This window comes from Notolepis coatsorum, assembly GCF_963971535.1.
Source record: "Notolepis coatsorum genome assembly, chromosome: 2".
Lineage (NCBI taxonomy): Eukaryota > Metazoa > Chordata > Actinopteri > Aulopiformes > Paralepididae > Notolepis > Notolepis coatsorum.
The window spans coordinates 73825107-73969285 of record NC_140166.1 but is presented as its reverse complement, the minus strand read 5'-3'; the positions used below and the strand labels follow the sequence as shown (position 1 = coordinate 73969285).

The 144179-nt window shown below is 44.2% G+C and overlaps 4 protein-coding genes across 6 annotated transcripts; 2 read left to right on the top strand and 2 right to left on the bottom strand.

Annotated features, from left to right (window-relative positions):
• Positions 1–23486: 23486 nt before the first annotated feature.
• On the bottom strand, positions 23487–48467 carry LOC311223219 (uncharacterized protein; the record flags this gene model as incomplete). The annotated part of the gene is made up of 9 exons (XM_084307988.1): positions 23487–23680; positions 23803–23925; positions 24083–24172; positions 39734–39846; positions 41332–41480; positions 45067–45166; positions 45843–47519; positions 47733–47846; positions 48413–48467. 9 exons carry the CDS (start codon positions 48465–48467, stop codon positions 23558–23560), a joined length of 2544 nt encoding a protein of 847 aa, XP_084164114.1. The 3' UTR covers positions 23487–23557.
• A 68-nt stretch (positions 48468–48535) lies between these two features.
• On the top strand, positions 48536–63867 carry LOC311223217 (glutamine amidotransferase-like class 1 domain-containing protein 3, mitochondrial). Of its 2 annotated transcripts, none has more exons than XM_084307986.1 (5): positions 48536–48566; positions 49941–50053; positions 60134–60302; positions 61433–61634; positions 61943–63867. In XM_084307986.1, exons 2-5 carry the CDS (start codon positions 49946–49948, stop codon positions 62133–62135), a joined length of 672 nt encoding a protein of 223 aa, XP_084164112.1. In that variant the 5' UTR covers positions 48536–48566; positions 49941–49945; the 3' UTR covers positions 62136–63867. The 2 variants fall into 2 exon arrangements, with proteins under 2 accessions (XP_084164112.1, XP_084164111.1); XM_084307985.1 differs by lacking the exon at positions 48536–48566 and adding an exon at positions 49128–49248.
• Positions 63868–66894: 3027 nt separating this feature from the next.
• mis12 (MIS12 kinetochore complex component) lies at positions 66895–85465 on the bottom strand. Its single transcript, XM_084308651.1, has 2 exons — positions 85057–85465; positions 66895–67535 (listed from the first exon to the last, which is right to left on the bottom strand). The coding sequence occupies exons 1-2, from the start codon at positions 85435–85437 to the stop codon at positions 67266–67268; spliced, it is 651 nt and encodes a 216-aa protein (XP_084164777.1). The 5' UTR covers positions 85438–85465; the 3' UTR covers positions 66895–67265.
• A 996-nt stretch (positions 85466–86461) lies between these two features.
• Positions 86462–143473, top strand: ppm1g (protein phosphatase, Mg2+/Mn2+ dependent, 1G). Of its 2 annotated transcripts, XM_084307810.1 has the most exons (14): positions 86462–86485; positions 86889–87025; positions 100469–100538; positions 101614–101699; positions 103511–103640; positions 106482–106593; positions 115955–116148; positions 120242–120399; positions 121488–121622; positions 122189–122291; positions 123215–123346; positions 127545–127674; positions 135444–135543; positions 143235–143473. In XM_084307810.1, exons 2-14 carry the CDS (start codon positions 86915–86917, stop codon positions 143442–143444), a joined length of 1671 nt encoding a protein of 556 aa, XP_084163936.1. In that variant the 5' UTR covers positions 86462–86485; positions 86889–86914; the 3' UTR covers positions 143445–143473. The 2 variants fall into 2 exon arrangements, with proteins under 2 accessions (XP_084163936.1, XP_084163935.1); XM_084307809.1 differs by lacking the exon at positions 86462–86485 and having other exon boundaries at positions 86498–87025.
• Positions 143474–144179: the final 706 nt, after the last annotated feature.

Genomic DNA, 144179 nt, shown 5'->3' with positions numbered 1-144179 from the left:
CAGTGTATTGCAAGGTCTGACATTGACCAAACTTGATATGCATGACCTTGGTGGGCTCTAGGTCAACTCCTGAAAAGGGGGTCAATGTCAGACTTTGCAATCAAAAGTTAGGGGGCTAATAACCCTTGCCATAATTTCAGTGCGCCCCTAACTTTTGATTGCAAGGTCTGACATTGACCCCCTTTTCAGGAGTTGACCTAGAGCCCACCAAGGTCATGCATATCAAGTTTGGTCAATGTCAGACCTTGCAATACACTGTAAGGCACTGTAAGGCTACTGTCCTGGACTGCTTACTGCAGCTGGAGAATTAACGACAGTAGAACTTGGGAACTATTAGAAATGTCTGATTGACCAAACTTGATATGCATGACCTTGGTGGGCTCTAGGTCAACTCCTGAAAAGGGGGTCAATGTCAGACTTTGCAATCAAAAGTTAGGGGGCTAATAACCCTTGCCATAATTTCAGTGCGCCCCTAACTTTTGATTGCAAGGTCTGACATTGACCCCCTTTTCAGGAGTTGACCTAGAGCCCACCAAGGTCATGCATATCAAGTTTGGTCAATGTCAGACCTTGCAATACACTGTAAGGCACTGTAAGGCTACTGTCCTGCCTCACTTCCAGTGATGAAGCTAAGCTATGCTAACGGAGCATCTATTCCCAAAGCTAAAATGCACGCACAGAGACAAAAAAGGTATGCATCTTCTTGTCTAACTCCAGGGAAGATGTTAAATAAGCTAATTTCCCAAAATAGTGGAGTTATCCTTTAACCACTAAACCCTACACAGACTATAATGTATATTATGGCCAGTAGGGAATACAGACCCTCATCTTCACCTTTGTGTATACCGTTGAATATTATTTATAGTTTATATTCAGATTAAATGTTTTATTGCCTGTATTTATTTTTACATATATATTATGACAGATGGGGTATCAGACCCTCATCATCGTTGTGATATAAGGTAGTAGCTTTCTGACAATGGCTTCATAGATAAACTAATACCTATGTTAATTTTGAAATGCCAAAGCAGAAGAGCCGCATTACAAAACAGGAATGTTTGTGGGTAATTGCATGTGATAAACAACTATACCGCAACAATTAATGGCTCCTGGCCAATGTTCCAAAGCAGAAGAGCAGCATTACAAAACAGGAATGTTTGTGGGTAATTGCATGTGATAAACAACTATACCTCAACAATTAATGGCTCCTGGCCAATGTTCCAAAGCAGAAGAGCAGCATTACAAAACAGGCATGTTTGTCGTCAATTGCTGTCTACAATGATTTATTGCAGGTATTAAACAACTGTACCGCAAAAATGAATGGATCATGGCCAATGTTCTGATGGAGAGATTAAGGCATGACAGGATGGATTCCTTGAAACACATCAGGAGTGGCAGCTCTGGTTTGGAGTTGGGTGACGTGGTCAAAAGGGCAAAAGTGTAAGGAAGTTGGTGAATAAACGGAATGACTGAACGTGATGAATGATAACGTTCAGAAAATAATGGGAGTATTTCCAGCCACCAAACTTGACGGAAGCAATGGTCAAGTTCCATGAAGCTGCCGTGACGTCATGTGGGTCATGTGAGGAGTTCAAAATGCAACACAGTCGGCTGTACTGTGGATGCCTTCTAGCCATTACCGCCCTGTCTTTGGCAACATTACCGAAATACAGCACCGGTAACCAACTAACCATAACTTGTTAGCTAGCAACATCCTGGCGATGTGGCAGTCCTTACATCAGCATTTTATCTGCCTCTGTTCTGTTTCCCCCTCGAAATGCTCAATATGTGTGGTCCATGCTCAAACTATTGAGACACTAGGGCAAGTGTTACCAAGACAGGAAGGTAATGGCTAGAAGGCATCCACATTACAGTCGACTGCACTGCATCATGGACTCCTCACATGACCCTCCTGACCTCATGGCAGCTTTATGGAACTCCTCCATTGAGAAGAAGATGAGGAAGATCACGTTTTTTAAGTTTCTATGTAACAGAAGGCTTTTGATTTTTGCTTCAAACTGACATCTGAGAAACAAGATTCTTAGTGCGGATACACTGAAAAGAGAAAATATTATTTTGCCCAAGAGAGTCAGAATGGGGAATTTGATTTATAATCTAAAAAAGTTTATTCAATAACCATTGTGATATTTAAGTGCCATTATTTACTTTAATTTGATTTCAAACCTTTATTTCCACTCGAAAAAAATCATTGAAGTTGCCATAATTTTCAATTATGTCAAGTTACAGGCAAGTAAAAATAAATAGGTCAAACCACAGATAAAAAATAAAGAAAGAAATCTGTTAAAACAGTTACATATAGAATAAAAGACAAAACACATGAAATATAAATAAAGCTTACATATTGGAGCAGGGAGGTTTGTGATCATGATTTTAAATTGTAGATAGTTTAGAGTATGGGTTTTTAAAGTGTGTTGGAAATCATTCCAAGCAGTTCGGGCATTAAAATAAAAGGCTGACTTTACAAATTCAGACTGTACTCGGGGGACCTTAAGCATACCTTAAACTGAGGAGACTCAGGTCCTTCAATGTGTGCAATAGACTGCTGCAGTAGTTTTACCAATATAGTAGCCAGCATCCTCTTTTTTGCCGTTGTATGCTGGGAGGGTAACATCAACTCAAGGGACACAAAGTGAACAAGTTGGTGAGGAAGGCTAGCTCTGTAGTGGGAGTTGAGCTGGTCAAACTAAAGGTGGTGGCAGAAAGAAGGATGATAAAGAAGCTGGTCGCTAACCTGGAGAACCCCTCCTACCCTTTCTATGAGGAGCTAGTCAAGATGAGGAGCACGTTCAGCCACAGACTCATACCACCCTGACACTCCTCTAAACGCCTTGGCCAGTCCTTTGTGTCAGTGGCCATCAGGCTCTACAACCAAGGCCATGGACTGCTTACTGCAGCTGGAGAATTAACGACAGTAGAACTTGGGAACTATTAGAAATGTCTGATTCTTAACCACTAAACCCTACACAGACTATAATGTATATTATGGCCAGTAGGGAATACAGACCCTCATCTTCACCTTTGTGTATACCGTTGAATATTATTTATAGTTTATATTCAGATTAAATGTTTTATTGCCTGTATTTATTTTTACATATATATTATGACAGATGGGGTATCAGACCCTCATCATCGTTGTGATATAAGGTAGTAGCTTTCTGACAATGGCTTCATAGATAAACTAATACCTATGTTAATTTTGAAATGCCAAAGCAGAAGAGCCGCATTACAAAACAGGAATGTTTGTGGGTAATTGCATGTGATAAACAACTATACCGCAACAATTAATGGCTCCTGGCCAATGTTCCAAAGCAGAAGAGCAGCATTACAAAACAGGAATGTTTGTGGGTAATTGCATGTGATAAACAACTATACCGCAACAATTAATGGCTCCTGGCCAATGTTCCAAAGCAGAAGAGCAGCATTACAAAACAGGCATGTTTGTCGTCAATTGCTGTCTACAATGATTTATTGCAGGTATTAAACAACTGTACCGCAAAAATGAATGGATCATGGCCAATGTTCTGATGGAGAGATTAAGGCATGACCGGATGGATTCCTTGAAACACATCAGGAGTGGCAGCTCTGGGTTGGAGTTGGGTGACGTGGTCAAAAGGGCAAAAGTGTAAGGAGGTTGGTGAATAAACGGAATGACTGAACGTGATGAATGATAACGTTCAGAAAATAATGGGGGTATTTCCAGCCACCAAACTTGACGGAAGCAATGGTCAAGTTCCATGAAGCTGCCGTGACGTCATGTGGGTCATGTGAGGAGTTCAAAATGCAACACAGTCGGCTGTACTGTGGATGCCTTCTAGCCATTACCGCCCTGTCTTTGGCAACATTACCGTAAGTACAGCACCGGTAACCAACTAACCATAACTTGTTAGCTAGCAACATCCTGGCGATGTGGCAGTCCTTACATCAGCATTTTATCTGCCTCTGTTCTGTTTCCCCCTCGAAATGCTCAATATGTGTGGTCCATGCTCAAACTATTGAGACACTAGGGCAAGTGTTACCAAGACAGGAAGGTAATGGCTAGAAGGCATCCACATTACAGTCGACTGCACTGCATCATGGACTCCTCACATGACCCTCCTGACCTCATGGCAGCTTTATGGAACTCCTCCATTGAGAAGAAGATGAGGAAGATCACGTTTTTTAAGTTTCTATGTAACAGAAGGCTTTTGATTTTTGCTTCAAACTGACATCTGAGAAACAAGATTTTTAGTGCGGATACACTGAAAAGAGAAAAAAAAATTGCCCAAGAAAGTCAGAATGGGGAATTTGATTTATAATGTAAAAGAGTTTATTCAATAACCATTGTGATATTTAAGTAGGGATGTCCCGATCCGATCACGTGATCGGGATCGGGGCCGATCACATGATTTTCAGAGGATCGGGATCGGGGAATATTTTTTTTTAATCAGGAGTGAAATTTTTTTTTTATTATTTTTATTCAACAAACATGACCATGTTCACATCTTAAACTCATACTGAGGCCTTAGTTTTGGTTTTAAATTACATATCATCATTCATTTATGTATTGTCACACAGAGCAGAAGAATTTGCCAAAACAAATGCACTTCCTTTTATTTACACGACAGTGACGTATGCCGAAAATAGCAGACCTCACAACGTGTTGCTCCCGCAAGTAAACACGGGCAGGTTATGTCCACCTGATGACTCGGAGCAGCTAGACAAAATGTCAGAAGTTTGGAAGCATTTTAAAATTGAAACCAAAGCCAGTCCAATATAGCCAGTTGCAATGTTTGCAAGGCGGATGTTCCACGTGCATTCAACGTTATGTGACTAGAGCGAGCAAAGGGATGGGGGACGGCTGGTCCTCTGCCAAACAGCTGTTTTGATAGCCTCGCTTGAATGAAGAACGTTCACCTGGATAATTCGCTTTGTGAGGATTATTCGTCTGCGTTTCAGACCAAAATGGAGCAAATCATTAGGTAAGTCGAACACTGTGAATGCATACTAAATGCGCAAACAGATTGAAACTTTGAATATTTCTCGTATGGTGAATGTAATGCGAGCTGCCGCGCTCGACTGGGGCTATTGATAGCGTCAATATATGAGCTACCTTGCAGCTAACATTAGCGTTACCTAACCATTAGCTAGTGCTGGCTTTAAAGTCAATGTTAGCTTGCTTGGTATCCAACGCTAGCTAGGCAGACAGTGAAGTGATTGCTACTGTAATGTATAGCTATGTGCCTAGCTAGCGTTAGCTAAAAGAGCCCTCGCAGTGAATCTTTCATGACTCTCTGCAAGCTAACTAAGCTTGTGTCGTTCGCTAACAAGCTAACTGGCATGAGGCAGCAAGGCTAGGTAACATTAGCTAGCTATTAATAAACCAGTTAACGTTAGCTATCTTTCTTTACCACAATATCATTTTATGTTCTTTACCTGTAACGTAACAATTTATGTTCATATGGTCAATAGAATTGATATTATCGTGTATATTTGACTAATGGGTTATTCAACATTATTATAGCATTATTCAGAATGGCTAAGCTGAAAACAGACAACAGTTGGCTTGACTTTTGTAACTGAAGTGATCACACACCCACTCTATCTCACATAACCCCCCCCCCCCCCCCCTAGGAACCAGTTTTGGCTGATTAACAAGAGACACACACACTAATGCATGTGACAGAGATTAAGACTCACACACCCAGGATAATGCCGTTAACATTGAGTGACAGAAACCCCCATCCCAGAGACACACACACACACACACACACACACACACACACACACTCTGTTCCATGCGTCCTCCCAAGAGACACAGGACAAACAGGTTTTTAGAGCAATCTGATCAAACACACCCCATAACCGATTGATGAATGAGACACACACAGAAACCCCCATCCCAGACACTCACACACACCCAGTACCCACACGCAGACAGACCAAACCAGTTTACCAACTATTGGCAGGGGAGGACCAGACCCACTTGTGTATTGGAGATAGGATTTAAACAACTAGTTGAGAACAGTAAGGGACTCAGTCTAGCCAAGGCTGGGTCATGGATGGACGTCTTGTTACTGTGCTGTGGAAACCATGCTTGTATGCTACATTAAATCACTTTCTTCACCAACTAAGCCATTGCCTCTGAAAACCATCTCCAGTCTGAATTCCTCTTGAAACCAGCGCCTACCCTCACGAATGATACTTCAAAATGGTGCCGAAATTCCAGGGACGCAGAAAGCAGACCCTGATTAACTTTTTTCTTCACAAACTTGAGAGGGTAAGTGAAGAAATTATGTTAAACAGGAAATGTTGGCGTGAATCAGGAAAAATTTGAAAATGGAGCAAATGCGCTAATTTCAAGAAAGAAAAAACAGAGAAAAAAGGTTGGTGTATTTTAAAGCATACAGAATGAGGTGAAAAAAGCACAGTAAAAGTCTATCTTTAAAGTTATCTCGTTTTAAGCGTTTGCAGACACGACCTCTTTACACACTCCCTCTGAAAATGTCCCAACATTCCGCATGCCCAGCATGTCTGTCCTCTGATGGACTCTTTCTGAGCCCACCACCCTTTGCCACATGATCGGGCGTTGTGTCCCAGTTCACCACAAATCCAGCAGTCTTTCGGCTGGTATCCCACAGTCCTTAACAGGTCCACCCCTCTCCGGTCCTCCCCTGGCAGGTCCTGTTTTCTGGAGGAGAGAGGGGCATACCTGTTCTTTCCCGCCGCTGCTCCTTGGGCCTTTTGTTGTTGGGAGGGGCCTGGAAACTCATCCCTCCTGTGGCTGTCATCATTCCCTCGCTGCTCCGCTCCCCGTTCAGGTAACAGAGCAAGTGACTTCTCTTGTTCACTGAGTCCTTGTTCTGCAGTATGAAACATAACTTCCAAAATTACATCACTCATGATCTCAGTCTGTTTCGCCAGCTCTTGCTCTAGCATCTCCTTCTCGCGTGTGACTTGGTCAACCGCCAGCTGCTTCTCCACCAGTTTTCTACAGACTGTCTCATGTCTTTCGGACGCTTCCGCGAACGCTCTCTGTCTTTCTGGAGAGAGGCACGTCATCCTCTCTTCCTCCACCCTGGCCCTCGCTGGCTGGCTCCTCATCACCGGCCCACGCCTCTCATCCTGGCTCTGGTGTCGGGGGACCTCTGGACAAGGGAAACTGGTGGGCTGTGGAAACTGTTCGTATATATTCCCATACCTGCTGTCGGTCTCTGTTCCAGCCGTACGGCCAGAGTGGACTTCGTGGGACTGCTGTAACAACGCCGCTCTCCTCCGTCGCTTTCTTTGTCCCTTGGTTAAATTGCAGTCACCTGCAATGGACACTCCAGCGTGGATCGGTTCTGGTTGGAGTAAAACCGTTGTCTCTGGTTCTCTCTCCTCTAAGACCCCCTGTATTGGAATCAAAGTCATTATTTCCAGTCCCTCTGTCATACTGGTCACCTGAGGGAATTCCATCACATCCAACTCAATCAGATTAACTTCAGGTATCAATCTTTCTACGGGAGTGTCTGCAAAGGTTGTCAGCATGTTGCCATTATCGGCATTATTTCTTTTCATCGCCCTTCGTGTTTTCTTTTTCTCTCTTTTGTTTTGGTTTCTCAATCTATAACGGCCTCCTATTCTATACTTAAATACAAGGTTTTGTAAAGGCCTGAATATCTTTGGCCATTGCTTCTTCACTTCTATTGTGACATTTCCAGTTATTGAAATAGACAGATTGTCTACTTTTGCTATTGTTATTGCATCTAAACCTTCAGTTGCTCCTATCAATGTTCCACTAAGGTGAACCTCCTGTGTCACCGACATTCTCTCCACTTTCAAACACTCTTGAAATTACCGTTTGGAAAAACAATTTTCTCTGTGTCTCAAACTATTTTTACCTTACTTGAGTTAAAACTCACTCACACTTTCTGATTTTTACCGGTGCAGACAGGGATTGATAAGTTTCTTATTATTCATACTAAGAGCCCCATCTGTCCTCGCCGAGCCTGTGCAGAAAGAAAGCAAAAACATACACACTTAACATCAGTGGCATTTCCCTTTTCTTTTCCTCAATATTTACGCATTGGAAATGTCGGGCATCTCTATACTAATATTTTTAGAGAGATTCGGTGTGATTTATTTGAATCATAACGATACGGCCTTAGCTTTGTTTATGTCCGTTCGTCCAATCGGAAAACTGGAGGTTCCAATCTCTTGTGTGTTCCTTTCACATGATTTTCTGGGGAATACAAACATTAGTCCCACACAGCCTATCAATTTGTCTAACGATCTTGGTAAACCTGGTCCCTCACATTCTTCATACAACATCATTTTTCATTATATTTTCACACATTTCCCCCTTACAACACCAAAAATCCTTTGGTGTTGTCTCCGCTTCCAACTGCTATCAAGGGAAAAAATTTATTTTTAGCGACTTAGATCACTAAACCCTTGACCGTCATATAGCCCAGTTGTTCATGTCATTAAACTCATGGACACCAGCACTACATCTACAGCAATATCCTCCCAGATCCTTGAATTCACAAAGACCCGCCATTTCTCAGCCCAAAGCATTTTTCCTTCAGTCGCGAATCTGAACTAAAACACCTCAGGCTCCCTATACAAAGAATATTACAATTCGTCCCACCATTTCTGTACCTAGACAGGCCAGCGCCCATCCGGCACCTACTCCACATACATAATAACTACGCAGTTCAAAACAAACATCCAACCAATAACACACAACATGACGCAAAGCCAACCCTGTTTCCAAGGACCCTAACAGGAGGGGAAAATAGGGGACTGACACCTTGTCTAAAACGAAAAAACACACGCTGTCCTACACCTCAACTGTCTCTAAACAAAACCAACCTAATGTAAAACCCATTCCCTTCATAACAAAAGCTTCTGGACTTCACACACTCATTTGAAACATACACGCCACACACCCAAGGCTGAATATCACCAGGGCCAGTCAGGGAGATGGAGGGACCCTTAAATGGAAGCCTAAACCCAATTTAGCAGTCCACCACCTAAACTAGAAATGGTCTGCAGCGTACCCATAAACCATTCGAAGGCAAGCATTGGAGGGGGGGGGGCACATGGAGAAAGGGAAGGAGGGGAGGGAAGGAGAGACACAGGGAGAAACACAAGGAGAGACAGAGTGGGGGGAGGGAGGGACGGAGGGAGGGGGAGAGGGGGAGAGGGATGGAGGGACGGAGGGAGGGGGAGAGGGATGGAGGGGGAGAGGGAAGGAGGGGGGGGAGGCGGAGGAAGGAGGGAAGAGAGAGAGGGATAGAGAGACGGAGGAGGGGGGCCTCCCAATTGAACATTAATATTATCAAAACTTTAGAATTAACTAGTAGACCTTACCGTATCGCCTGGTCCAGTTACCCCACAGGGCTTTAAGGGAGGGAGAGACACGGAGGAGAAGGGGGGGGGGGTCATGCAGCCTCTCGTCACAGCACACAACGTCGCTGTTCACTCCAACTCGTCTTGTCCAACACCGTCCCCTATAGCCTTTCACTGTCCATTGTCCTAACAAAAGCCCATAATCCATCCGCTTCAACCATCTCTCCTGTACTGACGTCCCCGTGGCGCGCATGCGCAAACCGACATACACCTCCACACGTTTCAACCATAGTCACCCCATAAACTGTCTTTTATTGGAATAACACTACTAGTAAAGTCACAAACAAACACACACCCATCCATTCCGTTTCTTCCCCACTATTGTCATCACACTGGGCCAACAATTATAGATTTATAACTAAACAAGTATATACAGTCGCCACACAAAAACGAAAAAAAACGATAAAAACTACAAAATGGCCGGCGCCCTGTTCACATGTGAAGGAGAGGTGTAAAAACCTAAGAGGCAACACCGCCCTCTGCTGGAACGTTCGTACATCACACCTATTGTACTACAATACCCACAACGTCCTGCAGGAGGCGTCAACACCCTCCCACAACAAGTGCGTCATCACGCAGCACATCACCACTCGACGTCAAACCGACGTTTTTACTCAATAATAAACCACAATCCCCAGAATCCTCCACGGGAGTTTCGTCATGTTTACAAACACGAGATCTCGTCGTCAGCCACCAAAATAGCATCACGCGATATTTACCGAGAGTCTCATCATGCTACATTGTTAGCACAGGTAGCTTAGCATATTAGCTTCGTTAGCTTCGCACTGCTAGCTCCGTTAGCTTAGTACTGCTAGCTCAATTAGCTTAGCTCAATCATGTTATCGCCCGCTTAGCCTAGCACGGCTAGTTAGCTTAGCTTAGCATCGGCACTCTAATTACGGCACTCTAATTACGTCCCCTAAACGGCCTAACGCCCCGTTTTCGAGTGGCACCACGCACCGTGACGTTAGCGCAACACAGGTATACCCCACAACATAAGTTTAATTTCATTAAGCGCTAGTGTACAGATCATAATATCATCATCTTTATATTAGTTTGCTTGTCCGTTTGGCCCCGCCTGGCCGAAATACACAGTATTTTAAATCCAACGCTCCCAAAGCCCCCTCCGACCAGACGTTTCTAGTGACGTCATCAGTCCCCAAAAAATCGCTTCTTTTGATTCCTACTACATTAAACTACGACCTTAATACCACCGATTTCAAAAATGTCAACGAACACCACACATCATTTTTGCTCCATCACTCTCGCCATTCACTCAATTCACTTGACATTGCAACGCAGCGTCCATATGTAATCCCTGTCATCCTCGCAGCTAATGTAGCAAGCTAACCTATGCCACGTTCCACTGCCCTCGGAAAAACGAACATTCTCTATACAACGGACAGTGTTATGGTTTCTCCGCGGCCGTTTTGGTCACTAGAGTTTCATAACTTATACAAAAACAACCCATTCACACCGGCATTCACTCATAACCTCTAGCAGACATCCATCAAACATATATATTTAGCAAAACCCATTGTCCTATTTATAAACATACTATTCCCTTGGCCACATCCGTCCTCAGCGCATTTCCTAACCTAAACCTTGCCCGTTTCACACAATTCTCCCCTATGTCCTAATCACAAGCGCAGTTCTTTCATTCAACTTCAGCAAGTGCTTTATATTCCAATATCTTTGAATTTTCGTCCCGCTATTCCCCATGGCTTTCTCCATTCACACAACGTAGCTCGCGGAGAGTCTTTGCAGGCCACTTGTCGGCTTTAAATGGAGGTTTGTTTGCCAAATCGTGCTCATCGTTTTGACCACAAACCACCTATTTCATACGGTTTCTCTCCTCCGCGAGTTCGTTATTTCTCAGATTCAGACAAAAGGCGAATCTAAGCAAATGACGTCGAAGTACGTCTTGACAGCCTGCACATGGAACGTCTCCCATCCGTTTACTATCTTTAGCGCATCGATTCTAAGAAAGCCGTTTCGTTAAGCGGCCTGGCACGAAATTTCCTCACCTGGTCGGCGCGATCTGAACTAAATACAAACCAGTTTAAACCTTCCTTTACCGGAGGCCACATCTTTGACTGACGGGAGGGTTTTGTAAATCCATAATGACCCCCACGCTTCATTCATCAGCCGCCTCAGAGCTTTGGGCGCAGTTTTAATGAATGAACCGCGGTCTCATTATAACCAGTCCCTTCAACCAATCATGCATACCCCCAGACTTTCAATTGTTTCCCTGAACAATTCCCTATTTATAGCGCTCCATAGTCGCTTATAAATCCGTCACTCCCTGTTCCATATCTGTACCGTTCAACCCGATCGCGCGCCTTTCTTCATTACATTAGTGCCGATCCCACCTAGTATAGTCTTATCTTATACCGTCCTTACCGACCAGTCATCATTTTGTTAAATAGAGGGTTTGCAATTCATCACACTGTTATGACCCTCTCCCCACCCCACGGGGCGTACTCAAGAGCGCGGGCCCGATCGTCGTGGAGTGAGCAGAGTTTGCCATACCAGCACCCTTCCTTTTTAAACAACACAATTTTAATCAATCAATGTTACCAATCCCTGATTGGTGTTCCCTACCCACCCGCTAGCTGCCCTGATCCTACGCAGAACAACTAGCAATGTAGATTCACGTCATCCCATTACTCCAATTCTAGGCTTTTTAACCGAACACTCCTTTATTCCCTATTCTATCAAGTGCTGCGTTGGCGCGGCCGAGAACAGAGCCAGGTTGTGAATTCTGGTCTCTGGCGTCTCCCGACACCAACACATTTGTGGTCTAGCCCGGTATCTACATCTACTCATAGCAAAACCCTGTTCGAAACTGGTCGACCTCCACCAATTCAGACGCACCATCCTTTACTCACCTACTAACCCGCTGTCCTTGGCCGGTGAGGTGAAGGATCAATCAGTCGTAGAGGCATTGATGAGGGAGAGAACCTCTCTGTCCCTTTGAGAAGTACCTTTTCGTCGTCTTCAACCAGCGTTGGTCGAATACAGCATGGGTCACGGACCATTTGAAGTATTTTTCATTAATTTCTTAGTCTCTGTGATCATATAGTGGTATTTACCCTTCTACTCTGCGTTGTTTGCATTTTCAATGTGGTTCTGTTGTAGGAAGGAAGCGCAGACGAGGTGGTTTGAATAAAACAAAGCTGTGTTTATTTCCATTTCAATAAACACAAGCTAGATGAATCAACTTAGTACAGGGTCTTCATTGTATATCTAATCATTGTCCTTGGTGTGGCTATCGGCCCCGCTCTGACCGGCCGGTCAGAGCTCTTTCTCCTGGTGTGGTTGTCTCAGGTTGTCCAGACAACACGAGACTTTTTCTCCGTTCGGTGCTGGTTGCCAAGGCAACTCTGGTCTCCGATCCTCTGACGCAGCGCGGGGGCGCTCGTTTTCCTCCTCTCAGTTAGGATCGTCTTCCCAGCGTCTGTGGACCCCTGCTGTGATGCGATCCTCTGTCATTGTTTGTGTCCGTGGCTCTGTGCGTGTCCGTGTGTCTGAGTGCTCGAGTCTTCTCTCCTGTCCCCCAGTCCTGCAGTTTAAGAAGAGAGAGAAAACCCTTTTCCCTGCCTGTCAGGTGACGTCACTCCAGAGACCCCGCTTCCCTATTGGCCAAATTCCTTCTAGAAGGTATTCCTTTTGTGAGTGACACGTCTTCCTGGTGACGATAGCTAGGGCCGTCACTGTTCTATTGGCTCAAAGTGATCTCTGCCATTTTGACTCTTTCTAAGGACAGGATACTATTTTCATCTATAGGCTATTCAAGTATTTCATTACCTTATTGGGAATTTCTATGGCTCTCCTTGAACAGAAAATAGAGCATGAGCTGTTTCCTAGTTTTCTTCTATAAGATTATAATGGTATTTTTAAATGTCTTCTATCACTGTTGTCAACTATTTCATGCTCTCTAACCTATAGTCTAAAGGTGATTCTATAATATAACTACTTTTTAGCTTTTCTATTGATCCATTTCTTCCTATTTTAGTTCTAAACTAAAATGGTTTAGCCTTTAGATTGGTTGTTCTATTGGGCAGACTATTCCTGATTATTCTGCCTTTATGATTCATATTAGATTGATTATAATCCCAGTTTTTACCTTGTCTCACCCGCCAGAGTTTTCTACTGAGTTTTACTGTTTTGTCCCAATTTGGGCCCTTACTTGAACTAGTTCCTCTTAGAATGATTTAACCTAGTGTCCCTGAACGTGGCCCCCATACAGATTGAAATATATTATCTACTCAACCTAACACGTGGGTATCCCAGAATGGCCTGTTTGGTCTGCTAGCTAAAGTCAACAGAACTCTTCCCTGCTTACTTCAAATAGCCTTGAGGCTGTCAGTGTATGACCTAAAAGTCAGTCAAATCGGTTGTAAGGGGAGATTGTCATCTGATGCCAAGTGGTCTGGTTTTACCTATCTGACCTCTGAGGCCTTTTAGAAACTATTTTGACGAGGGATGATGACCCCGTTAACAGCTGTTGGCTTGAGTCTGGCTCCTTTGGCAAGGAGACAGTGAGTTGATTTTTGATCCATTCTGTAATTCAACTTACAACAGTATTTTCGTCCGGTATCATTTGCATTTCATTGATATTTTACATGTTTTATTTTGATAATTCACAACACAATGCTATATTTCTCTTAAAGAGAGGAGATGGACAGATGGACTACAAACACTACAAAATGAACAACGGATGACCATAAGACCAACGACAAAAGAGCGACCACAATTTTTTATTTTTACAAATTCAATTTTATGACAAATGGACTATAATTTGTTTACTAATTTCTTGGATTATTATTTCTTGTATTAATAATGTTAACATTCTTTCTTTATTTCTTTTCTTTATTATCTTTCCCGATATTATTCTTAGTAATATTAACTTGATTGGTAGTTCCTTCTGTTTAAATTGTATTATTATTATTTCTGTTATTATGAATTTTAGAAATTACTCTTCTGATTAATATTAATTTTCATTTAAAAAATGTCTAGGAAAACTGAATATAAATGTTATCTTACTATTGATAGGTTACATACATTGAAAGATATTAATGGTTTAATTTAGTTAAGCTAAATATAGGAATAACTTAAAAATAAAGGTAACCAATATGGAAAAATACAAATTAGGGTATGAGATTAAAACATAAATAATTCTGCTTGTGTGGATCCTATTGATCCACAAGAGAGGAAATGAAGTAACAATTTATGTTCATATGGTCAATAGAATTGATATTATCGTGTATACAAGCCAGAGTCACGCCGGTCATAAAAAAACCAACCCTGAACCCTACCGTCATAGGCAACTACCGTCCTGTCTCTCTTCTCTCCTTCCTTTCTAAAACACTTGAACGTGCTGTATCCAACCAACTTACTGCTTATCTCTTACAGAATGACCTCCTAGACCCTAATCAGTCAGGCTTCAGGACTGGTCACTCCACAGAGACAGCCCTCATTGTGGTCACAGAGGCACTTCACTTAGCAAAAGCGAAAGGCCTCTCCTCTGTCCTGATTCTCCTAGATCTATCTGCAGCCTTCGACACAGTCAACCACCAGATCCTCCTTGCGGCCCTCGCAGGAATGGGAGTGGCTGGCTCTGCGCTGACATGGCTGTCATCATACCTCAATGACCGCTCCTACCAAGTGTCATGGAGAGGGACCCTGTCGGCCACCCGCCCCCTGCGGACAGGTGTCCCCCAGGGCTCGGTTTTAGGACCCCTTCTCTTCTCCCTCTACACTAAATCACTGGGTAACATTATCACGTCTCATGGCTTCTCCTACCATTGTTATGCCGACGATACTCAACTCTTCCTCTCCTTCCCTCCCTCAGATATCCACATCTCTGAGCGGATCTCGGCCTGTCTGTCCGACATCTCCGCCTGGATGACGTCCAACCACCTCAAACTGAACCTAAGCAAAACAGAATTGCTCCACCTGCCGGCCAAATCCTCCCCCCTAACCGACCTTTCAATCACAGTCGAGAATGCAGCTGTGACTGCGTCCCCGACCGCCAAGAACCTTGGTGTTGTCCTCGACGACCAGTTGAACTTCTCTGCTCACATCGCAGCGACGACCAGAACCTGCCGATTCCTCCTGAGCAACGTCAGAAGGATCCGCCCCTTCCTGACAAAAGAAGCCACCCAACTCCTCGTCCAATCAACAGTCATCTCCCGCCTCGACTACTGCAATGCACTGCTCGCTGGCCTCCCGGCCACTGCCACTAAGCCTCTTCAACTCATTCAGAACGCAGCGGCCCGCCTGATCTCAAACCTACCGAAGTCGGCCCATGTCACCCCACTTCTTAGGGACCTGCACTGGCTCCCCATTGCTGCACGAATCCGCTTCAAGGCCCTCGACCTAGCATACCGTGCGGCAAAGGGAACCGCTCCCGCCTACCTCCGGTCAATGGTTTCTAACTACACACCCTCAAGACCCCTACGCTCTGCATCTTCTGGCCGCCTCAGACCTACTCCTATCCAAGCTCCGGGAGGGCCATCAAAGAGAAGTCGCCTATTCTCAGTCCTTGCCCCACAATGGTGGAATGAACTACCCACCCCAGTTAGGACAGCCGAATCACGTCCAATCTTTCGCCGTCGACTAAAGACGCACTTCTTCAACCATTATCTGAATTAAAAAAAAATTTAAAAAAAAAATCTAACCCTAACTAACCGTACTGTCATGCACTTGTCCTAATAAACTAACCTACACTGTAGCACTCAACACTTTGATGAACATTGTTACTCAGCTGATAGAGTTGTGCCCTTCCTGACGGTAGGGTCTGAAAAGATGGCGCCGCTACGACCGGCTGCCTGTCTGTGCGCTCCGTCGAGACTGTGCATACTTTTGTTAATATTTATAGTTTTAAGAGTTTTGTCTGTACCAACAGTAGGTGCATTTAATGTGTATGACCGTCAGTCACTTATAGACATTGGATTACGGGAAACTTACCGACTGGATTACTCTCTGGATCAGCTCTCTGAACCGCAACAATGGCCTGTTGAGATCTTGAGGACATCAGGACCGGATCCCGCCCCCAGGGACAAAGGACCCAGACGGCGAGGAAAGAGAGCTGGAGTCCGTAACAGGCTGAGAACCAGGCGGCACAGGACACCACTACCCAGTATATTGCTAGCCAATGTACAATCAATAGACAATAAACTAGACGACATCCGAGCAAGGATTCAATTCCAGAGAGACGTTAGGGACTGTAACATTCTCTGCTTCATCGAGACGTGGCTGGCGCCAGAAGTCCCAGACCACGCCATCCAACCGGCCGATCACTTCTTCATTCACCGCAAGGATAGAACAGCAGAATCCGGCAAACAGCGTGGAGGTGGAATAGCCTTCATGTTGAACAACAATTGGAGCGATCCAGGCAACGTGAAGGAACTATCGAGCCACTGCTGCCCAGACCTGGAATATATAACCATCAAGTGTCGTCCTTTCTTCCTCCCGAGGGAGTTAACGGCGATCATCCTGATCGGAGTGTATATTCCACCGCAAGCCAGGAACAACGTCGCGCTCTCCAGACTCCACGACGAGGTAAATAGAATACAAGCGGCGAACGTTAACGCCGCCATTTTGGTTCTGGGTAATTTCAATAGCGCCAATCTGAGAAAGGTATTACCTGACTTCTATCAGCATGTGACTTGCAACACCAGAGGCGGTAACATCCTAGATCACTGTTACACGCAATTTAAAGGTGGCTACAAGGCTCATTCTGATAGTGGCTTTGGTAAATCAGATCACGCGTCAATCTTTCTTTCACCAATGTACAAACAGAGAATCAAAAGTACTCCTGTAGTCTCGCGAGAGGTGCAGAAATGGGATTTGACGTCAGAGGAGACGCTCCGGTCTGCGTTTCACTGCAAAGACTGGAATGTGTTCCGCGACACAGATAACATTAATGTCTACACGGAAACAGTGCTGAACTATGTTTGTACTATGGTGGAAGAAACAATCCCCACTACCAAAATGAGAGTTTACCCAAATCAAAAACCCTGGGTAGACAAATCCGTCCGTGAAGCTCTGAGAGAGCGCACCAAAGCATACAACGACGGCCTAGTGGCAGGCAACATGAATGACCACAAGGTGGCGCGATACAACGTAAGGAGGACAGTGTCAGAGGCCAAACGGCGCTACAGGGATAAAATTGAACTCCAGTTTGAACAAGCTGACTCTAGAGCTATGTGGCAGGGGCTCAAAACGATGACAGACTACAAAGGCGCCTCCCTCAAACTGAACAGTGACATCTCCTTAGCAAATGACCTCAATACCTTCTATGCGAGGTTTGATGCTGGTAATAACAACACCAGCTCACAAGCCACGGCAAGGGGGGGGGGGGGGGTCGGCTGCTGATGGAGGCGCAGTGTTCAGGGTAACAGAGCATGAGGTGAGGCGGACCTTTAAAAAAGTGAATATCAGGAAGGCAGCAGGTCCGGACGGCATCCCCGGCCGCGTCCTAAAAGTCTGTGCCGACCAACTGGCCCCAGTATTCACTGACATCTTCAACCTGTCCTTAGAACAGGCTGTCATCCCCACCTGCCTGAAGAAGTCCACTATTATCCCTGTACCCAAAAAATCCAAGCCTGCTTGCCTCAACGACTACCGCCCTGTAGCTCTCACCTCCATAGCCATGAAGTGCTTTGAGAAGCTAGTAAAGGGCTACATCTGCTCCCTCCCCATCAACATGGACCCCCTGCAATTTGCATACCGCCCCAACAGGTCCACGGAGGACGCCATAGCCCATGTGCTGCACACAGCAGCATCACACCTGGACAAGAGGCAGGGGAACTATGTGAGAATGCTATTCATCGACTACAGCTCGGCATTCAATACCATAGTCCCCTCCATACTCATAGCCAAGCTCAGGGACCTGGGCTTGAACTATGACCTCTGCCAGTGGGTCTTGGACTTCCTGACTGGCAGACCCCAGGTGGTGAGAGCAGGCAACTGCACCTCCTCATCCATCACCCTCAACATAGGGGCCCCCCAGGGCTGTGTTCTGAGTCCCCTCCTCTACTCCCTGTACACACACGACTGTGTGGCTCAGCGGAGTAGCAATACAATCATCAAATTTGCTGACGACACAGTGGTGGTGGGCCTGATCTCTGCCAACGACGAGAGGGCCTACCTGGAAGAGGTCAAGGTCCTGGCGGGATGGTGCCAGGAAAACAGCCTCTCCCTGAACGTCAGCAAAACAAAGGAGATGATTGTGGACTTCAGGAGGTCGGGGGTCAAGGACTACAGCCCCCTCAGCATCGACGGGGCACCGGTTGAGAGAGTCAACAGCTTTAAGTACCTCGGAGCCTACATATCCGAGGACTTGACATGGACCACACACATTGACAGTGTTGTGAAGAAGGCACGACAACGCCTCTACTTCCTCAGGCGCCTAAGGAAGTTCCAAGTCAGTCAGAAGATCCTTAAGAACTTCTACTCATGTACAATAGAGAGCATCTTGACCGGCAACATCACCTCCTGGTTTGGGAATAGCACTGCACAAGACCGAAGCAGACTACAAAGAGTGACACGTTCAGCCGAACGCACAATTGGAGGGAGGCTCCCCACCCTCCAGAACATTTACAACAAGCGTTGCAAGGGCAAGGCTAAGAGAATCATTAAAGACTCCAGTCACCCGAACAACTGCCTCTTTGAACTGCTGCGGTCAGGCAAGCGATACCGGAGTCTCAAGGCGAGCACAGAAAGACTCAGAAGAAGCTTCTATCCCCAGGCCATCAGGCTGCTAAACGAACAATGAATGAACACTACACAACAACAACCACCATAGATCCTCCCCTACACAACAACAACCACCAAACGCACATAGCACACACATCCACACGCACACACTCACTTTAAACAAACACACTGTAGCACCCACTCCACACACTTTATAGCACACACCCACTTTAAACAAACACACTGTAGCACCCACTCCCCACACTTTATATTTATTGATGAAGGATTGCACTACAACTCGTACACCTTACTGTAAATTGTACCTAAATTGTACCTCATCCCATTTCTGCTTTGCACTATATAGTACTGTACATTAGTACACTGCATAGTATTGTATATTATATGGTAACTCAGAACATTGTACATATGTCTATACCGAACACTGTGACCTCATTTTCTTCTTCTAAACTACATGCTATACTATGTTATTTGATACTATCTTGTCTAGCACAGTCTCTGGAGCGTAACAGTAAGAAGCATTTTGTATGAAAGTATTCTGTACTTCTGTATGACAACTATTAAAGAAACTTGAAACTTGAAACTTGAGAACTTGTAAGTCGCTTTGGATAAAAGCGTCAGCTAAATGACTAAATGTAAATGTAAATGTATTTGACTAATGGGTTATTCAACATTATTATAGCATTATTCAGAATGGCTAAGCTGAAAACAGACAACAGTTGGCTTGACTTTTGTAACTGAAGTGATCACACACCCACTCTATCCCTAGGAACCAGTTTTGGCTGATTAACAAGAGACACACACACTAATGCATGTGACAGAGATTAAGACTCACACACCCGGGATAATGCCGTTAACATTGAGTGAGAGAAACCCCCATCCCAGAGACACACACACACACACACACTCTGTTCCATGCGTCCTCCCAAGAGACACAGGACAAACAGGTTTTTAGAGCAATCTGATCAAACACATCCCATAACCGATTGATGAATGACACACACACAGAAACCCCCATCCCAGACACTCACACACACCCAGTACCCACACGCAGACAGACCAAACCAGTTTACCAACTATTGGCAGGGGAGGACCAGACCCACTTGTGAATTGGAGATAGGATTTAAACAACTTGTTGAGAACAGTAAGGGACTCAGTCTAGCCGAGGCTGGGTCATGGATGGACGTCTTGTTACTGTGCTGTGGAAACCATGCTTGTATGCTACATTAAATCACTTTCTTCACCAACTAAGCCATTGCCTCTGAAAACCATCTCCAGTCTGAATTCCTCTTGAAACCAGCGCCTACCCTCACAAATGATACTTCACGTTATTTCACACTCCCATTTTTTCATCAGTCTCTTGTTGTGAAACTGAACTACGATTTAAAATGATTCTAATCTAGTTGACGTGGTCATAATTTAAGAATGGTTGTTGTTTTTGTTGTTGTTGCTACTGCTGCTGGGGATGTGAACGGAGGGGCTTGTCTCGCTTCGCCAGTTTCTGACAAAAATGCGTCAAATTGGTTACTAATGTGAAAGATTGGATCGGGAAAGATCGGTATCAAGCAAAAAAACGCGATCGGGACATCCCTATATTTATATTTATTATTTACTTTAATTTGATTTCAAACCGTTATTTCCACTAAAAAAAAATCATTGAAGTTGCCATAATTTTCAATAATGTCAAGTTACAGGCAAGTAAAAATAAATAGGTGAAAACACAGATGAAAAATAAAGAAATAAATCTGTTAAAACAGTTACATAGAATAAAAGACAAAACACATGAAATATAAATAGGCCTAAAGCTTACATATTGGAGCAGGGAGGTTTGTGATTATGATTTTAAATTGTCCATAGTTTAGAGTATGGATTTTTAAAGTGTGTTGAAGATCATTCCAAGCAGTTTGGGCATTAAAATAAAAGGCTGACTTTACAAATTCAGACTGTACTCGGGGGACCTTAAGCATACCTTAAACTGAGGAGACTCAGGTCCTTCAATGTGTGCAATAGACTGCTGCAGTCGTTTTACCAGTATATAGTAGCCAGCATCCTCTTTTTTGCCGTTGTATGCTGGGAGGGTAACATCAACTCAAGGGACACCAACAAAGTGAACAAGTTGGTGAGGAAGGCTAGCTCTGTAGTGTGAGTTGAGCTGGTCAAACTAAAGGTGGTGGCAGAGAGGAGGATGAGAAAGAAGCCTGATCGCTAACCTGGAGAACCCCGCCTACCCTCTCTATGAAGAGCTAGTCAAGATGAGGAGCACGTTCAGCCACAGACTCATACCCACCCGACACTCCTCTAACCGCCTTGGCCAGTCCTTCGTGTCAGTGGCCATCAGGCTCCACAACCAAGGCCATGGACTGCTTCCAGCAGCTGGAGAACTAACGACAGTAGAACTTAAGAACTATTCAAAATGTCTGACTCTTAACCACTAAACCCTGCACGGACTATAACGTATATTATGGCCAGTAGGGAATACAGGCCCTCATCTTCACCTTTGTGTATACCGTTGAATTATATTTATAGTTTATATTCAGATTCAATATATGTATTTAGGAATTTATTATAGTAATTAGTAGGCTAAGAGGTTGATACTATATAGCTATATACCGTAGACAGTATGTATTTGTAATTCAGTTTTACCCCCACTGTATATAGTGAAAGAACTCCTGTGATGCTAGAAATGACATTTTGGACAATATTTACATATCTTTTTTATTTAATTATAGTTCATGCCATCAAGAGATCATCTTTTCAATGCATGGCAATAAGAGCAGAAAACCATGGGCAAGGTTAGGTTAATGTACTGATACAAATATGCTCAGCCATTCAAAATAATATTAATCAAAATGTTCAGTACAAAACAGTTACAGTATATTCAGGCACATTTCATATATTGCATGGAAATATAACAAAATTTATAACATATAAATATACCAAATAAAACAAAACAAAAAAACACATACTCATACTATTGTAGATGTAACGTTCAATGACTGTTAACCCTTTCACTACCACACTACAGAGGGTTAACCCAGGGGGATCAATAAAGGAATATCTTATCTTAGTGTGGTTGTGAAAGGGTTAACTCTTTGTCGTGTGACAGTGAAAGGGTTAACCCTCTGTATTGTCGCAGTGAACGGGTTAACCATTTGGTAGTGAAAGGGTTAATTAATGTAAATAATAGTGAACAGTCGTTAACTCTTCAGAGCATGGACAGTATTTCTGTTTCTTTATTATTATTTTTTTTTTTTTATCTTTTCCCCCCTCCTTTTCCCTCTGTGTTTCTCCCATCCCAATGTTAGTCGTTATGCCAATTCCCAATCCCCTTCCTGGTCGCTGCACACCTACCCCCTACAGTCGGTCTGGGAGAGTGGAGGCTATCACATGCTTCGCCAATCAACCGCTTCTTTTCACCTGGCAGCACGGACTCTCACTGAGAGGGTGTAACATGTGGAAGGATCACACTACCCCCCTTAGACCCTTTCCTCGCTGAGCAGGCGCCCCGAATGAACTGTAGGAGTCGCTGTTTACAACGACCAGGACCCACCCACCGGCTTTCCCACCCTCTAACACTGCCAATTGTGTTAGTACAACGGCCGGCCAAGCCGGAAGCAACGACGAGAGCTGGGCTCGATACCAATATATCCTGCGTTGGTGGCGAGCGCCTTGCCCACTGTGCCACCCAGCCGCCCTAGTATTTCTGTTTAAATCATAATCAGTACAGACACCAACACGCACAGTATTTCTGTTTCAATCATAATCAGTACAGACACCAACACACAGTATTTCTGTTTCAATCCTAATCAGTACAGACACCAACACACAGTATTTCGGTTTCAATCATAATCAGTACAGACACCAACACACAGTATTTCTGTTTAAATCATAATCAGTACAGACACCAACACACAGTATTTCTGTTTCATAATCAGTACAGACACCAACACACAGTATTTCTGTTTCAATCATAATCAGTACAGACACCAACACACACACAATGACTGACGCTGCCGTAGCTAAGCAGCCCGATATTTACAGCAAGTAAGTCGCAAATATGTCCATTCCAGATGTACACAACATTGTTGTGTACACTATACATTATATACATTCCTTATATACACAAACACATTATCATAAACGCAATGATAAAGCATGGACCTGATTTTATTCATTTATATACAAGATTGGCTCAAAAGATAAAAGCATCAAGGTAACATTGACTTCTATAGGATTCTTGATTATAGTGTTAAGTATTAAGAATAGACTGTCATAAAGTACCATGACGGAGTCTCCAACACTGTAAGCATATTGGATTATTTGATTTGATATTGGTCAAATAAACCAGAATGCAGGGTTATTGCCAACAATATGGGTGTTACATTGCCATCACGGCCGGTTTGTGATGATTGGACTTCTGTGATGATGTTTCTCCCCCCTACTCTGCTGCCTCGTCTCCTGAAACGATGTCCCTTTGAGTGTCTGAAAGATCTGCTTCGAAGCCAAGATTCATCTGCCCTCGATTGTGTCTGCCCTGGACCTCCTCGAAGATCTGGAGAACCTAGCAATGAGAGAAAGAAAAGCAATAGATATTATGCACAGTAGAGATACACTGAATATATAAAATATTTACTTGTAAAGAAGATTGACGGGCTATTTATAATATTTATATATTTCTAATACCTTAGATTTAGGAATGAGTCCCACTCTGAAGAACCCGATATGGCCCCTTTCAATTTTGGTGCAGTCGACCACAGTCGAAGCAATGTTCTCCGGGGAGGGGCCATTACATAGAACCCCATCCACCTATAGTACATGAAAAGGATAAAAGCACTGTATATATATATATATATATATATATATATATATATATATATATATATATATATATATATATATATATATAAAAACAAATGTATGTATTACCTCATGTATCATAGGGCTACAATATTGGTGTCATCACCTTGTCACCCAGTTTGGCATAAACTTGGTTGTGGTGAGTTGTGTCTGCCTCGCCTGTAGGGTTGGCTGATGTGACAGCAATGGGCCCAACCTATAGATTAGATTAGATTAGATTAAAATGTATTGTCATTATACAACACAAGTACAGTACAACAAAAATAAGTTTGGCATCCAACCACAGTGCAAATGTAACGTAAGGTTATCCTATAACCCTAGTTATATGATACTGGCTGAGCGTCTCGCTCTGCCTACTGAGATAAGGGCAGAGCAGACGTGTGGCTCCGACAAATGCACCCCCTGAGGGCCCGTAAGCCCCAGCCAGGGAGGAGGGGAGTCCCGTCCACCCGCCCATCCTAACGAAGGGGGGGGGGGGGGGGGGGGGGCAGTCAACTTCACCAAAGTGCGAAAAAAGGGGGGGAACCAGGCACCCCTGAACGCAGAGCAGAAGAATTTTGCCAAAACAAACCAATAGTATCCAGCTGCAGAACGGCAGACCAGCCACACCTTCAGATCCAAATTTTTTATTTTATTTTTTTTTTAATCCCAATTTCTCACATTACATTCACCCTGAATGTTGACGTTATCCAGGTGAAAAGTTAACTTCATTCAAGCGAGGCATTGCAATCCTTGACATAAATCATTTGATGTATAATTAAATCAAAGGAAATGCGTTTGGGTCTGAGAGTGTGGCTGGTCTGCCGTTCTGCAGCTGGATACTATTGGTTTGTTTTGGCAAAATTCTTCTGCTCTGTGTGACAATAAATAAATAAATGATGATATGCAATTTAAAACCAAAACTAAGGCCTCAGTATGAGTTTAAGACGTGAACATGGTCATGTTTGTTGAATAAAAATAAAAAAGTTAAAAAATAAATAAATAAATAAAATAATAATTTTTTATCGGATCGGGAAATATCGGTATCGGTAGATACTCAAAATCACATGATCGGGATCGGATCGGGAGCAAAAAAACGTGATCGGGACATCCCTAATTACTACCACCCAAATTACGCGTGCCTGCTGACCACCGCGGGATCGGAAGTCCAGATGGGGGAGGCACTAACGTAATACCCGGCCTGGCGAGGACGGGGTTGGGGGGAACCCACGCTGCGACCTACTGGGCCTAGAGTTCCCCCTCTGACAAAAATGTTTAGATACAGGGAACCCTGCTCCGTCGACAGATACAACACCAGGCTCACCAAACACAGACGCAGGACGTGTGGTGTGGGAGCCGCTTGACAGCACAGCATTCTCATAGACAGACCCAGGCCTAGCTAGCAACTGGGTGTCAGCCCCTGTCTCCATGAGAAGCTAAATGTGGGGCCGCTTGCGCTTCACTGGAAGAACGCGGCCCACAGCCAAAGGGGACAAATCAGAGCCCTGTGTCCCGTAGGGTAGCGGGGGGGAGTAACCGGAGAGCGTGCTAGACACAGCTAGATGGCAACGTTTTTTTAGGGCGTGCCCATCTAATATAGCCGATCCGTTTTCCTTGTGCCCAGGATATCTCAGGCAGGGGAAACATGGCCGCTGGCCGGGGGCCTCGCCGCAGCCACTGGCGAGGCCATGCTCTCACCTTTGGCTGCGCGGTGTGGGGCGGCGTGGAGCCCAGGTCAAATACCGCCCGCGCCTCCGTGGACAGACCAAGGTCCACCCGCGGAGAGGGGAGCCCTGAGGAGGAGACCCCTCCCCTCCTCAAGGGGAGATTGCTCCAACCAAAGATGCCTGTGAACAACCGTTGACAGCATCCTAGCCCTCCCTGCGGTTATAGCTTGCGGCTAGGTCAAAAGCTGAATAACCTCAAAACCTCACGTGATGGTTTTGACGTCGGCTGGCCCTAAGGCCCCACCACCCGACACAATTTTTTTTTTTTTTTTTTTAAACTTAAATTTTTTATTAACAGTTATTTAGACAGACAGCACTTACAAAAAATAAATAATAAAAAATGAAGAAACTAGCATCACAATAAAAACAAAAAGAAAAAACAGTGCACATAAATATTTACATGGGTATCACATGGTTAGTTGTCTGGTTCCCCTACTGTTGTTTTCTAGGTATTTGATATAAAGGTTGATTGTGTATCTCCCTTAAACAGGCATAAACAGGTAATTCCTACTCAAAGACGATAAATGCTGACTAAGGTTTGTATGTGTGATCTGGGTCCAGAGACCCTCCTTGAGCTTCTTTCTTCCCTTCTCCTTCGTCCTTTCTTTTTTTTTTCTCTTGTTTATTAACTTTCACTTTGCCTTTTGGTTCACCCATACACAAACCACCTCATCCCTGAATATTTAATATCACACCGTTAAACAGACATAAATAATAAGGTATAAAAGCATTCAGCACTTGTAATATCCCAAAAACAAAATAGAAAATATTAACTAAAGTACAGGTGTGTGACATAGGTTCATAGACCCTGCTTGAACATCTTTCCTCCTTTACCCTTCGCTCTCTTGTGTTGCATTTGGTTCTTCCTCTGTGATGTCGTTCTCGTTCCTTTTATAATCCTCCCACTTTCCCCATCTTTCCCCAAATTTCTCTTCCTGTAACCTCAGCATGTGTGTTATCCTTTCCATATCCTGTATTTCTTCCACTATTCCTACCCATTTTGCTATTGTCGGTGGGTCTTCCTTGTACCACAGTCTCGTTATTGCTTTTCTGGCCGCTATCAACATTATCTTTATTAAATATTTGTCCCCCCCTTGTATTCCCTCGTGTGTCAGGTCTCCTAAGTAAAGCACCAGTCCTGTTTGTGGTAGCCCGTATCCTAATATTCTGATCATTGCTTCCCCTATCTCCTCCCAATACCCCTTCAGCTTCTGACATCCCCAGAATATGTGCGTGTGATTTGCCCCCTCCTTCCCACACATCCTCCAGCATGCTTTTTGTGTTGGTGCATATTTTCCCTTCAGCTCTGGGGTTATAAAGAATCTGATTATGTTTTTCCATCCAAATTCTTTCCATATTCTCGAACATGTTGTTGAATGTTGTACCTCACATATGTTCCCCCATTCCTTCCCTGTTATTCCTATCTCTAGTTCTCTCTCCCATTTCTCCCTTATATAATCGGTCGTGTGTCCCTTGCTGGTCATTATAGCCCGGTATATTGCTGATATTACTCTTCCTTGCCCCCCTTCGTATGCCCATACTATCATCTTTATTATTCCATTCTGTTCCTCGTCTTTAGCCCCCCTTATTTCTTTGTTGTAGTAGTCTCTAACCTGTAGATATCTGAAGTGGTCCCTGTTTTCTAGTCCAAATTTCTCCTTTAATTTTTGTAGTGTCTGCATTTCTCCCTTCTCTATCATTTTGCATATTGCTGTTGCCCCCCCCCCTCTCCCACCTTCTGAATCCATGGTCTAACCTCCCTGGTTTGAATCTCTTGTCATGTGCTACCCATCTCAGGACCCCTGACTGCTTCTCCAATTTGTGTGTTTTTACTACTCTGTTCCATATGGTCAAGGTGCATTTGGTGATTGGATCTAATAGTCCCTCTTTTTCTTAAATAGTTCCCTATCCCCCACCAGAGCTTGTACCTTGTATCCCTCCCCTTCTTTTTCAATGTCTTTCCATCTTGCCTCATATCTGTCGTTACACCAGCACGTCACTGCTCTCAGTTGTGCTGCATAGTAATAATCTTGTAGGCTGGGTACTGCCATCCCTCCCTCTTCCTTTGGTAGTTGTAGTGTTTTATATCTGACCCGTGGTCTTCTCCCCGCCCATATGAACCTCGATATCAGTCTGTCCCACTCCCTGAATTGATTCTGTGGTATTTGTATGGGTAGTGACTGGAATAGGTACAGTAACCTTGATAGTATGTTCATTTTAATGACCTCTATTCTTGAATTGAAGTCCAAGGGCATTACTGTCCATCTCTCTAGGTCTCTCTTTATGTTCTGATTTATCTGTGTATAATTCGCCTCAAACAGTTTCTCCACCCCTCTCGTGATGTTCACCCCTAAGTATTTAATCTTGTCCATGTCCCATCTTATCCCGTACTGTTCTCTAATTTCCGTCGTTGGAGAATAGTTCCATGCTAAGGTCTGTGTCTTTGTCACGTTTAGTTTGTATCCTGAGTAGTGGCCATATTCCTTCAGTAGATCCATCAGTGCCGGGAAGCTCTTTTCTGGTTGCCTCATGTATACTATCACGTCGTCTGCAAATAGGCCTAGTTTATATTCCGTTCCCTTTATCCTTACTCCCTTGATGTCCTCGGTCTGTCTGATCAGTTGTGCCAGTGGTTCTATGAAAACGGCGAAGAGCGTCGGTGAGAGACAACATCCCTGTCTGGTAGCCCTCTCTAATCTGATTCTATCCGTCAAGCTGCCATTCACTTTAACCCTCGCTGTCGGTTCTTGATATAGTGCCTTGATCATCTTCATCGCCCTCTCGTTCAGTCCGAACCTCATCAATGTTTTATATAAAAATGTCCAGCTCACACTGTCAAACGCTTTTTCTGCATCTAGGCTAATCAGTACCGCGCTACCCCCTTGTTTTTGTATCTCCTCTACTATGTGTAATGTCTTTCTCACGTTGTCCTGTGTCTGTCTCCCTTTAATAAATCCAGTTTGATCTTCATCTATAATGTCTGGCATAAACGTCTCAAATCTTTTTGATATTATCGATGTATACATCTTGTAATCTACGTTGAGTATGGACACAGGTCTGAAACTACTACATAATTCCCTATCCTTCCCTTCCTTCGGTATCGTGGTGATTATGGCTTCCTTCCACGAGGGGGGCATTTTCCCCTCTTCCATCGTGTGTCTGAACGCCGCCCCTAACATGGGTGCTAATTCAGTTCTAAATGTCTTGTAGAATTCCGATGGGAATCCGTCGCTCCCCGGAGACTTGTTGTTTTTAGCTCTACTAATTGCATCTTCCAGTTCTTGTTCCGTAATTATTTTATTTAATTCTTCATTCTGTTCTTTCCCTATCGATGGTAACTCTAGCTTCTCCAGATATGTTTCTATTTCCTCTTCTCCCGCTGCTTTTGGCTGTGTGTATAATTTCTCATAGTATTCTCTAAATGTCCTCTCTATTTCAGCTGGGTCCCTCAATATTTCATTAGTCTTTGTATCCCTTATTGTGTGTATCGTGTTCAACTTCTGTTGCGTTCTAATTCTCCTAGCCAACAGTCTGGTCGCTTTTGGTCCCCCTTCATAGTACGTTTGTTTCATGAACCTCGCTTTCTTTTCTATTTCCGTCAATAATTCCCTATTTATCCTGGCCTTTACTTCTTTGATTTCTCCGAGCGTTTCCTGTTCTTTTGATATCTGGTGTCTCCCCTCTAGCTTCTTCAGCTTCCCTATCAGATTGTGATATGTCTCCGTTCTGGCCTTCTTCAGCATTGCTGTTTTTTCCATCAATTTCCCCCTTATCACTACCTTCAGTGTGTCCCATAGAATGTTCGGGTCTACCGCCCCGTTGTCATTTTCTTCCTTATATCTGGCTATCTCCTCCTTGATCTGACTCACCACCCCTTTGTTATTTAATATTCCTACATTTAGTCTCCAAATCGTGTTCCTCCGTCTCCCTTCTAGATCTACTGTCAGATATATGGCACTGTGATCCGATATGTCCGCTACTCCTATACTGCTCTCCCGTGCCCTGTAACTGTCCCCCGTCGTCATCAAAAAGTAGTCTATTCTCGCATATGTCACGTGTGGGTGTGAGTAATGTGTGGATTCCCTGTCCATGGCGTGCATCTCCCTCCAAACGTCTGTAATTCCCATTTCCGTCATCTGAATATTCATATATCTACTGATGGGCGCCCGTCCTTTTCTAGTACTCGTGGTGTCTAGGTCGTGATTCAGTACTACGTTAAAATCCCTCGTACATATCAATATCCCTTCTAGTTCCAACACTATCATGTCAAAAATGGTCTCATATAAATCCCTCTCACTCTCTGGGGGTGCCCTCCATTTTCCCCTTCACCAGAACAAACCTTCCCTCCTTGTCTCTTACTTCCTTGATCAATTCAAATTTGACTGTGTTTTTGATTAACGTGATTACTCCTCTCCTCGGGTTTTGTTCAAAGGAACTATAGTATGCATTTTCATATCCAAATCTCTTCAGTTTCTCATGACCCTGTGCTACCAAATGTGTCTCCTGCAGAAAAATCACTTCCATCTCACTTTTTTTACATTTCAACATCACTTTGCCCCTTTTTATCGCATTATTCATTCCATTAACGTTTAACGACATCATTTTTATACCTTTAACCCTTGTCATCTTTCTTCTTCTTTCGTCTGTCAGTCCCCCCCATGTCACACTCATTCCCCCCTCCGGTTGAAGCCTCCGCTCTCTTCACCGAATACATATAGTGATTAACATAAATAAAAAACATAAACTTTACATAAAGTGCTCCCAAGGCGTTCGGGGGGTCCCTGTGTCCCCCCCTGTCCCCTGCTGGTGGGTGAGGGGTAATTGCCCTCCTAACGAGGGGCCCCCTCCTGACGGCTTGGGGGTTTGAAACCCTTGCCCCCAATCGCTCGTCATATTTGTCCAGCTTTCTTACTGTTTTTTTTTTTGCTTTCGAGCTCCTGGTCAAAAGCGCTCTGTCCTTCCTTTTGATCAAAGACCCTCTTTTCTTGGTCCCTCTCAATGTGACTCATATGTTTCATTGTCCCTCCTTCCTCCCATATCCGTGTGCGGTGTCTCCCGTGTACCCCTTATTATTTTCTTTTCCTCTCCTCTATTTTCTATGTGATGCCCATTTATCCCCTTAATCCCTCCCAACTGTGTTACTCACAGCATGTGTCTATATATCTGTTTCAGTATGTTCTGTGTCTCGCCTATCAAACCTAGTTATATTTCCATTTATTTCCTCCATCAGCTTGTGTATTATGTGTCCATGTATACGTTACGTTCATTTCTATATCCTGCCTCTACCTGGGAATGTGTGCTTATGCATATGTTATTTCAGTTTCTATACTTTGTCTTTATTTGAATAGTTTTTTCAATCTCTTGTGTGTGTACTCATCCGTTCGCCTCCTCCCGCCTCCTCTCCATCTGGCCTCCTCATCCGTCTCCGTCCTCGCTCCGTCACGTTTCACCTCCGCCTCCTCCTCTCTCCTCCCTCCTGTTTCGGTCTCCCACTCTGATCCACCTGCGGGCTCCCTCCAGTCTCTGCTGCAGGCTCCGCGTCTGTTCCTCCCGCCTCCTTCCTTCTCCGTCCTCCGACATCCTCATCCCTCGCCGTCTCATCTCTCGCTCCGCTTCTCGTGCCGTCGCGTACATCGCCGCCCCTTCCTCCCAGTGAATCCTTAGCGAGGTCATGGGTGACTGGAATCTCATTCTGTTTTCTTTCAGGGTTTTCTTCAGTCCCGCGTAGGACCTGCGTGTTATCGCTACCGCTGTCGAGTAGTCGTGATCAAATGATAGTCTTTTCCCTTCGATTTCAATCTTCTTGGTCCACGCGGTTCTGAGTACCAATTCCTTAACCTCGAATCTCAGAAAGTTAATAATCACCGCCCTCGGAGGTCTGTCCGGTTGTGGTCTCGGAGCCAACGCCCTGTGGGCCCTCTGTATTTCCATTTTTTCCAGTCCCGTTTCCTTCATTTGTTCTTTGATAAGCTTTTCCACATATAGGGTCACCGATTCCCCTTCGACTCCTTCTTTCAGTCCCCATATTCTGATGTTATTTCTCCGTGACCTCCCCTCCATGTCCGACATCGTTGTCTCCATCTGTTCTTGTTTCTGAATCACACATGTTAATACCTCGTGTATCTCCGTGTTCCATTCCTCCGCGTGTGACGTCCTAGTCTGTAACTCGGTCACGTTTCTGTCCTGTTCCGTCATCTTCTCCTCCACCCTTTTGATTTCTGTATTCATTTCACCTCTGAAGTCCTCCTGTTCCTTCTTCAATTCCTCCCGTAGCTTCCCAATATCATTCCTTATCGTGTCCGTGTTCAGTTTTATCGCCGCTGTTATGTTCTCCAGTATCCCGGCCTGCATGATCACGGCCCATCCTGGCATTCCCGTGTCTGCCTCAGCGGTACCTCCCCCTTCTTTCGCCTGGCTTTTCTCGGCTTCGCTTCGGGGATTCTGTTTCTTCAAATTCTCTCCTTCTCGTATGTTCTCCATTTCTATTTCCTTCACAATCGTTGTCTCTTCCTTACTTCTCGTGAGCATTTTCCTTTTTAATTACTTTTCGGGTCTTTTTTTATCCGTTTTTTCACTCATTTGACCAGGAGCTCTATCGCACGTGTGTTACCCGTCTGCTCTCATACCGGAAGTCCCGACACCATTTTTTACAGAAAAGCAGCCAATAGAGCAATTTTGTCAGTTGCTGCTAAATTTCTGTACCGCGGCGGTATAAGCTTCATCAGCCCACCAGCCACCTGCCGGGCCGACTCGCCTCATGGCGTCGGCCAGACGGGACACCGTTCCACCATGTCAGGGCAAAGGACTGATGCCACCTGCTTCACTAAGCACGGAACACCAGTGGTGGCTGCTGACCAAAGTCTACTACTAGTGAAGCACTGCTCCACTAGTAGTCATGTAACAACCTCCACTGCGGTGTGCACCCGTGAAGGGATAAATGAATGAATGAACGAAAACTCCATTAACACATTGCAGAATGGGCTAGCCCAATACACACAATTGCCAAGGGGATGCAGACCAGAGAAAAAACGCCAGTCCTGTCCACATCAGGGACCCCCATTTTCAATCCATAGATTCACAAAAAGCACACCTGCCCTGAGCCCTGTCGTCAGCCCATCCACCCATGTAAAGGGTAAATAAGCCTCCGCTAAACCCCCAACATTAGACACCGATTGACCGTCAGCATGAATGGTTAAGAGGAGGGAAGACAGTAAAGACAGCCCTCGGCGGGGTACATGGGAACGGCGCCCCAACACTGTAGCATTAGCATTAGCTGCGCACGCTAGGATACTTGGAAAAACATCCAAAAGTGAGTCATGATGACTAAGTTTATCCAAATATCCCGCCCCCCGCAGGCCCTACCTGGGCGCGACATAGCTTGACTGCTAACCGTCACGCAAAGTCCCTCGGTCTGCTGTCATGCGGCGAGGAACAAACAGGATAGGGCCGTCGTGCTGTCAGGACGTGCCGAGAAGGTTCCGGGGGCTGGCGAACTTCTGGCGAATTCCCAACATTGTGTAATGTCTCCTTCTGCTTCATAACAATCTCCAGTTCCGAAGTGCATCTAGCTGCTTCCGCGTTGGAAACGAATGAGGAAGGGTGAGGCGTGACCACTTCCGGCATAATAAAGGATGCATGGGAGTGGCGTGGTCACGTGCAAGTGGGTGCATTTGTTTTGTTTCCTGGAGCACACTAGGTGCTAGAGATGATGGGTTATATCTCAGTAGGCAGAGCGAGACGCGATAGCCAGTTGATATATAACAGTAAAGTGCTATAGTAATATACAATAACTAGTAAAGGTAGGTAAGGGATGTGTACAGATATACTGTATATGTAGTATCTACAGATAAGGTAAAAAGGATTATATGCAGGTATGTACAGACAGATGTGAATGAAAATGAATGCTACCTCAATTTTCAAAGATACTAAAAAAAAATTGTAAATAGACTTGATGGCTTTATTGAAAAATATGGATTATTGAGTGACCATCAATATGGTTTTAGGAGCAATATATCAACATCCTTAGCAGTAATAGATTTTGTGGAAAATATATCAACAGCAATTAATGAAAAACAACCCTCAATAGGTGTATTTATTGACTTACGTAAAGCATTTGACACAATTGATCATTCCCTGCTTTTACAAAAAATGGAACGGTATGGAATAAGAGGTGTGACTCATCATTGGTTAAGAAGTTATCTAGATAATAGGTTTCAATATGTAAATATTTATAATACAGAATCACATCTTAGAAGAGTAACTTGTGGTGTTCCACAGGGTTCCGTATTGGGACCCAAGTTATTTATACTTTATTTAAATGATATTTTTACAGTATCGAATATTTTGAAAATTGTTACGTTTGCTGATGATACTAATTTACTTTGTTCAGGGGAGGACATAAAAGAATTATTGAAAACAGTAGAAAGGGAATTGATCAAATTAAAGAAATGGTTTGATAGGAATAAGTTGTCTCTTAATGAAAACAAAACAAAATGTATGGTATTTGGTGGTGTTCCTACCGACTGTGAAATTAAACTGAATTTAAATGGAACCGAAATTGAAAGAGTATATGAAACAAAATTATTAGGTGTGATTATAGATCACAAACTCTGTTGGAAGCCACATATACAATATGTCAAAGGTAAATTAATTAGCCAAATCTGTTGGCATTCTGTACAAAACAAGGGAGCTGTTAAACCAGAAATGTTTGCATATATTGTATTTTTCACTTGTGGTGCCATACATGTCATATTGTGTTGAGGTCAGTGGCGGCTGGCCACTAGGGGCGCTCGGGCGCCGCCCCCCCCTGGTTAACCCTGGTTAAAAGAGAGAAGAATAAGAAATATTTTTGTTTTTGTTTTTTGTTTTATAGCCCTATAAATAATATAAACATGTTTAAAATGAATAATATTTACTCATTTTAAGTATGTTTGTGTTTCCAATGCACAATATAACATTAATATATCAAATATAAATAATCGTTTTCCTGAACAGGAAGTGACTCACTGTCTGATAGAGAATACATTCCGTTACCGTAGCCGCATTTCTCCTAGCCGTATTTCTCTCGGGCTAGACGCAATAGCGCTTTGAGTGCGCGTGCACGCCGTGCACTGTTTCATCGCAGCCAATCAGTGCGTAACGCGCTGTGCGTTGAAATATGATGTATTATGATGGAACACAGGCGCGTTTTGAAGCGGTCTAAGCAGCAGCGTCTATAATTTCCGTAGCCGCATTTCTCGGAGACGCTCTCTGATTGGCCGACGACAGTTTTTTCCGTAGCCGCATTTCGCGGAGACGCTCTCTCTGATTGGCCAACGCCAGAGTCTGGTTAGTTACAGTAGATAGTCTCTCTATGCTGTTGTGTTGTTGTGATGCAGCTATTTGTCTTAGAGCGTGACGGCAAGTTCTTTCGACGGTTAAGCTTAGGCACTCTTTCAAAGTTGGTTAAGGTTAGAGTTTGTCTTAGAGCATGGCGATAGGAACGCCAGGTAGTTTGCAGGCTGTTCGACGCGGAAATGGACAAAGACCCAGCTCTTCACTCACACAGTACTTGTTGGCTAACAACAAGCAATATATGGATGCAGTGTGGACATGCATGGACAATGGACATCAACACAGTCTGGACAGTCTGCAACTTGTTCCTGTTTGCGGACGACTCAGCCCTGCTGGTCTCTGACAAGAACAAGTTACAGGTTGAAAAAACCCTCAGCTCGGAACTAGGCAAAATCTGCATATGGCTCGCCGACAACAAACTATCATTACACATGGGCAAAACAGAGTCCATTCTCTTCGGTTCAAATAACAAACTCAGCAAAACAGACGGCTTCTCAGTTACAGTGGGTGACAATATTGTCACAAGGAAAGATGAAATTACCTACCTGGGTTCCATCCTAGAGGCTAATCTTTCCTGTGACAAAATGGCATCCAATGTAATAAAAAAAGTCAATCAACGAACTCGATTCTTGTACCGGATCTCCTCCCTGGTAAACAAGAATACCCTGAAGACTCTGGCAGGAGCACTCATTCAAGGGTACTACGACTATGCTTGCACCTCATGGTACCAAAGCACCTCAAAGGCACTAAAAACCAAATTACAAACATCTCAAAACAAACTAGTCAGACTACTGCTTGACCTGACTCCTAGAACCCACCTCACCCCTGCACACTTTGCCAACCTAGGATGGCTTAGAGTAGACGACAGAGTACAGCAACTTGCAATGGGCCTGGTCTACAAGATACACTACACGACCAAGGTACCCATGTACATGTCAAAATACTTCCCAAAGGTCAGTGAATACCACGATCACAACACCAGAGGGAGCTCCACAAATCATGTAAAACCCAGATTCGGCTCAAACAAGGGACTAAACACGTTTCGCAATTATGCCACAACAATGTGGAACGCCCTACCCAAAGCTGTAAAGGAATGTGAATCACTACCCACCTTCAAAAACACTCTCAAAGAACACCTACGGGAGACTGCAATTCAAAACTGGCCCCTACAAATGTCCTAACCCAGTTGTACAATAAAGACCAAGCATGGCTTTGTCAGTATTCCAATGTACAGCCCCACCCAACCCCACCCCACCTACCCAACCTCCTCCAATGTACAGTTTCTATGTCAAATGTATGTCAGTATTCCAATGTACAGTGTCCCCCCCCTACCCAACCCCCCCCCCCCCCCCCCTGTTGTGACTTTTTGATAGTAATATATAATTTGAACAGCTTGAAATATATCATTTATTATTGTAGCAAAAGGTGTAATCGAATTGGCATAAATATGTTTTATAATAGCCTAAATGGAGATTCACGTTAAATTGTTTATCATATTGTTTAGAATTAGATTGCATTATAGGACTGTATTCTGTGGCGCACCATCTTTGCCCCCAGTGGGAAGTCAGCTGCGCGCAGGCCTATAGCCACACGCTTCAACGCTAATTAGCAACGCGTGCCACCTGTAAAAGGGTGTGTTTGATCCTTCGGGAGAAGTTAGTTGACAGAATGTTTGTTAGAATAAGCTATGCCTCGCTGCTGCTCTGCTCTAGAAAAACCTGTAAAGGGAGAAACGAATTAAATGGAATGGAATTGAGAACTGCATTTCTGCCTCCTGGTCGTCAATGAAACATGAAGAACAAAAACTGTGAAATATGAATAATCATACGTGTTTAAATAAGAAGAGGATTTGGAACAGTTTATTGTGCAAACACCCCCCCACCTCCAATGTACAGCCCCACCCCACCTACCCAACCTCCCCCAATGCACAGTTTCTATGTCAAATGTATATACACTCTTCTTCTGGATTTTTTTAGTATCACAAACAGTACTGTATTTGAAAATCTGGTATGTCATAAATGTATAGATGTAGCAGTACTGTCTATCTGTATGTCATGTGTGTCATATGATGAATTGAAAATGGGGGACCCTGATGGAAACAAGACGAAAGTCTTTCTCAGGTCTGCATCCTCTTAACAATTGTATGTATTGAGCTGTACTGTACTGTACCCATTCTGCAATCTGTTAATAAACTTTTCATTCATTCATTCATTCATTCATTCACACACAGTGGAGTGGATATACTTTATCAAGCCCTTCTGCCTGCTGCCAACTTAACAACAAGGTATAGTTGCGATATCTCTCTCTCTCTCTCTCTCTCTCTCTCTCTCTCTCACACACTCTCTCTCTCTCTCTCTCTCTCTCTCTCTCTCACTCTCTCTCTGATTGTGTAGGGCATATTGGCTGCATTTGACTGACTGTGATCATAATATTGATTGATGGCAATGGTTATAGTTGTACCTAATTAAATATTCGCCAATGCGTGGTACATGTTTGCAAAATGTTTGGTATAGCGCCCCCCATGGAGAAGAATGTACGGGCCGCCACTGGTTGAGGTCTGGGGGAATGTTTATAAAACAAATATAGATCCTATTATTAAACTACAGAAAAGAGCTATTAGAATAATAAATAAAGCTAGTTATCTTGAATCGACAAATCCATTATTCATAAAGTCCTGCACATTAAAATTTGTAGATATGGTTTACATAAAAACCTTGGAGATCATTTTTCGTGCTAAGAGTAAGAACCTACCAGCTTGTATTCAATGTCTCTTTCAACCAAGATAAGGAAAGCATAATTTAAGAGGGTTGTGTATTCTTAGAACATATAAAAAGGTAAAAACTAATGTAAAAGCTAGATGTGTTTCAATTTTGGGAGTTAAATTGTGGAATAGTCTTAGTGACGGGTTGAAGTTGTGTACCTCTCAGGGGAGATTTAAAAAGGCCTTGAAGGATAAAATAATTCAGGAGTTTTTTTCTTTCTTTTTTATATTGATCTTTTTCCCCCTCCTTTTTCCTCCGATTTTCTCCCATCCCAATGTTAGTCGTTATGCCAATTCCCAATCCCCTTCCTGGTCGCTGCGCACTTACCCCCCACAGTCGGTCTGGGAGAGTGGAGGCTACCACGTGCTTCCTCCGACACACGTCCAGCCAATCAACCGCTTCTTTTCACCTGGCGGCGCGGATTCTCACTGAGAGGGCGTAGCGTGTGGAAGGATCACACTATCCCACTCAGGTCCTATCTGCGCTTAGCAGGCACCCCGACCGAACTGTAGGAGTCGCTGTTTACAACGACCCGGACCCACCCCGCCAGCTTCTCCCACCCTCTAATACTTGGTGACGAACGCAATCTCCGTTACGCCACCTGACCGCCCTTCAGGAGTACAGTTTTGAGTAAAACATCAAACATTTATTTTCTCTTTTATTTTTTCTCTTAACACATCCACCGCCATCCACGCTGTACAGCGTTATTGCCCGCCATGCGTTGTCTGCCAAACCACGCTGTACAGCGATATTGAGATCAATATTTCATTTTTTCGCCATGGCATTCATAATTCCTATATACACCTCCGACGCTGCAGCTGGACCCTACGGCTCAATACAACAACGGCTCAATACCGCCGCCTGGTGGATGGTCGGGCGAGTTACACTCGAACAACAGGAAGTGGGAGGTGTGCGTCGCTTAAATTCATCCGGCCGTAAGATATTGTTGCATGACTCCCGACAGACACAATGTACATAATGGATCGCTTTATAAACTTAATAATCTATATGATTTCGGCGTTTATTGCGACATACAAACCGGAAATGGACCTAGGCGATCGATGTCCTATACTTGGGATATTTCACCGCCAGTCTCTTTGACGCACGGTAAGAGGACGCTAACGTTATTTTCAGCCCAATTGTTTATTAATTTCACTGCAAACCATCTGATCAATATATCACCCATACTACATAAAGCATTTACTGACGATCACGGAATTATAAACGACCCCCCCCCTTTCATCCGCGCATGATGACGCATAACGTATACGATCATATACAGTTGAATTTTTTAATATAGCGTGTCTAGGGAAGACACGCCAATCGATAATCTATATGCGTTTAGGCCTATAACTCACATTCTAGGAAGTACTGCAGAAAACGATAAAAACATACTTATATTCTAGACGGTATTTTTGTATGAATATATGAATGAAAAAGTATAACGTTCCTACATCCTGAACGATAGATAATCGATGTTGAAGGTGAACATCTCCATAGGCTTACAGTGGTGGCAGACTGGCTATATTGATGGATATAACCAATGGCAGGGAATGTGTTTTAAAGAAAAATTTTAAAAAGAACAATTATCTTATATTAAAGTATATTTCGTTTTTAAGAATTGTAAAGGATAGGCAAAATTAAGCATGTGCTTCAGCCTATTCCTTTTTTCGGTCAGTGAGTTTGGATTTTGTGTGTGAGCTTACTTTGAATATGAATATGTACATTTGTGATTTTTTCTTTTTTTTTCTTTTCCTTTTGAAAGTCCACACATGTGTGTTTTTGATTTATCTGTAAACAAAGACCGAAAATAAAACTATTCATCAATAAGGAACAGCGATTTGGAGGGATTGATGGGACTATCCTCTCTTTAGCTGATGACCATTTATAGAAGACTCTGAAGACAGCGTGCTCCAGAATTTGTCTCCTGATACGATGACATCTGTGAAAGATTACCATGTTGATGAGGTGTGTGGCCACCGCACAGTCTGGGTTTCTGATAGCAATGCTTTGTGGAGTTCCAATGTGTTTCGCTGCCTCCCCTAAACCAAAGGGATCCATCCATGGGCCTATGTAAGAGAGGAGAAACCAAATGAACACTCAAAGTCAAACAGGGACACAGTGTCATAATGTGGACACAAAGCAAAGGACCATACACGTGAGCCGCCACTAGGGGCAGAGTAACTGTAGCAACTGACTGACAAGATGAGTGAGTGACAGGAAGACATCTTTTGTATTTAGAAATAAATATCATATTTATTGTATTCATATATTGTATATATTTTATTGTACAATATATAATATTTTGTATTATATATTGTATATATTTCTAAATACTATATGTAGCTAAGGGGCTACACAACCCTGACTGTATTGAGATATGTTAGATTAAACCACTACTAAAGAATATTAATTTAGCCAGACAGTACAGTTACTCAAAATGGCGGACACTCCATTAACTGCGCGGGGACAGGGATACAAGTTGAACAAGCATCAGTTTAATGTTAATAGTAAACATACATAGTATATATCACGATTCTCCTTTAATAATAGAATGTCAACGGTAACAAATAGTTCCTATACTACGGATATTCGACCGGTGGAGCTCTGAATGGAGTGAGACGAAGCGAGGCGATACAGGGAAAGCAAGATGGTGGCTGGAGACGGTTGGTTCTCTCTAGAGCTCCTGCTCCAGAGAAACTGTAGACTGGTCGGATAATCCTGTCGTTGCTGGGAAAAGGGGTCTCGTACGGAACCGGTCCTTGTATTCCTAGCGCCCGATGGCAGGGTTAATAGCTATTAATCCAAAAGCCTGTTGGCATAGATGGTAGCTAGTTAGCTCCGTTTGTACGTGAAGCTAACCCGCAGGCGGTCTCCAATGAGTAGTTATATCCAAACGTCGCTGGGTTTAACTATAAGTCTCTCCACGTTACTTCGCTTACACAAGTCACTATACTGTGCCAATAATGGCTCGACAATATTATAGTGGTATCTAATTAGCCATGTGGCTCTCTATAACGATACACTGCTCTCGGTCTGTGTACAACTGCACCAGACGTCTTCTCTCTCGCTCTGTTAGTTTTCCTGTAATGCTGCTGCTGCACGTCTTCTCCACACACACTCTATATTAGTTCCCTGTGGACTCTGCCTGTTCACCTGTACAGAATCAATGCGCTCGCTCCCTTGAACGGGCATGCCTGAACATGTTCTGAAAACATGTCTAGGGAGGCGCGCGCCCTGGCGCCTACGGCGTTAAGAATGGGACATACAATAAGCGAATGATGAATACTGTTAGGCAAACAGATGACGTAAAGATATATATATAAACAATATATAAGTTATACAAATTAATAAACGCAGACTTTCAGTGTTAATCTGGACCTTCAGAACACTATATATACAAAAAGAAACTCACAGACACAAGCATACACATTCTTAGTAATGCACATGCGCGCAAGCAAACACAACTGCACACACAGACAAACACACACACCCACACCCACACCCACACACACACACACACACACACACACACACACACACACTACACACACCTCTGGGGATAACCATGCTGATAGAGGAAGGCCATGCAGCCTGCATGAAGTCCAGGAGCAGAGGGCTCAGCAGGTGTCTGACCGGCTCCAGCTGCCTGATGGAAGAGATCCACAGAGACATGGGTCTGTCCTGGGCCTGCTGCTTCACCCTGGAGCCACAAGCACAGCAGTGGGAGAGCAGTCAGTCACCAGTGGAATAATGGATAGACGGATCAATGAAATGTTTTTGTTGTGTGTTAATAATGTTTTAATGAAGACTAATGATATTGCTTCTCACTTGCTTTCTTTTGTCGTGTGTGAATAAGCACTTTTGTAACTGTTTTGAAAAGGTTTTTTAAAAGGTGTCGTAATACAGAGACTAAGGAGAAGGTTGACACGTTCCCACTGCACTGTGCATCTGTGTATAAGGTTGGTTAGGGGTGGATAGGTGTTGTATAAGGTTGGTTAGGGGTGGATTATCAGGGAGCGAAATTAACTTTTTGACTCACCGGCCAGTGGCGGGTAGATGGGAAGAATCTACCCGCCAAGCATATATCTTACCTGCCAAATATTTTTTGATTAAAAAAATATATATATATATATATATTTTATATAAACATTTTTTTTTTAAATAAAATATATATTATATAATCATACTTGTAGTTGTATTATCTGCGAGACATCGCCACCACGCAATAAGTCAAAATGCTCGCTATCTGCAAACAGCTCCACTGTCTGTGTGTATACTTGAGTAGCCTCCAGCTCCAGCAAGGATTCTCCGGCGCTGCAGCTAGACCCTATACTAATACTAATACATTCAGCATGCAAGGATTCTCCGGCGCTGCAGCTGGACCCTATTGGTATAATGTTACGGTTCTTTGGTCAAATCACATTCATCAAGCCCTCAGCTAGAATACGCATTGAATCAATGTTATAAGACATTGATATCAGGAGCTATCTGTAGCTACTGCTAGCCCGCTAGATAACGTTAAGACAATTTAGTTTACTGGGACATAATAGATCTAACGTGAGCTAGCTAACGTGAGCTAGCTAACGAGGGAACGGAGGTATTATGCACTCGAGTCGACTATTGCTGGAGCATTTGTTGATATCAGCAGCTATCAGTAGCTAGCCAGCTAGATACCGTTAGACAATGCCTCGTCATGTATTAAACTAAAAGTGAATAGTTGACTGGGTCATTGTTTAAACAGTAACGGTAGCTCATGGAGGTCCGCTCTAGACTAGAGCAGACTGCCTCTGTGTTGATACGAGCAGAAGCCAATAGTATCCCGCTGCAGGGCTGGGCGGATATGACTCGTTGCCACGTTTTTTTTCAAAATAAGAGTATCATACGAACCTAATAGGTGTTTTATTAGGTTGGTTAAGGGTGGATAGGTGTTGTATCAGGTTGGTTAAGGGTGGATAGGTGTTTTATTAGGTTGGTTAAGGGTGGATAGGTGTTTTATAAGGTTGGTTAGGGGTGGACAGGTGTTGTATCAGGTTGGTTAAGGGTGGATAGGTGTTTTATTAGGTTGGTTAAGGGTGGATAGGTGTTGTATCAGGTTGGTTAAGGGTGGATAGGTGTTTTATTAGGTTGGTTAGGGTGGATATGTGTTTTATTAGGTTGGTTAAGGGTGGATAGGTGTTTTATTAGGTTGGTTAAGGGTGGATAGGTGTTTTATTAGGTTGGTTAGGGGTGGATAGGTGTTGTTTTTTGTTTTGTAGTTATTTGTGACAGATCTTCTGTTACTTATTTGTTTGATTGGTTGTGTTTTGTATGTTCTCAATCAATCAATAGCTGAAATGATATGCACTCTGCTACTAGGGAATCTACCTTGCCTATATTACTCTACCTACTATGCTAGTATGTCTATACTACTATGCACTCGAGACTGTAGCACTCAAGTTCAACACTGTTTGACGAACAATGTTACTCAGCTGCCAGAGTTGTACACTTCTTGCCGACTTGTTGTACAAAACTTCTAAGTCGCTTTGGATAAAAGCACAAGCCAAATGACTAAATGTACAAATTTAAATGTATGTACCGTATATAATGTCATGTATTTGATGAGTATGTGGGTATGTATGTATATGTGTATGTATATATATATATGTGTATATTTTGTTTTGTTTTGTTCCGTTATATTCATATATGTTTTGTCTTGTATACTATTTTGTTTTGTATCATTATCAAATAATGCATTTTTTTTTTATAATAATAATCATATATTTAAAAATAGGTTTCGTACATAATACATTAAAGGGGACATGTACTATAAATGTCATTTTTCAGTCTCTAGCATTGTATTATAGTAATAGGAGTTAGTATCAATGTGTTTTAGTGTCTAAATACCATATTGGCGGATTGCTCTGATTCAGCTCAGATCATTTGCTTCTCCAGTAAATTAGGCCATCCTGATTTGAAGGCCTGAATGACGTTACTCAGGCTCTGGGTAGCAGACAGTGATGTGATTGGCTCTGTGGTTGTAGCTAATGCCCGCCCACAATCTACATAGACTGACTGTACACAGCGAGTGGAAAACCACTTCCTCATACTCTGCATGCACTAGTCTGGAGGGAGAGAGAGAGAGAGAGATAGAGAGCATTCAGGAGCACTTGGGGGGGGGGGGGGGGGGGGGCCTGCCGCGCGGAGGTCCGCGCGACACACACCTCCGAACGGGAGAGTGATAGAAAGAAAAAAAGGAAGAGAGAGGGAGGAAGGGAGGGTCCTTCCGCGCAGCACACAGAGAGGCAGAGAAAAAAAGAACGGCCTGTCTTTTTTCTCTCTCTCTCTCTCTCTCTCTCTCTCTCTCTCTCTCTCTCTCTCTCTCTCTCCCACCCCCTCCCTCTCTCTCTCTCTCTATCTCTCTCTGTCTACCAGTCGCAGACTGTGTGGATTGACTGTCACTCAAAGTGCTTATGGGCGGAGCCAGGCCATAACAGCCTGAAATCTTGTAGCTGAAAAATGATGGTTTTGAGTACTTGATTAGAAATATAAAACAATGCATTTTTTTGAAATAGCAATACATGTCCCCTTTAATACACAACAATTAAGGCAATAAAACAGACAGGAAACATTACTGCATATTTCCCCAGAATTTCCCCACAGGGATTAATAAAGATCCACCACCTGATCTCATCCCATCTGACCTCATCCCACCTGATATCATCCCACCTGACCTCATCACACCTGACCTCATCCCACCTCACCTCATCCCACCTGACCTCATCCTATCTGACCTCATCCCACCTGACCTCATCCCATCTGACCTCATCCCATCTGACCTCATCCCACCTGACCTCATCCCATCTGACCTCATCCCATCTGACCTCATCCCACCTGACCTCATCCCACCTGACCGCATCCCACCTGACCTCATCCCACCTGAGCTCATCCCACCTGACCTCATCCCACCTGACCTCATCCCACCTGACCGCATCCCACCTGACCTCATCCCACCTGAGCTCATCCCACCTGACCTCATCCCACCTGACCTCATCCCACCTGACCGCATCCCACCTGAGCTCATCCCACCTGACCTCATCCCACCTGACCTCATCCCACCTGACCTCATCCCACCTGAGCTCATCACACCTGACCTCATCCCACCTGACCGCATCCCACCTGACCTCATCCCACCTGACCTCATCCCACCTGACCTCATCCCACCTGACCGCATCCCACCTGACCTCATCCCACCTGACCTCATCCCACCTGACCTCATCCCACCTGACCTCATCCCATCTGAGACTCACTTGTACGCCTTGACGACGGCGTCTGGCCTGTTGCAGGCGGCCACCAGCACGTACACCGTGTCCGTCGGCATTCCACATATGCCGCCATTTTTCATGATTTCTGCAAATGAAGTGAGCGAGGTCATCTACTGAACTGAAGCAGTAAACTCTGACTGCATTACCTGACGCAGTGTATGTTAACTTCGAGGTTTATCACATACAAAAAGTTGTGTACATTCATGGATTGATTTTACAACTGCAAATACATGGGATGTCCAAAGAATAAGAAAACAAATTACTTAGATGGTTCTTCATGTCAAGGATTCAATATTGTCTTGTATAATAATAATAATAATAATAATAATAATAATAATAATAATAATAATAATAATAATAATAATAATAATAATAATAATAATAATAATAATAATAATAATAATAATAATAATAATAATAATAATAATAATAATAATAATAATAATAATAATAATAATAATAATAATAATAATAATAATAAACTGTATTTGTATAGCACATTTCATACAAAGATTGCAGCTCAAACAGAAAAAGACGACTTTATTGCACTTTATTGAGCACATAAAGTGCAGACATATAAAATCAGTTTTTCACATTAGGATCTAACATCCCAATAGGCCACTTTGTTTATGGTTTGATTCAGTTTTAAACATTTAAAAATGAGCACATAGAGTGCAGACATATACAATCACAGTTTATTTTTACAGTGCAATAAAATAGTTCTGGATTACTGTTTAACAGTTATATATATATCATTTTACCTGCAATTTGCTGGACAGAAGTGGCCTTGCGTGCTGGTAGGTGCAGACAGCTGTCTCTGCCTCCCTCTGAGCCACTCAGCTTGATTAAGGGCTCTCCCAGGGGGATCTGAGGGGCCTTGAAGGTGCTGTTGAAAACGTGAGCCAGGAAACAATAGAAACTGACAAGGCCAAAGATGATGCTGACCCCTATGTCATACCCATAGGGCAGTGCCCCCACTGCATCCAATAGGAAGCTGATGAGAATCAGCTGGAAGGTGAGGGCATAGGTGAACCAGGCGACGTTCAAAAACAACGCCGCCACTGTCACTAAACAGTTGAACAGCATGAAGCCGATGATCCCCACAGCCACGCCGAAGCCTCTGCTTTCGCCGTACAGACCCCCGTACCGTGTTAAACCCCAAATGGTCCACATCACGCCGTAGAGAATGAAGGCGGTGCTCTCGAGGGTTTTACCGCGGGAGAAAGCCACGGAGCCGCACAGCAGCTGGAGCGCCCCGCCGGCCGCCACCGCCCAGGGCAGGACCAGCACCGAGAGGGGACCTCCGTCGCCCGCGGCGGCTGTGACGGCGAAGGCGGCCAGCGCGCTGCAGGCGTGGCCTAACACCTCTGCGTCTGCGTACTTGGAGTGGCCCAGGTAAGGCACGTGGAGGTCTTCATCGGCGGCTCGGAGAGTGAAACCATTAATTCGGGTCACCAGAGCCTTGAATAAGCCCTGCCCTGCGGGGATCTTGTTTGCAGAAACCATATTGAATGTGGTGACTAGAAGAACGATGGCGGAGGCTACGAAAATAGCCGCCTGCACGCCCTGGGTTCCTCCTTGGAGGAAGCCTCGGGGCTGGGCAGCAATGGCGATGCTGTAGGCCACAAAGAACAGCTGGTAGACCCCCTCCAGCAGGCTCTTCTGACAACTAAACAGAGCGAGGACGAAGAAAAGGACAGAAAGGACGACGGGGAAAGGAACAGGGGAGAAGGGCTGGACGGAGTAAAAAGTCAAGAGAGCGCTGTAACCCTCGGCGAACCTCAGCACCGCCGTGAAGCCGTAGAAGGTGGCGGCGAGTGTGTCCATGGCGCGGTAGGAGAGGACGCACACGGCGAGCTGAAAGACCCCGGCTGTCCACAGCCAGGGTACGTGACCCACGGAGAGCCGAGGCACGACGCCCAACAGGGGACATGCTAGCACACAGGCAGAGAGCAGGTTCATCACCAGGCCCACGGAGACTGCGTCGTTGCAGTCCTGGCTCTGCGCCGTCCTCAGCGCATCCTTCTTCTTCAGGCTGGTCCCCGGGGGCTCCACCTTACCGCGGGTGACGTAGGACAAGAGGCGTCCGAAGCCGAAGTAAATACAGACGAGGCACACGAGGAGGTAGTTGGCGGCCGCGGCGGATTGGCCGAAAGCGGCGTCCGACAGACCGGCTATCTGATGGGCGCAAGCTAAGCTAATGCTGAGAGCTACGACGAACAGGACGACTTCCTTTACTGTGACCGCTACCGCAGCGATGACGAGGAGGGCCAGAGTGAACGCTGCCAGGCCCGGGACCAGGGAGGGCCTGATCTCTGTGGTCTGGAGCACCCCTTGTCCTGCCAGGATGTACACCAGGCCAGAGCCACACCACAGGGCAGACACGGTCAGACACAGACATGACAACAGCTGGGTGTGGGACAGACTACGACGCACACCTAGAAGGAGAGAGAGAGAGAGAGAGAGAGAGAGAGAGAGAGAGAGAGAGAGAGAGAGAGAGAGAGAGAGAGAGAGAGAGAGAGAGGGAGAGAGAGGGAGAGAGAGAGGGAGCGGAAGGAAGCTTGTTAAACCTTTCTTGTTAATAATATATAAATGGTGTGAGACTGTGAGTGTATACATGTCTACGGTACGTCATGATAATCAAAACAAACCTGCATAAGCCAAGAGGGAAGCAATGATGAGAAGTAGAACCCCCAGTGCAGTATGGGGGATGAAGTCTTCTCCGGGGGAGCTGGCATAGTTGTTTACAAGAAGCAGCAGAGAACCTGCGGTTCAAAACAACATTTGTTTATCCGGACCTGTCTCTCCAACAACATCCTTTTATTACAGGCTGTCTGACTTTTGAAGCTCTGTTCTATTCATTCAGGTGCTAAGCTTGACAGTTGTGCGTTTGCCCCCTCCGATGGTAAACGTGGTGTACTGCAGTTTTTGAAACTTTATTAACAGATTGCAGAATGGGTACAATACAGTACAGCTCAATACACACAATTGTTAAGGGGATGCAGACCAGAGAAAGACTTTAGTCTTGTTTACATCAGGGTCCCCCCGTTTACTTACAGGCTTTCGTGTTTCACTCAACAACACACATCTTCAAAACTTTGTTTTGTGACAAAACCTCAAACGTGATTGGCTGTCTATTACACGTATATGTATGACAATCAATACGTGTGACTTGACAAGGTGCAATATTTCAATGATCCACAAAATCTGAGATGTACCCCCCCCCCCCCCCCCCCGCCACCTAATACATACATATGATTAATTCGGCGGTTTACAGAGGGAGTGGGGAGTAGCAAACGTAAAGCTATGTGAAAAGAAAAAAACTGCTTACCAGCAGAGATCCCCAGAATGCCCACGGAGAAATGAAGTGACTCGGTATCAGCCATCATCACAGCAACGCATCCTCGCTGTCAGGAGCGCTGTTTATACTTTATACAGCCCCAGCCGTGACGTCAGGACCTACCACCACCGCAGAAAGGCAAAAGGTAATTTCCTTGAGCAACCCAAGCTTTGGTAATTGTTTGTATCTAACTTCCTATACTATGCAGGAATCATATTTGCAATAATTTGAAACACATTTTATAATCGAGTTTCTCCCTTTTTATTGACTTTGGGAAGGGGGGATTTCGCTCATTTAAATCCATGTAAAGTAGTGGGTTGTTGTGTCTGTTATTTATCCCGAGTAGGCAAGGTTAAAGGAATCTTTACCTATAATTGTAACCTAATAATTGTTTTGCACAATAGCAATAATGGTGCAAAACAGGCATCTAAATGCAAGGCTCGCTCTACTGTTTGTTTAATAATAAATGATTATACTGCGCCCTGGCTCCGCCACGCGGTTCGTTAAAATACAATGTAGCCTATAATTACTGTACAAAAATAAACGAAAATAAACGAAAGTGCAATGGTTTATTCACAACCTTCCCCCGCCCCCGTCCCCATATTTCTTTTGACTGGGTTCATCATGAATCAGCAATTTGTCTGAGACTACATGCAAATAATAAAACCGAAAACGAATTCCCTCAATGATGTCAGACGTCCAGAATGGTGGGTGTGGGAAGAGCCAAGACAGGCAGGAGTATAAAGGCTCCCTTTCAGTTCAACCTACACACCTCATTTGGAACAGTCACTTCAGCTCTTAAAGCCAGACCAACTACTTTTTTACAGGTGAGAGAATCTATGTGTATATTTTACTAATAGCATATGATTACCATGTCTCAACATGGCAACTTTATCAACAATGCATAATACATAATGCTTCGTACTGTCATGCACTTTGCTAACTGGAATCTGCCTATATTACTACCTACTACCTAATGTCTACTCAAGAATGTAGCACCCAAGTTCAACACTCTTTGATGAACAATGTTACTTAGAGTTGTACCCTTCCTGCTGACCTGTTGTACAGAACTTGTGAGTTGCTTTGGATCAAAGCATCAGCTAAACGACTAAATGTAAATGTAAGTGTAATGCTTTAGACAGGAACAAAACACTGTTCATGTGCCCACATACTGAGAGCAAACTCTTGATGAAACACGAGAAGATAACCATTGTAAAATAATTCGCTTGACTTAGAGAAGGCTGTGATGAATTGTTTTTATTCCACGTCTCATTGTAACAGGGCCACGCCTGCCCCGTGGTATTCACAGCAGTGGGTTGTCGACGTTCACGCTCCTGTTTCCTCTTGTTCAACGCAGAATGTATGAGCCGGCGATGAGCTTCCTGGCAGCCGCTCTCCGGTGGCATGGATATCACCTGGCTTTTTAAATCTTTAATACGAGCATGTGCAGCGGGTGGCTTGTGAAAAGTGCCTAGTCATTGTGTGTGTGTGTGTGTGTGTGTGTGTGTGTGTGCCACAGGAACCATGGTGAAGCGCGTGGCAGTTATTCTCGCGGGCTGTGGGGTGTACGATGGCACAGAGATCCACGAGGCCTCCGCCACGCTGGTCCACCTGAGTCGCGCCGGGGCAGAAGTAAGGACACCCGTTTACTCGCTCCGCGATGGTGGAACCAACTGCCGACCGCAGTCAGGACAGCTGAAACCCGGCCGGTCTCCTGCTGTCCTCCTGCTGTCGACTAAAAACACAAAACAAAACAAAAACGTACCTTCTGACTGTCTTTTACTATTATGTACCTTACTACTATGCTACTATACTTATACTACTACCTATCATGCTAATATGTCTAAACTACTAAACTAAACTACAAACAAAAAACTATGCTATTTGACAAACAATGCCACTGACCCTCGGCTGCCAGAGATGTACCCTTCCTGCTGACTGATTTATTTTATTTATTTGATTACGGATCCCCATTAGCTGGTGCCATAGCAACCAGCTATCTTACAAAAACAAAAACATACAAAAACAATTATTATTGCAAAACAAAATTATTAAAAGTTAGTACTCAACACACAATGCATAATGAAACTAACAATTAAGATGGCTAAAATTAGATGCAAGCACAAAAAGAAAAAAAAAGATTATAACATTTTACAATGAGCTTACTACATCATCTTACTTTCAATGTTATATTCAATGGCCACCTTTCCCGCCAACAGCATCAGTGATGTGATGCAGTGATTCAAAGAGATAAGAAGGTTTCTTTTATTGATAATGTACCATATATTGCCACATGTTTGGGTCCAGGACCTTGGTATAGACTTGGGGAGTGAGGTTTCCTATTTTGATTTCGTAACTTCAAACACTCGCTCGACACTGGTCTTCAAATGCAGTTCCTTTTTCTTGTTTTTCTCAAACATAAAAACACAAATAATTTAATTATGCCAACTCTGTCAAATGTCAGACCAAATGAATAAGTGGAACCATATTTAAGAAACTCCCATGGTAAAGACCAAAGGCAGAAATTCGCCTGGGTCTTAGAACGTACGGTTATGTATATAACCATAGTTATATGAGTATAGTGACGCTCTGCGTCATACTGGAATACACTTCCATATCAGTCTAAGCACTGAATAAATCTTCACATGCACCTATATACACACATCCATCTGGCCACACCCCCATCCGCTCCTCTACATAAGCAGGGGTGTGGCCATACTAACAGCTCCTTCCCAAGTCTTTCACCACAAAGGCAAGACCACGGGGTCCTCAGTGAGTCCGACGCAGAGCGTCACTTCTTCTGGCGTGTGTCTTTAGACCTGCAGCTCCGTTGAGGCAAGCCAGGCCAACGTTTCATCGTCCAGTTCCATCAGACCGCGTTCTCCAAATACGGTGGCCGGTGTTTGGGGCAACTGGTGATGATATGTTCCACAGTCTGTGCAGGGGCTCCACACTCGCATGAGGCACTGTCCTTGAGGCCCCACCTCTTCATTGAGGCGCCGTAGCGTCCGATGCCGGTCCTTAGGCGGTTGAGGGTTGTCCACTGCTTCCGGGGCAAGTCCTGACCAGGGATGTCCAGAGGGTCATTGATGAAGAGGTGCAGCCTGGATGGTTCTGCTGACCTCCACTGGTCCCTCCATCTCGTCCTGACCCAGGAGGCCTTGGAAGTGTGTCACTATACTCATATAACTATGGTTATATACATAACCGTACGTTATATTATCGTATAGCTCCGCTCTGCGTCGTACTGGAATACAGGAGCTAAGCAGAGCGAGAGCCCGACAAATGTACCCGCTGAGGCCCCCCACAACCAGCAGAACTGGGGAGGACCCGAGACCCCGGACCCCCCTAGCGGAGGACGGGAGGGTATCGGATCCGACTGTGCGAAGAGGAGTTTAGCAACTCAACGCACAGGGTGAGCAGACCGTGGGACTTACCCACGACTACACAAACGCGCAATCCACATGCCACCAGGGAACGAACGGAAGGAACAAACCCCTGTTACAACCCCTAATATCACGGGGTCAAGAGCAAAAGCCCAACCCTGTGGCAAGGCCGTAGCAGCGGAGCGCGAAGGAGGACCCAGACCCAGGAAGGGACCGGATCCCCCCGGAAAAGGGGGCCTGGAGAGGCCAACGACGCCGCAGCATCGAGACCCCACCAGGCGGTCACTAGTGACACCACCCCCCACATCGCCAGCATATTCGGACAGGGCCCATCCAAGAGCAGGCCCTTCCCCCCTACAGCACGCCGCCCCGAAGCACTCAAGAGGCTACACCCACAGCGGGAGCAGGCAGCGCACCGGGGAGACGACCCCCAAAAGAGGTCGATCCCTCAATCCAGGCAACAGGCCACTCGACCTGAGCCTGGAGCACTGCGGACTAGACAGGCGCCAAAGGGGTCTGCTGAAACAGCACCCCGGCGGAAGGGGCGTATGCTGGCATGTTGTGCACCATGTCGCAGCCTCCACAAAAACCCCTCGACTCCCTAGAGGGGCCAAGGCAGAGAAGGCTGACATGATTGGCAAACGTCATGAAAGGTGCAGGGGCACACTCACAGGTAGACGGGGCCAAACCCGGCCTACCCCGAGAGTTGACTCCGCTACCAACACACCAGGGAACCAACCACCCCCATGGTTCTAACATGAGGCGGTTGTCCCTATAACCCCCCAAGAAAAAACTCCAAAACACAACTGCGGGTATACACTGGCTATACCGCAGTACAAGTGTTTCAGTTTTCAAAAAGGGGTTAACCCAGGCCAACGGGTCGACGAAAACAATTTCGAACCCGGGCCCGGCGGACCGGGGCGTACACAGGGTTGCCAGAGGAGTTCTACAAGAACCACCTCAACAGCCCCCTCCCAGCCCTGCCTAAGCAGGAGAAGAGAGGGGCAAAAAATAATGGAGAAGGACCAGGCTCCCTCAGCACAGCGCAAGGTACAACACAACATGGACCAAGCAACAGTGAGGGGTAACACGTAGTAACATAACCACGAACATCTCCATAACGTCAAACCCTGCAACGCCTGGGCCGACCCGGCATTTTCCCCCCCGAAAAAAGCACAAGTCCCTCAGGGTACCAGAACAGCAGATCTGCGCCCCGGCGGACAACGGGTTAACTGACCTGGTCCGGCGCGACCAGAATCAGTCCCGTGCCCTAACCACGCCGCCATCCCCAGTCCCAGGAGGGGGGTAGGTACGCGTGTCGATCCAAAACATTATAGAGGGCGCCACCCAGACGGTCCCTTTCGTACCGCGCCCGGTGGCCCACCCCAAGGGCGTGAGACCCCTCTACCAATGCTTTGATCTATTCTGTTAACATCCCCCAGACATGAACGAGAATTTGTCGAGACAAGCCTAGTACACTGGCGCTCGGAAGAGATAAACTCCATCCCAGTTGCCTCATAAAAACGCTGTTTCAATGATGAGCAACCAAGGCGCGCAAGCCCATGCGTGGTTCCTATCAGAAGCACCCAGGGCCAGCACTATGTACACGTCGAGACCCAAAACATATCAATGGACATTCTAACAAGAACCCAGATACCGCTCCTCCAAGTCGCCTGGGAGAACGACAAGAAGCCGCTTTTTTCACAGAAAAAATACGGACATGGGTAAACACCCATGTCAACACCCCGTCAACCATGCTCCATAAAAGAGGGGACGGGGAGCGACGTACCCTATGACGGGGGGACACCCATGACTCAACAGACCATTACAGGCGAGGAGTCAGGGAACTCCCTAAACAATACCCCGTCAACCTGCTCCATAAAGGAGGGGACGGGGAACCCCCAGAGAGACTTCCCACGTGAGCAATGAATTGAAAAGACATATTGCAACATTGAGCTATGTAACAATTGGACTAGGACTCTCCGAGGAGGAGGCTCTGAAACTCTGAGGAGGCTCCCTCACTGAGAGGGAGGCTCTGAACTCACAGAGGAGGCTCTGAAACTCCCTGAGGAGGAGGCTCTGACCCAATATACACACTACTAGTAGGGAGCAGAGCAGAAGAACAAATCGTCTCTACTGTGTTGCATCACCCACCAAGCTCAATACACATACAACAGAGCAGAACTTCTTTTTAAGTTCTACTCACCTTGACAATCTGAGGAGGAGGCTCTGAAACTCTGAGGAGGCTCCCTCACTGAGAGGGAGGGTCTGAACTCACAGGAGGCTCTGAAACTCCCTGAGGAGGAGGCTCTGAAACTCCCTGAGGAGGAGGCTCTGAAACTCCCTGTAACAGAGGTCCACAACATGGAGCCTGACTAACTCATGGAAGTCTAACCAATAGAAACGCGCCCAGTGACGTACTTTATGGCGGGGGAATTCCGTGGCCCACCGCCCAATATGGCGTGGGATCAGGAAACTCCCCCCCCCCCTCCCTACCCTGTGACGCGCTGATCCAGCAACGTGACAGGAATATGGATATTTTAGTGTTTGGAAAAACATGTAATTAAAAGTCACATTGTGGAAAACCTATGAACCCAGAACGCAGTCACAGAGTTCGCCAAAGCGAGCACCTCTACATCCTGCGAAACCACGCCCATCAGAGTGAAGTATACCTGGGGGAGTCACGTGATAGTTATATTATCGTATAGCTCCGCTCTGCGTCATACTGGAATACACTTCCATATCAGTCTAAGCACTGAATAAATCTTCACATGCACCTATATACACACATCCATATGGCCACACCCCCATCCGCTCCTCTACATAAGCAGGGGTGTGGCCATACTAACAGCTCCTTCCTTAGTTTTCACCACGGCAAGTGTCTGTATACACCACTTTGAGTTTGGTGAAATGTTGAAGAGGAGCTACGATGAAGGAGCTACGTTGACATTATATCTTTGTTTTCTCTCTCACTATTTTTGAGGAAATACAGCGATAATGTCTTCGCCACTGGGGTGTCTAGAAGATGATGATCATTCTGACCTCCACCGGCATTTTCGTATTAGGGGCTCGCGTCGCTGGCCTAATCCCCACCTGCATTCCTCCAAGCTGCAGTTGGACAGGTATTACCTCCGCTACTGCAGCTGGACTTTGCTTGAGAGGCGCTCGGCTGTTGTGAGAGCTAGCTGCCTCTCTGGGTGAGTGATGGTTTTTGATATGCGAGCGCCAGTTGTGTTGCTATGGGGGGAATAGCTGCATGATTTTACGAAAACGGGCTCCAGGCTGGTACCCTTTTTGCTGCCTCTTAGCGGCGTGGAGAGGGTTCTGGTTTGACGCCCACGCTACATGAGCTCCTCATCGGGAGCTCTATTTGCCTGGGACCGTGTCCGAATCTGCGGTTCAAACCCCCGGATCTCTGGACGAACGGATACTCTCTGTCACCGTGCGAGGCCCCACCTTTCAAGATGAAAGTTACCCAGCGCGAGGGAAGTGGGTTTGGTGTTTCGTTATAGGAATTCCTCCACACCCAAGTCGGCTGCAGCCCATGAGGGAATTGTGCTGGCACTGCTGTGTCTGTTAATCACCGTTCTGAAGACTGTGTTGACTTCTTTTTCTCTTCTCTCTTAGGATGAGGAGAGGGACAGACGGCGGCTGTCTGAAGTAGAGGCCTATATTGTGTTCTCTCGTTGTACAGTTTTCGGTGATAGCTGCTTAGCTTGCGTTTTAGCTGGGTTGAGCTACCTGTTAGCCAGTTAGCTGTTAGCTACGGTGCTAGCTCGGTACGCTCGCTAGACTGGGAACATTAGCTTGATGCTACCAGTTAGCCTGGAGTTGGCTGTTAGCTTATGCTACACCGTTGAACATTAGCCGTGAGAATAGCAGGCCATAACACTCTGACTACGACGTCATCTTTGACAGAGGATGTAGTCGGCCCTGCACTATGATCGGCTGTTGGAGGGGGGGCATTTCAAGAGCTTCTTTGCCCCACCAGCGAGGGCCTTCGTCAACGTAAGGAGACCAGCCTGTTGCGGTCCTCTCAGCCTGCGTTCATTGGTGCAGGTAAGGGTCCTTTGGACACTTAACGCCTCTTCCTTCCTTCCCTTCTGAATGTTTTGTAATAACAAAACAGCGTTCCTCTTACGGTAGTGAGAGTGTACTTTTGCCTTTTTTGTTGTGATGGAGGGTTGTGTGTGTCGTTAAGATCCACAACTGGGTTAGGTGTTGGCCTACAGAAGTCACATGTGTAAGCTCTTGTATCGGGGCCCTTAAAGGGGCCCTCTCTTGGTCTGTGTTTTTCTTCCTTTGAAAAATTCAGATGGCAGGTTCGCACATGAGTCTATGTGAAGCTGTTACTGCTTCATGTAGCACGCTATGACTGGTGTCATGGCTCTGCTTTGTCATTGCATCGTATCAGGGGTGAGGGGTCATGAGGGGGTGAACTGGTGAACTTCCTCCCCTTTTTCTGATTGGTCAGGGGTCAAAACCTCCTGTCCTTCGGGCTTCCTGTCACGTTGCTGGATCAGCGCGTCACAGGGTAGGGAGGGGGGGGGGGAGTTTCCTGATCCCACGCCATATTGGGCGGTGGGCCACGGAATTCCCCCGCCATAAAGTACGTCACTGGGCGCGTTTCTATTGGTTAGACTTCCATGAGTTAGTCAGGCTCCATGTTGTGGACCTCTGTTACAGGGAGTTTCAGAGCCTCCTCCTCAGGGAGTTTCAGAGCCTCCTCCTCAGGGAGTTTCAGAGCCTCCTGTGAGTTCAGACCCTCCCTCTCAGTGAGGGAGCCTCCTCAGAGTTTCAGAGCCTCTGACCCAATATACACACTACTAGTAGGGAGCAGAGCAGAAGAACAAATCGTCTCTACTGTGTTGCATCACCCACCAAGCTCAATACACATACAACAGAGCAGAACTTCTTTTTAAGTTCTACTCACCTTGACAATCTGAGGAGGAGGCTCTGAAACTCTGAGGAGGCTCCCTCACTGAGAGGGAGGGTCTGAACTCACAGGAGGCTCTGAAACTCCCTGAGGAGGAGGCTCTGAAACTCCCTGAGGAGGAGGCTCTGAAACTCCCTGTAACAGAGGTCCACAACATGGAGCCTGACTAACTCATGGAAGTCTAACCAATAGAAACGCGCCCAGTGACGTACTTTATGGCGGGGGAATTCCGTGGCCCACCGCCCAATATGGCGTGGGATCAGGAAACTCCCCCCCCCCCTCCCTACCCTGTGACGCGCTGATCCAGCAACGTGACAGGAAGCCCGAAGGACAGGAGGTTTTGACCCCTGACCAATCAGAAAAAGGGGAGGAAGTTCACCAGTTCACCCCCTCATGACCCCTCACCCCTGATACGATGCAATGACAAAGCAGAGCCATGACACCAGTCATAGCGTGCTACATGAAGCAGTAACAGCTTCACATAGACTCATGTGCGAACCTGCCATCTGAATTTTTCAAAGGAAGAAAAACACAGACCAAGAGAGGGCCCCTTTAAGGGCCCCGATACAAGAGCTTACACATGTGACTTCTGTAGGCCAACACCTAACCCAGTTGTGGATCTTAACGACACACACAACCCTCCATCACAACAAAAAAGGCAAAAGTACACTCTCACTACCGTAAGAGGAACGCCGTTTTTCATAACGAGAGAAGACACAAGTCCTCGATTAAGTACTGGCCACAGGCCTTGCTAAGTCCACATGACAGCGACCAAACAATCTTTTCTAGAAAAAAATTGCTTATCTAAGCAGGAGCACAACCCCAGCAGAAGCTGAGGGGTTACACCGTATCCCCACAAACATAGTGAAACAATATATTGTAAACAAAATCATGTTTTAGGGGAGGGGGGGGGGGCCCAGGGGAAAACCGGGGGGACCACCCCTCACCACCTTACCCCTGATACGACTCGGTTGAACAGGTACAGCCCTGTTAATATGTGAACACGCCACCTGTTTATTGTCATCACAAGCTGAGAGAAGGACTCACCCCTCGATCACATGCCACTATGCATAGCTTTGCAGGGTTATTAACCCAGCCAGTTGTGAGCTCAACTACGTTGCCTAACGTTACATGAACACACAATTTCTCATCATACAACAAAACCAGTTCATTTTTACTCATTTAAAAAACAACACCGTTTTCTAGGTAGAGAGAAAGCTATACCAGCGATCAAGACAATTCACACACAACACATGTCGCATCCCCAAATGTAGCAACATACGTTTTGGAAAAAAAAATCGTTATTACAAAACATTCAGAAGGGAAGGAAGGAAGAGGCGTTAAGTGTCCAAAGGACCCTTACCTGCACCAATGAACGCAGGCTGAGAGGACCGCAACAGGCTGGTCTCCTTACGTTGACGAAGGCCCTCGCTGGTGGGGCAAAGAAGCTCTTGAAATGCCCCCCCTCCAACAGCCGATCATAGTGCAGGGCCGACTACATCCTCTGTCAAAGATGACGTCGTAGTCAGAGTGTTATGGCCTGCTATTCTCACGGCTAATGTTCAACGGTGTAGCATAAGCTAACAGCCAACTCCAGGCTAACTGGTAGCATCAAGCTAATGTTCCCAGTCTAGCGAGCGTACCGAGCTAGCACCGTAGCTAACAGCTAACTGGCTAACAGGTAGCTCAACCCAGCTAAAACGCAAGCTAAGCAGCTATCACCGAAAACTGTACAACGAGAGAACACAATATAGGCCTCTACTTCAGACAGCCGCCGTCTGTCCCTCTCCTCATCCTAAGAGAGAAGAGAAAAAGAAGTCAACACAGTCTTCAGAACGGTGATTAACAGACACAGCAGTGCCAGCACAATTCCCTCATGGGCTGCAGCCGACTTGGGTGTGGAGGAATTCCTATAACGAAACACCAAACCCACTTCCCTCGCGCTGGGTAACTTTCATCTTGAAAGGTGGGGCCTCGCACGGTGACAGAGAGTATCCGTTCGTCCAGAGATCCGGGGGTTTGAACCGCAGATTCGGACACGGTCCCAGGCAAATAGAGCTCCCGATGAGGAGCTCATGTAGCGTGGGCGTCAAACCAGAACCCTCTCCACGCCGCTAAGAGGCAGCAAAAAGGGTACCAGCCTGGAGCCGGCTTTCGTAAAATCATGCAGCTATTCCCCCCATAGCAACACAACTGGCGCTCGCATATCAAAAACCATCACTCACCCAGAGAGGCAGCTAGCTCTCACAACAGCCGAGCGCCTCTCAAGCAAAGTCCAGCTGCAGTAGCGGAGGTAATACCTGTCCAACTGCAGCTTGGAGGAATGCAGGTGGGGATTAGGCCAGCGACGCGAGCCCCTAATACGAAAATGCCGGTGGAGGTCAGAATGATCATCATCTTCTAGACACCCCAGTGGCGAAGACATTATCGCTGTATTTCCTCAAAAATAGTGAGAGAGAAAACAAAGATATAATGTCAACGTAGCTCCTTCATCGTAGCTCCTCTTCAACATTTCACCAAACTCAAAGTGGTGTATACAGACACTTGCCGTGGTGAAAACTAAGGAAGGAGCTGTTAGTATGGCCACACCCCTGCTTATGTAGAGGAGCGGATGGGGGTGTGGCCATATGGATGTGTGTATATAGGTGCATGTGAAGATTTATTCAGTGCTTAGACTGATATGGAAGTGTATTCCAGTATGACGCAGAGCGGAGCTATACGATAATATAACTATCACGTGACTCCCCCAGGTATACTTCACTCTGATGGGCGTGGTTTCGCAGGATGTAGAGGTGCTCGCTTTGGCGAACTCTGTGACTGCGTTCTGGGTTCATAGGTTTTCCACAATGTGACTTTTAATTACATGTTTTTCCAAACACTAAAATATCCATATGATGAGACCCAAGCAACATCCTCTGGTCCAATGCACACGCTGACATGTAGTCTGGTGAGGAGTTCCCAAACGTTTCCATGCTAAGGACCCTTGAATAGATAGAACAGAAACCTTCTGGTGTGGAACCCTATGTCTACCCGGGAAGAGGCATCCTACCCCTGGCAATAGAAGGAGGTACGTGAGGACGTTTTGTGATCTGGGAGATGATGAACATAAATGGCACCTAGTTTTATTGTAGGCTACTTTATATGAAAACCTGCGTGCTCCTTTGTGAGAATGCAGAACAGGTCATTGAATTATTATGGTTTGATGAAAATGAGAACTGGGTCTGAGTGGCATACAACAGGAAAAAAGGAAGCAGGCCAACTCACCAAAGATACTTAACAGTAAATGATTATTCACTTGCCTCTTATATTGCTAATATTATTTATGTAAAAAAAAATTATATATATGACTATCATTGATAATATTATTGATCTTATTATTGATTTGCCCAGGTCAAGATGTTTGCTCCCAATTCGGATCAGTCGGTGGTGAACCACTGTGAGGAGAAGCCAGAAGAGCTGAAACGCAACGTCCTGCAGGAGAGCGCTCGCATCGCTAGGGGCAATGTGACCGACCTAGCCAAGCTGGACGTTGCGGCCTTTGATGCCGTCATCATTCCAGGTGAGATCGGTGAAGCAGAAGTGTGCCTTCATTTGCAGTACCATCAATTTGTATCACAGCCACGCTACCCCCAGTGGCGGTTTACAGGCATTGCACCTTGACCCACAGTTTAGAGATTGTTCCTTGATATGATATGATATTTTCATTTATAATGCGCCCCCCCCAGCCAAGTTTTACATCTGTCTGGGGCGCAGCCCGGGGGGGGGGGATGGGGGGGATACGAATAAATGGACAGGACAATGTAAAAAGGGAACCAGGCAGACGGACAGACAGAGAACATAGTAACACCTCAGACACACAACACAACAGCAAAGTAACTCAGTGATCATCCAGAGCGAAAAGGTGGGTTTTAAGCATGTTGAAGTCAGAGGTTCTGTGTAGGATTGTTAGTAACTGTCTAACTGTATATGTGGCTGTTTACACTAGTAACTGTTTACCTGCATATATAACTGTCTCCACCAGTAACTGTCTAGCTGCATATATATCTGTTTCCACTAGAGGGCGCTCTAGGCAGAGCCACTCAGGTACACCACCATGTGGCAAGTATATAAGTAGATGTCTCCTCCCCCTTCTTTCTCTCCCCCCATGTCTCTCAGTAAGAGAAGACCTATTGAACTGCTGCTTAACATGTGCATAAATAAACCACGCCAGTTTGGGCTCAAGATAGAAACCATGCCTCTTGACCACATTATTGTCGCCCTATAGCCGAATTCTGTTAACAAAGCAAGGCCTTGAATGTCTGTACGGTGTTGGCAGACTTGATGTTGAGAGGGAGCTGATTACACAGTGTCTGCGCCATCACTGCAAAGGCCCGGAAACCCTTTGTCACCAGTTTGGCCTGCAGGACCCTCAGACACAGTTGGTCATTTGATCTGAGGGACCTGGAGCTGACGGGTTAGACCAAGAGTTCCTCAATGTAGGCCAGAGCGAGACCATTGAGGGCTTTGTAGGTGAATAGCATAATTTTAAAGTTGATTCTCTTCCTCACTGGGAGCCAATGGAGAGAGACAAGGACTGGGTGCTTTGCCTATATGACACTGTCACTGTATGTCATTATGTTGAACCTAACCTCTACGGATATCCTTTGGAAACAGCCTGAAGTCGTCCTCTTGTGTGTGTTCTTCCATCAGGGGGCTTTGGAGTGGCTAAGAACCTGTCTGACTGGGCAATGAAGGGGAAAGAGTTCACCGTCCAGCCCCAGGTGGACAAGCTCATCAAGGCCTTCCATCAGGCTGGCAAGCCCCTGGGTATGTGCTGCATCTCTCCGGTCCTCGCTGCCAAGACCCTGCCTGGCTGTGAGCTCACCGTGGGACAGGATAAAGAGAGTGACAGGTACAGTATGTGAAGGGGTGACATGTAGATAGATGTCTGATGTTATTGTTTTGTCAGTATTGGGTTGTCATTGTTGGAGGCTGTTTAATTATATGTTTTTATCTGTATCATTTAGTTTGTTGTCGGATGCAAATAAGTCGACAATGGAAACAAGTCTGAGACTTTATTGTGTTATCCACAACGAATTTAAAGCCGCGAAGGAATCGTGCGATAGTGTCGTTTCCATATTGTCAAATTAACTCAACTAAGTGAAAAGGACGATATACGGTTCTAATGTTGTCTTGTTCTTGTCTCCCCCCTGCCTCCAGGTGGCCCTACGCGCAGACCGCAGGAGTCATGAGGGCGATGGGTTGCAAGCATGTGAATACGGACGTTGGGGAAGCGCACGTTGACGTCAAGAACAAGCTGGTCACCACCAGCGCCTTCATGTGCAATGCTCCTGTCCACGAAGTGTTCGATGGAGTCGGTGTCATGGTGACCGAGGTTCTGAAACTGGCTTAGGTGTGAATTGTTTGTGCTGTTTGTTTGTCTTTGGTAAAAGAAGAAAAAAAAAATATATATATAGCAGTGCTACTTCAGAAAAGAAAGATGACCTTGTTACTACACTGCTTTATTCCCCCCCCAACACTTTCTTCAGGCCTGGAGAAGCCTCTTGTATGAGGTCAATTAAACATTGTTTTCCTCTGGGGTATAAAAATAAAAGGTAATCAGGCCTGAAAAAGCGTCCTGCGTGAAGCGAAACCTTGTTTAACTTTGGTGAGGGGAAATAAAGCACAGGAGTAGCAATACATCTTTGAAAATCATTTCTAGTGCTGAATCTGTCCTCCTATGACTCTACTCTGCTGTGGTATTTCATTTAATCTCAAGCACACATTTACATTACAACATCAACAATCATCTATCTGATGTATTCTATACTGTGTGCTGTGTAATTCGCTTTAACTAGGGCTGTCACAGTTAACGTGTTAATGCCACACATTTTTCATGCATAACACACGTTAAAAAAATATTATATATATATCATACCAGTTCATAATATACTTATCAAGAAAAAGGAAGACTTCTTCAGACAAACATTTCTGAGTGTATTTCTGTCTGTCCCCCAATATGCCCAGACAATGAAAATAAATAACATGGTAGACTGTGTGAGAGGGGGAGAGAGAGAATTTCTGTTTTACTGTACAAAAGCGTATTAGTCGGTAAAAGGTCAGCAGTTGGATTTGTGGGATGTTTTTGTGACCCTTTATTTTTTAGTCGATACCAATGTACCTGTTGTACAATGTGTCTGTGGTTTTGCAATGCATTGAGGTCCACCATTGGGTTTTGCTTCAAATAAGTTTTAGTGAACCTTTATGTGTGTAAGTGTAAAGTTGGACACTACATTGTGTGAGTAATATTACATGTAAATGTAACAGGTCAATATAGCCATCTGTTGTTGCCTATTGGGGTTTTCCATGTTGTGATTATTTGCAGCATATTTCTTTTTATAAATGTTATTTTGTAAAGATATTTGTAATTTTGGTTATTTATCTTATTTAATAAACCTAGATTTTCATAAAGCAAACATATCTGTTCACTCCCACGGTGATAAGAGTATTAAACACTTACATTTTGAACAGATACAAAAATTTGCGATTTATATGCAATTAATCACAAATAACTGGACAATCGTAATTAATCATGATTATAGTTTAATTGATTGACAGCCCTAGTTTTGATGTTTACATTATTTTTTTATTAATAAATCTTAACCCTATCAAAGTGAACTAGTTGTTTTTGAGTGTTCTTGTGGAGAAAACAAACACACTGAATATATGAATTATAAATGCTGCAACTGCAACAGAATATTAACTAATCCATAAGATAAGATATACATGTATTGATGCCCTTGGGGAAATTTGGGCATCATAGCAGCATGGGGGAGGGGAGGTACAGGTATGGGCAGGGTAATAGAAAGACATAAATATAGGCAATACAATTAGATCTCCCTCTGAATCGCGCAGACGCACTACCCTGGTAGAGCCTTGTTGATCTGCAGCGGACTATGCATAGAGCTGTCTCAAGACATACTGTAGTGGCATGTTTTCAACAAATGTACTTGTTTTGAATTTATGTGTGCCATTATTACTGTCAAATGTAATGATTGTGAAATATTTGTATAATGAGGCTATGGCTGTATGTGTATGTCACCGGATTTCCCCAAGGGGATTAATAAAGCTCATCCTATCCTATCCTATCTGAATAAAAGAATATGAGAAAAATAAACATTGTAAACAAAGGTGCAGATGAGCGTCTGTATGCCCTATCGGTTATATTTTATGTTGGCTGAAGGACTGGCCAAGGCGGTTAGTGGAGTGTTGGGGGGGGATATCAGTCTGTGGCTGAACGTGCTCCTCATCTTGGCTAGCTCCTCATAGAGGGGCTTAGAGGGGTTCTCCAGGATCGCAGCCATCTTCTTTCTCATCCTCCTCTCTGCCACCACCTCTAGTTTGACCAACTCGAGTCCCACCACGGAGCTAGTCATCCTCACCAGCTTGTTCAGTTTGTTGGTGTACCTAGTAATAGTCAAGGACTCTAGCCACCCAAACAACTGCCTCTTTGCACTGCTGCGGTCAGGCAAGCGCTACCAGAGTTAACGAATAGAAAGTTAACAAGCAAGCCACCATTTTGTACTTTGCCAAGTGTTTACCCACATGCATACACGAGTCAAGGACCATGCATTACAATGAGACATGCTTTTTCATGTGACATATAATACTGTATAAAGACGGAAGCCCAAACGACTAGTTTTAAAGGCACAGTTTCTGAGTTTGCTGGGTGCAAAATTGGACTGGCTTGTCTTATTTCACAGTTTGAGTGAGTGTTAGTTTGAGTGTTAGCAGGCCCATCAGAGACCCAAATGTATGGAAATTTAGTTTTTCCACAATATGGGACCTTTAATCACTTTTCTTCTTACTATTAAGCACTGCCCAGCTACTAAATATTGAGTGTCTTTGTACAGTATAAGCACATAGACTGTTTTTGCACAATGGACTGTACTTAATTTTAGGGCTATCCGTTTAGAAACAGAAGATGTGCCCTTATCCTCAAACATCCTCCTGGGTAGCTGGTATCTTTTAGTCACCCTGTCCATCTTTATTGATTTAGTCTCAACAGAGTTGCACATCAGTCATCAAAGCAGGCCGGGCGTGGAGCAATTGTGACTCTTGTATCTGACAATTAGCAACACTAGGTAATCTTATGCAAACTGAACGGTAAATGGATCATAAGGGTTTATTGCAATAAGGGGTAGGACCTGATAAGCGAATTGCTTCTTCCTTTTCAGACAAGAGACTGTTCTGTTCATTTTTTCCCCTTTTCACAGCAAATTATCTTTGTATTTTTTTTTACATGGTTATTCCTTCATTATTTTCTATTGTTGTTCGAAATAAACTAATCATTCATTCATTCAAAAAGACAATTACAATTTCAATGCAAGTTGATTTATTTTTGTAAATTGCACAGTTTATGTGGACATTATGAAAGTGCCCCAGAAAAATCAAGTACACTAAAACTGCTTCATTATCTCCACCAGGCAGAGCGCCTTTATTACGTGATTGGTTGCGTCTGTCAGTGAGAGTGTGTGTGTTCTATCTCCGGGCGGTATACCGCAACCGTCGGAGCATCCCCTTTTGCGGTCGAAAAACTAAAATATTAAGAAATAAGCATTTATCCATTGCTTCGTGGAATGTTCGCACACTGCTGGACGTGGCTGAAACACCTGACAGGCCACACCGCAGGACAGCACTCGTGGCCCTGGAACTCGCAAGGTATAACATCGACATTGCAGCTCTCAGCGAGACTAGACTACATGGAGAGGACTCCCTGACAGAGGTTGGTGCAGGATACGTCTTCTTCTGGAAGGGGGTCCCTGAAGCATAGATATCTATATAGATATAGATATCTATGCTTCAGGGACGCGTGTATGCTTTTACCAACGCATTTGTGTTTCCGGGTTCCCGTTTTGCGCTCTGATTGGCCACTGACCTACACGCGTAAACCCCCCTCGCTATCGCCTTTGGGGCGTGAGATATGAAGAGATTTGCCTGGGTAGGAAGGAAGTACCATACGAGCCGCAAATTGAACATGCAGTGAGTCTGCGACAACAACCCAATAATAAACACTCGAAACAGCCATTACCAGACAATTACAACAGCAGTGGTGCCTGCTTCAAATGTCACGTATTATAGGCTATAAGCCCGTGTAGATCTATTCGGAATAATAAACATATACACCCTCTAGCAAAACATGACACAATGTGATCCTATCGCCAATAGAGCGGCTGGTCGCAGAGACGCGAGTTGAACGAACACATCGGGAGGAGAATGAATGAACGAACCTGATGTAAACAAGACAAAAGTCTTTCTCTGGTCTGCATCCCCTTAACAATTGTGTGTATTGAGCCGTACTGTATTGTACCCATTCTGCAATCTGTTAAATAAAGTTTTCATTCATTCATTCATGCGAGATGAGCTCAAATACTATAACATGGCTGATAAACTGTTTGTGTGTGACATGTACTATCATCATGTAACCAGGTTTCAGATAATGCAATGACTGAAAAGGAGTGTGTTAGGGTTGATAAATAAATTAATAGATTATCATAGTTTTTAGGCAAACTGCGGATAATCAAATGCATGGTGGAGAAGGGAAGATTCCCATGAGACAGAGTATGAGTAAAATTATCATGATCATCAGAGTAGTAATAATCACATGACAGTTTTGCATTTTTAGAGTTCATGTGATTCCTGATCGGGTTAAATAGTTCGTCATATATGCCATCACTGTCCGTATTCAACTCAAAAGGGTCAAACTGCCTTCAGTAACAGGTTTACATTAAGACTAGAGACATAATTCTGCATTTCAGTCCTTTCACAAAATAAAGGGTCCACACAGCACACATTTATGTACAATCAGGGCATCAGGAACCTCTCCCAAGTTTGGGGAAAGGCAAAATGGCGCCAATGGGACGCACGGATCCGATATTGGTATCGGCCACCGATAATCAGTAAAATAGCTGGATCGGGTATTGGTAAAAAAAAAATATATATATATATATATAGGATTTAAATTTTTATAAATAAAATAAGATAACCATTCAGTACATTTATATCTATGTGTTAATTTGTTACATTTAGTTTCACTAAGTTAGGAAAGTAATGTTTTAAGTCAAGCCTGATGTTGCCTTGCACAAAAGAATGATCCCAGTCTCTTCCACACAGTGACGGTGAGGCATACAGTTTATTAATTGAATGAATGAAGTTTATTTTCCGTCTTTGTTTACAACAAATCAAAAACACACTTGTGATCCTTTACAATTCTTAAAAACAAAATATATTTTAATATATATAAAAAAAAGTTAGACAGATCAGATCGGTATCGGTACTGAAAAAGTCAGATCGGTGCATCCCTATAGAAACAATTTAATCCACAGAAATGTAGTATTTGAATGTCTGCCATACAATACCTATAGGCTGTAACAAGTGATCTCATTTTTTATTCCTACCAAATTGAATAAAGATAGATCATGATCGGTAGTAAATAAACATTTATTTTCTTTATTCGTCATCATAAAGGGGGGGGGGGGGGGCTTTAACTTGGCGCCTTGCTGCCGATGTTCCCTACGGCGTCCTGCAGTTTGGCCACCGACGCCATCGCCAGGCGGAAGCTGTCGTGGAAGCTGCCCATGCCTCCCTTCGCCCAGGCCGCCTGGAGATCCCCCACCCAGCGCAAGATGCCGTCCAGCTGCTCCTGCACCGCCCTCTGCTCCTCCAGCTCTGCCAGCAGGGCCTGCTTGGCACACACCTCCGCCTGGTAGGCCTCGTGCAGCTCCGCCAGGGAGGACTCCAGCTTCAGCCCGTCCTGGATATAGAGAGAGGGGCACCCGGTTCAAGAGAGTCCCTTAAACAGAGACTGGCTATATCCGTTTGTCTTTACATATGGTTATGTTATGTCTTCATTATGTGGTGTATGGCTTTTTAAAAAGAGACACCAACATTTTGGGAAATTAGCGTACAGTCTTCTCCAGAGAGAGACGAGAAGATAGATACCAGTTTCCTCTCTGTGCGTTCTGTAGAAATCTATCTGGCTGCACGTTAGCCTAGCTTAGCACAATTCAGATTCAGATTCCTTTATCGTCACTTATTTCAGTACTTTACAGCAAGAAGAGTGAAAATCTATTTATTGTGGTCCCTCGACTATAGCAGCTTCCAATAATAAAAATACAATACTTTTAGCATAGAATAAAATAAGATGACTAAAATAAAGATTACTATATACAGTTCTAAAAAAAGTGTGCAGTGCAATACAATACATTTAGCATAGAATAAGATGACTAAAATAAAGATGACTATATACAGTTCTAAACCGTGTGCATAATCAGGATGTAGACATTATACTATGAAATTGAATAACAAAATGGCATGTACAGTTCCAAAAAAGTATGTTGTGTGATGTGCAATGAGCAATGTGCACATTTTAGCATAAGTGTGTAGAATGCAATGTGGAATACAGTTTTTTATTGTCAGCAACAGTGTTTCTCAAGTGTAGTCCAGGGGGGGGGGATTAGGGGGGCATCAATGGGCTCTGTTGGCAAGTCTGATGAATGGAATGAATAGAAGCGGACAGTGCCGGTTAGCCTAGGCATTGTCCAACTAACACCTCTCCCGAAGGCTAACCGGCACTGTCCGCTTCCATTCATTGTGCTAAGCTAGGCTAACGTGCAGCCAGATAGCCTTCTACTGAATGCACAGAGAGGAAACTGGTGTCTATCTTCTTGTCTCTCTCTGGAGAAGACGGTAAGCTAATTTCCCAAAATGTTGGCGTGTTCCTTTAAGAACCCTTACAAAATGTACGTTTGCAGTTGATTTTAGAGAAGAGAAAGATATCCAAATACATCATCTATTTCCTGCTCCAGAATTAATCACACCCACGGCAAATAAAACTATAGTGCCACTGTGCCAGATGATTTCACTTTGCAACTGGCCCGTTTCGAATGGGCACAAACACACCGAATGGCCAGACCCCGAAACAAGTGCCTATGATTTTGAAAAGACTGCTTTTCAAGCCTTAGTTGCACCCCATTACTTCACGTAGTTTTCAGTAGACAAGAATTCATCTTTAGCTTTACTGAAATGTCTTTATAGCTCAACCTAATTATCATAGTCAAATAATTAGTCATATGAAGATATTAATCGTTAGTTAATAGTTCATTTGCAGTGCACACAGGGAACAAACTTAACTTTTTGACTTACCAGCCATTTGGCTGGTAGATTTTAAAAACTACCAGCCAGGCAGATTTTTTACCAGCCAAAAATTTAAAATAGCTTTTTAGTATATCGCCATGTGTTATTATTACTATATAATACTCTCATATGCTATTTTCAATTAATATCATAAACAACATAAGGAATATTAGCATAATTTTGAGTGGACTGAAGGAATGAGTCAGCGTTAATAGTTTTAAATGCAAATAATTTATTGAAACATAGAAGTGGGGTCGGGGACACACACTGTTTCAACTCACCACCCCTGCATCATATTGTAGTCTAGTCTGTCTTCAAACTTCCACTCCTCTCGAAACCTTTTTATATTTGAATATCAACATTATCTGTGCATCCTCAGTAATCCTCAGTTTACTACAATATACTCCTCTCCTGAGTCCTGACTAGTGACTTCATCGTCTTTCCAAATGCACGCACACACACAGAGAAAGGGAGAGTGCCCCCCCCATTTCCCTTTCCCCAGTCCACACTGTCTGCTGTTCTCTATGGCTCTGCCGCTGATCAGGATTAGCTTGTTAGCTTACGCTAACATAACGTTCATTTCGGGCGATGTGGGCATAAAGGAATGGCGACGATGCAATGCATGTTAGATGCATTTGACACGTTGTGAGAAGAAGAAAAAACCACAGACTTATTTCGGCTCGCAAAATAGGCGCACTGCTGTGTAGCTCTGCTCTCAGGGAACAAACTTAACTTTTTGACTTACCAGCCATTTGGCTGGTAGATTTTAAAAACTACCAGCCAGGCAGATTTTTTACCAGCCATTGGCGGTTGGCTGGTACTTATTTTGTTCCCTGAGTGCACACCATCACCTCCTGCTGCTTCCTTTCTGCAATTTCCCATGTTGAAATGTTTCCCACTTCCAAGAAATCTGTGTTTTTCAATGTACATTTGGTTTATAACTGATATATAGAAGGGCGGTCAGGTGGCGTAACGGAGATTGCATTCGTCACCAACCCCGGAGCGGCTGGATTCGCCTGTTCGAATCCAGCTCACAGCTCCGGGGTTGTCACCAGCTTGGCTGGCCGTTCACACTAATACAATTGGCAGTATTAGAGGGTGGGAGAAGCTGGCGGGGTGGGTCCTGGTCGTTGTAAACAGCGACTCCTACAGTTCGGTCGGGGCGCCTGCTAAGCGCGGATAGGATCTAAGTGGGATAGTGTGATCCTTCCACACGCTCGTCGCTACACCCTCTCAGTGAGAATCCGCGCTGCCAGGTGAAAAGAAGCGATTGATTGGCTGGACGTGTGTCGGAGGAAGCACGTGGTAGCCTCCACTCTCCCAGACCGACTGGGGGGGGGTAAGTGCGCAGCGACCAGGAAGGGGATTGGGAATTGGCATAACGACTAACATTGGGATGGGAGAAAATCGGTGAAAAAAAAGGAGGGGGAAAAAGATAAAAAAAAAAAAAAAATGATATATAGAGATGAGCCTTAAGAGCGTCTACTGAGACAGATCTATAGATCTTAATAGCGCTAGCAGTCAGAGAGTGTGTTGCAGAGGAGGTGTGCTGTGTAACATCAACAGCTGATAGCAGTGTAATGACAGAGGGGGAATAATATCAACTTTGCCGTTGCTATAGTGATCTGGGTCAGCGAGCAGAATGTTTGCATTCCATCAGAACACAACAACTGATAAGAGCCGCCGCAGGCACAATGGTCTGAGAGAGAGGTTTGACATTAATGAAACAGACGTTTTGATGTGTGTGAAAGGTTTAAAAACCGTTGCCATGACAGCGCGTCACATGACAACCAGGAGAGAGGCCGGGCCTGTCGTTGCTATGGCAAGAATATAGAAAAGTGAGTTTCTTCCGGGTGTAAGGCAGACTGAGATACGAAACCACACAGAAGAGAAGAAGCTTGATCAGAGACTTGGAAGAGATTCCCCCTCCCCTCGCGGGGAAAGGACTGATGTGGCACGACCACAGAGAAGGCTTTGGGATAACAGCCAGGCCACAATGATCACTGAGCGATCATTAGAATTGACTTTTCAAGGACAATACGAATTGGTTCCCATCTGATTATGAGGTTCTGTTTATGTAATAAACAACGCTCTTCCAAGAAAGGTATTACGCTGTCAAGGGTCTAATTCTTACGAAGGTGGTGAATACTTATGCTTGCGGATTGCATTAACGGGGAATGATAAGGATTGTACAGCCAGTATGTGAAGACGTCAAAGAAATAAATACAACGCAGGGTCAGTGGATGGAGAGATGATAACACAAGCCAAACAGACGAAGACGTGATACTGGCTGACTGATCAGAATCTAACACCTTGCATTTCTCAGTTTAATTTCTTACTTATTTTGCTGAATTGAATATTTAATTTTATGTTTAATTCAATAAAATGTATCTGAATTTTTTAATACATTACCGCAGTTGTAACTGAGGGGTACAATTCCCTGACTGTATTGATAAGTATGGTATCATTAAACCACTACCGTCTTATGTACATTCCTACTGGCCATACAGTACACAGGTATCTAATGATGAACACTTCCCACAATGACTCGGTTCCACACAAAACTGGATTTAAGTATTTATTAGCAGTAATGATAGTACATAATATACTTTACTTTACTTTGGATGCGCTTATAAGGCAAAGGAATGTGCATAGGCAAATCAATAACGTATGTCCATTCTCATATTACGCAGGAGATAATAATACAACCTGAATCTTAGGAATTATATCTATGGTACACTAGTAATATAGCGGGAGATACTGGTAGGGTCCCCCCGGTTGTAAGCCAGCAAGGGTAGAGGATTTGTCGGTAGTAGAGTTTGGGTCAACGATGATAAGGAGACTCCAAGTACAGGAGACTGTGCAATAAGATCTTGATCCGCAGACGAATACAGCTGTTCTCCGTAGCATGCAGCTCCGCATGGAAGAAAGCTAGCCGGCCTCAGACTTCTGAGAGGCGGACTCGACGTGGCTCCTCACAGGGTAAATCCCACACAATTGTGGGTGTCGGCGATTCTCCGCTCCATCAATTACAGGACCAAAAGCAAATATAATCCAGCCGAAAAGGGCTATGCAGTCGTCGGTAGGTTATCCAGTGTACATAATCCACACGGTCCTCGTCTAGGGCCCCTCGGGTGAAAGCGCCATGGTAAGCAGCCCAGCCTGGATAAGCACTCTAGCTGGTACGAGGAAACGTTGGTGATGCTGGTCACTGTAAAACTTTAGCCGCACGATACACTATACACAAATAGACTATTACTGACTTAATAGAATCGGTCGAACTCGACGGTACAGCGTTAAACTCTGATACTTCAGTTATTAATTCGCACGCGGTCTCAATGCTCTATTTGGGGCCAAACAGGCCATACTTCACCACACGTTGTATCGTGGGTGAGGCATCAACTTATTGGTAACTCTACTTCTGTATTCACCTGCGCCGTATTTATACGTTTAGGTGAACAAACTAGTACCAGCTTTATTCCTGTCTCATATCCTTGCGCAGAACCGTTCATGTCCAGGCAAGTCCCCGGCGGTGACTTTGAACCAGACCTTGGAGGTATGGCTATGGCGCCTGTGGACCGCTGTCCAATAGGAGAATGAAATATTATGGTCTGTACTAGGCTAAAGGGATATTCCGTGTATATGTACAAGGAATATACAAGGGATATCAAACGATATACAAATATTAGGCAATATATATCAATCAACAAATATATATATTCGGTTTAATCTGATCCTTCGTAACAGCCGCCTCCTAATTAGTCCCACCTAATTAGATAAGCAGAGACAGATTAACCGCACTGTCCACTACTCAATGTCTGTTGGGAGGGTAGGGCAGTTCACAAAGTCAGGGGGTCATGGTCGTCATCAATAGTATCGGGGAGCCTTGGCAACTCTATTAGCCTCGCCACGGGTCGGGTGTAGATCCGCCCTTGGACGAGCACTTCTGCCGCTCTGACCTTTCCGTCGGCACCGGTGATCACTTTGCTTACGCGGCCGGCCGGCCACATAGCTCGGGGTAGTGACTGGTCGATAATCATGACGACTGTTCCTTCTGTCAAATTGTCTCTCTTTCACCCATTTCTGGCGGGTCTGTAGAGACGGTAGATAGTGGAGTAGGAAACTGTTCCAAAACTTGTCAGCCAATACTTGACTGTACCTCCACATTCTTCGGCCGTTCGCTTCTTCAGGCCTGTACACCGTCTGTGGTAGCGCGGGGTCCAGCCGCCCCATCAAGAGAGTGTTGGGGGTGACTGGGTCGACATCTGCTACATCACTTGAGACGTAACCGAGGGGCTTTGAGTTCAATACTCCCTCGATCTCCGTGAGGACTGTCGTTAGGACTTCTTCCGCCACGGTCTGGGCCCCAAGCACGGCGTACAGGGCTGTCTTTATTGAACGTACTTCTCGTTCCCAAGTTCCACCGAAGTGAGGTGCATTCGGAGGATTGAACTGGAAATCAATCTGGTATGGAGCGAGGTGGGTCTTAAGTTCTGGGCCCATAGCTTGGAAGCTCTCTCTCAGCTCTCTTTCTCCGCCTTTGAAGTTTGTCCCGTGATCAGACAATAATATAGACTGTTTCCCTTTCCGCGATGTGAATCTTCGGAAGGCCATAAGGAATGAGTCTGTGCTCATGGTTGGAAGGAGTTCTATGTGCATCGCTCGGGTGGTCATGCATTTGAATACAATACCCCACCGCTTCTCGGTCCCTCTTCCTCTCTTTACATACAGCGGGCCGAAACAGTCCATACCGGTGGAGTGAAAAGGCTTGTCGCCGAGTCGGAGGCGACAGGGGGGTAGGTCAGCCATCCGGGGTATACTGGGCTGTGCTCGCCATTTACGACAGTCTAGACAAGTCCGCTGGAAACGTCGTACTGCTTCTCTCCCTTGCAGTATCCAATAACGACGTCTGATCTCCGCAAAGACTCTCTCTGCCCCGGCGTGATGCACGTCCTCGTCGTATTTCTTTATGATAAGCTCTGTGACCTTGTGTCGGCTGTTTAAGACTATCGGGTACTTGACGTCATCCGGTAAGTCTGGAGCTCTCCTCAGACGACCACCCACTCTGATGAGATTATGGGCGTCGCTCTCGGGGGCTAGGTGGAGCAATCTGCTGTCTGACGGGACGGGCTTTGCTCCCTGTAGACAGTCTAGCTCGTCGGGGAACGAGTCTCTCTGGGCTCGCTGTAGGAGAAGAAGTTCTGCTTCTTCGTAGTTAGCTGCAGTAAGGTCAGTAGTAGGCTGAACCTCTGGGTGGTGCCACAGGAATGTCTTTAGCTGCGCACTCTCAAGGGTGAGGCAGTCGTCTATGTTGGGGTCTGTGGGGACGAGTGTGTGTGTCAACCCACAGAACATAGATTTCTTGTTCTCTGCCTCCTCTTTACTCGCCTCCCGTGGGGTGGGTGTAGGCCACTCTTCTTCCGGGAGCTTGAGGAACTCTGGCCCGTCACTATATAGATTGTGACGGGTGAGGTCATCCAGGGACATTCCCCGGGTGATGACGTCAGCTGGGTTGTGTTTTGTGTCCACATACCTCCAGCTTGCTGCTTCTGTTAAATCTTGGATCTCTGTGATTCTGACTCCCACGAAGACCTTGTATCTACACGAATCAGACCGGATTTTTTGCAGTGCAAACGTAGCACAGCATGGGCTGCATGTGGTTCCGAAAGGGAGGACTTCCCATTGATAGATGGTTGGTTGCTCGTCCCCGATCCTCTCTCTCCATAGGAACCGCAGCAGGGGCTTGTCCTCCTCCACTAGTCGCACCTGCAGGAACATCCCTTTGATGTCGCCGCTGATGGCCACCTTGTCTTGGCGGAAACGTAGTAACACGCCTAGTAGAGAGGGGCCGAGTGTTGGGCCGGGCAAGAGCTCTTTATTCAGATTTTGTGATCCGATCTGGTAGCTGCAGTTGAACACAATACGATCCTTGCCGTTGTGGTGGACTTTGTGGTGCGGCACGTACCATGATTCGGTCGTCTGATCGGCCTCTTTAATGTCAATTTTCTTTATGTGTCCCGCTGTGATTAGCTTGTCAATCTCAGCGCGGTACACAGTCTCTTGAGCGGGGTCTCTGGCTAGGCGCCGCTCTGTGTTCAATAGATACCGCTCCGTCGCTTCTTTTGGGGCGTGGAAGGTAGGCATACCCTCTCGCCTCAGGAGTGGAGTTGCGTATCTCATCACTCCGTTGACTTTGACTCTCTTTGTCCCCCGCTCGAGGAGGGCTATAGCATAAATGTCTTCCTTGGAACGAATGTCTTTCTTTTCGTTCTTAAAGGGCATTGTCTCTAGTGTCCATAGCCTCTCGACATGCTGTAGGAGGGTGGTGTCTTCTTCTGTCACTCTGGAGTGGAGGCAGCTAGTGGCTGCTGTTCGGTTAAGAGACCTAGCAAGGGGGCCTTGTAGTGTCCATCCTAGGCGGGTCTCGACTGCTGCAGGACAGCCTCTGGGCCCTGTGTGGACCCGGTCCATCGGGACGATGAGGTCTGCATGGTCGGAGCCTATCAGCAGGGTCGGGGTGGCACCGTCTATGAGCGGTATAGGTAGTTGACGCAGGTGCACATATTTATCCATCAGCTTGGCGATGGGGTAGGTGTACTGCGACAGGCCTATGTCTTGGCTGGTGAAAGCGTTAGTGATCCTATACCGTCTCTCTGGCTGCCCGCTTGCTGCGATAGTGAAGGAGACATTCTCGCCCTTTATCGTCTTTAGGTCTCTTCTTATTGTCCGAATCGTCATCTGGTCTTCGCTCCCCCGCAGCCCCAGCTGGGCCGCAGCGGACGCGAGGAGAAGGGTCTTCTCTGACCCGTCGTCAAGGACGGCGTAGGTGTCCATGACCTTGTCTTGGTAACTCAATGTTACGCGGACCACCTTTAAGAGCACCCGGGCGCCCCCGCTGCTGGCGGGGTCAATGTACATAACACTTGCCTTTGTGCTGCTTGAGGGTGCAGGCTTTCTTCTGTTACGGTCATGTAGGACGTCTAAGTGGGCTCCGTCACACCGACTACACCTCTTCTTTAAGCGGCAATCGGCTGCCATGTGACTACGCGCACATCGGTAACAGCGTCGGTTGGACTTTATCCATTGACTCACCTCGTCGGCGGTCATCTTCTTGAACGTGTCACAGTGTGACAGCCAGTGTTCCTTTTCGCAGTACGGGCACACCATCTTCCACTTCTCTTTCATCGAGGGGGTACTGTGGTTCTTGTTGCTCGGTACTGATTTTGCTTGGTGCATGACGGTCACCAATCTGCGGCCATCGTTTGCTCTCCTAGGTCTCTCTCTGGAGCTTGGTGTGCTCCGCACGAACGTATCCAACCGTAGGCTGTTGACTTCTCTCGCCAGGAAGTCGGCTAGGTCTAGGAGGGATGGCTCGGGACCGTTAGGATCACGGTGGTCTCTTTGCCGCCTGAAGCGCTCTTGTCGGGCGGGCGGAAGCTTCTCTAAAATCCTCTCGACATTAGAGTTTGCGTGTAGTTCGTACATACCCTTTTCCTTTTGCGCCCCCAGCATCCCTACCAGGGATTGTACCTTGATAGACAGGTCATCTAGTGAGCGATTGTCTGTGGCTGGGGGTAGACTGTCAATATTCCTTATCTCTTGTATTACGTAGTCCCATATGCGTCCATATCTTTGGTCGAGTGCTGCTAGAGCCGCGGTGTATGGGGTAGTAGAGGTGGAATATGCCAGCGCTATATTGTGCGCTCGGGGCACCTTGAGGTGCTTGAGTAGGATAGCATATTTGTACGGTTCATCAGCTACATCGGACATCATTGTCTCTAAGCACATTCGTAGCTCTGTGTACTGTGCTCTGTTCTCGTGTGTGAAGTCCGGGAACGTCGGTGTGCCAAGGTACGATGCCATGGATGGCTGGCACATCGGTGAGCGTTGGAGGAGAGGCCTCCTAGGCGAGTCTCTTACGTGTCGTGGTGGGCTGGTACCTGCTGGGTACCAAGGCCCGCGTACCCAGGTGCTGTTCCTCGGGGCTGGTCGTGCGTCAAGCTCACCCGTGAATTGAGTCGGGGGTCTGTAGCGCAGAGCCGCGGGGGTAAAGTCTGGGCTGTACTGGACCTCCTGGTCCTGTGGAGTACTGTGATGCTGTTGGGCTTGACTCTCCTCCTCTCCCTCTTCTTCTTCCTCTGGCAGGTCATCTAGATCCTGTAGTCGTCTATTTAGCCTCTCCGCGGTATAGGCCGGTCCTTCCCTGTAGCTGGGTCTCGCTTGGACCGGTCGGGGAAGGGGTTCGGAGAGGGGTATAGGCTCTCTCTGGTGGTCGGGCTCAGGGTCGCTTGATCGGGTAGGGGAGGGTGCCCTTGACCCTTGTCTTGACGAGGCCCTGGAGCCCCGGGCGGAGGGAGGGGGGGTTGCCCTGGTAATCAGCTGCTCCATTATCTGCGCGTGTAATCGGTCGCGCTCGGCTTCGCGCTTGGTGAGAGCGAGGTCGCGCTCTGCTTCTCTTTGGGCACCGGCAGCGGCGCGCTGGGCTTCGGCGGCGGCGCGCTGGGCTTCGGCGCGGTCTCTTCCCATATTCTCTTCCGTCTGGAGGCGTCTAATCTCTAGACGTATACGGTCTTCGTCACTCCGTTGCTGCGCTTGAAGGCGTTCTCTTTCCATGGAAGAATGTTCGCGCTCACTAAGCGTCTGTGCTTGGAGTCGATCGCGCTCGGTTGAGGCTGCCAGGCTGGCGAGGAAGGCCTGCGCCAGCATCTTGTCCGCCTCGCTGGGGGAAGACGCTGGTTGAGGTGATCCGCTCCTGGTAGTACTCGTTGGAGATCCGTTCTCCTGTGGCGAATCGAGGAGATCCATCTCCGGGGTGCTCGTCCATTCTTGTAGTGGGTCGAGTTCCATCCCTGGAGGGCTTTCTTTATCCTGGAGCTCTCCGGGGACTACTTCTTCGGTCTTGGCGGGGGGTAAAGTCATGTCAGGTCCCTCCTGGTCCCCACCGTGAGCTTGGTCAGTTACGTTAGAACCCACTAGGGTCTCTACTGGCGGGGTAGCCTGGTCGGTAGGGTCGGACATAATTTTACTATCTACTTTTTCCGCGTTTACCGTCTGTAGAAAGCTAGGTAGTATACTGGCAACGTAATCCTCTAAGTACTGAGGTGTCTGCCGTCTACGCTGCGGGCGATCTATTTTAGGAGAACCGTTTTGTGGAGTGTTCATCATTGGCCATGTCAATATTAATACCACTATATTAATATTACGCTAGTTACCCTCCGGCTCGAAGGACCAATTGTAACTGAGGGGTACAATTCCCTGACTGTATTGATAAGTATGGTATCATTAAACCACTACCGTCTTATGTACATTCCTACTGGCCATACAGTACACAGGTATCTAATGATGAACACTTCCCACAATGACTCGGTTCCACACAAAACTGGATTTAAGTATTTATTAGCAGTAATGATAGTACATAATATACTTTACTTTACTTTGGATGCGCTTATAAGGCAAAGGAATGTGCGTAGGCAAATCAATAACGTATGTCCATTCTCATATTACGCAGGAGATAATAATACAACCTGAATCTTAGGAATTATATCTATGGTACACTAGTAATATAGCGGGAGATACTGGTAGGGTCCCCCCGGTTGTAAGCCAGCAAGGGTAGAGGATTTGTCGGTAGTAGAGTCTGGGTCAACGATGATAAGGAGACTCCAAGTACAGGAGACGGTGCAATAAGATCTTGATCCGCAGACGAATACAGCTGTTCTCCGTAGCATGCAGCTCCACATGGAAGAAAGCTAGCCGGCCTCAGACTTCTGAGAGGCGGACTCGACGTGGCTCCTCACAGGGTAAATCCCACACAATTGTGGGTGTCGGCGATTCTCCGCTCCATCAATTACAGGACCAAAAGCAAATATAATCCAGCCGAAAAGGGCTATGCAGTCGTCGGTAGGTTATCCAGTGTACATAATCCACACGGTCCTCGTCTAGGGCCCCTCGGGTGAAAGCGCCATGGTAAGCAGCCAGGGAGCGAAATTAACTTTGACTCACCGGCCAGTGGCGGGTAGATGGGAAGAATCTACCCGCCAAGCATATTTCTTACCCGCCAACTTTTTTTTTATACATTTTTTTTTTATTATTATTTTATATATATATTTTTTTAATAAAATATATATATTATATAATCATACTTGTGGTTGTGTTATCTGCGAGACATCGCCACCTCGCTGTCTGCAAACAGCTCCACTGTCTGTGTGTATACTCGAGTGGCCTCCAGCTCCAGCAAGGATTCTCCGGGGGTGCAGCTGGACCCTAAACGCTACATTCAGCATGCAAAAGAATTCTCCGGCGCTGCACCTGGACCCTAGTCAGCAGCCCTCACTCATGCGATGTAAACCAGGGACTCGAATACGCATGTTGTTGTTGTTATGTTGTAGGACATTGATGCCAAGAGCTATCTGTAGCTACTGCTGGATGGCGTTGGGACAACGCCTCAGTGAACTATTTAGTTTACTGCGACATTTCGTAGTGACTAGTTACCTAGCCAACGGAGGTATTATGCACTGGACTATTGCTGGAGGATTTGTTGATGTCGGGAGCTATCCGTAGCTAGCCGGCTGGATAACGTTACACAATGCCTCGTGTATTAAACTAAGTGAATAGTTGACTGGGTCATTTTGTAACGGTAGCTAACGTTATCTCACGAAGGTCCCACACTGACTAGACTAACGTCACGGTGAGGCAATAGCCTCTGTTTACATGCAGGCATACAGCCTACAGGGGTAGGAGCAGCAGTGCTAAGTGCTAAGGCCTAACAAAATTAATAGTTGGTTTCAGGTTGCCAACCGACCCTGCCGATTTAGGTGCGACCCAATATATTTTATGAGTTCTAAAAAAAAATTATATAAAAAAAAAAAAATTCCCTATCCATAGTCGCCGTGGGAAAGAATAAAATAAAAAAATAAAATAAAATAAATTCCCTACCTACCCATGGCCAAACTGACAACCAACCTGAAACCAACTATTAATTTTGTTAGGCCTAACTAACGTCACGGTGACTCGGAGGCAATAGCCTGTTTACATGCAGCATACAGAAACAGGTGGGGAGGGGGTAGCAGCAGCAGTGCGCGATTCATGTCTGCTGAGACAGCGAGTGAGAACTCCGCTAAAGAATTTGATCATGATTTTCGGTTTTCACATGACTATTTGATTGAGCGCCACACGGCGCTCAGACGTCTCAGTGGGAGGCGCCAAACGTAAAAACTGAGCGCAAATGGCGGGTGGCGCTCTCTAATTTCGGTCCCTGTAAGCAGCCCAGCCTGGATAAGCACTCTAGCTGGTACGAGGAAACGTTGGTGATGCTGGTCACTGTAGAACTTTAGCCGCACGATACACTATACACAAATAGACTATTACTGACTTAATAGAATCGGTCGAACTCGACGGTACAGCGTTAAACTCTGATACTTCAGTTATTAATTTGCACGCGGTCTCAATGCTCTATTTGGGGCCAAACAGGCCATACTTCACCACACGTTGTATCGTGGGTGAGGCTTCAACTTATTGGTAACTCTACTTCTGTATTAACCTGCGCCGTATTTATACGTTTAGGTGAACAAACTAGTACCAGCTTTATTCCTGTCTCATATCCTTGCGCAGAACCGTTCATGTCCAGGCAAGTCCCCGGCGGTGACTTTGAACCAGACCTTGGAGGTATGGCTATGGCGCCTGTGGACCGCTGTCCAATAGGAGAATGAAATATTATGGTCTGTAGTACTAGGCTAAAGGGATATTCCGTGTATATGTACAAGGAATATACAAGGGATATCAAACGATATACAAATATTAGGCAATATATATCAATCAATAAATATATATATTCGGTTTAATCTGATCCTTCGTAACAGCAGTGTTTCTCAAAGTGTGGGGCGCGCCCCCCAGGGGGGGCGCAGAGGCATGACAGGGGGGGGCATTGAGATTTTTTTTTTGGATTACAGAAAGTTATCACTAAAGTGCTATCTGTTGCAGCTGCACTGTTCTCCATGAAAATACCATATTTGGATAAGTTTGACCATTTCTCAAAATCTGAAAATCATTATTTAATAAAACACAGAAAAGGATCACCAAGTTACTCTGGATAAAAAAATACTTTACAGACAACATTGAGACAAAGCTTCCTGACACATCTCCATCCAAACTCTTGGAAGAACTCATTGAAATCTCATCTGATACCACCTGGAGAGCTAGTTTCAGAGTGTGGTGCGGAGTACCAAGTATCTCATGATGCAGCAGTTAAGGTGTTGATACCATTCAGCACCACATATCTGTGTGAAGCTGGCTTTTCATCCATGACGGCTCTGAAAACAAAATATAGGGCCAAGTTGAGCCTTGAGGATGACATGCGTGTTGCCTTGTCAAAGACTGACAGCAATAAAGACTGTTTGCTTATTTCCTATGTTCGCTTTGTAAATTCCCAGTCACTGAGTCAAATCAGGGCTCCAGACTAACTTTTTTCACCACCGTCCCAGAACCGTCCCGAAATACAATTTTAACCGTCCCAAAGTGAATGTAACCGTCCCAAAAATCAAATGTCGTTTCTTTACTTTGGTTTTGTCGTCTATAGTTGTTATTGCCATAAGAAACACCATTCGGGGAGCTCCCGTAGCTCACCGCATATCTCGCCGCTATTTCTGCGTCGGGGAAAACTGTGCTCGTCACGGATCTGGGGGACACGAGTTCGATTCCCGGACCCGCCGTCATTTCTCAGAATGTCTTCCCCTGCTCTACATCCCATTTCAACCTGTTTCTGTCGGTCATGCTTGACCAGAAAAGCGATAAACGCTAAAAAATAAAGTTTAAAAAAAAAGAAACACCATTCAGAGAAGGGGAGAATAAATTGATTTAGTCAAAAGGCTCCCAGGTGGAAAGATTTCACAAGAATAATTATGATTAAAAATAAATATATATATATATATATAAAAAAGTGTTTAACAAGGTGCTAGTATAGGGATATTTGGTCACGGTGCTGTTATAGTCAACCAATTGGAGCCATGTTGATTATTCCTTCCATAGGAAAATATATTTAAATGTATTTATTTTATTTAGTTTTCGTTTTTTTTTGTTATTACAAATGTGTGTTTATGGTTGAAAATGTTAGAGATAAATAAAGATCAAATATCCCTCTTCTAACAAGAAAGAAAAACGTAGTTTAGCTTTAAACTATATAATGTCATTGCGTCCAGAGATTCCACCTTTGATAACTAAAGTAATGACACTTGACTAGTAATGAAACATGTCCCTTAGATCGCGCTGTCCTCCTGGTCGATATTGATAACTGCTGATAAAATAAAATAAAATAAGTCCGAGTCGAGACTCCGTGCTGCTCTCAACGAATCCCAATAGTATGCAACTGCAGAGCCGCAGAGCCAGGGGCGCTTTCAGGTCCGGTCACAGGCCCGCTCAACAGCGCCCCCTACCCAACGGCCGTGGGGGGCGCTGTTGAGCGCCCCTGGCTCTGCGGCTCTGCAGCTGCATGCTATTCGCAAATCCAGCATGAGCCAGCTCCCGCTGCAGCCGTCTTTATCAGAACACTACACACATCATAATGTTTACAGCAAACTGTAGTTGATCACCAGGTATGTTTTATTAACGTAGAATAATTCACATATATATATATGCGCGCACTGACAGTCGGCTAATTGACATTTCCTGTGAAAAAAATAAAATCCTCTCGTCCGTTTGCGTCCCAAAAAAAATGTCTGTTCGTCCCAAATCAATATTATTTGATCGTCCCCGGGACGACGGGACATCGTTAGTCTCGAGCCCTGTTGCAAATATGTCAAAAACAGAGCGACAGCTGATGAGCTCTTCAAAATTATTGACAGTTACCTGACAGAACATGGACTGAAATGGGAGAACTGTGTGGGCTTTTGCTCTGACTGTGCGCAGGCCATGGCAGGGAAAAGGAGGGGGCTACAGGCGCTGATCAAGGGGGTCTCGCCAAACGCACAATGGACGCACTGTAAATTCACAGAGAGGCGCCAGCGTCAAGACAGCTTAGCCCTGAGCTGAATGAGGTTTTGACAGAAGTTATAAACGTGGTAAATTTCATCAAAACCCGACCCCTGAAAGCACGCCTGTTCTCTGCGCTGTGTGAGGAGATGGGAGCTGACTATTCTGCAGTGCTGTTTCACAGCGAGGCAAGGTGGCTCTTGCGAGGGAAGGTGTTGTCAATATTGGTGTTATTTCAATAAATTTAAACATGGCCCATTTCATGACTATTTTGTTGGGGCGAGGGGGGGGGGGGGGGCAAAATATTTGTGCTCAAAACACAAAACTGTACATTGGATTATCCACGAAACCTTACTTTGTCTCAAGAAGAGGGTCTCGTGTATTATTGGGTTAGGACATTTACTGTACATTGGAGGGGGTTGGGTTAGGACATTTACAGGGGCCAGTTTCGAATTGCAGTCTCCCGTAGGTGCTCTTTGAGAGTGGTTTTGAAGGTGGGTAGTGATTCACATTCCTTTACAGCTGTGGGTAGGGTGTTCAACATTGATGTGGCATAATTGCGAAACGTGTTTAGTCCCTTGTTTGAGCCAAATCTGGGTTTAACATGGTTTGTGGAGCTCCCTCTGGTGTCTACTAGTGGATCTACTATTGGATCTACTTTCTCTGTGGATGGTTGTGAATAAATCCCCATTATGCTTCAATTACTGTAGGCTAGATCCACAAAGAATGGATTGCACGGAGCAAGTTGCACCCTTACTTAAAATTCATTATGAATTGAAAATGGGGGACCCTGATGTAAACAAGACTGTAGAGGCAGAAACCGACTTGGTGGATTTATATATTATTATTATTATATATATATTATATTATATATATATATTAGAACCTTTAGACTGTCTTATTTATGTTTGGCCACTAGAGGGCTCACCACCCATTACAGCCCACTCCTATAAATAGCCAAGGTAATCAATGGAATCTTGTGCACCTGCCGAGGTTTTACCTTCAAACGCTACTGTCTCACTGTTGGAACTGCTACTGTCTCACTGTTGGAACTGCTACCGTTTTACTGTTGGAACTGACCACGGAGCAACTGACGACTGTTCTGTGTAACCCTTAATTCACTTTAATTTACCCTTGGACAACAATAAACCCTGTAAACCGTAAGAGGAGCAACTGTGGACATTCAATTTCATTCTTTGGTACAGAGTAAAAAGGCACAATAGCAGGTGCATCGTGGACGACTGTCAACAACCCAGGAATGACAGTCGGCCACTACAAAGACGAAAGTCTTTCTCTGGTCTGCATCCCCTTAACAATTGTGTGTATTGAGCCGCACTGTATTGTACCCATTCTGCAATCTGTTAATAAAATGTTCATTCAATCAATCACTGTGCAGATTGATTCATTGAATGAAAACTTCTGGTTGGGCAGCCAGAGATCCTACAAGGAACCAAGTGGGAGCACAGACAAACGGTATTTATCAACAAATGTATGTACTTTAATTCTACATAACATGTTGTGCTTTAAACCAATGTGTCTGTATTACAAAACAACATAAAAAGGTCAAACCAATTAAGGCCCATCATGTGCATCCCTACTTATAGGGCATGGGATAGCCCCATGACAATACCCATTCTGCAATCTGTTAATTAAAAATGTCAATCAATCAACCAATAGGGATTACAAGTTTTGAACTCCTGGGCCCAGGCCATCAGGATGCTCAATGACAATAACACTATGTAACAAACCATCATACACTCACCGCACACACATCCACACGCACACACTCACTTTAAATAAACAACTCACTGCAGCACCCACTTTACCCACTTAGACATTGGTAAAGCGATTTGCACTACAACTCATACCTCATTGCACCTTACCCTAAGTTGTACCTCATCCCATTTCTGCATTGTACTGTATATTGTATTGTAACTCAGTTACTTTTTCTCTACTCTGCATTGTATATTGTATAATATTGAACACTTGTTTTGTTTACACTTGTCTACTACTTGACTTTCTATTTTATACTTATCTATTTTGTATCTAGCACACTCTCAGGAGCAACACAGAAAGAAGCATTTCATATAAAAGTATTCTGTATTTTTGTATGACAACTAATAAAGAAACTTGAAACTTGAAACTGAATGCTTGCCAGGTTGAAGGCAAATGAACGTTACCTGTACTCGAGGGTATTTTCGATGCGGTTCGTCAGCAGGTAAGAGGACATTTGGTGGGATCGAGAGACAGTTGTTGACCAACAGCGACTCCATGCGACCCGAGAGACGCTTGAAGCGTTCGTCGAAGAACTGTTGCATTTTCTGCGTGTATTCCCTCGCCCTGGAACGTAGCAGTTCCTCTTCGTTTTGTCCAGCAGGGGTGTTTAATAGTTTTCTCACAAACACGGTCTCGACGAGGACCAACATGTCATACAGGCAGTCCTGGAAGGCACTGTAAACCCTGAGCATGCATGTTTGCGGGGTAAAGCCGAAGAACTGCGCCTCGTACAATTTCGGAGAAGCGGGAGTCTCCTCTCCGGCTGGTTGACATGCAGCCATCATCTGCTCCGCAGCTTCCCGCGTGGTTTTCCCGCGCCGTGTTTAACAGCTTTGACAGGAAATTACGTGTTAGCTTTCAAGAAGTGCCCGCCCTATTTAGTTACATACGTCTTTTATGTACATTTCCCAATATTTGTTTATTTTGTGCTTATAGGTCACTACCTTGATATATTACATTGGGTACAATGTTTTACGACACCGGACAAAAATAGGTTAGGTTTCTATAGGTTTCTATCAAATAACTATTGTTGTTGTATCCAATTGATTGATTGATGCTAGATCACATGGGGTCATCGTCGGCGTTTTTGTTGTTGAGGGTCGTCGTTTTTTTTTGCCAATCATCATACTTTTTCACTTTAAAAGTTATTTATAACCCTAGCACTAACCTTAACCACCCCCGCTTCCCAAACATTTAAAAATAAATGTAAACATGTTTCATTTCATTCAAACATTTACTATGAATTGAAAATGGGGGACCCTGATATAAACCAGACGAAAGTCTTTCTCTGGTCTGCATCCCCTTAACACGTGTGTATTGAGACGTACTGTATTGTACCCATTCTGCAATCTGTTCAATAAAGTTTTCATTCATTCATTAATTCATTCATGTTCGTCCGGGCTGTGGGATCTAGCGTCTGCCATATTACGTGACGTATGCGGCTACGGAAACAAATAACGCGTACGTGACGTGTTGCACGCGCGTTATTTTTTTTCCTAGCCGCATTTCTGGCAGATGCTGATTGGCCACTGACTGACGCTCTCTGATTGGCCACTGACATGTTTACTGTGTCTTTGCCCATTTCCGCGTCGAACAGCCTGCAAACTACCTGGCGTTCTAATCGCCATGCTCTAAAGACAAACTCTAACCTTAACCAACTTCGAAAGAGTGCCTAAGCTTAACCAGTGTAGAAATAGGCGTCGGCCAATCAGAGAGCGTCTTGCCAGAAATGCGGCTAGGAAAAAGAATAACGCGTTGCACGCGACCATCTAACCAGAGCGCATGCGCGCGATCCCACTTCCTCCCTCTCCGACTCCGGGTTCCCTTTGAAAGGTCTGTTGATAGAAGAGGAATTATTTTACACGTGCAACTATATGTTTAAAACATCCGCACTCCTGGAGATATAATAATTTCGCTGCTTACGCTTACTTGGTAGATGGGGAAAAGGAACAGTATACTTGTTTAGCTAGGTTTGACAGCTTGGATTTGTGCAGCTACGCGCAATTTGGCGGCGGCGGGGGGGGCACAGGTTATGACTTGGAACTTTAGCCGGGTTAGCTTCACCTAGCATTCACGCTAACTAGCTTCAGCGGTCCACTTTGTTGTGTTGCTAACGTTAGCTAGCTAACAACAACATTTATAGCCAACCTTGCTAATTAGCTTTTTAGTCACGAGTAAGTGGTTGAGCTGTGTAACAAAAAAAGTGTATTTTCCCATTGTCCTATATTCGCTATAGGCTGAAAGCCACATCCACCGGCCACCATGGGGGCATATCTGTCGCAACCAAACATCAGCAAGACCTCCAACGATGGCGGTAACAGCAGCATGAGCTACGGCTACTCTGCCATGCAGGGATGGCGCGTCTCCATGGAGGTGAGGAACACAAATGAACTGATGATGAACGATGAGGACTGAGAGGGGAGGGAAACGGGGTCGCCTTTGTCCTCCATGCAAGGAATTTTCCTGGTGCTATAATTGATTATGCTTAGTTATGGGTTCATGATTATTACAGTTGCAGATTAAATGGGAATTTATTATATGTGGCTAGTAGCTGGTATTTGAAACTTTATTTCACAATCGGGCCAAGAGCCAGCTAGTTCAAAAAGCGGCCAAAGTGACTGCTGCTGGATTGTAAAACTCTGGGCGGCAATACAATGTATCACAATATATTTATAAGTATGGCAATTCACGTTCATGCAACTGATTTTCATCGTATTGGACTTTGTCTTTGTGGTAATTGGAAGTGTGAAATCAAATTTAATGTAGCTCTACATCAAACCTAAATATTTGTGAAATTATTTTGTGAGAAATATGACTTCATATTTGTCAAGTGTTCTACTGCTGGCACGATTATGTTCCACTGAAGCAGTTGGAGTTTAGGTACACACCCCATTCACCCCCCCCCCAACTGGATATTCCCAGTCTATTTAAAGGGAATTTGAATGGTCTGGCCTCTGGTAATGAGGACACTTCTCCAGTTGTTTTGAGTAGCCAGGTTTTGAACCGGATTCATGGAGCTGGACATTTCTTAAGTATACCACCAGGAAGTTGATAAACGATTCCTTCATCGATCCCCTTGGGGACATTCGGGTGTCATAGCAGCATAGGGAGGGGAGGTATGGGCAGGGTAATAGAATAAAGACATATGTAACGGATGGTACCGTGAAGCGCAGTCACAATGGTATAGCAGTCTGTGTTGTTGCCCGCGGCGTGGGAGACCCGGGTTCGAAACTCCCTCAGGGCATCGAAGTTTAAGGTGACTATGTCGCAACCGTTACATTGGTGCCACTGCCAACTGACCCTGATGCCTTGGGTGGAGTGAGTTAGTTTAACACTTTCAGAGCCCAAGCTTAATCTTGATTTACCGCTTGAATGCCCACCATCCACTTCAATGTTAGCGTTAATTAGAGTTGTACCGATACCAGTATCGGAAATGCCGCCGATACTGCCTAAAATGCTGGTATCGGTATCGGCGAGTACCCTCTAATGTTGCGCTCCGATACCATATGACGTAATTTATCAACAACACTGCGGACGTTGGGCTCTGTAGATATACCCTACTCGCTGAGTGAGCATTATAAAACAAACGTGCTTAATCGACCGTGAATTAAAGTGTCAATTGCCATTTGTCATTTTAACAGCAGAGCAGATACTTTCTTAAAATGCCATCGTCCCGACAGAGCGCTGTTGACGGGGAGCTCTGATGAGTTCGCTTGGTGGCTGGTGTTATTAGCAGTGAACAGCTAACCGAAAGCTAGCTTTGACGTTACCTTGGCTAAAGTTGGGGCTTTAGCCAGCAATAATGGCTGCAGACCTGCAAGCAAAGTACAGCAAGTTGGCAAAGGAGTATTCCAAGTTAAATCACAATGTCACCAGTAACGTTACAGTCTTCTATGGTCTTTCCATATACCGGTAACTTATGCTAGTTAACCTAGCTCACGTTAACGTAGTCATTGCACAATTGCACGTCGCGTACACAATTAATGACATGTTGCGGACAGCCATATCGGCGACAATGTTTAGCTTTTAGTGCCAAATGATAAGAGTCTGAGGCGGAGTCTCAAAAGAGAATGTTGAATATTTATTGTGCAAAAATCACAACAGTTCCTCTGCTACTTCACCGGAGCCTTGACTGAGTAGGGTATATCTGCAGAGCCACTTGGTAACGAGTGCAAAGCGAGTGGATCTAGAGTAGGGTATATCTGCAGTCCTGCAGCCCCATACTCATTGATTAATGATACTAATACAAATCTATACAATCACCTGTTGAATAAATACCATTACTTTCTAGTTATTACTAAAAAACAGTATATATAAAACAGTATCTGTAAAAAAAAAATATATATATATATATATATATAATTTTTATACTTTTTTTTTTTTTTTTTATGTATGCACTGGTATCGGATACGTATCGGTATCGGCCGATACCCAAAGCTTAGGTATCGGAATCTGATCGGAAAGGAAAAAATGGTATCGGAACATCTCTAGCGTTAATAACGCCTAATCTATGTTTTAAATTATGGCTATGTGTCTAATCTGCCCGTGACCGTCGCTTATCAATGACTCGTTTTCCAGTCAACATTGTCGAAGCAGATTGTTTTTTTTATCGGTTCATTTTCGTTTTATAGCATTTTGAAAAGTCCTCGTTTTCAAGGAAAATATAAATATTCCATGATGATTGCCCTTTACCGGAATATTCTAGAATACACAAAAACATTGTAATTTTTTGGCCTATTTATGAATCGTTTTCAAATCAACGCTAGATTGTCGATAGTATAATGTGTACGTATGCACGCTATATAGGCGATCTGAAAAATCGATCTCTGATTTCCTCAAAGCGATAACGCACACACACACGCACACAGGGCGAACGCTGAGATCTCAGCGAATACAACTCTGATTATCCCAAGACTTGTAAAATAGATTCCTTACCTCAGATCAAATGTTCTCCAAAAAGATCATTCCAATTCCTGATCGCCATTCCAAAAATGTATCTCTTTTATTGATCCAACGCTACATACTGTACATATGTATTCCACGCTGTTCTGAGGCTCCACAATGAATCCGATTGGCTCGGGTTACATGCCTGAGAAGTAAAATGTGGATTCCGGATTTTTCTTTTCTCATCCATTTTCATTGAGTCTATTCTAAAAGGGTGCATTACCATCTGGGAGACGATGGGGGGCGTTTTTTCCACATCTGAGCTCCTACAGGGGCTGCATACCAACGGGAGACTCGGTTGATGAAATATGAATTCAGATCACTAATAAAAAAATAAAATGATGATTGTCGTCGTGGGCATTCAGGCATTGGGCTGATAAAACGTCTTATCACGTTTTGGGCATTGAAAGTGTTAAGGAGGGTGAGTGTAACGGATGGTACCGTGAAGCACAGTCACGATGGACTTCAGATGTTGTGAAGTGACTGGGGTGTGTAGCGGTGCTATGGGTTAAAACGCACTCTCATCCTCAAAAGACACAGACACATTACAAAGCAGTGAGTTCACTTCTTGGTATAGAGGTCTGTGTTGTTGCCCGCGGCGTGGGAGACCCGTGTTTCGAAACTCCCTCGGGCATCGAAGTTTAATGTCACAACCGTTGCACATAAATATGGGCAATACAATTCAGCAGTTAGACATTCCTAATAGTTCTCAAGTTCTACAGCCATTAGTTATACAGTTGTTGGCAGCAGTCCATGCCCCTGGTTGTGGAGCCTGGCGGCTGCTGGCACAACGAGACTGGCAGAGAGAGTGGTGTGTGTGGGGGGGTGTATCAGTCTGTGGCTGAACGTACTCCTCATCTTGGCTAGCTCTTCATAGAGGGGGTAGGAGGGGTTCTCCAGAATACAGACCAGCTTCCTTCTCACCCTCCTCTCTGCCACCACCTCTAGTTTGAACAGCTCGAATCCCATCACAGAGCTAGTCTTCCTCACCAGATTGTTCAGTTCGTTGGTGTCCCTTGAGTTTATGTAGCCCCCCCAGCATACAATGGCAAAAAGAGGACCTGGCTACTACAGACTGGTAAAATTAATGCAGCAATCTAATGCACACTTTTTGAACAGCCTGCTCTGTCCCTTCCTATAGGGCCTCTGTGCTGTCCGACCAGTTTAATTTGTTGTTCAGGTGTACTCCAAAGAACTTGTATATCTCTACCTCATCCCCTCCGATGGCGATGGGAGTTTTGCCTCTCCGGTTGTCTACCACCAGCTCCTTGGTCTTGCTGATGTTGAGTTGGATGTGGTTGCTGTCACTCCACCCTACAAAGCTATCCAACCAGGGCTCTCTGTACTCCTCCTTGTCATCTCTGATATAATTTACAATGGAGGAGTAATCTGAAAACGTCTGTAGTTGGCGGCACCCATTTGCGTTATGGCAGAAGTTGGATGTGTATAGGGCTGAACAGGAAGGGTGACAGCATAGTTCCTTGGGGGGGGGGGGGGGGGGGCACCTGTGTTGCTCACCAGTACATCTGTCTGATGTACTGTTGTAGTCTGTTGGTGAGGTAGTCCGTGATCCAGGCCATGCTCCAGCTGCATCACCGTAAGCTTCTTTGCTAGCTGCAAGGCTGGATGGTGTTGAAGCCAAATATCATTGCACTTGAACTTCTGACCAGGTCGTAAATACAAATTATGAACGTGGGCTATTTCCATGATACCAGAGTTTATGGGTTGTGACATATCACTTTTGTAATGTAAAAACAATCTGGCTTAAATGGCTGCCTTGGATCTGCTTGGTCATAACTAGTTAGCACCCGAATGCCACCACCTCTTAAATACGACATGGTCACATGATGCCTACCTTTGACGAGGACCAGCCAGATGCACCATTAAACTTGTGATTTGGCCAGTTACATTCGTTTGCCAACTAGGCAGCTTCCCTAAATCTGACCAAAAGGTGGGGGTGGTTGTTGAGCCACTGCTCACACACATTGGATCATTTGAACTAGAGATGTTCCGATACCATTTTTTCCTTTCCGATCCGATTCCGATACCTAAGCTTTGGGTATCGGCCGATACCGATACTTATCCGATACCAGTGCATACATAAAATAAAAAAAAACGATATTATATAATTTTTTTATAAATATAATATATATATATATTTTTTTTAACAAATACTGTTTTATATATACTGTTTTTTAGTCATAACTAGAAAGTAATGGTATTTATTCAACAACAGGTGATTGTATAGATTTGTATTAGTATCATTAATCAATGAGTATGGGGCTTCAGCACTGCAGATATACCCTACTCCAATGATCCACACGGACATTATACGTTGCTGCACTCGCTACCCACTGGCTCTGCAGATATACCCTACTCAGTCTGTCTACAAGGCTCCGTTCAGTAGCAGTCGGATCTGTTGTGATTTTTGCACAATAAATATTCAACATTCTCTTTTGAGACTCCGCCTCAGACTCTTATCATTTGGCACTAAAAGCTAAACATTGTCGCCGATATGGCTGTCCGCAACATGTCATTAATTGTGTACGCGACGTGCAATTGTGCAATGACGACGTTACCGTTAGCTAGCATGAGCTACCGGTATATGGGAAGACCATAGAAGACTGTAACGTTACTGGTGACATTGTGATTTAACTTGGAATACTCCTTTGCCAACTTGCTGTACTTTGCTTGCAGGTCTGCAGCCATTATTGCTGGATTATATGAATAGCCCCAACTTTAGCCAAGGTAATGTTAAAGCTAGCTTTCGGTTAGCTGTTCAATGCTAATAACACAAGCCACCAAGCGAACCCATGAGCTCCCCGTCAACACCGCTCTGTCGGGACGATGACATTTAAGAAAGTATCTGCTGTTAAAATGACAAATGGCATTGACACTTTAATCGATTAAGCACACGTTTGTTTTATAATGCTTACTCAACAGACCACAGTGTTGTTGATAAATTACGTCATATGGTATCGGAGCGCAGCATTAGAGGGTACTCGCCGATACCGATACCAGCATTTTAGCCAGTATCGGCGGCTTTTCCGATACTGGTATCGGTATCGGAACAACTCTAATTTGAACCATCCTTCATGCCCCAATGTAGAGCCATATGGAATCTGTTTAATTTTTTTCCAAATTCCATAATTTTTTTCCAAATTCCGTTTTTTCCGTTTTAATATTTCAGAATTCTGTATTTTGCTTTGTACTTGCATTTTACCATCAGAAATAGTGTCTAATAAGTGGGAATGAATAAATGTCCACAATTTAATAAGATATAACAGTCCATTTAATAGGGCTGTCTTAAATCCTTCGAAGCTGCGAAGCTTCGTTCGATGGGCATGGGATTCGAATATGAAAATAAAATACGATTATACTGTTTTATTTAAGATGAGGTCGGACTCTGCACTGACAGATTTGTGTTCATTGTGCTGCTTTTATAAAGCCTCAAATGACGGGTTATAATATTTCATGAAAGCAAAGTGTTTTGTTTGTCTAAGATTTAAAAAGGTTTAAACTTTACAGCACTGACAAAGTTGAACAAAGTGCTGTACAAGTCCCACAACATAATATTTATATATATATTTTTTTTACAGTTGATTCCATTTTTATTGCTCGATTCCGTGAACGCGGATTTCATATGGCTCTACCCAATGCTGGAAGTGATTCGGTGCAATTGGTTGGCAGTTTGGCACATTCTTTCTTCTAGCAGATGGATCACGTGAGGAGTCTACAATGCAACTTAGCTGCCTTCCTGCCACATTGCCAGGATGTTGCTAGCTAGCTACCTAAAGTTAGCTAGCTGTGCTAATGTTGGTTAGTTGCCGGTGCTGTACTGATGTTAGTGTTTCCAAAGACAGGACAGTAATGGCTAGACAGTATCCACATTACAGCCAGCTGTGTTGCATTGTGTGCACTGCTCACATGACCCACCTGACATCACAGCAGCTTTATGGAACTCTGCCGTTGTACCTCAGAAGTGTAACCACGTGGCTGCTTAGCTGATGTGCCTACTAAGACCACTATTGGCAAGTCATTGTTTTATCGTCAGAGCTGGTAAATCAATTTTAGACATGTCTAGAGTCTAGACTGAATTCTATATCTATGGCCTTGTGGTGTGTTAGGACAGCTGCTTAAAAATAGAGTCCTTACCTCACATCAGATGTTCTGCAAAAAGATTAATCCAATTCCTGATCGCCATTCCAAATATTGATCGCGTTTATTGATCCAACGTTATAGCACCAAAACACATAATCCACGCTGCTCTGAGTGTCCTCAGTCCATCCGTTATAACGCTACTGCATGCCCGAGATGGGAAACCCAGGGACCGGAATTTTTTTCTGATGCAGTCTCACCCAATCCAATGATGTGCAATACCATCCGGGAGACGATAGGCGGCGGTATTTGCCCTTTTTGAGCTCAGACCCATTCCCAATGATAACGTCAGGCTGGATGAATGAAATTAATGGATATAGCTAATAAAAGAAATAACGATTTAAAACCCGAGTTTTCTTGGGTCTTGGCACTCAACGCATGGCGAGTTAACCCGACTAATCTCGTGGTTGGCACTGAATGGGTTAACTGGCGCCCAGAAAAGTGGCCATTTTTAAACTTGAACTTGACCAAAAGTATATGTGACCACGACCAGTGCTTTAGCCCACATGTCTCCATTTTCATTTTCCAGATTGTGAAAGTACAGAATGTAAGCTTTCAAATGATGTGTCATACTTTGAAATATGAGAATGTTTTGAATATCATATATTCATTTAAATCTTGTAACTCAGTCTGTTGTCTAAAACACTCAAGGGGAGAAAACGTCTCTCAAAGATGTTCACACTTCAGCTAGTTTGGGGGGGGGGGGGGCGTGGACAACTACCCTCACCTGAATGTGTCCATCGTTAACGTTAATGACTCTCTGTGTGAATGCCTTTACCTGGCTCAGTGAATCTGAATCCCAACACGCAGCTCTATTCAGATGCAAAAATGAACCCAGCCCCCACCTCTCTTCTGTGGAGAGCACAAACTGTGTTTCAAAATGGCCTTTTTTAAACACAGAATTCTTACAATTAGAGTTATTATATCTGTTCGCTGTTGTACTAAATATGTTCTTCAACTCTCGAACTGTAGTTATATATAAAAAAAAAAAAAACACAAAAAAATCTTTTTTTATTGTGTCTATCTGTCATTTCACCCTGGCGACTTGTAGGCTACATCACCAGACTGGGTCACATATATCCAAAAAATGGTATGAGCTGGGAAACACCCTGGGTCCATAGCCTGAACGCAGGGAACAAAATTAACTTTTTGGCTTACCAGCCAAGGTGGCTGGTAGATAGGGCTGGGCGATATGGCCTAAATATGATATCACGATATTTTCTGACCTTTCGGCGATACACGATACACATCACAATGTTTTTCTTTTTTTCCCCAAACAATTCATTATGAGGCTTACCAAGACAGTATTTGAGTTTGCAAGCTAACATTAAAGACTAAATAAAATACCCATGCATTTAGCATTTTTATATTATATATTAGATTTAGAGTATTGGATTATTAGATTATATATTGCATATATTTAGCAATGAGATATTATATGATTTAGATATGAAATATGATTAATTGAAAATGGGGGACCCTGATGTAAACAAGACGAAAGACTTTCTCTGGTCTGCATCCCCTTAACAATTGTATGTATTGAGCTGTACTGTACCCATTCTGCAATATGTTAATAAAGTTTTAAATCAATCAATCAATCAATAAATAGCATTTTAGCATTTTTATGAAACTACTGTATATTTGTATGTCTCTAAATGTTTTGATGAATTGAAAATGGAGGACCCTTATGTAAAAAAGCCGAAAGTCTTTTTCTGGTCTTCATCCCCCAGTCCACTGTTGTTGTATTGAGCTGTACTGTATTGTACCCATTCTGCAATCGTTAATAACGTTTTCATTCATTCGATCATTCAGCTGGCAACAGAATAATTTTGATTGACAGTCGAGTCTGCCAATTACGTCACACCGATTGAACCCGCCCTGCTGTTCTTGGCACCAATCGGCAAGCTCTATGCGTTTTTTACTTCCGCAATTGATTTTGACGAGAGCTGAGCTCAGCTCAACGACAACAACAGCTCCCTGCGGCAGACGAGTGATTACCAGCGCACCGCAGCATGACTAAACAAGCCACAATGATTTTATTGCAACGAATGTTATAATAAAAGCCTTTCCATACATCTGTCTGATTGAAAACTTTATTAACAGACCGCAGAATGGGCATGCACAACTCCGCACGGGCTGAGATATGAACAGTAACGCTTGCTATCTATGTCGTCATCGGACGTTGCTATGTTTGGGTAAATACGCTAATGTTATTGAACGTATAACGTTAATGCCACAAAACGAATGCCTTTGTTAATAATAATTAGTAACTTTGATGCAGTAGTGTGTGTGGGGGCGGCGTTGTTCAAAAGTTTGAACGGGTGTGGACCAGATTGACGCGACACAATCCTCTTGGGCAAAACATCACGATATCCACAATACGTTAAAAAAGTGTATCGTTAATGAACTGTACCCGATATTTATATAATATCGTCATATCGCCCAGCCCTACTGGTAGATTTTAAAAAACTACCAGCCAGGCAGATTTTTTACCAGCCAAAAATTAGCCAGGATCACTCTGAAACGATACAATATTCACCACGGTTAGTGATGCGCGATATATCGGCCGGAATGGCAGTTTTTTTTACACATCGGTATCGGTCCGATATCCAGATAGGGCCAATATTGAAAAAGTAATTATTTTTTTATTTTATTTATTGAATTTTTATACATGTTTTGGCCTTAACACTTTGAATGCCCATAACGAATATTCTCGGGTTTACCCCCTGCGGGTTGAATGCCCATAACGAGAATATTCGTTTTTTTCTATTTTTTTTTTTTTTTTTTTATTAGCGATCTGAATTCATATTTCATCAACCGAGTCTACCGTTGGTAAATCAGCCACCCCAGGCGCTGAGATGTGAAAAAAGCGCCCCCTATTGTCTCCCAGATGGTAATTCACCCTTTTGGATTGGACTCAATGAAAATGCATGAGAGAAAAAAAACCCGGACTCCACATTTGACTTCTCACGCATGTAACCGGAGCCGATCAGCTTCATGCTGGACCCTCAGCACAGCGTGGTTACTGTGTTTTACAGTATACACGTGGGATCAATAAAAGGATCGATTTTTGGAATGGCTATCAGGAATTGGAATAATCCATTTGGATAGCATCTGATCTCGGGTAAGGAATCTATTTTACCAGTCTTAGGATAATCCGACCCGTTTTCACGGAGATATAAGCTTTTCCCCTATAATGTGATATGGCTGTTTGACTGTAAGAGCGATCAGGAACTGAGAGAATCGATTTTTAGCGCGCGGCACCAGCGTGCACACGTACACATATGCTATCGATAATCTAGCGTTTATTTGAAAACGATTCATAAATAGGCAGAAAAATGACCGTTCTAGAATTTTACAGTACAGGGCGATTATCATGGAATCTCTTCTTTTTTTCCGTGAAAACGAGGGCTTTTCAAAATGCTATAAAACGGAAATAAACCGATAAAAAAACAATCCGCTTCAACAATGTTGACTGGAAATGGGTCATTGATAATGCGACGGGCAGATTAGACACATAGCCATAATTTAAAACATAGATTAGGCAATATTAACGTTAACATTGAAGCGGATGGTGGGCATTCAAGCACTATATGTGCGCCCCCTGCTGGGCATTCAAAGTGTTAAAGAAAAACTCCAACATTTTGGGAAATTTGCTTATTTGCCATCTTCCCTGGAATTAGACAAGAAGATGCATACCTTTGTTGTCTCTGTGCGTGCGTTAGCCTTAGGGAACGCCCGCTCCGTTAGCTTAGCTTCATCACTGGAAGTGGGTCAGACTTGTACCCTGAAGTTCCCTACAGTGCCCTACAGTCACAAAATACACTCCAAATACAACTCCAAAACGTTCCTGTAAACATGTTGTGACCTGTGTATTTACCACCTGGAGAAATAAAAAATTATTCAATTCGACATTTATGTTTTATAAGCAAATATACTCTGAATTTTTTTTTGCCGAACCACTCCTCTGGGCGCAGTGATTTCAGTGTTACTTTCTAACGTGACGCCGTGTTTGTTTACATTCTCATTTCATTCAAAGGATCCGAACCGATTGAAGTTTATGGATACCATGACTTAAAATCCTCTTACCTTGACGATTAAAAGCCTCCCCAATTTAGAAAACGGTATTCCCATGGCTGGTGTTGATATGCTGCACGCTAACGGAGCTAACCAACAACCGGACACTAAAGCAGATAACGAGGGTAATAACTTCCGGTCGGGGGGTTCCAAAATAAAAGAGCGACGTCTATAGCAGCGGAAATACGTTTATTTTGTACATTATCTAACGTTAACACGAACCTAAACTAACTTTAGGTTAGTTGTAACGTTAGTTTAGGTTTGTGTTAACGTTCGATGGGCATGGGATTCGAATATGAAAATAGAATTTGAATATATACACAAAAAAAAGTATAATATATATATATTTTTTTTTTGGTGCAAACTCGACTCTGCCTCTCTTTGTTAATTACAACAAGCAATGCTGTTTGTTATTTAGGATGAGGTCCAGGGAGCCAAATTAACTTTTTGACTCACCGGCCAGTGGCGGGTAGATGGGAAGAGTCTACCCGCCAAGCATATTTCTTACCTGCCAACATTTTTTTGATTAAAAAAATATATATATATATTTTATATAAAAAAAATGTTTTTAAATAAAATATATATTATATAATCATACTTGTAGTTGTATTATCTGCGAGACATCGCCACCACGCAATAAGTCAAAATGCTTGCTATCTGCAAACAGCTCCACTGTCTGTGTGTATACTTGAGTAGCCTCCAGCTCCAGCAAGGATTCTCCGGCCCTGCAGCTAGACCCTATATTCAGCTAGACCCTACATTCAGCATGCAAGGATTCTCCGGCGATGCAGCTGGACCCTATTTAACGTTACGGTTCTTTTGTCAAATCACATTCAACATGCCCTCAGCTAGAATACGCATTCAATCAATGTTATAAGACATTGATATCAGGAGCTATCTGTAGCTACTGCTAGCCCGGTAGATAACGTTAAGACAATTTAGTTTACTGGGACAGATGGATCTAACGAGAGCTAGCTAGCGAGGGAACGGAGGTATTATGTACTCGAGTAGACTATTGCTGGAGCATTTGTTGATATCAGCAGCTATCAACAATTTAGTTTACTGGGACAGATGGATCTAACGAGAGCTAGCTAGCGAGGGAACGGAGGTATTATGCACTCGAGTAGACTATTGCTGGAGCATTTGTTGATATCAGCAGCTATCAGTAGCTAGCCAGCTAGATACCGTTAGACAATGCCTTGTCATGTATTAAACTAAAAGTGAATAGTTGACTGGGTCATTGTTTAAACAGTAACGTTAGCTCATGGAGGTCCGATATAGACTAGAGCAGACGGAAGTAAACAAGCCAAATGATAGCTTCCGATTGGTCATTTGCTTTTTTTTCTCATGAAACCAGTCACGTCACTCTACTGTGATTGGACCGTTGACTTGAGTGCGATGTGGGACTTGTAGGTTTTTAACGATCTCGCGGCGGAGAAAAAAAAGACGAGCGGCTATAATCTGTACTCGCACAAGAGTATCGTTATGAACTACACGTCTACACGCCACACGGCGGGCAGCCCTCTAAGTGTCATGCGCCAAAGGTAAAAACAGACCGCCCCTGGCGGGCGGCGGGCTTTAGTTTCGGTCCCTGATGAGGTCGGACTCTGCATTGACAGATTTGTGTTCATTGTGCTGCTTTTATAAAGCCTCAAATGACGGCTTACAATATTTCATGAAAGCAAAGTGTTTCATAGATTTAAAAAGGTTTAAACTTTACAGCACTGACAAAGTTGAACAAAGTGCTGTACAAGTCCCACAACATAAAATCTCGAATCTCGGCCCCGAAGCTTCGAATTCCAAAAAAATTATTCGAAGGTCAGCCCTAGTTCTGACAATTATTTTTTTAAATAAACTGCTTCCAACGGCTTTTGAAGGGTGTGAAAACCACACAACCTGTCTATAAGTCGTCACTGGCCCACTTATGAGCAGCTTAATCTCTTCCCTCTTGAGACATGTAAATGTTGTAATTGGCCTATAGGTGTATCCATTACATGGGACAATGACGACGTGTCATTGTCATGGATTTCAAATCTTTGGGTCAAAGGAATTTTCTGACCTCCAATAAGGTCCAATATGTTTGGGAATCCCTAATTCAGATGGACTGACAATATCACTGTTGGATGGACTAACTGGGCTGTTTATTTCAACGCGATAGGACATTGCCATCTTCCATGTTTGTACTAGTAACTGATAAGGCTGTCCCCGAAGCCTGTTTTTGGGATTCGAACTTCGTCAGGGTTTTTCAAACGGGCGTTCGAACCTTCGTTTTTAATTACATTTTTATTTTATTTAATTAAAATGTTTAATTTAATTAAAATTTAAAAAAAAATCCTCAATTTGAATAAATTGTCCTTTTTTTTTAATCAACTTTCCAGACCCAGCCCAACTAAATCAACTTTCTTTAATGAATATAACTAATCAGTTTTTTTTAATACTATAATATTAGTGTAGCCTAATCTTTATCTGCAACTGTGAAGAAAATCCCCATTGGTTTAAACAATGAATAGAAAAATTTGATTTAGAATGCCAACGTAACGAACGAAGGTTCGAACCTTTGGGCTCAGCCCTAGTAACTGATGACCCATCATGTCTGCTGTATAGGTTGTTAACATTTAGTTTATTGTTATTTTCCAGGATGCTCATAACTGTATTCCAGAACTTGATGAGGAGACGGCCATGTTTGCAGTGTATGACGGACATGGAGGTAAAGACCACACGCACCCAGACACACCGCTGCTGTTACTACTAGTCATAGTGATGTAACGGCAGAATATACCAGTGAATAATATATTAAAAAAAAAACATCACAATGATGGGCTCAGTGGTCGATGGTTGTCAGCCTCGTTGGGAATGGGATGTGCGGACACAAGATGTCATGATGCAGAACACCAATCATTGCTTTTGGGGGGTGGGGCACAAAATGGTGATTGCTTTCTGACATGTTTAAGTTGAGGTAAAGCAGTAGTTCATGTGTTGTGAGTTTCTCACACTACAGAAACATGTGTTATTAGCCACCCTGCACATTTTGAATGATTTAAAAACATTAACTTTATAAACTCAGCTCAAAAACGTCTCATCTGGCTGCTCTGACCATTTCTCAGGATTGTGGGGGTGTGGTCACATCCCGCTTGATTGAAGGCACCCCCCTTTCAGTGCCATTACATTATATTTTTTAATTTTCTCTTCAATCACTAAATCTAAATTCAAACTGAATCTATCAAATTGATGCTACTTGGTTTAGAGAGCTTAACTAATTGACTAACTAGCATACCAGGTTATACCACTAAAAATCAGTTTTTATTTAACTATACCTCTGAGTATTTTGCTATTATGTTTTAGCATTTTCAATTCACATACATGAAATGGTTAGCATTAGCTAATGATGGAGCATCGCCGTCGGTTGTGTGATAGTAAAGGGCTAACCTTCTGTATTGTCGTGTGGCAGTGAAAGGGTTAATCTGCTCTAGTTTTTTTTATATAGTGTTGGGGGAGGGGTTGTGCTAAGGATGGCTCCAGTGTGTCATGGAGCCATGATTTCAGCCCCGCCCAAAAAAAAATCTGAACACAAAAATGGTGAAAAACTGTTACGTTAAACCGGTCTAACTCCACAATTCAGTTTGCCCCCCCCCCCCCCGACTTTAAAAAGACTAGCTTGCTTTTGGCTTTGGGGAAATTCTCTTGATGGCCTATTTTAGCTTGGTATTGATGCATCCCTAACACACATACACGCACACACACAGACACAGTTGTAGTGAAAAGTGCATATTCTGTCCCACTAGGTGAGGAGGTGGCCTTGTACTGTTCCAGGTACCTGCCTGACACCATCAAAGAACATAAGACCTACAAAGATGGCAAGCTGCAAAAGGTGAGAAGGAGAGAGTAGAGACATCACTGCTGTATGCAATCTCATGTTTTATATTATGCAAGTGGATTTTACCACCACAAAGATGGCAAAGTGCGAATTAATGAAACTAGAATTGAAAGAAGTCTTTATTTGTAGCACATTGCTACATCGTCATGCAGTGTACACACGCATGCGAGATAGCGACACATGGGTCACACAAGAAGAAGAATTTCAATCGGAAGCACTACGATTTTTAAGAAATGCTCAAAAATACCCTTTTAAAGTGCATGCTTGAGCGTGAGTTCCTCCCATGGCACACGGGAGCCACCGTGGGCTATGCACAGCAAATTGTGGTCACTCACTCACGCACGTTCAGTGAGGGACATTTTAGTGTAATGCTTGTGCTAGCTTAAAAACTCAGCCCGGTACGGCCTTCAAAAGACAGTGAAGGTGTAGGTCGTAATGTTAACCCAATAACTTTCACATTCTACAACTGACTGCACCAACATATAAAATGTTTTGTGCTATGGACAGTTTTGTGCTCGTTTAATATAGAGATGTTCCGATACCATTTTTTCCTTCCCAACCCGATTTGGGTATCGGCCGATACCGATACTGATCCGATACCAGTGCATACATTTAAAAAAAAAAAAAAAAAAAAAAAAAAAAAAAAAAAAAAAAGTTTTATATATACTGTTTTTTAGTAATAACTAGAAAGTAATGGTATTTATTCAACAACACGTGATTGTATAGATTAGTATTAGTATCATTAATTGACAACTGCTCAATGAGTTCACCCACGGAAAGGTCGTTGGGACATTGGTTCCGCACGGAGTGGACGTTATACGTTGTTGCACTTGCTACCCAGAAGGCTCCGGTTCAGTTAGCTAGTAGCAGAGGCTCTGTTGTGATTTTTAATGCACAATAAATATTCAACATTCTCTTTTGAGACTCCGCCTCAGACTCTTATCATTTGGCACTAAAAGCTAAACATTGTCACCGGTATCGCTGTCCGCATTATGTCATTAATTGCGTGCATGTGTGGGAGAAGTCGATCAGTGACGACAGGTTAGCCAGTTAACGTGAGCTAGGTTAGCCAGTTAACGCAAGCTATATGGAAAGACAATGTAACATTACTGGTGAAAAAGTGATTTACCTTGGAATACTCCTTTTACAACTTGCTGTACTTTGCTTGCAGGTCTGCAGCCATTATTGCTCGATTATGAATAGCTCCAACTTTAGCCAAGGTAACGTTAAGCTAAAACTAGCTTTTCAGGAAGCTCTTCAGCTAATGCTAATAACACCAGCAAGCGAACACATCAGAGCTCCCCGTCAACACCGCTCTGTCGGGACGATGGCATTTAAGAAAGTATCTGCTGTTAAAATGACAAACAGCATTGACACTTTAATTCACGTCGATTTAAAAACACATTTGTTTTATAATGCTCACTCTCAGCAGGAGGATACTGCACGTGTTGTTGATAAATTACGTCATATGGTATCGGAGCATAGAATTTACGTGTAGTTGCCGATACCAGCATTTTAGGCTGTATCGGAGGCGTTTCCGATACTGGTATCTGTATCGGAACAACTCTAGTTTAATATATATTTGAAAGCTTGGTAAGTACCGGTAGATAGATTCAGAGAGACACAGACCCAGAGAGGCCTTGGCTTGCTAACAACTTTGCAACTTTGCACAAATACTTTTTACTTTGACATGTAACATAATTCCAGGTCTTTGGAGCCAGAACTCATCTTTTGTTTTTTAAATCACGTTTAACCTGTCACACCCCTACTCCCAAGTATAACAAACAATATCTTGTGTGTTGTAGGCTCTGGAGGAGGCGTTCCTGACCATCGACAGGAGAATGACCACAGAAGAGGTCATTATGGAGCTGGTCCAGATCGCTGGCCGGCCCACCGAGCAGCCAGCCACTGAGAAGGTGGCAGAGGAGGATGACGGTGAGTAGAATTATAATAATAATAATATATATGATTTGTAGAGGCGCTTTATAAGTGTGGAACAAATATCAAAGCGCTACAGTGTAAAAGAACATAAAAACTAGCAAGAGTATATAAAAAAAAAAAGGCCCATTTCTCTCTCCCAATTTCCAAACTGTCGTATTCAAAATAAAGCAGAAAATGCCATAACAAATATCTAAAAAAAAAATTAAATACTAAAACTAGTAAAGGAGTAAAAAGAACATGGAATTTGAAGGGCTAAAACTTGTAAAAGAGCATAAAATGTGTGGAGCTAAAACTAGATAAAAATCAACAAAGGCTCTATTAAAAATGTGTTTTGAGGCCCTTTTTTAAAAGCATCCACGGTCTGTGGTGCTCTCAGATGATCAGGGAGAGCATTCCACAGATTGGGAGTGGATGAGCAGAAAGCCCGTTCTCCCATGGTGCGGAGTTTGGTCCTCAGGCATGGAGGAGGTTTGCCTGAGCAGAGATGTTGTGAGGACGACAAAATATAGCTATAAAAACTGTAATGGATCCATGCAAAGATTTTCTATTATACAGTCATCAACAATATATAGAAATCGTAAAATTTTACATGGATTGTCAACACAATAACTAAGATAAGGTGAGATGAGTGAACAGTAGGGGTGTAACGGTACTTGTATGCGTCCCGCGAATTTACAGTCACAGTGCGGTACGTGCAGCCATACGAAGAATACGCCTCACAGCGCAAACACACCAGTCGCACATGCAGGCACTCGCGAGGTCCGTGCGAGAACAGCGCGCGTGGCCGGGCTCACGAGTCCGACTTCAAAGCGGGCGAAAGTGCACGGAGAAAGGCACATTTACATTGGAACAGCTGCAGGGTCATTACAATTTTACAGTTTTCTTTCGTTTTCTTGTTCGCCCAATAATGTTAACCAAATGAAACCAATGGAAAGAAACACACCAACAGACATTCCAACATTCTCCCCCGCCGGACTCGAGTAGGGTAACTCACAGGCACAGCTGATCAAATAAAAAAAATAAACATACTTTTCCTATAGAAAATTATTCTATTTAATAATTATCATAAATATTATATATATATATATATATAAAAATAGATATTATATTAACCAATTCGTGGCCAACCACGTATATACGTGTTTGGGCGCCATGCTTAACACATTGGGTGCCAACAACGAGATATCTCTTTGTTGGCCGCCATGCGTTGGTTGCCAATAACGAGTTTTCTCGTTATTTAATCGTTATTTCTTTTATTGGCCATATCCATTAATTTTTCATCCGTCCAGCCTGACATTATCATTGTGAATGGCTCTGAGCTCGAAAAGGGCAAATACCGCCCCCTATCGTCTCCCGGATGGTAATGCACATCATTGGATTGGAGTCGATGGGAAAATGCATAAGAAAAAAACTCCGCCCCAGGGTTTCCCCATCTCTGGAAAGCAGTGTCGTGTTACCAGATTCACTGGCGAGGCTGGAACAGCTTGGATCATGCGTTTCAGACTATAGCGTTGGATCAATAAACGCGATCAATATTTGTAATTGTGATCAGGAATTGGATTCATCTTTTTGCAGAACATCTGATCTGAGGTAAGGAATCTATTTTACCAGTTTTGGGGTAATCGGATGTTTTTTTCACAGCGGTCACAACGTGTGTGTGCGTGTATGACGTTAGCGCTGACCAGGTCATGGATAATCGATTTTTCAGCCCGCTTCTCTAGCGTGCATAAGTACACATACTATCGATAATCTAGCGTTTATTTGAAAACGATTCATAAATAGGCCGAAAAATTACAACGTGTTTTGTGTATTCCAGTAAAGAGCTATTTTCGTGGATTTTTCTGGAATCACTAGAAATCTTCAAAACTATACTCGTATTCAAAACGGTATAAAACGGAAACGTACTGATGAAAAAACAATTCGTTTAGTACATGTTGACTGCAAGCAAGTCATTGATAAGCGACGGGTGTATTAGACACATAGCCATAATTTAAGATCTAGTTTAATCGCTCGCAAATGTGCTCGTCCTTTAAACTCGTTTTTGCTTTTATTCCATTTTAATATCCTACTCGATGTCACGGAGCGGCACTGCATATATACCCTACTCATGGGATTCGGAAAAGTGCATTACCGGCCAGATCCTGGTAGTGGCGCTGTCTCGAGAATACAGGTAGCAAGAATAAAAAGCTGACTGTATTTACAGTAGATTTCATTCTTGGTTCTTCCTGCACGCCTGGTGATACTAAATCCAAATTGAACTACGTCATTGGAACAAGTAGATTTGGCCCGATCCATAGATGTGCAACATGGCTATAATAAGGTAATTTATAGGCCTGCTATTCTATAATAATGTTTCAAATTGCACGTGTCCGGATGGCAGAATTCAGTACTGTATCTACAAAACCTTCTGTTTAATCATCTTCCCTTTATTCATTTCGTTAGATTTTTTTGTACATGTGATCTCAAGAACGTACTGAACGTTTTTCATGTCTGGTAATTTTTAGCATGGTGTTATTCACGGTCAAGGATGCAAAGAAAAATCACAATTTATATTCTCCTTTGTTTCATCACAATGTACTCGAACCTAATAACAGACACAATATTTCTGACACTCGGAATACATTCCCTGAGGTCCATAGATGTCCCTAGATACCAAGAACATAAAGGTAAATGGACCTTGTGGAAGTGGAGCAATCTTCCATTTACTTAGGTGTGTATTTTTAGACAGATTATCAGAAAATGCGGCTTAACAGGTTAATAAATGAAAATAACCCTTCCATATCCTTCTTTCCTCCCTCCCCTCATTCCTCCCCTCACCCCTCCCCTCATCTGCAGTGGACGCAGAGGAGGCGGCGTTGCTCCACGAGGAAGCCACCATGACCATCGAGGAACTGTTGGTTCGCTATAATGGCCAGAATGAAGCCACCAAGGACAAAAAAAGCAGTTGGTAGGTCAATGAATTAGAAACCTGAAGCGTGATTTTCACTAATCAGCCGATGAGTTTTTGACTTTGAGCACGGTAATAACTGATCTGTTGTTGTTTAAAGTGTGGAAAGATGTATGTTCACAAGATAACAAGGAGGAATGTAGTAGAAAGTAGTTGTACGTATGTTTTTGAGTCTATAAACGGTATTGTAAAAACAGTAGGTTATGAATATAACCGTGTTCTATGAGTATAGTGACGCTCAGCGTCTATTGCACATATCTCACTCTTGTGCATGTGCACTGAATAAAAACTCACAAAATGTACCTTTACATACCAACATCCGTCTGGCCACACCCCCCGCCACCTATATAAGCAGGGGTGTAGCCACACACTCACCTCCTTCTCAATCTTTCACCACAAGGCAAGATCAAGGGCCGCAGTGGCGTCTAGACGCTGAGCGTCACTATACTCATAGAACACGGTTATATTCAGATAACCTACTGTTCTATGTCGTATAAGCTCTCGCTCAGCGTCTATTGCACAACAGGAGCTGAGCGGGAGCTGATGCTCGACAAATGTACCCCACTGAGGCCCCCCACAACCATCAGAACCGGGGAGGACCGAGCCCCCCGACCCTCCCTAATGGAGGGATACCCTCCCTATTGGAGGATGGGAGGGAGACGGATCCGACCTTGCGAAGAGGAACTCGAGCAACTCAACGCACAGGGTGAGCAGACCGTGGCTTGACCCCACGACTATGCACACGCACAACCCGCATGCCACCAGGGAACGAACGGAAGGAACAAACCACGTTACCGCCCCCAAAATCACAGGGTCAAGAGCAAAGCTCAACCCTGTGGCAAGGCCGTAGCAGCGGAGCGCGAAGGAAGACCCAGACCCAGAAGGGACTGGATCCCCCCGGAAAAAGGGGGCCCGGAGAGGCCAATGATGCCATAGCATCAAGACCTCACCAGGCGGTCACTAGTGACACCGCCCCCCACATCGCCAGCGTATTCGGACAGGGCCCATCCAAGAGCAGGCCCTTCCCCCCACTAGTATGCCGCCTGGCTCACTGACCCAGGCATACTCAGGCAGTCAGCATGGCCGTAACTCGAAGCACTCAAGAGGCTACACTACAGCGGGAGCAGGCAGCGCACCGGGGAGACGACCTCCAGAAGAGGCCGATCCCTCAATCCAGGCAGCAGGCACTTGACCCGAGCCTGGATCACTGCGGACGAGACAGGCGCCAAAGGGGTCAACTGAAAACAGCTGGCATTGTTGAGCACCATGTCAAAGCCTCCACCAAAAATCCCTGACGCTCTAGAGGGGCCGAGGCAGAGAAGGCTGACACGATTGGCATACGTCATGAACGTGCAGGGGCACACTCAAACGGGTAACCCGGGAGTTGACTCCGCTCCAACACACCAGGGAATCAACCACCCTCTTTATTCAACATGCGGCGGTCGTTCCTATAACCCCTCAGGAAAAAACTCAAACACACTGCGGGTATACACTGGCTATACCGCAGTACAAGCGTTTTAGTTTTCAAAAAGGGGTTATCCCAGGCTTACGGGTCGATAGAAACAACTTCGGACCGGGACGTACACAGGGATGCCAGAGGAGTTCTATAAAAAACACCTCAACAGCCCCCTCTCAGCCATGCGTAAGCGGGAGAAGAGGGGGGCGAAAAGAATGGAGAAAAAAACCAGGCCCCTTTAGCACAGCGCAAGGTACAACACAACCAAGTGTTGTACCAAGCGATAGTGAGGGGTAAACGTAGTACAACCACGAACATCTCCATAACGCCTAACCCTGTGGCCGACCCGGCATTTTTCCCCCTGAAAAAAGCACAAGTCCCTCAGGGTACCAGAACAGAAGATCTGCATCCCCGGCGGACAACGGGTTAACTGACCTGGACCAGCGTGACCAGAACCAGTCCCGTGCCGTAATCACGCCGACATCCCCAACTCTAGGAGGGGGGGGGGGGGGTAGGTACGCGTGTCTATCTAAAACATTTATAGAGGGTGCCACCCAGACGGTCCCATACGTACCGCGCTCAGTGGCCCACCCCAAGGGCGTGAGACCCCTCTACCTATGCTTTGATCTATTCCGTTAACATCCCCCAGATATGAACGAGAATTCGTCGAGACAAACCTAGTAAACTGGCGCTTGGAAGAGACAAACTCCATCCCAGTTGCCCCATAAAAACGCTGTTTTAATAATGAGCAACCAAGGCGCGCAAGCCTCATGCGTGATTCCTATCAGAAACACCCAGGGCCAGCACTATGTACACGTCGAGATCCAAACACATCAATGGATAGTCTACAAGACACCAGACATTGTTCCTCCAAGCCGCCTGGGAGAACGACAAGAAGCCGCCGTGCTTCATTTCCTCTGCTCTTTATTCAAAAAAGAGAGAAAACACAGACTGACATGGATCCCATGTGACGTGTCTGAGGAAAGAAATCTTCATTTTTACACCCCACCAACCTCTCCACAAGAGGGAGACGGGAATCCTCAGAGAGACTTCCCACGTGAGCCATAAATTGAAAAGTCGAGGTAACATTGAGCCATGTGACCAACAGACTCAAAGTTACACATATATCGAACGTAGCAGAACACCAAGTTCCTACACTCTGCCCCGACAACTTGACAATAACGGAGAACCACACTTGGGTCTGTAAAAAACTCACGGAAGCCATCGTCCAATAGAAACGTGCCCAGTGACGTATTCTATGACGGGGGGAATCCCATGACTCAACTGCCGGTGCTAGGTGCGGAGTCAGAGAAACCCCCCCCTGTGCCGAGCTGACCTAACAGCTTGGCCGGACCGAATGAAAAGAGGGTAAAAAAAAACGACCAATCAGAAGAGGGAAGGAGGGGTTTATGCGATTACCCCCTCGCAAGCCCAACCCTCGAATACGACAACAACAATAGCCATATGATACCTTAAGTAGCCAGCATGCTAACGAACAGCGAATATCCAAGGATAAGCTAGCCCAACGCACGCTAGCCACAGACAAGTCTGTGAACAGGGTTTATAACCAGGCTTTTTATGTTGCAAGAACACAGAAGATTTGATAGAGAGAGAGCGGTCTAAAAGACTGTGGTACCATTACACACACGAGCACTACTGCAGACCAACACAACAGTGTTGTGGCTCAATATCACAGTTTAAGCAACAGAACACACAACTAACCTCTACCTTTATATGAAGAACATAAGTCTTCAGGTCGAGGAAGAAAAACCCTTTCGACCGAGTGTCAGCCACAGGCCTTGCTAAGCACGCATGTAATGTAGCGACCAAACGAAGACTAAAAGTCTAGCCCTCCTATCAAACCCACACTAGCGAAGGTTCACACATCGTATCCCCATCATATGTAGTGAATAAACACAGTTTGTAACAAAATACAGTCCCTCCTAGGAGTAGGGATGGGAATTGATAGGATTTTATCGATACGATTCCATTATCGATTCTGCTTATCGATTCCCTTATCGATACCTGATCAATTTATAATTTAAATAAATAAATTGGAAATGCAACAGAACTACATTTAGTCATTTAGCTGACGCTTTTATCCAAAGCGACTTACAAGTTCTGTACGACAAGCCATCAGGAAGGGCACAACTCTATCAGCTGAGCAACAATGTTCATCAAAGTGTTGAGTGCTACAGTGTAGGTTAGTTTATTAGGACAAGTGCATGACAGTACGGTTAGTTAGGGTTAGATATATATTTTTTTATTCAGATAATGGTTGAAGAAGTGAGTCTTTAGTCGACGGCGAAAGATTGGACGTGATTCGGCTGTCCTAACTGGGGTGGGTAGTTCATTCCACCATTGTGGGGCAAGGACTGAGAATAGGCGACTTCTCTTTGATGACCCTCCCGGAGCTCGGATAGGAGTAGGTCTGAGGCGGCCAGAAGATGCAGAGCGTCGGGGTCTAAGCTGGTTAGAATAACAACATGCAACTTGACATTTCTGATTGTTGAGCCCCCATGTCAGAAAAATACAAAAACTGTAAAAAATAAAACATTAACTATAGCCTACACTTAAATAAAATAATGTATTTGAGATTCTCTTAAAATGTATTTATTTTTTTATTCTTAAACTAATTTAATCTATTGAATAACAGGTTGTTATTCCTCTGACTTCTGTCTCTCACTCACTCACACTATCTCTCACACACACACACACACACACACACACACACACACACACACACACACACACACACACACAGAGAGAGAGCTCCCTCCCCGGGCCCCTATCCTTTATGTATTGGCTTGTGTTGCTACACGGACACATTTGTATGTTGCACCACTGTACTTCCTGGTTTACAGACCGGTTTTCGATTCCCATCCCTACCTAGGAGGGACTTTTATTTGGACAAAATCATACGTGGGCCGGGGAAGGGAAACGGGGGAAACAATGGGGGGAAAAGTCACTTCTTCTAGTGACGCCTGCTACGAGCCGCTCTGGGTTTGCCACCCCGGGGAGCCCCGGAGGGACGGTAAAGGATTGGTGCCTGGTCTCGACGATCCCTACCGTCACCTCCGAGCGTGGATGGGCCGGCTGCAGTGGTCGAGGCGCCCTCTCTCCTCCTGGCCTTCTTTGCCGAAGGGCCAGCAGTGGCGGTGTTAGCGGCGGCGGCTTCGGCCGCGGATCCCTGACGACGAGCCTTCCGCCTGACTCCACCGGCGACATCGGGCGGGGGGAAATGAGGCTGGAGCACGGACCACTCCTCCTGCATTTCCCTGCAGGTTGTAGTCATGAGCTGCAACGCCGACCCGAAGAGCCCAGCATCGGAGAGGGGTGCCGTCAGTAGTAGAAACCTCTTCTTTTCCGGCACACGCGCCTGCTCCAGCCAAAGGTGGCGCTGAGCTAGAGTGGCATGGGCGCGTACCTCCCCAGCGGCGACGGCCTGCAGCTGGACCAGATGCAGGATGGCTCCGGCCGCCTGGGTGAGCTGATCATGTTGTAATTCGGTCAGCTCCGTACCGCCCGTCATTATCCCGGACATAAACCTCGCTAGCTGCCCGATGTTAGACGTGGCAGCTAGGGATTGAGTCGCGGCGATGAACGACTGGTCGCTCCAGTTGGCCAACCGCCTCGCCAATTTCCCGTGGGGAACCGGCTTCCGCAAAGGCTCCCACACCACCTCAGGACAAAGGAGAGCCGTCATCGGCCTATCAAGCGGAGGCACCCCCTCCTTCATACCCTCTACCAGACCCACCACCCTCGTGACTCGCACGTAGGCGGGAGTGAGGCCCGTGATGTGGGAGACCACCTGTCCCTCACGGACGTAGGCCTCCATTGAGGGGAAAAATGGGTAGACAACGCCCGTCTCCCTCACAAGACGACGTTGCCATAAATGACCTATGAGATCATCAGGGACAGGAGCTGGCAGCGGCACGCCGTTTGCGACTGCCGCCGCCGCCATGAGCTCGGGGAACAAAGCATGCAGTTCCCCCTGCATACTTTCCCCCACCGAGCCCGCGTCCCTTACATGCGACAGACTACTGACCATTGCAGAGCCACATTCCGATGTGGCTGATAGTAGGGCATCTCGTCGCTGAGTCGGAGGTTCTAACCCAACACCAGAATACGAGGGACCCCAAGGAGACATATCAACCCCCTGCCAGTTCAACCTGAACGGGAGGCGGACATGACTCCACCGGGGCGTCGAACAACAACCCATCTGCCTCTACCATGTAATCCTGTGTTTCCATCGGCCATGGAGAAACAGAAGCATCATTATCCGGCTCCAGCAATTCCCCGAAACCAGGCCGTTCGCATCTGCAAGCTGCCATCCTACGACGAGAGCGAGCAGACGAAAAAAGCTTGCGTCTCAAATCCTCCGCCATGAGAGGAGCCGGCCGCCCAACGGCAGACGACTCTCTGGCGGCAAAGGAACCAGAGCCGGAACCGGGCCATCTCACAGGAGACGACGCTGGTGCACCAGCTCCTTGGAGAGGCAAGCTACCCACCGGATGCCTGCCGGGCGCGGACGCCCAGAGGTAAACATTATAACTTAGCCTTTTTCTTTTGAATTGTATGAGAGAAAGAAAAAAGCAAGAAATAATGTGAACGCTTTACTCAACTTTCTTCAGCTAATAACCTCGTCAAGTGATTGGTATACAGGCACTCTCTTGTGGTGAAAGTGAAGAAGGAGGTGAGTGTGTGGCCACACCCCTGCTTATATAGGTGGCGGGGGGTGTGGCCAGACGGATGTTGGTATGTAAAGGTACATTTTGTGAGTTTTTATTCAGTGCACATTAGTGTTGTCAAAAATATCGAAGTATCGATACATATCGATACTGAATATGTAAAACGGCTTCGATACTCATTTCCCTAAATACCGATACTTTCTGCAGTATCGGTACCAGCTGGCGAGTGTTCTACAGCAAGTTGATGACGCGCTGTTCAGAGCGCGCTTGCCCCTCCCGGGGCTGCTCAGAGTCCAGCCCTCCCCCTCACAGAGCCGTCTACTCTTCAGTTAGTAAACAAACATTTTAGCAGTGACAGCTGCTCTTTCAACGTCACTGTGACTGAAGCATTAAACCATTAACTCTAGTTTAATACATGATACGTTGTCTACTGATGGCGCATAATATCAACAGCTGATTCGTTGTAACGTTACAGCTACCAGCTAACGTTAGCTACTGCTAGCAGTTAGCTCCGTTAGCTTAGCTGGCCACCGTTATAAATACTGCATGGAAACGGAGTAACGTTTAAACGTTATGTCGGTCATACAATACTACAGTCGACATAAGGTTAACGTTACCCCGTTTCCATCAAGTGTTTAAATAGCAGCAAATAGCCTCTCTCTCTATATCTCTCTCTCTCTATCTACCGCTACCTCTCTCTCCCTCTCTCTGTCTCTCTCTCTATCTACCGCTATCTCTCTCTCTCTCTCTCTGTCTCTCTCTCTATCTACCGCTACCTCTCGCTCTCTCTCTCTCTCTATCTACCGCTACCTCTCTCTCTCTGTCTCTCTCTCTATCTACCGCTACCTCTCTCTCTCTCTGTCTCTCTCTCTCTCTATCTACCGCTACCTCTCTCTCTCTCTCCCTCTCTCTCTCTGTCTCTCTCTCTATCTACCGCTACCTCTCTCTCTCGCTCGCTCGCTCTCGTTATCTTTAAATAAAATTTACAGATTACAGTGTTTACATCTGTCTGCTTGAGAAAATACCATGTTCTGCATTTGCAATAAAAATGATTGAAGTGAGATGAACAGTTATTTTTAAATGTGTGATCTAAAGATAAACAAAGGGTTTTAAAAGTGTTATATTTATCTTCTCTTATAGTACCAGAGAGAAGCTGAGGAGAATCAACCAGCAACAAAAGCTAAATTTGTTTAAAAGAAAATATATATATATATATATATATTTTTATATCAAAATGGTATCGAAGTATCGATACTTTTCAAGGTATCGTATCGAATCGAAATTCCAGTATCGTGACAACACTAGTGCACATGCATGAGAGTGAGATATGTCCAATAGACGCTGAGCGAGAGCTTATACGACATAGAACTCATTGGAGACAAACCGTGTCACCTTAACACTTTCCGTGCTAGCAGGGGGAGCCAAAAATAGCGCTTGAGTGCCAGCGCTGTAGTCAATGGGAGGGCGATCACATTTGCGAACGCATAAACTATATCTTAAATTATGGCTTTGTCTAATACGCCCGTCGCTTATCACTGACTTCTTTGCAGTCAACATTGTTGAAACGGATTGTTTTTTAATCGGTTCATTTCCGTTTTATACCATTTTGAAAAACGCTTGTTTTTTTAAACTTCCAGGGGGAAAAAAGATTCGGCAGGAATCGCGCTTTACTGGAATACACAACACGTCATTTTTCGGCCTATTTATGTATAGTTTTCAAATAAACGCTAGATTATCAATGGTATATGTGTACTTATGCACGCTATAGAAGCGGGCTGAAAAATCGATTATCTTATTTCCTGATCAGCACACACACACTCGCAGCCACACACACACATATGGGACACGCTGATATATAGGTGAAAAGAGCTCTGATTATCCCAAGACTGGTAAAACAGATTCCTTACCTCAGATCAGATGTTCTCCAAAGATTATTCCAATTCCTGATCGCCATTCCAAATATCGATCGTGTTTATTGATCCAACGCTGGGTGGTCGAAAGACATATTCCACACGGTTCTGATGGTGGGCAATGAATGCGATTGGCTCGGATTACATGCCTGACAAATAAAATGTGGAATCCGGATTTTCTTTTCCCTATGCGTTTTCATTCAGTCCAATCCAAAGGGTGCATTACCATCCGGGAGATGATAGGGGGCGATATTTTTCCAATTCGAGCTTGGAGAGAGTCCCAGTGGTAACCTGAGGCTAGATTGATGAAATATTAATGGAAATCGCTAATAAATAAAAAATAACGATTAAAAATGAGATTTCACATAGCCTGGCACACTCAACTAGGGGGTGTTCCGGAGGGAGGAATGTGGCTCAACTAGGGGGTGTTCCCGAGGGAGGAATGTGGCTCAATTAGGGGGTGTTCCGGAGGGGGGAATGTGGCTCAACTAGGGGGTGTTCCGGAGGGGTGCCGTGCCTCAACTAGGGGGTGTTCCGTAGGGGGGCCGTGCCTCAACTAGGGGGTGGTCCGCAGGGGGGGAATGTGGCTCAACTAGGGGGTGTTCCGGAGGGGGGAATGTGCCTCAACTAGGGGGTGTTCCGGAGGGGGGAATGTGGCTCAACTAGGGGGTGTTCCGGAGGGGGGAATGTGCCTCAACTAGGGGGTGTTCCGGAGGGGGGGAATGTGGCTCAACTAGGGGGTGTTCCGGAGGGGGGAATGTGGCTCAACTAGGGGGTGTTCCGGAGAAGGGAATGTGCCTCAACTAGGGGGTGGTCCGGAGGGGGGCCGTGCCTCAACTAGGGGGTGGTCCGGAGGGGCGCTGTGCCTCAACTAGGGGGTGGTCCGGAGGGGGACCGTGCCTCAACTAGGGGGTGGTCCGGAGGGGGGGCTGTGCCTCAACTACGGGGTGGTCCGGAGGGGGACTGTGGCTCAACTAGGCGGTGGTCCGCTGGGGGGGGAAATGTGCCTTTTATTAAGAAAATCCAGGGTGCCTACCCATTTATGAGGAGAATTACGGCCCTGAGCATTTAGAGATGAAATATTTAAGTTTGAGGTGAGAGAGAGCTGTGTTTATTACAGCCTCACGTATCCTTACAGATGATGATGATGATAATAATAATATTGCCATTCAAAATAAAGAATTGGCTCTAGTGTCTGTATCGGCAGATATCTAAATTCAGATATTGGTATCGGAACCTAAAGTGAATTGGTGCATTTCTAGTGAGATCATGTAATCATCACATATCCCATGTTGTGCTCTTAGCGTCAACAAGGCCGCTTGTCAGCATGCTGGGGAAGACGCAGGGGAGGGTGGAGAGAAGAAGAAGGAGGGTGGAGAGAAGAAGAAGGAGGGTCTGAACGGAGAAGTGGAGGAGGAGAGCATCGGGAAGGCCAAGGAAGGAGGAGTGGGAGCGGCAGGGGCCTCTAAGCTGCGAGCCTGCAGGAGAGCAGCAGGAGGTAATGGGGGGGGGGGGGGGGGGGTGGTATGAAGTTGTGTCTTTTGGTTGTCACTGCTGCTGTTGTTGTGTGTCACAACAGTTTTGGAATTATGTCAGAATGCACTTTCTCACTACATCAGATTGCCAGAGTTCTATGCTGCTTTCTATTCATAAACCAATATCAAACGTTAGCAACAATGCAACAAATTGCTGATGATTCTGACATCCGAGGCGATAACCTGTTTAAATGACGGGTCACAAACGAGGAGATGGCTATACCATTTAATTCAATGTTGGCCGAACTGAAAGTTCCCACACATGGCACCAATGTGTGTTCACGCACTGCACAGCGATGCAATGACCCTTACTACTTTTATAGTTTCCTTGCAGTGTCCCAGGAGCCTGATTGCTTTTACCAACGCATTCGTGTTTCCGGGTTCCCGTTTTGCGCTCTGATTGGCCACGCACGTTTCTGGTCATGTGACATGTGCGCCCAATCGTGTGACGGAAAGTTATATCCACGGTTAAGCTTAGGCACTCTTTCGAAGTTGGTTAAGGTTAGAGTTTGTCTTAGAGCATGGCGATAGAACGGCAGGTAGTTTGCAGGCTGTTCGACGCGGAAATGGGCAAAGACACAGCTCGTCACGCTATTGGGCGCACATGTCACATGACCAGAAACGTGCGTGGCCAATCGGAGCGCAAAACGGGAACCCGGAAACACAAACTCATTGGTAAAAGCATAGACTCGTCCCAGGACGTGTTTAATTCAATTCAGTTCTGGATACAAACTGGCACAGGTGAAAATGCTTATCAAATAATACACACACAATAGAGCATATTTTAAGGAAAATGCATGCACTTCAGATGTTAGCTTGCCATTTTAGTCAAACATGATGACTTCCATGGATTTCTGTGGCTTTTAAGACACATTTTTAGATGGACTGGAAGCCTATGGCAGTGGTGAATCTTATATAACTACACATTTCTTAGTAATGGTAAGACGGGGCTCCAGACTAACTTGTAGCATTGGTGCTACCTACTGAAAATCTTAGTAGCACCACTTTCATTTTAATTTTCAGAATTTGTTAACTCATTCCCCGCCAACGAGTTTACTCGTTATTGGGAGCCGACGCTTGAACGCCAACAACGAGTATACTCGTTATTTGATGGTTTTCCTTTTTTTTCTCGATATTGTTATTCATTATTCATCCGGGGACCTCGGTATTATCATAGGGAATGAGTGAGATCGCCAAAGTGCAATACCGGCCGCATCCAGCTAGACGGCGGTATCGAGCACCCTTTGAAACCTTGTATCTTGGCCTGTGTAACAAATGTCACCGGGCTCACTTTTCTTTGTCGGGCGAATGGAGCCGTTATAACGATTGGATTGAGAAGCGTCAAATGCTCCCGATGCATGATGTGTGGTGGATTATGTTGGCGGCACGATCGACACCAATACTGGGACTCGCCATCAGATTAGGGATGCCCCGATCGATCGGCCACCGATCGTTATCGGCCGATACTCAGTATAAATATGCAATCTGTGAATTCCGATAATTAGTCATATTCGCCGATCGCGGAAACCGATCAAGCGAAGGTCTCACTCGCTGTCTGTCTCAGACACACACGACCTGCAAACCTGCCGCTGCTCCTCCTCCCTAGCCCCGCCCGCCCCCGTGTAGAGTTTGTAAACACTGAGGACTGAGAGGAGGCTCCCCTGCTCGAGTCTGTAGTGCATTCGACCTGAGCTAACGTTGGCTACCTAGCTATCGTTACTGTTTAAACAAATTACCCAGTCAACTATTCACGTTTAGTAGGCATTGTCTAACGGTATTTAGCCGGCTAGCTACTGATAGCTCCTGATATCAACAAATGATCCAGAAAGTCTAGTAGTCCATGTTCATACCTCCGTTAGCTTGCGTTAGCTGACGTTAGCTGACGTTAGTTCTCTGTTCAAAACGAAATGTCCCATTGAACTAAAGTTCTGTCTTAACGTCATCTAGCTGGCTAGCAGTAGCTACAGATAGCTCTTGATATCAATGTCTTATAACATTGATTCAATGCGTATTGGAGCTGAGGGCTTGCTGAATGTGAAATGACCAAAGAACCGTAACGTTACCAATAGGGTCCAGCTGCAGCGCCGGAGAATCCTTTTTGGAGCTGGAGGCTACTAGAGTACACAGACAGTGGAGCTGTTTGCAGATAGCGAGCATTTTGACTTGTTGCGTGGTGGCGATGTCTCGCAGATAATACAAGTACAAGTCTAATTATATAATATATATATTTTATAAAAAAAAAAAAATCTTATATAAAATAATTTTTAATTTCTTTTTAATCAAAAACAATCGGATCGGTATCGGCCGATATGGCTCACGACGATCGGTGATCGGTATCGGTGGCAAAAAACGTGATCGGGGCATCCCTAGATCAGATAATTGGAATATTCTTTTTGGGTGTACATCCTAGTGAAGGTAAGGGCTATATGATATCAATCCTACGTTGATCCAACCATGTCTTCACCCCGATCGCAACATATGTGTGTAACGTTACTCCACAACGTATGCCGTTGGTGACGATCAAAGCATCAACGAAACATAATACCTATTATATAGATTTGATTTGGGAATAATAGCGCGTACAGGCAAGAAACTACAACGTTTATAGTAGAATTGACGTATAAGGCTATTACGCAGCCTTTCGGGAATTACCCCAGACCACGCTATAACCATACTTATATTCACCACGGTATAACACGGGAACGTATGGATGGAACAATTAATTATTTTTCACATATTAAACGATAGATAGGTGATGTCAAATGGACCATAGTATTGTATCCATAGCTATAATATAGAATATAGTTATAGCTCTACAAACAAGGTGACACACTCCTATCTTTTGAAGTGTGGCAGTGCTAGAATGGGGCCCGTCTAATCCCTGGCGGTCAATGAGTTAATGTTATTCCTCTGGTCTAAGACAGTACAAAAATACAACCACTCCAAAAGCTAGAGTAGCTAAAACTCAAACTTGTGATGTCATTGAGTATAAAGTCTGAAGCTGCTCCATAGATAATGACCTGGGAGGTACTCTGAGGTACATTTTCTGTTTCAGAACTGGGAACACTACTATAGAATAAAGCTAATTTGGATATTTTATTTTATTTACTGTGTATACAATCATTGCTAATGGAGCAGCTCTAGACTTTATACTTGATGACATCACAAGTTTGATTCTTACTACTTTGGTTTCTGGCTCAAACTAAAGAATGTAAACAAAGTGCAAGACCAAGAGGGGCCTAGAGGTCACTATTTGAGATTACAGATTCTACCTTTAAATCAACATTCAGCACAACACATTTGTGTTTCTTTCTATTTCCTTAACCCCTTCCCCTTTTTGTGTATTCTATTGAAATGGATTGACAGTGCCCTTCAAATGCAGTAAATAAATATGTATTGTGAATCTGTCATTAGAACGCTATGATATTCCATTTCACATTTTCACAGTGTGCATATTTGTGATGGTCCTGTGGCATCCTGAAGTCTGTTTTAGCCATCGCAGGAGAAATCTGTCCCTGCATATTTAATGCTCCCTAGTGTTGTTGTGCTTTATTGTCAAGTGCTTCATGATTAAACTTTGGTCAAATTGGCAGGTATTTGCAAGCCAACAGCAGACAGCTGGATGCAGTTATGCATTCAAATGTGTTTTCCTAAGCAAGTTCAAGTAATTTGCTGCAGATATCTAATGGGTTTCAGTGGCATGATATTTGTATATTTATAATTGTTAGTAGCACCATCTCACAAAATGGAACTAAATGGTAGCACTCTGGAGCGCTGTAAAAGATAATGACACAATTATTTGTGACTTCCATTTTTTTCATCAAAACACTGGTCCTTTTTAAATATAGTAGTATTGCAAAAATGTCTGAACCAGAATTTAAACTTTTTTTGAATGGAAGAGCCACAAAGTCTGTTCTTAAATGGAACTATCCTTCTGTGTTGGATCATTTAGTTTTTTTTGTATTGTATATTTGTTGTATCTTTTTAAATCCTGGTGGACTTCATTCTGCCATGTGAGTGAGTAGTGGGTGAACATGCAGTCTTGTGGCTGTGCAGGCTCGGGCGGCTCCAGTGGAGGGGAGAAGGCTGACGCAGGTCCCTCCTGCTCCTCCTCCTCCCCCCAGGAAGCAGGAGACACCAAGTCCAGGTTCTTTGACGACAGCGAGGAGTCGGAGGGAGAGGAGGAGGAGGAGGAGGAGGGTAGTGACGAGGAGGTGGGTTTATGTCTTGATACGTACTAGTACTCCATCCATTTCTTGGAGTGACGTCTGAGTGTTTCTTTAACAAGGGTTCATTGTCCTGCGGTCAGCACTGCTATCTGGTTTACCGCCTGCCGCCACCAAACCACTTCAACTCATACAAAACGCAGCAGCCTGCCTAATCTCCAATCTACCAAAGTCAGCCCACGTTACCCCACTTCTCAGAACTGCACTGGCTTTCCATTGCTGCACAAATCCACTTCAAGATCCTTGACCTGGCACTCCTCTGGACAATTGTAAGCCGTCATTTGAGGCTTTATAAAAGCCGCACAATGAACACAAATCTGTCAGTGCCGAGTCCGACCTCATTTTAAATCACAAACAGCATTGCTTGTTGTAATTACCGGTAACAATGAGAGGCAGTTGATTTTGCAAAAAATATATATATATATTAATTATTATTTTTTTTTTTTCATATCGAATTTTATTTTCATATTAGAATCCCATGCCCATCGAACGAAGCTTCGAAGTATTTAAGACGGCCCTAACTACTATGCACTCAGAGTGTAACACTCAAGCTCGATGTTATTTGACGAACAATGCCACTGACCCTTATGTACCCCTCCTGGTGACATGTTGTTCACAAATCTGTAAGTCGCTTTGGATATTTATAATTACTAAATTATAAATTGAAATGTGGAGAAGTGGCAGACGTTTAAAAAAAATTATAATTTCCTGGGGAAAACGAGATGTATCCAAGAGGTTTTGGAAAACGCATCAGAAAGACAGGTTTAACATTAAGCCTGACTGTTGATGGATCTAAATTAAGGGATAATAACCCAAATAACACATTTCATGAGAACAAAACGCCCAACTGATGGTTGTAGCCAAACAATTCCTGAGGCTTTGAAATCAGCTATTCAACAAAAAAAAAAAAAAATTGAATTTGGACACTGATAAATAACTTGGAATGGAAATTGGCTTGCATTAGATGCCTTGGAATTGTCACAAAGGTTTGAAAAGAAAATGGTCAAATACACCATTATTTCCTTGTGAAGTAGCCCTGAACATCTTTAGTGAAATATCCACTGTTAATCCATCAGGAGGGCAGTGAGGAGGAGGAGGGGGAGGTGGAGGTTGATAGCAGTGACTTGGAGGAGGATACAGAGGAGGGAGAGGAGGACTCTGAAGATGAAGATGAAGACCTGTGTCTACCGGGGATGGATGGCAAGGAGGAGGTGTGTACTGTGTGCATCTCATTCTAACCTACTCAAGTTTCTTTATTAGTTGTCATACAGAAGTACAGAATACTTTTATACAAAAGGAGTTTGTATTCAGATGTCTAACCTACTACTACTCCCTCCAGGAGTTTGTATTCAGATGTCTAATATACTACTACTCCCTCCAGGAGTTTGTATTCAGATGTCTAATATACTACTACTCCCTCCAGGAGTTTGTATTCAGATGTCTAATATACTACTACTCCCTCCAAGAGTTTGTATTCAGATGTCTAATATACTACTACTCCCTCCAGGAGTTTGTATTCAGATGTCTAATATACTACTACTCCATCCAGTCTGTATTCAGATGTCTAATATACTACTCCTCAGTCAGAGAGAGTGTGTGTGTGTGTGTGAGATTTTCAAAAGAAACACTCCTGGTGCATCCGTTTGTTGTTTTCATCTGTCTTTGATGCATAGTTGAAAGTAGGCCTAATGATCGCTCTGTGTGTTTGCTTGTGTGTCTGTATCGGTCTATACTGTGCTTGGATGTATTGTGTGTTTTTCGTGTGTGTGTTGTGTAGCCGGGCTCAGACAGCGGCACCACAGCGGTCGTGGCTCTGATCCGAGGGAAGCAGCTGATCGTGGCCAACGCTGGAGACTCACGCTGTGTGGTGTCTGAGCGTGGTGAGAGCAAACACTTTGGCTGCAGGTCGCTAAGCCTAGCAAGCTAGGGCGGGATATTTCCAGTTCAGTGGTATACATTATAAATGGCCTATTTATTAACGATTCCTGGGTACAATTAGTCCACACTCATTTCCTCCAGAAAATGTACTTTTCTTACTGTATGAAATGGGCTACTTAAAGATTAATTGAAAATATTGTGTTTAAATCTCATAGCATTCTTTTCTTTTTACCGATGTAAAATTTGTCAAAGTTAGTACTGCTGTTATGAAAATGATGACTAAAGCCCTTTTGATCACTATTCCCCTGGATATCAACAGAATAAAATCTGCTTCCTTGAAGAAATTGCAGTCTACTCTTGATAGGCCCATCAGTCAAGTCTGTCAGTCGTTAGTAGTTGTAAAGGAAATCAGTCGGCTAGTCCACAAACAAGTAATTAAAACTCGTTTGCTATAATTTAATTAAGTTTAGTGGTTCAGAGTTTTCCAACTGCCCCTCCAAACGGAGTGTTTTCAGATGCTGACTCAAAACGTAAAATTTCTGTAGTGATGTGTATATTTTCTACGTGTGTGATACAACATATATTTTGTAGATATTAGCCTATTTGGTATTTGCAGAACATGGCAAAACACCTTTCCCTTTGAGTAAATATGCTGAATCGCAATAAAATCTTTCTCCAGACGCACACCGTTCCGGAAACTAATACTATTTCCACTGCTCCAAATCAAGATGAATGAATGGTTTTAGGTTCTTTTCACAGGAAAAGCTAAAGAGTAACTTTAATTAATTTTTCAAAACGCACCTCTTAGTTTCAGTTTATAATCAATTGTTGTTTTCATGTTTCCTTTTTTTTCGTACTGTGTCTTGAGTTTCATGGAAAGCGCTTCTCAAATCCAATGTATTGTATTGTTATTATTTGATGGAAGGCAAAGCGGTGGACATGTCATACGACCACAAGCCAGAGGATGAGCTGGAGCTGGCTCGCATCAAGAACGCCGGAGGGAAGGTCACCATGGACGGACGGGTCAACGGGGGACTCAACCTCTCCAGGGCCATCGGTATGGAGACTAGGGCTGTTTGGGTTTGTGTGCTAGGGATGCACTGATACTGGTATGGGATATCAGGCTGATTACATGACTTCCCCAGTACTAAAACCCCAAAGTAAGATAAGATATTCCTTTATTGATCCCCTTGAGGGAGTAATGATATAAGTCTATATTGTTCTGAAAAGTAATGGATGGGAACTTTGTATTGGCTGATACTTAGTGGTTTAATACTCAGAATCTGTATTGGCAGTAGGGATGCACCGAATATTCGGCCACCGAAAATTATCGGCCGAAAATGGTCAAAAGGGCTCTTTCGGCTTTCGGCCGAAAGGGTTTTAGCACCGAAAATATATCACAGAATGTCAAAGAACAGGGATACGTAACGTTCGTAACCGAAAGTGTTGTTGTGATGATGTAATCAAGCAGCTTGGCAGCTCTTCCTGCGTTCTGCAGCCTGTGATAACTAACTCCTCTTGGGAGTCGCGCTGTTTCTATGTAAACTCCGTGACCACGAGCAACGCATCCAATAAATGCGTCTTTAACATGCTTTATATCCTCGTCATTACTATATGCCCGTCGCGGTTAAAACATTTTGAGCTAACGCTTCCATTCCTCTTTGACCCGTCTCTCGTAAGCTACGTCATCCCCCGCTAAGAGTCATGGGAGATGTAGTAAATACAACAGTCCTGTGTGTGTGTCTTTATACAGATTGTTATGCAGCACCTTGGCTTTGTTCTGAATGCACTTTGTTGTAGTTATCCTACAGAGAAAAGGAAATGCACTTGACTTTAATGCACATTTTGTTGTATGCAAAGAGAAAATGTTTAAATTGTACAATCTTTCAGCAGTCAGTCTGGAATTAATGTATGCATTCAAAAGTGCTGAATAAATGTTTTATGGGCCCATAATAGTGATTATTAATATTATTTAAGTAAAGTTTTGCCATAATCATGTCTTTTGCCATAATCAGGTAGCTGAAAAAAAAACACTATATATATATTTTTCGGAATTTTGTTTTCGGCCAACTGTTTCCTATTTTCGGTATCTGTTTCGGCCAAGAATTTCCCATTCGGTGCATCCCTAATTGGCAGTATAAAAAAACAGCGCAAAATTTGAATAGCTGCATTCGCATACACACACCTGCACACAAACACTTGACCTCTGCTAAATCCCAGCCTCCTTGGGCAAAAAATGGCTGATGGAGGGTGGAGACACTTGTGTGGACCAGCCATCCAACTAGTGCACTGCATCCCTGCCCGAGCCCGACGTGGCCCTACCCGACCCGACGGGTTTGGGCTGGGTAGGGCTTTGTTTTTAAATAAATAATTCTGGCTCGGCCGGGCTGCTCCCTGCTCTCTTTTTTTTTTTTTTTTTTTTTTTTTTTTAACACAAATACGCAGCAAGCGCTGTCACGTCACAGCACGTAATGTGCTGTCATCAGAGAGTGAGAGCCTTGTGTCTAAAAGCTAAAATACAAGATATCAAGGGGAGAGCTTTTGCCGGTTCCCAATGCGTCTGGGAAAGCTGCATTTGGAAGCATTTTGATGTAATTACCGCAGGGAGAGCTTGAGGAGAGTAGAACAGCGCTGAAGCCATCAACGGTGGATGATGCAATTATTTTCATCCACAGCGCGGGCGCAAATGAACAGTGGACCGGAGTGGTTCATTTGTTGTTTGAAGTTGGAATTAGCCAGTTGGCGAAAGTGAGTCAGTCTAACGCGCACGCTGGGAATTAGGGTTGGGCATCGTTTGGATTTGAACGATTCTGGTTCCGATTCTCCATTTCGATTCCTGTTCTAAACGATTCTCGGTTCCGATTCTTTGAGGTGCAGGTCAAAACAGGTCACAGCTTATTTCACAGGAGATTTTTTTTTTTTTATCTTTTTTTTTATCTTTTTTTTTTCATACTTTCACATAGTCAGTTGACTTCATACAGTTTAATTTGGTTGCTGTACTGTAACTAGGGTATTAATTAACAAAGCAAAAAAAAATTATCTTATTTTTATTTTTATTTTTTAAGAATTGAAATGCAAACATGTTACTTCCGGTTCCAAAACCGGAAGTTAGGAACCGGTTCCTATTAGAACCGGTTCTCGGTGCCCAACCCTACTGGGAATAGACGGCATTCTAAGACAGGCTATATAATGCTTCGTTAGTTTTCAGCGTGATATGCGCCTATCTGTTATTTAGGTAGACCTATTGGACGTTTTTGTTTATTTATTAACCGTTTCTGAGCCAATATATTGGCCACCAATCTAATAACGCCAATAACGAGTTTACTCGTTTTTATGATCGCTATTTCCTTTATTCGCTACTGTCATTCATAATTCATCCAGCAAGGCTCTGGGAGACTGTAGTCTCTGTCAGATATTGCAACGGCTCAATACCGCCGCCTGGTGGATTTCGGGCGAGTTGCACTCCACTCTCAACCGGATGGTGCATTCTGTGCATCGGGGAAAATGCTCTATGTGGATCCAGACAAACACTCTAGTGCATTGGATCGCTTTCGAGACGCAAGAATCAATATGCTTTCTGCGTTTATTGCGTCGTACAAACGGAAAATGGATCTAGCAGATGGAAATCAAATAATTGGAATATTTTTTCTCCAGACTCATCGGCCACAGGTAAGAGGAATCTTAACGTTATTTCCAGCTCGATTGTCCATTTATTTCATTGCAATCCATCTGATCAACGTATGATGTCGTACTAAAGAAAGCCGTTACTGACAATCAAGGAATCATAAACTCCCCCCCCCCCCCCCCCCCCCCTTTGCATTTGAATTTTGTAATATAGCGTGTATAGGAACGAACCGCCGATTATGTATAATATGCGTCGGGGCCTATAACTCTCGTTCTAGGAATTACTGCTCTACACTCTAAAAACATACTTATATTCATGACGGTATTAACACGACAATGTACGAATGGAAAAATATAACTTTCCCACATCCGGAACGATAGATACCCGATGTTGAATGGGCCATAGTAATGTCGATATAGCTATAATATTTAAAAAGTTATAGCCCTGCAAATAAGGTGAGCGACTCCATAGGCTTACAGCACTGGCAGAGAGGTATAAGATGGTCAAACTGCGTGGCAGACAATGTGTTAGGTTAATATATAAAGTGTTTAGAATATTTAAAACAAAATATTTTTTAAATATTTGGCTATATAATATAATGCTTCGTTAGTTTTCAGCGCGATATGTGCCTATCTGTTATTTAGGTAGACCTATTGGACATTTTCATTTTAGTTTATTTATTAAGTTCATATAAAACCGTGTTTCGAATATTTAAAACAAATATAAAATATTTTTAAGTAGGGCTGGGCGATATGGCCAAAAATTATATCACGATAAGTAGTATTACATTTTCTTTTTTTTTTTTTCTTTTTTTTTTAAACAACAGATGTGTATGTTTATTTTGCAGCAATTCTTTGTCGTTGTCGCCATCTTTAGTGTTACATCCCCTCACACTCAGTTCTCAGGCTGCAGCTGGTTTGAAAGCGAAAGTAAACCGGCTTCTCTGCTGGCTGTGGCTCCAGGGGAGTTGAATAGGTCTGGCTCTGCTAGTTTCTTTTCTATCTTTTGGCGCTTTTTTGGTGGACAAACCACCGCACATGTGCACTGTGACTCGTGACTGGAGACTAGCTCTGCTAGCACACATAGCCTACTGTGTACAGATGGTTTCAAACTATTTTAAATTAGAAAGCAAACAAAATTAATGGACAAGAGAGAAATTAATCTCAATTTGGTCAGTATTGTCATTTGGACAAGCAAAACCATTACTTTAAGTTGCAAGAAAGACAAGTCTGTCTATTGTCTCTGGTTTTAAAACTGCCCTGTTGCAGGTCCAAATCTATTTTTTTTTTCTTTTTTTAATGGACCCGGGCTGGGCACAGGCTTCATTTCAAGGCCCTTGCAGACCACTACATCCAACCCACAGAGCGATCTATAGAGCTGCAGGTCGCAGCTAAAAAGGATTATCAATGCATCCCGTGTGTGTCATTTCTGGGTCCTCTTTACTATAAATTAAGTAAATTCTGCAAATCTTCGACATACTTCAAACAATAAAATATATATATATATATTTTTTTTATAAATACATTGCTGATACTGTGTTGTGTTTTATATAAGACAACGCAAGTTAAACTAGAGACGGGAGGAGTGCTAGAATTAACGTTTTGTGAAAATCTCACCGTTTCTCTTTCAGGTGACCACTTCTATAAGCGGAACAAGGTGCTGCCCCCAGAGGAGCAGATGATCTCTGCGCTGCCCGACGTCAAAGTGCTCACCCTCAACGAGGACCACGACTTCATGGTGATCGCCTGCGACGGCATCTGGTGAGCAGCGGCAGCTCTGGCGGCTTGTAATGTGTCCCAACAGTAGACGCTTTAATCAAATGCTTCACTATCTGTTTTGGACTGTTGAGGTGTTTTAGACACGTTTTGGGAAGAAATAAACGGCACTCTATTGTTTCAATATGTTAAACGGGACAGTGCACTGCTCTGCCCAGTGTGTTCATGTGATGCAGTGGGTTGAGCTGCCGCAGCTCCATCTCTGGCTTTTGCCCAACAGCTGAAGTGAATGGGTTAGAAAAAGACTCCTTTAGCTGTAGATCATAGGTCACTAACCCAGAAGCCATCCCATACAGACCCGGACCTACAGCCAAAACAGAAGGTTATGATTTAAAACCTGACGGGGCGTTTCTTCTGTAACCGGTGCAGCTTTTGTAGTCTTTACGGTAGTGGTTTAGAGGATGAGGAAACGCTCGGACTGATTGCATGCGTGTCGAGCCATTCCATGTGATACTACTCAGCCAATCAAGTCTGTGCATTCCAGGCGGTAAACATTGCAATTCTACAGTGAAGACAGATGAGAGTTAGAGGCAAGTTGCAAATGAAAATACGGTAGAAAGAAAAAGATGGCCATACAGGTAGAGAAAACAAAGGGAGATATACTTAAACATTAAATCACGCGCAGGAGTGTGTTATACTCATTAGATCACGCCTAGGGGTGGTTGTTAACGGCACAGCCCGAATCCTCATCTGCTGCTATTAGTCTGCTGCTAACACACACTCTCTCTGTTGTCCTCTTCCTCTGAGATGGCTATGAGTTGATGCTGTCATCCACCGATATTTTACATTATATACACATTGAAAAACAAGGCTACTTCCTTCAATGAGGCTGAGTGCTTTCTGTGTCTGTGTCCGTCGCGCAAAAGCTGGCTGGCAGTCTCATTGGATAATCTAAGTCTGGAAACGTATACAGCAGGAGAAGCCGGAGAAGGAAAAAAGACATGCTGACATTTAGGGATGCCCCGATCACGTTTTTTGCCACCGATCGTCTATGAGCCATATCGACCGATACACTGCAGATACCGATCGTTTTTGGTTTTATAAAAAAAAAATCTTTTAAATATATATATTTTTTTATAAAATATATATATTATATAATTATACTTGTAGTTGTATTATCTGCGAGACATCGCCACCACGCAACAAGTCAAAATGCTCGCTATCTGCAAAGCTCCACTGTCTGTGTGTATACTCTGCTTTGGTCAAAACCACAGTATTTTTATGATCATATAGTTTACATAAGAGAAGAACATGACCATATGACCAGACAAGCTACGTCAGGCCATCTAATGGCACCTAAACCGAGAACAAATCTACTAAAATCTTCTGTGACTTACAGAGCTATCATGGAATGGAACTCATTGCCAAGCTACTTAGCTGAAATAGAATCCAAGGCCACCTTAAAGAGGAAGTTAAAGTGCCATCTGCTGACGAGCATGCACTGAGCCCTTATGGCATAGCGGTGAAAACCAGTTGACTGTTGGTTGTGTTTAAGTTGATGGCGGTGAGTGCTGCTCAGGAAGCACTATTTGTTTGATTTTAGTTATTTTATTTGAATGCTTTTTTCTGGTGGATATCTTGTCAAGTGCAAAAGCTAATGGCCAACAGCTGCAAAAACGAATAATGTCAATTATGTTATAAGACATTGATATCAGGAGCTATCTGTAGCTACTGCTAGCCGGCTAGATAATGTTAGACAACGCCTCATGTATTAAACTAAAGTGAACTATTTAGTTTACTGGGTCATTTCGTTTAAACAGTGAGCTAACGTTAGATACCTAGCTAACAGAGGTCTCATGCACTCGACTATTGCCGGAGCATTTGTTGATATCAGGAGCTATCAGTAGCTAGCCAGCTAGATAACGTTAGACAATGCCTCATGTATTAAACTATAAGTGAATACCGGTAGTTGACTGGGTCATTTTAGTAACGTTAGCTAGGTAGCTAACGTTAGCTCACGAAGGTCTCATGCACTAGACCAGGGATCGGCAATAGGCGGCCCGTGGGCCAACATTGGCCCGCCAACAATAATTTCTGGCCCGTCAGATTATTTTGAGAATATGATATTTATTTGACGCACGGGAAATATTCACTCGGGACGCCAGGGTGTCTTTTATTGTGAAGCTGTATCTATCTACCGGCAGTCATCAAAAGCATGTCTGTCACTATAGCCAATTGAAATGCTAGAAATGGTCAGGTGGACTGGGAGAACCAATGGAATAGTCCCACCGGGCCCTGTGTCTCTTTCCCTAACGCACTTTCACTTCCGCGTTCGAGATGCGACTCGCGAGCGAGTTGAAGAAAACAAAACAAACATCTTTGGATAGCAACGGGGAAATATAACGCTTCTTTTAATAAACAGGAGCCATACTTAAAATACGGGTTTATCGCAACAGGTCGGTGATTCTTGCGTGCCGAGCCGACGTCCTCTCTGCATAATATGTGGCGACAACAACAACAACAACATTAACAACGAGGCAAGTTGGCAGATAAAGTAGCTGCATTCAACGCCAATCTGGAATTGGAGGGCGGCGAGTGGATATGACATGTTTCAAACATTAGCAGGGATTTTGGAGGACTTAACAACAAACAAGGAGGTACAATATGGTGAGTCGTGTTTTCATGCATTCTGATCTGTTCATCACCCGCCGGCGCCGCGGTGATCTGCAACAGCTGAGAGCTGTTCATGAATGAATGGATGAGTGAGAACTTTGTTTGGCGGATTGCAGAGTGGGTGCAGTGCAGTGCGGCGCAGTGCACACGGTTGTTGGGGGGATGCAGACCAGAGAAAAACGTTTGTCTTTTTTCAATATCAGTATATTAAATTAGCCATTGTTTTTGATCCTGGCCCGCGAAGCAACGGCTTGGGGAAAATCTGGCCCGCCGCAAAACCTAATTGGCGATCCCTGCACTAGACTATTGCCAGAGCTTGTTGACATGACTGGTCTGGGAGGGGCAGTGCGCTGCAGCAGCAGCTGTATGCCTGAGAGAGAAGTCAGCGAGTTAGAACTCCGCTGAGAATTGGATCATGTTTTTCGATCGGTTTTCACGCTCGGTGAAAATAAAGCATTATCGGAATTCACCAATCTCATATTTATACTGAATATCGGCCGATACCGATCGCTGGCCGATACCGATCGGGGCATCCCTACTGACATTGATGAAAACAAACTTATCATTGTACATTTTGATCTATGTACATGTATGATGTTACCCCGAATATGTAAATCCGCGGACACTGACACGATTTACACCAATCATTGTTTAAGAAGCACAGTGAAGTTACCGGTTGTTATTTGATTGATTGATTGATTGAAAATTGTATTAACAGATTGCAGAATGGGTACAGTACAGCTCAATACACACAATTGTTAAAAGGATGCAGACCAGAGAAAGACTTTCGTCTTGTTTACATCAGGGTCCCCCATTTTCAATTCATCATAACATATATATGACATACATGACATACAGATGGACAGTACTGCTACATCTATACATTTATGACATACCAGATTTACAAATACAGTACTGTTTGTGATACAAGAAGAGTAAAAAAAAAAAAGAGTATATACATTTGACGAAGAAACTGTACATTGGAGGAGTTTCAAGTTGGTAGGTAGGAGATTGGTAGGTGGGGTGGAGGGGTGGGGGTATTTCGTATAACACACTCCACGTGACCACAGAACCTCTGTAAATAAACCATAATCACCCTACAAAAACAGTACTGTATTTGTAAATCTGGTATGTCATAAATGTATAGATGTAGCAGTACTGTCTATCTGCAATGTTTCCCCTAAGGTGCGCCCGTGCCCGCGCGCGCGCGCACATGGCAAAACGCTCCCACGCTAAGGCTGAGCCAGAACGTTCGTTCGTTAAGCTGACATTCGGACTTTAATTAATGGGTTCGAACGTTCGGTGAAAAAAAATAAAGCAGGCGCAACGACGGTGAGGCGATGTGAAGCGGCGCGTCCCCCGAGTGAGATCGCTCGGCTCAACCAGTATGGTCTCTGCCGGGCTGTTGCTGGATACTCAACCAGAGCTCTAGTCTCAACCAATGCAATAGAACAATTTTGATTGAATGACAGGCGATTCTGCCAATTACGTCACACCGCTTGCACCCGCCTCTGCTGTTACCACCAATCGGCAAGCGTTTATTATTTTTTTTACTTCCGGCAATGCCGCCATTGATCTGCTTGAGAGAAGCATTAACGTAGCGTTAGCTCCCCGCCGAGGAAGTAAAAGTCATAACAACTTTCCATAGGTCAACCTGCGGAAGGATCATTAATGAATAGTATTGAATACCAGCCTTTTTCGGCCACGGAGCGCGAGCTTCATGGCGGGAGGTGGTTGCGTTGGAAACAACTCTGGCCGAGGCGGCAGGCGTGTTGGGAGCCCGGCGGGACCCCCACGCCGGTGTCTCTCTGTCTCTCTGCCGTCCCCCGTTCAGAGGCGCGCGTTTCTCCTTCCCGTCGACCAAGAGTGAATACCTGTTATTGAACGTGTAACACTAACTATATAACGTGAATCCCCTCAAAACGAATGCATTTGTTTATCTAGCCCCTTACGTGACTGCGGTGTGCAAGGGCTATTGTTTATCATAAGTAGGAACTTTATGCAGTACTCAGTAGCTTGTTTATTTTCTTCTGAGTGCTTTGTTTAATTACATGTTTACATGAACAGCCACCACTGTAAACAACATGTTTTTTCACCAATAGATTATGCAATGCCGCCCTCCGTAGGATCTATAATAATAATAAAAAAAAAAAATTATATTAAAAAATAATAAAAAAAAAAATTATTAAAAAATTTACAAAAAACGAACGTTCGAACGTTCGTTCGATAAACCCTGGCGAACGTTCGAACCCTAAAAACAGGGTTCGGGCTCAGCCTTATCCCACGCACATCTGAACCCGGTCGCAAAAAAAAAAATCTTTTTTTTTAACTTTTTTTTTAACTTTTTTTTTTATTCAACAAACATGTCCATGTTCACGTCTTAAACTCATACTGAGGCCATAGTTTTGGTTTTAAATTGCATATCATCATTCATTTATTTATTGTCACACAGAGCAGAAGAATTTTGCCAAAACAAACCAATAGTATCCAGCTGCAGAACGGCAGACCAGCCACACTCTCAGACCCAAACGCATTTCCTTTGATTTAATTATACATTAAATGATTTATGTCAAGGATTGCAATGCCTCGCTTGAATGAAGTTAACTTTTCACCTGGATAACATTAACATTCAGGGTGAATGTAATGTGAGAAATTGGGATAAAAAAGAGTCCTTTATTGGGATAAAAAAGTCCTTTAAAAAAATCACAATATGGTCACCCTTGAAGTCGCATTATAATTCACTTAATAAAATAATGACTAGTCAGCCTCCTAAAAAGACAAAAGTTAGTGACACGACTCACACCGCCGCCACCAAAGTAAGGACTATGCTCTGTATCGTCAATCAATGGTCAAATAAATATTTGATTAAGGAATATAATATGCCTTTTTGTATTATTTTTCTGTGTATCAGCAAAATGTATATATTTTTATGTTAGACATTAAGGGAAATTAAAATTCTCAGATTTTTTACAAACCACCGCTTATCAACTAACCGGTTAATCGGCAGGTGACGTATGTTGCTCAGTAGTTGCTGATGTCTGCTCAGGAGGTTTGAGTGTTTGCTCAGACCGAAAAATAATTAGAGGGAACATTGTCTATCTGTATGTCATGTATGTCTGTAAACTTGTGCATAACGGAGTGTGGCTCTATAGCATAGCAGTCATTTTATATGAAGTTTGTTGTTAGATGGCATGCTTTGTAGCAACCTCCCTCTGCTGCAAAAGGACACTGTCGCACTAAGCGATTTCACTGGATGTCCCGGACACAATGGAAGTATGGATATATTCGTAAAGAATAATTAAAAAAAGATAAGTCAACTGGAATATGTTAGTTGTTTACACAATGTTGGATTATGTAATTGGTTTGTCATGACCCATTGTCAAAACAATAATACATTGTGGGATTTATATGAAGTTTGTTGTTAGATGGCATACTTTGAAGCAACCTCCCTCTGCTTCTAGACATGGAGGCAACCTTTTTTTTTTTTTACCTACTTTTTCTGCTGATGGTTTTGTGAATAAATCTCTTATGCTTCAATTACTGTTTATTCTATAGCAATACGTTTGGGTGAATTCGGCCATTGTATAAAAGTATTACACCACTTGAATTCGTGTGTTATAGGAATTAGATCATGCCTATGGGGGTCTAACGGCCCTCAACTGCGCCTCGGGCCTAACAACCACCCATAGGCATGATCTAATTCCTATAACACACTCCGTCGCGTGATGTAATGCTTCAATAATAAACACTTGATAAAAGTGCCAATGTGAAATGCCATTATGAGACGAAACATAAAGGTTTTGAACAAACACACCCACTCAAATTTGAAGTGAGATCACAGAAATTAAGTGGTCCCGGAGCCTAATATGACCCGTCCACCAGGATCCTGAGCCTCACATTCACTGCTGAACAACATGCTCATGAGTGCTCCCTCAGAGCTGATAACATGTGTTGAGATTTATTATCTGTAACATTGGTTGAGACTGTGGAGTCGAGATGTGAAACAGAAAAGGGGAAATTCAAGCTTTTTAGATTAAATTAGATTCCAATTTATTGTCAATATACAGCACAAGTACAATACAATGAAAAGGACTTTGACATCCAACCAGAGTGCAAATGTAACAGTAAAGTGCAACAGCAATGTACAACAGGTGATTAAACTGGGTACAAAATATACAAATGAATACTACTTAGTGCAGTGCTAGTACAGAGTTGTAGTATAATATGTACAGTGATACAGGTGTAAGGACAGTATGGTTAGTAGTCATACTGGCCAGCAGCATAACTAGTAAGAGTAGTAGCCTACGGGAGGGTGGCTACGTGGCGCAGTGGGCAAGGCGCTCGCAACGAATGCTGGAGCCTAGTCTCGAACCTCCTGTTCGAGCCCCGCTCTCCACATTGCTTTCAGTTTAGCTGGTCGTTCGTACTAATACACATTGGCCGTATTAGGGGGTGGGGATCGGGCGTTGTGGACAGCGACTCCTACAGGTCGGTTGGTGCGCCTGCGCAGTAGAATCAGGAAGTGTCGGGGGCAGCATGAGCCTCCCACGCGTTACTCCTCGCCACTGAGAGATCGCGCTGTGCAGGTGAAAAGATGCGACTGCTGTTACCTCAAGTATCGGAGGGGACTCGTGCTATGTATGACTTAGTCCACATTGCAGCCGGCTTGTGGGAGGCAAGAAACAGCGTTTGTGACAGGGGAGGGTTGAATTGGATGATACGAAATTGGGATGGGAGAAAAAATAGAAAATGGGAGAAAAAGTGGATACATTTTTTTTATAGATATAGTATCTACATGTGCAGGTATGTACAGACTGGTGTGGATAGATAGATAGATATATATATGTGGTATATACAGCATTTGTACATGCCATCATACAGAGTTATGGGTTATATGTAGGTAATAATAGTTTACTCCCTTTATTTTATCTTTCTGAAGTTAAGCACTTTATTTGAACATTTTAGATCAATTATCAGGTATTGATCACATGCACAAGGCTACTTAAAATATATATCCCACTAAATTGTTAGACATTATGATCTTCCGGACATTTGCTTCAAGACATTTTCTCTAACTGGACCTATTTACATTTTACTTGAATGCCCCTGCTGTAGATGAACTCTGTCTTGTCTGTCTTTAGGAATGTCCTGAGCAGTCAGGAGGTTGTGGACTACATCAGCAAGAGGATCAAGCCAGACCACACGGGCAAAGCCAGACCACTCTCCTCCATAAGCGAAGAGGTGAGACTGCTCTTATCTTGCGTATTTGTATCCTACTTTTACCTTTTTCAAAAGGGGAGACTAACCATGTCGTTCTCACTTCCTGTAATGAGTCACATGAGCTACAGAAAGCACAGGTTCCATTCAACCCAATGATGGATGTACAGGTTTTGCCTGATTTTTTTTTTTATTATTTATCTTTTTCCCCCTCCTTTTTCCTCCGATTTTCTCCCATCCCAATGTTAGTCGTTATGCCAATTCCCAATCCCCTTCCTGGTCGCTGCGCACTTACCCCCCACAGTCGGTCTGGGAAAGTGTAGGCTATTACGTGCTTCCTCCGACACACGTCTAGCCAATCAACCGCTTCTTTTCACCTGGCAGCGCGGACTCTCACTGAGAGGGTGTAACGTGTGGAAGGATCACACTACCCCCCTTAGATCCTATCCGCGCTGAGCAGGCGCCCCGACCGAACTGTAGGAGTCACTGTTTACAACGACCCGGACCCACCCCGCCAGCTTTTCCCACCCTCTAATACTGCCAATTGTATTAGTGTGAACGGCCAGCCAAGCTGGTGACAACGCCGGAGCTGTGAGCTGGATTCGAACAGGCGAATCCAGCGTCTCCGGCGTTGGTGACGAACGCAATCTCCGCTACGCCACCTGACCGCCTAATGTGGCTGCTTTCTTTCTTTCTTTCCTTCTTATTTCAAAAACATTCTAACACTAAATGGTAGTTTTTATGACTTGATTCAGCACAAAACAAGTTATTTGACTTATCCAGTGATTTCACACCAGTTGCGGTTACATGGACAACATTTCCCCAACTCGAGCTTAACCGTTTACATGTCCCAAAGCACGTCCTCAGAATATGACTTGTTTGATATGATGCCCAGGAAGACCCTGCCTTCACTTAGCCCCTCTTGCACTCACCACCTATTCTGCAATCTGCTCCTTATTAAGACAGAAGCACAGAAACTCAATTACTAGCGCAGTTCATTTTGATGGTTCTCTGCATAATTTTCAGCATTTGTTTGTTTTGTTTTGTTTACACATATAAAAACAATTGCATATAATTAGGGGTGTAAAGGTACACGCATCCGTACCAAACCGTTTCAGTGTGTACCGTACCGTACTGAACGGCTGTGTACCGAACGAATACAACGGTATGTTAACCACTAACGAAATATAGAATATTCGTTGACAGCTCTACAAGTACATTTAGTTACTGCACACTACAACCCTGAGTGGAACATGGAAAGCCAAACTTGTACCGAAAACCCGTACCGAACCGTGACTTCAAAACTGAGGTACGTACCGAACCGTGGTTTTTGTGTACCGTTACACCCCTACATATAATAGTTTACAATACAATCTACAAAGGGATGTGAAGGAGAATTGCCAAAAAAAAATTAAGAAAATAAACTTGCATTGTGGCAATGGCATTCACCAAGAAGCAAAATTGCACTGATAATACCCCCCATCCCCCCCCAAAGCAAACAAGAGCTACGTGTGAGGTAATTATGAATTTGGTGATTGTGGGCAAACATGTCATGAAAGAAAGGGGGAAGGGCTCTGTTTAAAGAACTATACACAAATAAACCAGTCTGAAGATGATTCACTTGATAAACACTGAGGATACCTAACTTATGAAATAGAGGCTGAGAAGAATGACTTTGTTGTACACAGCTGATTATTTTTAGAGCTAGTTTCTGCAGACTATATATGGGCTCAAGTTTGGTCTGATGAGTACTACCACAAAATAAAAAATTACAGTAATTCATATATGGGTAAACCATAGAGTAATATAGCATAGTGGCAACCTCAGTGCTCAACAAGTGACCTGTGTTTCCAAGAATACCAATACTCTTATTGTTGTGATATGAGGTTTCTATGATAGGGTGTAGAACACACCCTAGCTATGGGGATTTCATTGATCACTACTTTAAATAGTTTTGGGTCTCAAATCTGTGATTTTTAACTGCTTTAGTTTGTTTAGTGATTATTTGTTGCATTTAAACCAAATTGATAGTTTAAGTTCTTCATTTAAGACCCTAATGATGGTATTATGGTGGACACTAGATGGAGGTGTCTCACCTCAGAATGGACTCTGATTGGGTGGTAAGGAGGAGTTGACTTAAGGGTGTGGCTGTATTGTGGTTCTGTTGGATTTGTTTGGAAGTAAAGATCAGAGACTCGATACTCTTGTCTGCTTGTCTCATTGATTCACTTCCACAGTATCAGGATCTTTATGGGTTAGGGTTGTGTCATCTGCAAAAAAAATTGACAGCCTGTCTGAGACGTTAGGGAGGTCATTGATATATAACAAAAATAAACTCGTTCTTTGAAGCCTCACAACCTCTCATCGCTGGCTGTAATGTAACGCCACACCAGCCAGTGACCAGCGTCCACACCGGTCCGTGAACTAATGTTCAAATCAAGAGAGAAAACACTAAATGGTCAAAACTGACTACTTTTACGTCTTCATTTGGACAAGTTTGGAAGTTCACTACAAAAACGGCCACTTTTCTTTTTTGGAATTTACCCAGAAACCCCTTCATGTCTCTTAACCACATAACGTGCAATGGCCGGGGCGCGTGTTGCTTAATGACAGCGGAAGAGTGCAAGGGCGCTTCCGCATTCTTCGCCGCGCATGCGCATGAGGTCCTCGCTTAGTTCAGACGCCCCATTCAACACGGTGAATCCCAAACTCGAAACTCCGTTAAGCTCCAGAGAGAGAGGCTGAAAACCGCCAGTTCTTGCCCGACGGATGGGAGCCGAATCGGGATCCGAGTTTTCTGATGAATAGCCCCAAAACATGGAGGTCGCGATTCGCGAACGGCGCCGGCTTCGCTGACCAGAGCTCTCTCAGATTCAAAATTGCAGCCTGGAACATACATGTTTCGGAACCAATGTGTAACTAGACAGTTACAATATAACATTTATATTAATTAACCCAGTTAATGCCTTAAAGGGGAACTCCACTTTTTTTGGAAATTAGCTTATTTAACATCTTCCCTGGAGTTAGACAAGAAGATGCATACCTTTTTTGTCTCTGTGCGTGCATTTTAGCTTTGGGAATAGACGCTCCGTTAGCATAGCTTAGCTTCATCACTGGAAGTGAGGCAGGACAGTAGCCTTACAGTGCCTTACAGTGTATTGCAAGGTCTGACATTGACCAAACTTGATATGCATGACCTTGGTGGGCTCTAGGTCAACTCCTGAAAAGGGGGTCAATGTCAGACTTTGCAATCAAAAGTTAGGGGGCTAATAACCCTTGCCATAATTTCAGTGCGCCCCCTAACTTTTGATTGCAAGGTCTGACATTGACCCCCTTTTCAGGAGTTGACCTAGAGCCCACCAAGGTCATGCATATCAAGTTTGGTCAATGTCGGACCTTGCAATACACTGTAAGGCACTGTAAGGCTACTGTCCTGCCTCACTTCCAGTGATGAAGCTAAGCTATGCTAACGGAGCGTCTATTCCCAAAGCTAAAATGCACGCACAGAGACAAAAAAGGTATGCATCTTCTTGTCTAACTCCAGGGAAGATGTTAAATAAGCTAATTTCCAAAAAAAGTGGAGTTCCCCTTTAAGAGAGAGTCTGGTGGTCAATTACTACGGAAATGTTGTGTCTTACTAATAATAACTAATTCCGCGGTCAATATAAGTCTCTGTGATACTTTCTGAATATGATTTGGGAATGGGCAGGGTTATATTAGAAGAAAGACAGTGTAAACAATATAATTAACTCTGAATATAATAATGACGAAAAATAAACAGGATACACAACACAACAAGGTGCACTACCCTACCCTGTTTATTTTTCGTCATTATTATATTCAGAGTTAATTATATTGTTTACACTGTCTTTCTTCTAATATCACTGTACATCACTTCTGAATGATTATGAAATGCGCGAGGCAGATTCACTTCTGAATGATTATGAAATGCGCGAGGCAGTCACTGTACATCACTTCTGAATGATTATGAAATGCGCGAGGCAGATTCACTTCTGAATGATTATGAAATGCGCAAGGCAGATTCACTTCTGAATGATTATGAAATGCGCGAGGCAGTCACTGTACATCACTTCTGAATGATTATGAAATGCGCGAGGCAGATTCACTTCTGAATGATTATGAAATGCGCGAGGCAGATTCACTTCTGAATGATTATGAAATGCGCGAGGCAGTCACTGTACATCACTTCTGAATGATTATGAAATGCGTGAGGCAGATTCACTTCTGAATGATTATGAAATGCGCGAGGCAGATTCACTTCTGAATGATTATGAAATGCGCGAGGCAGTCACTGTACATCACTTCTGAATGATTATGAAATGCGCGAGGCAGTCACTGTACATCACTTCTGAATGATTATGAAATGCGCGAGGCAGATTCACTTCTGAATGATTATGAAATGCGCGAGGCAGATTCACTTCTGAATGATTATGAAATGCGCGAGGCAGTCACTGTACATCACTTCTGAATGATTATGAAATGCGCGAGGCAGATTCACTTCTGAATGATTATGAAATGCGCAAGGCAGATTCACTTCTGAATGATTATGAAATGTGCGAGGCAGTCACTGTACATCACTTCTGAATGATTATGAAATGCGCGTGGCAGATTCACTCGTCACTGTACATCACTTCTGAAGTATAAACAAACTAGCTGACTGAACTAGAAAGCGTAACGTTATTATGTTATTTCGCGTTTTTAACAACCAACTACCAGATTCAGTCGTCACTGTACATCACTTCTGAAGTATAAACAAACTATACTGCTGTGACGATTTTGAATATCTTAACATGTATTTAGAGCACCTGGGGGAGCCTCATGGTGGTCAATTACTACGGAAATGTTGTGTCTTACTAATAATAACTAATTCCGCGGTCAATATAAGTCTCTGTGATACTTTCTGAATATGATTTGGGAATGGGCAGGGTTATATTAGAAGAAAGACAGTGTAAACAATATAATTAACTCTGAATATAATAATGAGGAAAAATAAACAGGGTAGGGTAGTGCACCTTGTTGTGTTGTGTATCCTGTTTATTTTTTGTCATTATTATATTCAGAGTTAATTATATTGTTTACACTGTCTTTCTTCTAATATAACCCTGCCCATTCCCAAATCATATTCAGAAAGTATCACAGAGACTTATATTGACCGCGGAATTAGTTATTATTAGTAAGACACAACATTTCCGTAGTAATTGACCACCAGACTCTTTCTCTTAAGGCATTAACTGGGTTAATTAATATAAATGTTATATTGTAACTGTCTAGTTACACATTGGTTCCGAAACATGTATGTTCCAGGCTGCAATTTTGAATCTGAGAGAGCTCTGGTCAGCGAAGCCGTCGCAGTTCGTGAATCGCGACCTCCATGTTTTGGGGCTATTCATCAGAAAACTCGGATCCCGATTCGGCTCCCATCCGTCGGGCAAGAACTGGCGGTTTTCAGCCTCTCTCTCTGGAGCTTAACGGAGTTTTGAGTTTGGGATTCACCGTGTTGAATGGGGCGTCTGAACTAAGCAAGGACCTCATGCGCATGCGCGGCGAAGAATGCGGAAGCGCCCTTGCACTCTTCCGCTGTCATTAAGCAACACGCGGCCGGGGCCCTCTTTAGGACGATTTGCCTACCGGCATGACCTGGCACTTTGCGAGTGCACAGTTTTGTACACGGTTTACCAAAATCGCTCTAAATCACCCATTTCTGGATTTATATGAAATTTGGACCTGTACTGCATAAGACTTCAAGATATGGTGTTCGGTGTAATGGTGTTTTCCAGCTTATACCAATTTTTTTGTATAACATTTTTTGGGATATTGCAACTACTACAGAAAAACACAAGTACACAATTACAAGTACAACTCAAGTTCAGCCCTATGTTACTCTATTTCATTAGCACTAAAAGTGAATTTTCTTTATTGTGTAAGAAACTTAAGAATGTTATCTTTCAAAAGAGACCAGGCTTATGCATGTGCTATAAGTATAAAGATACGCTTTTCAAATAAAGTATGCAGTCAAGTTTAAAAATGGCCACTTTCTGGGTGCCTGCTAAGAGGTTAACCACATCAAAAGCTTAGATGTTCCCCCCACGTGGGGCAAATATGCACAGAAAGAATATATTTATTCCAACCAGAGAAAAATGACTTGAGTGTTTACTAATAATAATAATAATAGATAAAATGTATATAGCGCCTTTCATAGAACCCAAGGTCGCTTCACAATCAGGACAAAAATAGGGCTCGGGAAATAGGGGGAAAAGGGGGGATGAGGGAAGGTAAGGGATAATACTAGGATGCACCGATTCGACTTTTTCAGTCCCGATACCGATACCTGGGTTTGGGTATCGGCCGATACCGATCCGATACCCATTGTCCAATTTTTTTTATTTATATTAAAATATATTTTATTTTTAAGAATTGTAAAGGATCACAAGTGTGTTTTTGATTTGTTGTAAACAAAGACAGAAAATAAACTTCATTCAATTAATAAACTGTATGCCTCACTGTCACTGTGTGGAAGAGACTGGGATCATTCTTTTGCGCAAGGCAACATCAGGCTTGACTTAAAACATTACTTTCCTAACTTAGTGAAACTAAATGTAACAAATTAACACATAGATATAAATGTACTGAATGGTTATTTCTTATTTTATTTTATTTATTTATTTATTTTTTTAAATCCGATATATATATATATTTTACCGATACCCGATCCAGCTATTTTACTGATATCGGCGGCTGATACCAATATCGGATCGGTGCATCCTTAGTGTTTACATGGTTATTAGGCACTAATATCTTCCTATTGAAGGTTCACACCACCCCTCTCAACCCGCTCGAACATATGTGGATTCTTGGTGTAGCTGGTATTCTCCTTAACACTTTGAGTGCCACGCAATTCGGTTATCATTATCCCTAGAATGCCAGCCTTCTAGTAGTTTCCGTGGTTGTTGCACTATGTTTGCGAAGCTGTGTGTGTGTTCTGTATTATAGCTGTAGAGACATGGTGTGGCTCATTTTGACAAACATTACTTGTAGTCCAGCATGGGAATAATAGTTTGTTTCCACACGCTGTAGTTTGTAGTTTATTACACGCTAAACATCGCGTATTTCCAAGATAATAGTATTTTTTCATAGATCGCATCGCCATCGCGATTACCAGTGTATATGTCTATACACGTTTCAATGGTCAAATACGCTTAGGCGACGGAATTTCTAGGCGATCAATGTGAATCTATGTCCCAGCAGGAGGAGTGGCCACTGGCCAAGCAGAAATGAAAGTTAGAGTGTGATTCAACCCAAGCCATCGCAGTTCACACGGACGATACCGCCTCCTGGTGATAGTCGATCAGCATTGCAGTTCTAATGTGTGGGGATGGTCGGAAAATTATGCAGATCGCTCTGGGCAAGTCTGTAGAGCGGGGATCAAAGTAAAAAGATCAAACGATCCAAAAAATACTTTTTACGTTTTTGGCACTCAACCGTTGTCCGCCAAACACGTCTTTTTACATTTTTGGCACGGAAAGTGTTAAAAGGAACGCGCCAACATTTGGGGAAATTAACTTACCGTCTTCTCCAGAGAGAGACAAGAAGATAGATACCAGTTTCCTCTGTGCGTTCAGTAGAAAGCTATCTGGCTGCACGTTAGCCTAGCTTAGCAGAATTTGTCTGACCCTGTCTCTCCTTCTCTCCGGCAGCTGTTGGACCACTGTCTGGCCCCCGACACCACCGGAGATGGCACAGGATGCGACAACATGACCTGCATGATCATCACCTTCCGGCCTCACCTCTCTTCTGCTCCCAGCCTATCGGACGACACCAAGAAGAGGAAGCAGCAGCAGGAGGGGGAGGGAGGGGCGAAGCCTGAGAAGAACGGAAAAGACAGCAAAAAAGCTAAAAGTGACTAAAAGTTAAAAGAGGAAAACTGCCACAGCTGGCCCCCCCTACCACCCCCCCCCCCCCCCCCCCCCCCCTTCCCTTCAGGGATGCATTCCGTTCCAAGTTAAATCTTTGCCTCTCAAAGGGTGCTCATTGGCTCGTTTAACACCATCCTCCCTAAGTATATGACCAGAGGGACGACACAGTGAGAGACGGTATCATTAGGTAGTCAGAACCAGGGAGTGCATTGCGTGCATTTTGACGTCTTATCCTCGAAAAGACTGCACACGTCTGAGAGGGATGTTGCATGTTTGAAACCTCTTAATTCTGACTGACTGACGATAGACCATTTTTCCTCATCAAAAAATGTAAACCTAATCAGAAAGTTGTTGCAACAAGGCTGGTGGAGAACGAGTTGATCAAATTTTGTCACCGTGACGTTAGCTGACTTGCTAGTATGATGTCATTGGTTAACCGATAACTGCCCGTATGCATTTCGACTGCTTAAAACACTTAATTGCTCTATTTCATAATGACGCAACCATATAAATGGAACACAATTTCTGTTGTGCAAAAGATGGGCAAATTACACTTGCTCTCATTGAAAACAAGAGCTGTATTGAAATGACTGTTGCCAAATTATAACAGATTATCTTCTTTTTTTTCAGTTGTAGTGACCAAACCAATTGATAAACATCATATCAAAGCCTCGTCCTTGGATTTACCCACACAACCTTGTGTGTGTGGCTGGATCTAGTGGCACC

Coding starts and splice junctions, on each gene's coding strand:
- LOC311223217 (XM_084307986.1), top strand. CDS start 49,946: ATGGTGAAGCGCGTGGCAGTTATTCTCGCGGGCTGTGGGGTGTACGAT. Junction 50,054..60,133: donor TGAGTCGCGCCGGGGCAGAA/GTAAGGACACCC, acceptor TGATTTGCCCAG/GTCAAGATGTTTGCTCCCAA. Junction 61,635..61,942: donor CAGGATAAAGAGAGTGACAG/GTACAGTATGTG, acceptor CCCTGCCTCCAG/GTGGCCCTACGCGCAGACCG.
- mis12 (XM_084308651.1), bottom strand. CDS start 85,437: ATGATGGCTGCATGTCAACCAGCCGGAGAGGAGACTCCCGCTTCTCCG. Junction 67,536..85,056: donor GAAAATACCCTCGAGTACAG/GTAACGTTCATT, acceptor CTCTATATCCAG/GACGGGCTGAAGCTGGAGTC.
- ppm1g (XM_084307810.1), top strand. CDS start 86,915: ATGGGGGCATATCTGTCGCAACCAAACATCAGCAAGACCTCCAACGAT. Junction 100,539..101,613: donor AGTGTATGACGGACATGGAG/GTAAAGACCACA, acceptor CTGTCCCACTAG/GTGAGGAGGTGGCCTTGTAC. Junction 106,594..115,954: donor AAGGACAAAAAAAGCAGTTG/GTAGGTCAATGA, acceptor TTGTGCTCTTAG/CGTCAACAAGGCCGCTTGTC.